The sequence below is a fragment of the Muscardinus avellanarius genome, assembly GCF_963383645.1.
Source record: "Muscardinus avellanarius genome assembly, chromosome: 7".
NCBI classification, from domain to species: Eukaryota; Metazoa; Chordata; class Mammalia; order Rodentia; family Gliridae; genus Muscardinus; species Muscardinus avellanarius.
Genome location: NC_137793.1, coordinates 28,517,035 through 28,645,074, shown reverse-complemented (window position 1 = coordinate 28,645,074; position 128,040 = coordinate 28,517,035). Strand labels below are relative to the sequence as shown.

Sequence of the window (128,040 nt, the reverse complement as noted above, 5' to 3'; positions counted from 1 at the left end):
CAAATTAAAGCTCCAGCATTACAGTGTTTGGGTATTAGAAATGACTTAAAAATAATTTTAAGCCAATCCCCACACTTTACACTTTAAAAACTTACTTTAGGTTTATGTGCTTGGAGAAAGAAGAAGCAAGTGAGAATTTTTTCAACGTCCTGAGTGTAGATAAGTGGGTAGATGAATGGATAGATGATTTTTAAAAAGAAAGAATATTAGCGATAAAATATATTCTTGCATGAATGTAATATTTTGATGTCCTCTTGCTGAATAACAAATGCAATGGAACCCAGTGCTAGTTGCCTTTAGGAGATTCTCTAGGTCTGCATTAATGGTGAAGCCGGAGTAGCCAACCCAGTCAGTCTTCACCCAGAGTTCCAAGAAATAAAATTGATGCATTTAAGGCCATGTGAGATCCACTGGAGACTGGTGACATCATGGAGGGGAACACTTATCTCCTTGTTCCCGACTTTATCTCTGAGACACAGGGTGTGGATCAGAGCTAATGTGCTGAAGAAATCATGATTACATACAGGCCCTTCTCCCATCAGGGGAGCCTGCTGGTACTCATAAATCAGTAAATGGGAAAATCCTTCCTACACCCTTGCTCACACTAACCAACCAACTGTACCAGAAAGGAGCTGGTGCATCATCAAGCCACCTCCTGACCTTAAGACTGAGCTCGCCAGTTCTGCCCTGGGGCATTGCCAAGGCCTCCTTAAGGGCAATGGAGAAAGAATTGTTTACAAAGTGTGGCCTCAGAGACCTCTGGGCCCCAATGAGGCAATTATATACAACTGACTGGCTCTCTAACATTGGCCTTCCAGTCTTCAGGTCTCTCTCTTCCCCAAACTGCCCAAACCAAGCTCATGTATACAGTGTCCTCAGAACACACCCTCCTCCACACTCAAGTGCCTGTGGGGTTCTTCCCCTTCCCCCTCTTCACCCCACTCCTACCATCCCTTCCCCACACAGACCACATTCTATGCCTCACCATAGTCCAATATATTCCTTCTCTGAATCTAATAATCATATTCTCATTTATGTCAAATAAATATTTATTTCATAGATGAGAATTTTGGTTTTATGTTTCTCTCACATACTATATTCAATATATTAATATGTTATTCTATGTACAACAAATTCAAACAAAATGCATTTATTTATCAATTATTTATTGAGGAATGAACACTGTCTTAAATACCATGAGAAGTCAGGCATGGTGGGGACATGCCTCTAATCCCAGTACTTGGGGAGCTGAGATAGGAGGATCACAGTTCAAGCCCAGCCTCAGAAACTTAGGGAGACTCTCTGATAGTGAGACCTTATTTCAAAATAAAAAATAAAATAGGACTGGAGGTATAGCTGAAATGAAGAATGCCCCTGGGTTCAATCAATCCCTAGTAACTAACACACACACACACACACACACACACACACACTGAATTACTTAGTGAAGGTTACTTAGATATAAAAATAATCAAGGAAGTAAACAACCTTCACAATAAATAATTACAGAAACTAAAGAAAGAAATTGAAAAAGACCTTATAAAATGGAAAGACCTTCATGTTCTTGGGCAGGCAGAATAAACATCATCAAAATGGTCATACTACCTAAAGCAATATGTAGATTCAACACATTCTATATTAAAATACTAATATTATTCTTCACAGAACTAAGAAAAGTCCTAAAATTCATATGGAAAAACAAGACCCAAAATAGCCAAAGCAATTTTTTGCAACAAAAACCACACTAAAGGCATCACAGTACTTGACTTCAAACTATACAGCAAGGCTATAGTAATAAAAACAACATAGTATTGGCACAAAAACAGATACATGGGTCAGTGGAATAGAAGATACAGAAACAAACCCCAACACCTATCACAGAGAAAAATAGCCTTTTCCACAATGGTCATGGGAAAACTGTTTACACATATGTAAAAGAATGAATTTAAACCCCAATCTCTTGCCCCATACAAGAGTCAATTCAAGAAGGATAAAAGACCTAGAAATTAGACCAGAGACCTTGCAACTACTAGAAGAGGGCATAGGACCAAACTTAGGGTATCAAACTAAAGGAACTCCATCTTGTGAAGACACATTTTGCAGCTTCTTTGCTGATCAGATAAGTCCCAAGTATTATTCAAATACACTCCTCCCCCTGCTTGCCTAAATGTCCCCATTGTCTTGTCTAAAACATGCCAACAAGCCCTTTGCTTATTCTGTCCCTCTGCTTATGGAAAATTTCCATTCTCTTGCTTAACCCAGCTGTAACAACCCAACTAACTCTGCTTAACAGCACCCCCTTAGCAATGACTGACTACCACCACCACCTCTGCCTCAAAGAAGCTCCCCTTTAACAACCTATATAAGCCTGTAAGCAGACACAGGTTCCAGCCTTTCCTGGACAGCCCCTCTGCCGGTTTAATCCCAATAAAGCCTGTACTGCTGTTGAGCCATCTGTTGTATCCTTCCTCCCCAAAACCTTTCAGCCAACTCTCCAACATACATATATTGAAGAGATGAAATATGAAACTATGAAAAAATATTCAACATCATTAGCAATCAGAAATGCAAATCAAAACAACACTGAGATTCCATCTAACTCCCATTAGATTCCATCTATCTCCCATTAACAATAATTAAAAATACAAATAATAATAAATGTTGGCAAGGATGTGGAGAAATATGGAACCTTTATACAATGTTGGTGGGATTGCAAATCCCACTATGGAGATCAATGTGGAGGTTTCTTAAAAGCCTGGGAAATGAAACCACCATATGATCCAGCTATTTCATTCCTGAGAATCTTCCCAAAGGAAGCTAAGTCAGATTGCTGAGCTAAGTCACAACACTAAACTATGGAACCAGCCCAGGTATCCATCAACAGATGAATGGATAAAGAATATGTGGCATATACACACAATAAAATTTTACTCAGTCATAAGGAATACAATTACATCATTTGTAGGAAAATGGATGAAACTCGAGAATATTATGCTGAGATTATCCAGTTACAGAAAATGAAAGATCATATGTTTTCACTCAAATGTGGAAGCTAGAGAAGAACTAAGAAACACAGAGGACTGCAGATAAATGAGGGAGATGCTGGGTAGTAGAATAATGGAAGGGGGCTTGGGGAGGAAGATGGGTCAGTGAAAGGGGAGATCTGATAATGGAAACAGTTCAAATAATCCTGTGTTCATTGTTCATATATAAAGTTGTTTATATCAGTGTTAGTATTATCTATGGCGTAGGGAGGAACAGGGTGTACGGGGGGAGCACGAGTGCTGTGTGCATGTATGTCTCTTAACAATCTGAGCTTCACTATGATGTATAACAACAATGCACCAATAAAAGTTTTAAAAAATTAAATAAGCAAGTGAAAAAATCTTTAGGCTCTTGTCTCCCCATATGTTTCCAACTCAGGCCATTCTGGTAGGACTCTCTAATCTAGTTAAAGCGGAACCGTCTTGATCAGGAATGTGCAGCCTTCAGCTTCTGGGACTAATGCTTGCCCCTCACAACTCTCCAAGATCTCTCAGTACAGTGCAACACTAGCAGGACCATTTCCACAGCATTCCTCAAAGGTTTTCAGTACACTCTCTTCCTGGCCAGCACCTTTACCTAGAGCCATCCGACTCTGAACGCATTGCCATTGCAGCCAGAGCAAAAGGACCAATGATCTTCCTTACCTGAGAGACAGACTCATTCCAATCACAAACTTCAGGATGCCATTGTTTGTCCCCAAAGAAGTACTCTGAGAATGGTTAGAATGACTGAAGGGAAGAATGAGCTCCTACTGAGAGCAATGATGGCATTTGGACGGGTTGGTTGGTAAGAAGGACACAGTCATGCTGCTTCCCTGCAGCCGAAGGCTAGGAACAAGTGGGAACCAGGGAGTTCCTTGGATTTTAGGCCCCAGCATTTGACCAGGCATGAACACAATGCCCATGCCCAGGGCATAAGTCCAAAGTTGTGTGTATATGGACAGAGCGTGCCTTTTATACATGTATTCTACTTGTATATTATTTATATATCTGTATGTTTCATGTTATATATATTAAATTATTTATACATAGAAACTGTAAGTAGGTATATACATATGCCTTTTTTCCACCAATATCTAGAGAAAAAGCATATGTGGGATAGCCGCACATTTATATGAATAAAATATGTATGTATGTGTGTGTGTGTATGTTTTTAAGAATACACTTGGCTGATATATTTCTCACAAGATACTTATGAATATACTCTTCAAAAATATATATGTATACATACATTTTTCAGGTAAGACTATTACTATTGGAGGTGGCATTTATTTATTTATTGGTTTACTAGGGATTGAATTCAGATGCATTCTACCTCTGAGCTATGCCCCAGCCCTGTTTTATTTTTTAATTTAAAACAGGGTCTCATTAAGTTGCAGAGGGCCTCATGAGGTTGCTGAGGCTGGCCATGATGTGTGCTCCTCCTGTCTCAGCTTCCCAAGTACTGGGATTGCAGATGTGCACCACCATGCCCACCATTTATGCCTCAGTCTACAACTCCTCAAAAAATGTCTTGAAATCTCAGAAAGTTCTTCATCCAAGGTCCACATCTAGGCCCATTTATTTCCATTGTTCTATTAGCTTCTGTTTTAAACTTGTGCATTTTATTTATTTGTTTATTTATTTATTTATTTATTTATTTATTTATTGTGGTACTGGGGGTAGAACCCAGAGGCTTTCTACCTCTGGGCTATACTCCCAGACCTATTTTATATTTTATTTGGAAACAGGGTCTCACTAAATTGTTGAGAGCCTCACTAAGTAGCTGAGGTTGGCTTCCAACCTGTGCGATCCTCCTGTCTCAGCCTCCCAAGTACTGGAATTACAAGTGTGTGCCACCACACCCAGATTGAACTTGTGCATTTTAAATCCCCTACTAAGTCTTTCAAACCAGGCTTGTCCTACAAGTTGGACACTATTTTGGCTAAATATATCATCTAATCCCCTAGGGAAATGAGCTCATTTCTCTGACTTTGACCTGCCTACCTTTTTCTGCAAACACTTTTGATTGTCAAGAGTTGTCAAAATAGTCCTGTGCTTAGCCTCAAGGGTGCACCATTTCCCATATTTAGCTAGCAGTAATATAAGCCAAAGTACTAGTCTATCCCGCTGGGGTACAAGTCTCTGACTGGTGTTGGGGCAGTTCTAGAGCCCTGCATATGAGCACCAACATGACAACAGTGATGCTACCTAAGGTTGGGGATGGGTAATAGAGACCATCCCTGGCCCCCAAGGCTAATACTAATTTGGGTTGCATCTGAGCCTCAAGGACCTGCCTACTTTCAGTAGAAGGACAGGTGTGCTCCTAGCCCACTCTAAAAAATGATGCATTGGGACTTCTGGGAAGATGGCGACTGAGAAAAGCAGCGTTTACGAGTCCCACTTAAAATAAATCTCTATTGCCACAAAATCAGTGCTTTTCATAGCCAGAAAACACCATCAGCAGAGAAATAAAAACTGTAAAAACAAGGGATAGAGAAAAAGAAGGCTAGAAGAACAACCAGAGACCAGAAAAGAAACCAGCCTGCATTGCGGCAGCAGAGCTGCGCCAGCACCATCTTGCCTCGCAGCACCAGGCTCCAGAGAAGAAAGGGACTCAGAACAAAGCTCAAAACCAGAAATACGCCAGCCTCACAGCCGAGGGCACCGCACCAGTGCCAAATTGCCAGCAGCAGCGGCGAGTTCACTGCACCCGCGACAGCTCCAGATCAGCACACTCAACAACCCACCTAGCTCCAGAGAAGAAAGGTGTAATTCAGCAGTTTTTTCAGCGCAAAGAACATCTAAAATTCCCAGTGGCCAAGCTCATCACGCCCTCCAGGGACTCAGAACGGAGCTCAAAACCAGAAAAAAAATATGCCAACCTCACACCTGCCAAGGGCATGGGAGCAGCACCATATTGCCAGAGGCGGCAGCGAGTTCACCTCACCTACAACAGCTCCAGATCAGCACACTCGATAACCGTAAGTGAACTTGCAACCCCTAGAGGATAAATCCTAGTACTGCACCCCCAGGAACTTGTGCAGCTTTGATAATCTCCCTGGGTCTGAGATTTTGCAGTCCAACCCAGTGAAGAAGTAGCAATGGCAGAGATACCACACCCTACTCACAGCTACCCATGAAAAAACACCCAGCCTGGTACCCCCATGGTCTCACGCAGCCTCGATTAACTCCCTGGGTCTGAGACATTGTGAAACAACCCAGTAAAGGAGTAGTGGTGACTGAGATTACCACAGACTCGAGATCCAGAGCACCTTACGTAAAGTTGTAGTGACTCAGGGATGAACCCAGAGAAGGCACAAACTTCTGAAATCATGGGAAAGAGAAATAAAAATGGAGCAATGAATGCCCACAACCCCACAATAGCAGAACCTGATAGCACAGAAATTCAGAGATCTCCAGAAGATCAAATCAGGAATATAAATGTAGAAATAATACAGGACCTTTGAAAAGAATTTAGAGTGAGTATAAAAGAAATAAAGGTTGCAATCATTGAAATAAAGGCCTCAATTCAAAGTATAAACAATCAATTAGGCCACATGGAGAATAGAATCTCACTCCTAGAAGATGATCACTCCAAAAATGAATGCATAGTTTATAATTTAGAAAAAAAATCCATTTCTCTTTAGCTTTCACATATTAAGGAAAGCATCTGATTTCTTTTTTTTTGTGACTGACTAATCTCACTTAGCATAATGTCCTCCAGTTCCATCCATTTCCCTGAAAATGATGTAATTGAGGGTTTTTTTTTTTGATGGCTGAGTAAAATTTCATTGTGTACATATCCCACAGTTTTTTAATCCATTCATCTGTTGATGGACATCTTGGCTGGTTCCATAGTTTGGCTATGGTGAATTGTGCAGCTATGAACATAGATACACATGCATTAGTTTGGTAGTTTGGTTTCTTTTCTTTTTGGTAGATACCCAACAGTGGTATTGCTGGATCAAATCTTTTTTCACATTCTGGACCTAGTTTGGCTACATATGTCATCGATGGGAAGTCAGGGCCCAATCCTTTGCTACTGACCTGCCCATATTCATCTGCAACTTCTGTAAGTAGTTAGAAGAGATTATCCAATTAGTCCCCTGCCTTCTGCCTCTTTCAGTGAGGGGACCCAAGAAACATGGCTCCTTCTGAGTTTCTAATCCAGGTGTTAATCAGGTTTATTAGTAAACCTGATAAGCTAAGCCAGGCATGGTGGCTCATGCTTGTAATCCCAGCGCTTGGGAGGCTGAGACAGGAGGATCATGCAGGTTTGAAGCCAGCCTCAGCTACTTAGTGAGCCTCTCAGCAACTTAGTGAGACCCTGTTTCCAAATTAAATATAAAATAGGTCTGGGAGTATAGCCCAGCGGTAGAAAGCCTCTGGGGTCCACCCCCAGTACCACAAAAAAAAAAAAAAAACAATAAGCTAGCCAGTTGTAAATCCGATAGAACTGGCCTAAACTGGCTTGCTCAGGAACGTGTGGCCTCAGGTTCTAGGGCCATTTCTTTGGCCCTCAGAATTCTCCAAGAGCTCTTCATTACATTGCTACCTCACCAACCCTTCACTCCAGAACGTAATCTAACACATTTCTATTGCCACCACAGAAACCATAGGGCCGAGGTCCAGCTGATCTTCCTGCCTGGGAAGACCTCATTCCCTCCACAAACACTGGTTTCTGCTATAGGTACCCCAAGGAGGATTAAAAGAAGGGCTGCCATTTTGTTAAAGGTTTTAAGAACCAGCTCCCACTGAGGGTAATGGCAATTTGGCCAGGTTTGTGAAACAGGCACTGCTCGTGTAATTCCCCTCAGCTGAAGACCAAGTATAATTAGAACCAGGGACTTCAGTGCTATTTACACTCAGCATTGCCAGGAGGTGATGATAGTGCCATTGCTCCAGCAAATATGTGTGTGGGTGTGTTGTGTGGTGTTTTATTTTTCAAGTTTCTACATGCACATTAATATATTTGTATGTGTATATTCATATTATTATATATCTATATTTTTGTTATCCATATTTATGCATATGTAAAAATTTTGTTTGAGTGTGTGTGTGTGTGTGTGTGAATATATTCCTTTTCTTTGCTGTCTGAAAAAATATCCCACACTGCCAAGAATAGCTGCATATTTTTATGAGTAAACATCCTAATTACAAATACCTCTAAATGTTAATTAGGTTTATATATATTGTAACAATATTATATATTTCTCTCAATATATACATGACTATATTTTTTATGTGTATAACAAATGTACTCCTATCTTAAGTACCCCTTTATACCTCAGGCCATAATTGAGTACCCATGAGATGATTTGAAATCTCAGATTTCATAGAGATTTCCAAGGTCCCTCCCAGGCCCATTGCTTCTTGTTCTTTTAGCTCCTGCTCTGGACCTGTGCACATCAAATCTACTGAATAGTCTTTCAGCCCAGGCTCACCCCACATGGCTGGTTCTAGTTTGGCTAAATACATCATCAACCCATGACATGGACATGTGCTCATTTCTCTGACTCTGACCTGCCTACATTTGCCTGCAACATCTTTGGTAGTCAGAGGAGTTGCCAAGACAATCCTGTCTTGTGTTCTCTTCCAATAAATGGATGAGTCTAGGGCTCTGGCTCCCTGGGTGTTTCCAATCCAAGCATTAATCAGCCCTGATTAATAGAGCTGTAGAGCCAATCAAAGTTGGCCTAGACCAGCATATTGAAGAATTGTAGTCCTCAGGTCTCAGGGGCATTTTCTTAGCCCTTAGTATTCCCCTCCAGCCCTTGATTTGATCCATTTCTGCTTCACCAATTTCTTTTCCCACAGATATTTTACATGTAACATATTACCATTGATACCTTGTCACCTGAAGGATGAAGCTACCTGTTCTTCTTTACCTGTGATAAAAAAAAAAGATGTCCTAAATTAATCTATAGGCCAGAGAAAGCAGGAAGGAAAGAGATAAGATAAAGCAAATGTGACTCACAGCTTCAAGCCAAATCAACAAAGGAAAAACAACTGTTTCACATTCCTTTCCTGTGTGCTGAACATTACCCATCAAGGCCATGTCTGCTTTTGGAACTGACCAACTGAGAAATAGCAAAACCCTCCGGACTTTGCCTGCTTCACATTTTCCTGCCCCTCATATCTATAGCCAATGTAAGTTCAGTGTTAGTGATTTATGTTTCTCCTCCTCGATTTTTGTTATAAAATACTCCAGATCCTTAGGTCCAGTGGACGTTCTCCACCCACTATCTGGCCATGCTGCTGGTAGCTTAGGGAAATTGCCCCAAGACTTGTCCTTCACTTTCCAGCTAGCTAGCATCAGTACAGCTCAATAAACTCTTTATTTTCAGAGGCCTCTTAGTCTCAAGAGTTTAACATTGGTGGCAGTGCCGAGATCCAGCCTTCTTCAGAAAAAATTGAGACGGAAGATGTTCCCATTGGGACCGAATATGTTGCCACAGGAGTTCCCTTGAGACTGCCGGAACCAAGGTGAGTGCCTTCCCCTAATGCTTTTTCCCCCTTTGGTGCATTGTAATTGTGCAGGATAGTTTCTGAAGGCTTGGGACCAAGGTTCCCCAAGTTTTATTACTGTCTCTGAGGTCTGTAAGTGGCACCGGGAATTTAGTGGTGTGAGTTGTCTCTGTGACATAACTGCCGATATGGAGCTGCTGAGCTGCTGGGGATGTCCCTGTGTCTCGTATTATGATTTGTTGAATTTGCCATCTTTCTTTCACTTGCTTTCATCCTTTTTCTTTTGGTTTCTGTTTAAAAGTCTTAAATACTTTGAGCTCGTCGTGACATCTTGTGGCCGTTGGTATAATTACAATTTGTGTTTGGCCTGTTCTCCAGCTCATCTACTAGCTATCTTGCTATTAAATATGGATGAATTAAAGGTCTCCTACCAAAGAAAAGGGATCCTTCTCCTTCCAGTACCCTTTGGGATGTTTCTAGGTAACTGGAAATCTTTCTTTCTTTTCTTTTTTTCTTTTTTTATTTTTGGTGGTACTGGGGTTCCTGGAAGCCCTTCTACCCCCGGGCTACACTCCCAGACCTATTTTTACATTTTTATTTGGAAACAGGGTCTCCTAAGCCAGCACGCGCGGCTGGCTTCGAACCTGCGCGATCCTCCTGTCTTTGCCTCCCAAGCGCGGGGATTACAAGCGTGCACCACCACGCCTGGCTGGAAATCTTTCTAAAGTGCCAGGACTAGTTGTCTCTAAACCTTTAGAAAGATTTCTAAATAGTGTACCCTCATTCCTGGGTTCAAAGGAATGTTACTTCTCATCTGGAAGGTACAAAGTAAGCAGCTGGTTTTCCCAGAATCAGGGGCATCCTGACACACCTGGAGTACAACATCTGAGACACATAAAAAAGTAGCCAGTGGAGCCAGGCGTGGTGGCGCACACTTGTAATCCCAGCATTTGGGAGGCTAAGACAGGAGGACCATGGTTCAAGGACAGCCTCAGCTGCTTAGTGAGGCTCTTTGCAACTCACTGAGACCCTGTTTCAAAATAAAGAATAAAAAGATAGGGCTCAAAGGTAGAATGGCCCTGGGTCCCATCCCCAGTATATATATATAAAAAAAAGTAGCCAGTGACACAGCCTGACACACTGGAAAGTAACCAGTTCTCTGAAGTAACATGTCTCTGGCCAGACACACTCACCCCCAGGCTTCGATAAACTGAAAGCAATTTTAAAATTATAGGCCGTCAGCACAGTAGCACACACCTGTAATCCCAGAGTTGGGGAGGCTAAAACAGGAGTATTGCAGAGTCAAGTGCAGCCTCAGCAACTTAGCAAAATGCTGCTTCAATTTTTGAAAAGGGGAGCTGAGGGTGTAACTCAGAGGTAGAACTTCCCTGGGTTCAATCCCCAGTACAACAAAATAAAATAAATAAATCATGGGAAGTAAAAATTCTGATACTTCCCCCAGAACTCCTCAGGAACACCAGCTGGGTGTCATGAAAAATTACATATGGAGCTGGCTCATACATGCTTTTATTCAAATGGATTAACAGTGCTAAAAATATATATACCTTGGTAATTCCCAGAAGAAGAGGCACTTTTGATCTGGAAAAAAAAATGATCTTTTTGTGAACCAAATTAGAAGGCAAGTGGACAAGCCCCTAAGTGGCTTTACCGAAACCAGTGGATGATCTACAGAGAATAAAGTTGCTTCCCTACACAATCCTCTTTTCAAAATGACTGAACCCTGTAACAAATTAAAACAGGGAAATAAAAAAGATTTTTAAAAACTCCCAAGAGATTCTGCAAGGTGCTCTACTGCCACCCACCAAACCTGTCTACCCAGCTAACAAACGTCATATGTTTCTTGGTTCCATGGCGACAAGAACATCCTAAACCATACCCAACCTAACTCATTGACCCACAGGAAGATGTTAGAATTTGCCAAACAATATTTGATGGAGTCAACAACTTTCTGCAGCTGCTATCTCAGCCTATACCAGGTACCCCACTTTTTCAAACCCAACAAAGCCCACCAAAGCCCCACGAGAGATTTTAACTACCAACAAACCCATGTGAAGTATGGCGAACAGATTCCATACAGCTGCCTCCCTGTAATGGATACCAGTACATGTTCGTAATGGTCTGCACGTTTTCTCATTGGGTGTGAGCTTTCCCTGTCTGTGATGCTGCGGCCACCTCTGTGCCAACCTGGGGGAACTCTTTCTGCATTCTCCAGTGACAGAGGCACCCATTTTATGGGACAGATTGTCCAACTCGTGTGTGTTGTTTGGCCAATGTTGTATTTCCACTATGCATACCTCTCAGTCCTCTGAATTGGTAGAAACAAATGGAGCCAGGCGTGGTGGCTCACGCTTGTAATCCCATCATTTGGGAGGCTGAGACCAGGGGATCGTGGTTCTCGGACAGCCTCAGCTACTTAGTGAGGCCCTCTGCAACTTAATGAGACCCTGTTTCAAAATAAAGAGTAAAAAATAGGGCAGAGAGTGTAGCTCAGAGGTCAAATGCACCTGGGTTCCATCCCCAAACCCGCAAAAAATGAAATTATTAAAACTCATTTTTATGGAAACATTAAAAATTCCTTGGTCAAAAGCCTGACCTAGAGTTCTCTTGGATTTAAGATCCACTCCCTTTAGGAAGCATAGACTTTCCTCTTTAGGAATCATAGAAGGAATTTCCATGCATCTTGCTCTGTGGTCCTGGGCCCTTTAGCTATTAAAGGGAAGATTTTTATGTATTGTCATATTCGTACATATTATTAAGGCTAACAATAAAAATTGCTTTTAATAAAATAATTTCTTTTTTACAGCAGCAAGGAGAGTGACCTTCCAACTCACATAACCCAGCAGCTGATTTTGTGTACTGGAAAAGACATCTTCGTAAAATTTTCTTACAACTCCTCTGGAAAGTTCCTTTTCAGGTGCCTTTTGTGAACCATTGTGAAACCGAACCCAAAGGAACTGGCTTCTGAGTCCATGCCTCCCACCTAAAGAGGACTGATCCATTTGAATGGTCCAGCACCTTTCACCGATGTCAAGTTTCTTCTGACCAGAAAAAAGTTAACTGACAGTTTGAAGTTCACTACTCCTGCCTCAGAGTCTGGACCAGGCCTGTATAAACTTTAAACTACTGGTCTCTTTCTATACATCGTTACATTCATTTATAGTGGCTATAGTAATTTTGTTCTTGGGAATATTTTTTATTTTGATTGTGTTTATCAAAGCTGATCAGTTTCCATGTGATTCAAGTTATCCAAGCCTCCATTGTCTTAGTCGTTAAAGACAATAAAAATGAAACTATTTTTATATATAGTTACTATATTTGTTACCATTATCCAAGCATGGAGAGATAATGCCTTAGTCAGAATTTCACAATCTCTAGCAACTTCTGGAAATTTAACAGACTGTTGGATATGCCACCCTAACCCTCGTACCACTCGTGAACACAACGATCCGCTGGTATATCCTGTTCTAAACTTTAGCTCCATTCCTAAATGTGTTGTCAATCAAACCCGTCATAGCTATGTCGGATACAACCCCATCATCAGCTATAGAGTTCGTTTAGCGCATTCCAGTCAACCCTTACCATGTTTTTATATTTACACGCGTATTATTCCTCAAAACTTTACCTATCATACTTTTGAAGAGGCTGAAGCCGCGCTGAAAATACTCTTGGAAAAATACTACAATGGATTCCTCAAAGGTGAAGGTGCAGAGCTACCTGGTTGTTCTACTACCGACCCGTGGATTAATTATCTCCGAGAACAAATTAGACAAAACTTTGAAAAGTTTGTTTGTGCACCCCCAGGCTTTATTTTTGTCTGTGGGGGAGGAGATCGCCACCCATGGGCCCTTAGATGCATTAAAGGGTGGATCATGAGGGGGCAGTGCCTTCTAGGATATCTATTTACACCTGTATCCATATTTGATTCAGAGGAAACCAAACACTGGCCTAGTTCCCGCAAATTTTCCTCTGGATTCAAACAATCCGCTTTAGATGGGGACTCTATTTGGCCCAAATTGCCAAAACACTTACCAGGAAACCAGGAGGGTGGTTCCGTCTCCTCCTTTGGAAGAGCCTTTTCACCATGGCGAGATGTGGATAGTCATGAACATATGATCAGGAGCCTTTCCGCTACCTTGGAGAGAATTGCTGAAGAGAATGCTGCTTCCATTATAGCTCAGCAAGAAGTGATTGGCTCTTCACCCAAAGTTGTATTAAGTAATCAAATTGCTCTGGACTACACATTAGCAGAACAGGGAGGCATATGTATGGCAATTAATACATCTTGCTGTGTGTACATAAATACCTCTCATGAGGTAGAAACCCGTTTAGAAAATATTAAAAAAGAAGCTACTTGGCTCCAATAGGTCTGTAAGGATGAGCCTGAATTTCATCTGTTTAGTGATCATTTTAGTTGCTTTCCAGTAGAAATAGATTGGTTCACAGTGGCATATATGAATGCACCACCTTGAAGATCACTATGATATATAATTATACTGCACAAAAAATCTAAAAAAATAATAAATTCATTATTTAGAAAAATATTATAGTCTGATAATTCTGTGTTCTTTTTATTGTTATAATTTCTAAATGCTGTACCTTTTTTTCTTTCCAACTAAATAAATCAGTGGTCCAAATTTCAGCCCATATTATGCTTGCTTAAAAAGACTGAGTTACCTGTACCTTTTCAGATGAAGCCACTTCCAAAAAATACCAAAGAATCCTGATAGTGGCTGCCCAGATGAATGCTCACACTCTCCCCCACCCCCACCCCACCAATCTCTTATTGCTTGTATTTAGACTAAAAGACATCTTATTCTTGTTATCTACAATTTCTCTCCTCCCTGGGACATGAGGCTCATTCCTCATGAACGTTTCTAGCCACCTGGGATGTGACCTGAACATAAGACAGCTACTTAAGATGTGATAAAATAAATACAGCATCCATCCATGAGTGAGGCTTTCTCTTAAAGATCTCTGTGAAAAGGGGGAAATGATAAGAGAAGAATTCTGTGATGTCCTAAATTAAGAATGGAGGAAGGAAGAGATAAGGGACAGTTTAACTCACAGCTTCAAGCTAGGTCAACAAAGAAAAAGGAAAAAAAACAAAACGGTTCCACATTCCTTTCCTGTGTGCTGAAGGTTACCCATTAAGGCAGCATCACATTCTGCTTCCGGAACCAACCAACCAAGAAGTAGCAAAAGCAAAACCTTTCCGTTAGGGACTACCCTGCTATCAATGGGCTTTGCCTGCTTTACTTCATCCTGCCCCTTTTATTGTAGCCAGTGTAAGTTCAATGTAAATGATAAATGTTTCTTTTCCTCAAATTTTTGTTATTAATCACTACCACTCCTTAAGTCTGGTGGACATTTCTCCAACTGGTATCTGGCCATGCTGCTCCTAGCTGAGAAATTTGTCCCAGGACCGGTCCTTCAGCTTCTGGTTAGTACCTATATAACTCAATAAACCTTTTCAGAGACCTCTTAGTCCCAAGAGTTTGATTTAACACTTACAATATCTTCACTCCAACCATAAATACCTGGTTTATGCTCTAAGAGCCCCAAGGTGGATTCAGAGAAATTCTTTAATATTATTTGAAAGTTTTTTTTAAAAAAAAGAACCAGATCCCACTGAGAGTAATAACACTTTGCCTAGGTTTATAAAAAGACAACTGCCGTACTATTTCCCTTCAGCCGAAGGCCAACAACAGCTAGCAGGCAGGGTATTCCTTGGCCTTTTGGCTCCTAGCACTGCCAGAAAATGAGGATGTTGCCCATTGCCTCAGACTAAGTGCAAGTCATGTGTGTGTGCCTTTGTATGAGTCAGGTGTGTTTCACTGTGCTAGTTTTACTTTAACATATATCTTTATATATTTTTATTTATACTTCTATGTTTTTATAGGATATCTATCTCTGCACATAAGTAGTTGTTAGTTTTACTGTTATTTCATTTGTACAATTATGTTTTTCCTTCATCACTGTCTGAGGAAATACCCCACAGTACCAGAAACATCTAAATATTTACGTGAATAAATATTCAAATTATTTATATCTATAATATTATATATACATATACATTAATATACACATATATATATTTAACTTACATATTCCTCTTAATATATGGGAGCCCATTTTTGTGTGTGTACATACATATATATTTTTAAAACAATTCACAGTTGCCAAAGTATGAAACCAGCCAAGATGTCCATCAACAGATAAATGAATTACAAAACTATGGGTTATGTACGCAATGGAATTTTAGTCAGCCAAAATTATATCATTTACAGGGAAATGGATGGAACCAGAGAACATTATGTTAAGTGAGATTAGTCAGTCACAAAAGTAAAACTGCTCCCCCTAATATGTGGAAGCTAGGGATAAAGAAGGGTCATAGGAAGACCTCTAGATGAGGAAGGAGAACCCATAGATGAACAAATAAGGCAACCTAATTGAGGAGGATGAGAGAGAAAAAAGAGGGAAATTCCTTAATGTACATGATGTACATTCACAAATATATCAATCAGTAAGCCAAGCATGAGAAGAAGGGAGGGCGGAGGCAATGGGGTAGGAATTGGGGAAGGGCTAAATGAATGATGTGTGCATGTATGTCTCTACCATCTTGTACCCCATTAAGATGTATGATTACAATGCACCAATAAATTTTTTTTAAAGTAGTGAAGTCTCAAGAGCCAAGCTGCCCAAATGTTTTCAATTCAGATTGGTATTCAGGTTCAAGAAGTAGATCTCTCTAGATCCAAGTTGAAGCCAGTCAAAACAGGTTTGCTAAGGATACTTTAGTTTCTGAGGCCCTTTCCTTAGTCCTCAGAGCCCCACAACAGCTCCAGCGCAGTCCAGTCTTATGGACATCCCTTTATCCCAGTACCATCTTACCCCAAGCATACTCCCACTGTCACCTGAACAATCTGAGGGCTCTGAACTGGCTGATCTTCATTACCTAGGAGAGAACCACTTCACTACTCACACCTGGATATATGTACCTCTTTGATGTTCAAATGTGTGTTCTCATAGCATTTGGCAGTCACAAGGCCAGCACTCCCACTGAGAGTGACGGCATTTTGGCCATGTCTAGTAAAATGGCACTGCCTTGGTGCTTGCACCAGCCATGGAACACACTGACCGGCAGCCCGGGATGTTTTCAGTCCTTTGGGCTCCCAGCACTGCCAAGAGAGTGAGAGTGCCCATTAGCTTTTGATTAGAATTAAAGTTGGTGTGAATATACAAGAGATTATATGTGTTTCACTGGGTTGGTGGCACATCTTGTCTCAAGACACTCCATATACATTCTCCTTTTCAAGAGTTATCAACAGTTCAGGTCTCAGGCCCCTTGTGCTTTCTTTCTTCTGTAGCTTCTAAAGCTCTGTCCTGTGGCTGTCACCATCCTAGAGCAGGAAATTGAATTAGACTGAATGAAGACAGCAAAAAAAATAGGGAAGTATAGGTGATATGCTGGGTGGTTGGAAATAAGACAATAAAATGAGAAATCAAATGTGGGAGCACAAAGGCAAAAGAGGAGAAATGTGTGTGTGCAGGATGGTGGAGTGATTCTTGTCTTCTATCTCCTCCTACATATGGGCTTGAGCACCTGACTAGAGGACAAGAGGTGCAAATATACGATGCCACTTCTAGGGCACCATATACTTGGTTTTACAGTGGGATTTTATGATGCTCTGGACACAAATGCAGATGTTTCCATGCATGACATGGAGTAGTTCTGAGGAGAGGGGAAACAGTTTTCCCCAGGCTCTGGATGCAAATGGGCACCAGAGAAGTGCCCTGAAGAAAGAAAAATTGAGAAGCACCCTGAATCAGCATCTTCTGAGACATATAACTCTCTTGTTTTGCTTTGACGGGCAAGGGAGAAAGAGAGGGAAGTTCTCCAAGGAACTGTGTGGGTTCTAACTATATAGAGATAATATAGGATGCACACTTAAATATAAATCAGAAACTACAATTAGTAGTGGTTAATTAGATGATTATTTTTATTTAATTATCAAAATGACCTACATTGAATGTATATGCACTACACTGTACAGAATTGGTGCTCAGGTTTGCTGGTCAGCTCCTGTGCAGATGAGTCATGTGGCCCACCTCAAATTATTTAACTGCTTTGGCACCTAGCTCCATCACCTGTAAAAGACAAGAATAGTAATGAGTATGGGGTAATAAACGCAACACACTTGACATCATGGGAGTACATACATAAGCACTCTGTATATTCTCACTCACCATGTTCATTCCCTTTTTATTTATAGGAAGACAAAAGATCAGTAACTTACCCAAGACACCTAGTGGTATGCACAAGAGTCAATAAGTGACTTGCTGAGACCAGAACACAAAATCTTACCCACAGCAATGGACTGGTACAATGTACAATTTATAGTGTCTTCAGATGACCACTTATCAACACCAAGTTGGCAAGGATTTGCACATCGGTCTAGAAATACCAAACCTGTCCATGTTAACTTTCAAAAGCAAAGGCTAAAATCACTGAAGATACAAAATAATTCAGAGACTTTACTTTCCTGTGTGCCTCATTAACATAACTATCAAAGAATTATTTCAGTGAGAATGAAGTGGGCCTTGAGAAAAGGCCAGTAATACTATAAAAATAACCACAGAAACATATAATGTAATTACTTTAACTTGTTTAAAAGCACTAATGTCTAAATAACAATAAAAATTTGGGGGAAATAGTCAAGTGTTTGGATTGATCTTGTTATGGGGATATAAACATGGGATCAGCCAGGCATGGTGGTGCACCCTTATAATCCCTGCACTTGGGAGGCGAAGACAGGAGGATCATGCAGGTTCAAAGCCAGCTGCGCTGACTTAAGAGGCCTTGTTTCCAAATAAAAAAAGTATAAAATAGGTGTCTGGGAGTGTAGCCCGGAGGTAGAAGGGCTTCCAGGAACCCCAGTACCACACACACACAAAAAAAATGGGATCAGTGTAATTTTTTAAAAATGTGTCATGAGATGTGGGGAAAATGACAACTGAGATAACCCAGCGAAGGAGAGGATAGAGTCTACAACCTGCAGCCATGGCAGCTAAGCTTACCACGCCCTTCAGAGCTCCAGAGCTGTGCTCAATAACACCATAAGTAAAGTCACATTTCCCACAGAAGAACACCCAGCATGGCACCCCCAGGGACTCGCACAGCCACAGTAAACTCCCTGAGTCTGAGACTTTGCAGTTCAACCCAGAGAAGCTTGGGATACAGTCTACTGTTGGACATAGTAGAGGCTCAGACAGACTCAGGCTCTGATCAGTGGAAAGGGTAGGAGGAGACCAAAGGGTAGGAGGCAACTTTACTTATGGTGTTAACACTAGACCCAACTAGTAGGATCTCTGGGATCACCACAAACCATGTAGTCATGGTGAATGGGAAAAGCCAGACCAGACCAGCCCTACCTGTGGAAAACAGAGACTTTTACATTGAGTTTAGTCTCAGAAGCATACACCACCTATGAAGGCAGGGAGAGACAGAGACTCCAAATCTGTGGAAAGTGTGGAGGGTGACCTGTGGCTGGCATTTGATCCAGCTCCATGATATCAACCATCAGCATAGACTGAAAAAGACTCAGAGAACAAGGCTTACAGTAGGAAAGATGATGGTGGCACTTGGTATCTGCAAGGAGAGAGACTGCAGAGGCCATGTCTACTGAATAGTCATTTATTTGTAGAGTTGTATTAATTTGTTGTTGGGGTTGTTGTGGTCTTTTTGTTCTTTTTGTGTGTGTATGAGTGCGTATGCCTGTTTTTTTACCCTCTTCCCAAACCTTCTCCCAAGTTTCTTCTTCTTACTCTCTTCTCCCTATCCCTTTTCCATCTTTTTTTCTTTTTTCTTCCTCTTCTTCTCTCTTCCTTATTTTGTATTAAATCCACTTCATATTACTACATTGTTTACTAGAATACTACTACATTTTTACTATCTCTAATCTCTAGTATATACTACCTTACCAAACTCATACTCTCATTTTATTTTATCCTATGTGAGGTTTTACCCTATTCTTCCATTTACAACTTCACTTCTCTCCTCACTCAACCTTCACTTTTGAATACAATACAACTTGTCCTTAGAATACCGGCTGACACCTAGAGACTGAGAAAAATCTATCAAAAGCAACAGATACAAACTTCTAAAATCATAAGAAGAAGGAATATCAATAAGCAATTAGCTCCCACAACCCAACAATAAAAGAATCCAACAACCCAAAATTTCACAGATCTCCAGAAGATCAATCAGGAATTTAACTGTAGAAATAATACAGAACTTCAGAAAAGAATTTAGAGAGAGTCTGAAAGAAATAAAGGATGCAATTATTAAAGTGATGGTATCAATTCAAACTATAAACAATAATTAGATCACATAGAGAATAGAATCTCACTCCTAGAAGATGATCACTCCAAAAATGAATGCATAGTATATAACTTAGAAATAATCATTCAGCAGCAGGAATTGAACATTGAAAAAATATTGGCCTATTTCAAAAGAGCTAATCTAAGAATAATTGGCATAGAGAGGGAAAAAAGTGAAACCAAAGGGATCAACAATCTTTTCAAAGAAGTAATAGCAGAAAATTTTCTAAACATAGAGCAAGAGGTCGATACACAGGTAAAGGAAACTTATAGAACCCCCTTTAGACAAGATCAGAGAAAAGGTTCACCATACCACATAATAGTCAAACTGACCAATGTAGAAGCCAAGGAGGGAATCTTAAAGGCAACATAAACAAAAGACCAAGTGACCTTCAGAGACAAACCAATTAGAATCACTCCAGACTTCCTAAACCAAGCCACGAAAGCCAGAAGGGCATGAAGTAGCATATTCCAAACTCTGAAAGAAAACAACTTGCAGCCAAAAATTTCTAGATGGGGAAATAAAAATCTTTCACGACAAACAGAAGCTGAAGGAATTTATGTCTTCAAAACCAGTGCTAGAGAAAATACTCAAAGATATTAACTTCAAAGAAGAAATAAGTAATACATGCCAGAACCAGAAAAACAAGAATTTTCACCCAGCTGACAACTAAGCAAAGAATAACAAACATTATTTCAAACAGAAGTAAAATCTCAGCATGTTTTGAATTAAAAATCATTTCTCAATAATCACACTGAAAGTAAATGGTCTCAACTCCCCAATAAAAAGACATAAAGTGGCAAAATGGATTAAAAATCAGAACCCATCTATCTGCTGCTTGCAAAAACACAACTTATAAGTAAAGATAGTAACAAACTTAGGGTAAAGGGCTAGAGCAAGGTAATCCATGCCAACAGAATTCAAAGACAAGCAGGAGTAGCAACTATTATATCAAACAAGTTAGACTTCAAGCCCAAGCTAATTAGAAGAGACAAAGAAGGTCATTTTTTACTGGTAAAAGAAACAATCCAGCACGAGGAAATAATGATAATTAACATTTATGTCCCAAACATAGGTGCAGCTACTTTCATAAAACAAACTCTTTGTGATGTTAAGTCACACATAAATCCCAATACAATAATAGTGGGAGACTTCAACACCACTCTCACACCATTAGACCATTCTTCTATACAAAAAGTCAGTAAAAATGCCTCAGACCTAAAGAACACCCTTAATCAAATGGACCTGTTAGAAACATATAGAATATTACACCCAACTACAGCAGAGTTCACATTTTTCTAAGCTGCTCATGGAACCTTCTCCAAAATAGATCACATCCTGGGCCACAAAGTGAGTACTCTCAAATTCAAAAAATGTGGCATACTTCCCTGTGTCTTTTCAGACCATAGTGGAATGAAACTAGAAATAAACTATAAGAAAACCCAGAGAAAGCACATTAATATGTGGAGACTGAACACCACACTATTGAATGAAGAATAGGTCATAGAAGAAGTAAGGGATGAATTCAAGAAAATTTTAAAAATAAAATAGAGATACAAGATATCAAAACCTCTGGGACACCTTGAAGGCAGTATTAAGAGGAAAATTCATAGCACTGAGTTATCACAGAAGAAAAATAGAATATCATCAAATAAATAACCTAATGACACACCTTAAAGCCCTTGGAAAACAGGAACAATCTAATCCCAAAGCCAGTAAAAGACAGTAAATTATTAAAATCAGAGCAGAAAACAATCAAGTAGAGAATTAAAAAAAAAAACAGAAAATCAACACAACCAAAAGCTGGTTTCCCAAAAAATTAACAAGATAGATAAACCACTAGCCAACCTAACCAAAAAAAAGAAAAAAAGAATCAACCCAAATTGCAAAGATAAGAGATGAAAAAGGAGATATCACTGCTGACAGTGTAGAAATCCAGAGGATTATCAGAAACTACTTTGAAAAGCTACACTCCAACAAAATGGAAAATCTGGAGGAAACTGACAACTTTCTAGATAAATACAACATGCCTAAACTGAGTCAAGAAGATATAGAAAATTATGCCGGGCATGGTGGCTCACGCTTATAATCCCCGCGCTTGGGAGGCAGAGACAGGAGGATTGTGCAGGTTTGAAGCCAGCCGCGCACACTGGCTTAGGAGACCCTGTTTCCAAATAAAAATGTAAAAATAGGTCTGAGAGTGTAGCCCGGAGGTATAAGGGCTTCCAGGAACCCCAGTACCACCAAAAAAAAAAGAAGAAGAAGATATAGAAAATTTAAAACAACTAATAGAAATCAAATAGATTGAAAGAGCAATAAAGAGCTTACCATCAAATAAAAGCCCAGGACGAGATGGTTTACCAAGTGAATTTTATAAAATCATTATAGAACAGGTAATCCCGATAATCCTCAATCTATTTCATGAAATAGAAAAAAAGGGACTCTCCAAATACATTCTATGAAGCCAATATCACATTAATACCAAAACCAAATAAAGACAGCTCAAGGAAAAAAAACTATAGGCCTATATCTTTGATGAACTTAGATGTAAAACTGCTAAACAAAACACTAGTCGCACACAGTCAAAACCACATCAAGAAAATCATACACCATGACCAGGTAGGGTTCATCTCAGGGATGCAAGTCTGGTTCAACATATGAAAATCAATCCATGTAATTCATAATATAAACAAAACTAAAGACAAAAATCAAATGATCATTTCAATAGACACTGAAAAAGTATTTGATAAAATCAAACATCCATTTATGCTAAAAGCACTGCAGAGAATCAGAATAGAAGAAACATACCTCAACATCATAAAGGCAATCTACAATAGGCCCACAGCCAACATCATATTAAATGGGGAAAAACTTTGAGAATTCACCCTAAAAACAGGAACAAGACAAGGATGTACATTATAACTACTTCTCTTCAATATAGTACTTGAGACTCTAGCCAGAGCAATAAGGCAAGAAAAGGAAATCAAAGGAGTACAAATAGGAAAAGAGTTCAAACTTTTCACTAGTTGCAGATGACATAATACTATACTTAGAAGACCCAACAAACCCAACCAAAAGGCTTATAAAACTGATCAACAGATTCAGCAAAGTGTCTGGATACAAAATCAATCTTTAAAAATTAGAAGCTTTTCTATACACCAATCATATATCCACTGAAAAAGAAATCCAGAAAACACTTCCACTCAGGATTTCCTACAAAAAATAAAATACTTAGGAATAAACTTAACCAATAAGGTAAAAGACCTCTACAAAGAAAATTATAAAACATTGAAAAAATGCCGGGCGTGGTGGCGCACACTTGTAATCCCCGCGCTTGGGAGGCAGAGACAGGAGGATCGTGCTGGTTCAAAGCCAGCCTTGCTGGCTTAAGAGACCCTGTTTCCAAATAAAAAAGTTAAAAAATAGGTCTGGGAGTGTAGCCTGTGGGAGTGTATCCCAGAGGTAGAAGGGCTTCCAGGAACCCCAGTACCACCAAAAAAAAAAAAAAAAAAAAAAAAATATATATATATATATATATATATATATATATATATATGAAAATAGAAATCAAAGAAGATCTTAGAAGATGGAAAGATTTTCTGTGTTCATGAATAGGCAGAATAAATATCATCAAAATGGTCATACTTTCAAAAGTGGCCTACAGATTCAATGCAATACCCATTAAATTGCCAAAGTCTTTCCTCACATAGAAAAAATCAGTCCTTAAATTCATTTGGAACAAGAACAAAAAAAATAAAAACAGAATAACCAAAGTAGTTCTCAGCAACAACAGACATGCAGGAGGAATCATAATACTTGACTTTAAATTATACTACAAAGCCATATTAATAAAAAAAAAACCCAGCATGGTACTGGCACAAAAACAGATACATAGACCAATGGAGCAGAATAGAAGACTCAGAAACAAATCCACACACAGACAATTAATTTTGACAAAGGGGCCAAAAATATAATGGAAAAAAGATAGCCTGTTCAACAAATGGTGTTGGAAAAACTGGTTAATCATATGCAGAAAAATGGAAATAAATCCCACTTTCTCACCCTGCACAAGAGTCAATTCAAGATAGATCAAAGACTTGGAAATTAGATCAGAGACCTTGCAGCTCCTTGAAGAGGGCATAGGTCCAATGCATAGGCACAGATAAACACTTTCTCAACAAGACCCCAAAGGCACAAGAAACTTAAAGGTGAATAAATACATGGGATTGCATTAAACTGAAGAACTTCTGTACAGCAAAGAAAACTGTCAAGAACCTCAACTGAGAGCCAACAGAATGGGAGAAGATTTTTGCCAACTATTGCTCTGATAGAGGACTAATATCTAGACTATACAGAGAACTCAAGAAACTCAACACTAAGAAACAAATGACCCAATCAAAAAGTGGGCAAGTGAATTAAATAGACACTTCACGGCTGGGCGTGGTGGTGCATGCTTGTAATCCCAGCGCTAGGGAGGCTGAAACAGGAGGATCGCACAGGTTTGAAGCCAGCCTCAGCTACTTAGTGAGGCTCTCAGCAACTTAGTGAAACCTTGTTTCTAATAAAATATAAAATTAGGTCTGGGAGTGTAACCCAGAGGTAGTAGCCCCTGGGTTCTATCCTCAGTACCACAAAAAAAAATAAGATACTTCATGAAGGAAGAAATTCAAATGACCAATAAATGCATGAAAAAATTGTCAACATCACTGGCAATCAGAGAGATGCAAATCAAAACTACCCTGAGATTTCACCTAACTCCAACTAGAATGCCAATCATTCAAAACACAAACAACAACAAATGCTGGCAAAGATGTGGAGAAGTGGGAACTCTTAAACATTGTTGGTGGGATTGCAAATTAGTGCAGCCACTTTGGAAAACAGTATGGAGAATCCTCAGAAGAATGGGAACAAATCTACCATTTGATCCAGCAATACCACTTCTGGGTATCTACCCAAAAGAAAGGAAACCAAACTACCAAACTAATGCATGTGTATCTATGTTCATAGCTGCACAATTCACCATAGCCACACTATAGAACCAGTCAAGATGTCCATCAACAGATGAATGGATTACTAAACTGTTGGATATGTACACAATGGAATTTTACTCAGCCATAAAAAAAAAAACTCAATTACATCATTTATGGGGAAATGGATGGAACTGGAGGACTTTATGTTAAGTGAGATTAGTCAGTCACAAAAAATAAGAAATTGAATGTTCTCCCTAATATACAGAAACTAGGGAGAAATGGGTCATAGGAGGAACTCTAGATGAAGAAGTAGATTCTCTAGATGAGCAAGTAAGGCGACCTGAGGGGATGGGAGGGGGAAGAGGTAAATTCTCTAATGCACATGATATACTTTATCAAACATATTGAAGTCAATCACTAAGCCAAGCATGAGGAAGGAGTGGGAGGGAATGGTGCGGGAATTGGGTAAGGCCTAATTGGGTGATGTGCGCATGTATTCCTCCACCATCTTGCATCCCATTAAGATGTATTACTACAGTGTACCAATAAAAAAAGAAAGAAAAAACTGTGTAATTAAACTGACTTTGTGGTATAACTTCCAGAATAATGGGGTAAGGAAATCAGCAAATCCTCTCCCCCAAAAGCAATGATAGTCCCCAGTTCCATAAGAAGAAGGTATGGACGTACTTATCCTTGCTTCTCTCCTCTAATACAACTAAATACCTTAGAAATTATTAATACAGGCAACAATTTAAGGACCCTGGAAGCTAGAGAGAGTAAATTAATTTATTTGGGACTTCCAGATTTGAGTAATGGCATGTGATGAATTCTCTGGGTTTTTTTCAAATCTCACAAATGCCACAGGGCCAGAGAGGACTGAACCAATAAACACACAAACCTGCTCTGTCTGGCCAAAAGACAAAAAAGCAAAGCTTAAGAGAGACCTAATGGGAGCTCCAACCCTCACTTTGCAACTGAGTCACCAGCAAGCAGCCCCAACTGCCTGTGGCCACAGTGAATCCCTGTGTCATGTCCCCTTGATCTCTGCCAGTGGCACACAGAGACCCAGAAGTAGTGGGTTCTGACACTCTCTTCAACAGAGGAAATCCTCTCATGAGGATACAGTTATTTATCTTCATTGTAGTGCTGTTTGCATCAAGCTATACATGTGATAAACCTGCCTTGAGCTACACACGTACACACAGTGAATGCATGTGTAATTGCTATGAACAATCTCTATGGATTAGACCATTGTATGTTCCCTGTTTTTCAGATTATACTATAACTATGCACAATAATTATAGTGAAAAGTGCACATGAATTCCATGTACATTTCCTATGGTATATAATCAAATAAATTAGAAAATAGAAGGCAATAATAAAATTGGACAAGATTTTCTTAAGTAATAATATAAAAACTAGAAAAATAATATTGGCACAATCTACAAAATTTAGGATTTCACTATTTAATGCATTCATTGTATGTGTATAGTTCTACACAATTTTACTATATGTAGATTGACACAACTACCGCCACCACCAATATACAGAACTAAACCACTACCAAAAGACTGCCTCCTGACATTGTCATGCCTAACCACTCCCCTTCCCATTTCTAACCCCTAAACCACCAACTGTTATGTTTTTGTAATTATATTATTTTTAAAAGTTTACATTAATGGAGTCATAGCCATGTAATCTCTGGTATTTCTTTAACCGCTATCATAATTCTCATAAGGTCCATTCAAGTTATATGTATTAGTGGGTTATTTATTTTTACTAGTGAACAGTATCCAATGGTATAAATATAACACAATTCTTTTTTAAATTTTTTATTGGTGCATTATATTCATACATTATATTGGGATAAAAAAAAAAACTTGTGTGGACATACGTGTACACATCACCCATTTAGCCCCTACCCAATTCCCACCCCATTCTCTCCCCATCCCTCCTTCCCTTGCTTGGCTTAGTGGCTGACATCGATATTTTTAGGTAGGTACATTGTGTGCTTTAAGAATTTCCTTCTTTTCCCCCTCCTTTATCCTCCTTTAGGTTGTCTTGTTTGCTCCTCTATAGAATTTCCTTTTTCATCTAGAGTTCCTCCTATGACCAATTTCTCCTTAGCTTTCACATATTTAGGGAAAGCATCTGATTTCTTACTTTTTGTTACTGACTAATCTCACTTAGCATAATGTCCTTCAGTTCCATCCATTTCCCCATAAATGATGTAATTGAGTTTTTTTTATGGCTGAGTAAAATTCCATTGTGTACATATTCCAACAGTTTTGTAATCCATTCATCTGTTGATGGACATCTTGGCTGATTCCATAGTTTGGCTATGGTGAATTGTGCAGCTATGAACATAGATACACATGCATTAGTTTGGTAGTTTGGTTTCCTTTCTTTTGGGTAGATACCCAGCAGTGGTATTGCTGGATCAAATGGTAGATTTGTTCCCATTCTTCTGAGGATTCTCCATACTGTTTTCCAAAGTGGTTGCACTAATTTGCAATCCCACCAACAATGTTTAAGAGTTCCCACTTCTCCACATCTTTGCCAGCATTTGTTGTTGTTTGTGTTTTGAATGATTGGCATTCTAGTTGGAGTTAGGTGAAATCTTAGGGTAGTTTTGATTTGCATCTCTCTGATTGCCAATGATGTTGAGCATTTTTGATGCATTTATTGGCCATTTGTATTTCTTCTTTGTATACCACAATTATTTAACCATTCACTCATTGAAGGACTTTAGGGAAATTTACAGCTCAGAGCTATTACAAAAAAAAAAAAGCTGCTATGAACATTTATGAACAAGTTTCTGTACCAAAATAAATTTTCAAGCTGGGTGTGGTGGTGCATGCCTATAATCCCAGTACTTGGGAGGCTGAAACAGAAAGATCACAGGTTCAAGGACAGTCTCAGCAACTTAGTGAGACTGGCAACAACCTAGTGAGATCCTGTTTCAAAAAGGCTGGGGTGTGGTTTGGAGGTAGAATGTCTCTGGATTCAATCCCCAGTACTACAATAAATAAATAAATAAATAAATAAATAAATAAATAAAGTCCAAGAGTACATTTTCTAGGTTGTATGGTAAGTCCATTTTTAGCTTTCAGAGGAACTGCCATACTGTTTTCCAGAGTCACTATATCAATTTGCATTTCAACCAGCAACATATGAGTAATCCAGATCCTTTGAATTTGTACGAGTATTCAATAGTATCAATATTTACTACAGCCATTGTAATAGATGCCTAGTGATGTCTCATTTTAATTTGATTTTAATTTGCATTTCCCTAACAGCAAATGATGTTGAACATCTTTTTATGAATTTATTTGCCATCTGTGTAACCTGAAATGAATTTTGAGAATTTAAGGTTATATTGCAATTCTTGGAGCAATAAAGGAAATTAACTTTACTCTTTTTTACTAAAAAAAAAACTGAAATAGTTTAAGAATGGAGTGAATTAAAATGACACACTAAGCCAGGCATGGTGGCGCACTCTTGTAATCCCAGCATTCAGAAGGCTGAGACTGAAGGATCGTGGTACACGGACAGCCTTAGCTACTTAGTGAGGCCCTCCATAACTTAGTGAGACCCTGTTTCAAAATAAAGAATAAAAAGTAGGGCAGGGGGTGTAGCTCAGAGGTCGAACGCTCCTGGGTTCCATCCCCACCCGTGAAAAAAAAATGACATACTAAAACAATATACGTAGCACAAACAAAAAGATTGCAGGAGAGAGAAGACATGAGACCAATAGAAAATAATTGGGTCAGAGCCAGGCGTGGTGCTGCACACTTGTAATCCTAGCACCCAAGAGGCTGAAACAGAATGATGAAGGCAGACAGCCTTAGCTCCTTAGGTGAGGCCTTATTTCAAAGTAAAGAAAAAATAGGTCTGGAGGTGTAACCGGAAGAACAATGTACCTGAGTTCCATCCCCAGTACTGCAAAAAAAAGAAAGAAAGAGAGAGAGAGAGAGAGAGAGAGAGAGAGAGAGAGAGAGAGAGAGAGAGAGAAAGAAAGAAAGAAAGAAAGAAAGAAAGAAAGAAAGAAAGAAAGAAAGAAAATAACTGGGTCACCACAAAATGAAAAAGTAAAAGCCAACCATGGCAACAATTATGTGAAATGTGAATAGAGTAAAAATCTCAATAAAAAAGGAATAATGTGTGGATCTTTTCAAAGGCAAGATCAAATTATATTCAGACTGTAAGAGAGATACTTTGGGTTTAAAAATAATGGAGATGGTACTTGGGAGGCTGAGATAGGAGAATCACAGGTTTGCAGCCAGCCTCAGCTGCTTAGTGAGGCCCTCTGCAATTTAGTGAGACCCTGTTTCCAAATAAAGAATTAAAAATGGGGCTGGGGGTGTAGCTTGGAGATATGCCCCTGAGTTCAATCCCCAGTACCACAAATAATAATAATAATAATAATAATAATAATAATAATAATGTTGTTGATAAAGCAGTGCTTACAGATATTTAAATTTTTAAACATTTGCATTTTGAAAGAAAAATAATCCCAAATTCATAGCCAAATTAAGAAACTAGTAAAAGAAAAGCAAACTAAATCCAAAGAAATCAGGTAAAATAAATAATAAATGTTAGAGTTTAAATAAGTTATAAAACAGCAAAACAGTAGAAAAATAAAACTATAAATATCAATTCTTTAAAAAAAAATAACACACACTGTCAAACTTTTCACCATACTGACCAAAAAGAAAGAAAATTCAAGAATGAGAAAGAGGCAAAGATATAGAGGGTACATTCATTATCAAAATTAGGAATTAGAGAGGACATCATTTCCTACATTACTGATACTGTTACTGAGGGAAAATCTGAAATAAACCCCCTAGCTTTACTTACTTTTAGTCTATTTAAATGCCACAACATTTGGAGATCACACAGCTGGGCAATACATGATTAGTCTTCTCCTAGTCTTGTAGATAATACCTCTGCCATCAATATATAGAACTAAGCCATCGCTTTGAAGGCTACTTTGACTGAAAAACACCAACTCTTCACTCAGACCTGCAGATGTCCGGTTGGGTGCCCAGAATGAGGTGAAAAGGCTCGACACCTCTCTTTCATATTGTGTCTGTCTCTTTTCCAGCCTTTACTTTTAGGCTAAAAACACCTACCAGCCACCCTGACTGGAAACGCCAGATTATGAAAGGAACAAAAGGAGGTGGCACCCATGTTCCGGCAAGATCTCTACCAATTTTCTAGAAAAGACACAAATATTCCTTCCCTTTAATATCCCTCTCTTTCATTATTCCTATATCTGTAACTCCTCAACTCCCTAAAGTTGAGAAGCTGTTTTCTGAACAAAGTTCCCATTTCTCCATTCTTTTTTTTTAAATTTTTTATTGGTGCACTGTATTCATACATCATAATGGGATAAAATCTTGTGTAGACACACATGCACACATCGCCCAGTTAGCCCCTACCCAATCCCCGCACCATTCCCTCCCCATCCCTCTTTCCCATGCTTGGTTTAGTCGTTGAAATCTAATATTAAAGCAATTTATCCAAAATTAACAATGATAATCTCACATAACAGATTCATTTGTCTGATATCAAACTTTTGATCACTTAGAGATAACATTTCAGTATTTCTTTTTGCTTTCTTTCTTACCAGAGAATATTTTTAAGGTAAAACTATTGTACTTTTTTTCAGAAAAAATCTATCCTAACATGAAATATGAACTCTAAATACCCAAAACAATCTCGAAAAAGAACAAAGCTAGAAGATGTACATTTTCTGATTTCAACCCTTGTAGAGCTACAATTCTCCATTCTTGAGCCACTAAATAAAGTTCTGTCCTCTCCTGTCATTCTGTCTCTTGAGTCATTGGCCTTATCAAGAGTGTCAGAACTGGACCTTTTCCCATTATATTACAATTATCAGGAAACACTCTGAACAATTTATGTCAATAAACTTAGATGAAACTGACAGATTTCCAGGAAAAAAACATCAATTACTGAAACCAGTGCAAGAAGATTTAAAGATTCCTAGTGTTCCTACAAGAGATTGAATTAATAACTTAAAATCTTCCCAGAAAGACAGACTCCATCCCAGGTCACTCCATTAGTAAATCCTTCTGTTATGGAGTGGATCCTCAACATCCTCCCAAAATCTCCTGTGTTGAAAGCATGGCCCAGTGCAGCAAGGCTCAGAAGCTGGGCTTTTAGGCAGTGGTTGGATGGTGAGGGCTATAACTTCATTAGTGGATTAATCCATCTAATGAATTAAGTCTGAATGGATTTACTTGGAGGAGGCAAAACTATAGGTAGGTGGGATGTGGCTAGAGGTTTGTCACTAGGGAGTAGCCTTGGGAGTAGTCCTCAGCCCTAGCCCCTTCCTCCATCCCATCTTTCTCTTCCTCCCCCTCCGCTCTGTGGCTGCCAGGAGTGGAGCAGCTCTCCCCCACCACACTCTCCTGCCATGCTATTTCATGAGCCAAATAAACTTTTCTTCCTCTAAGTTGCTCTTGTCAGGTATTTTTGTCAAATATGTTAGCAAAGCTAACAAATCTCCTGTGTTACCAATTGTTCTACAAATCCTTTAGGATTTCTCTCATTCTATGAGGGAAATCTTAACCTTAATACCAAAACCAAAGACATCACAAGAAAAAAAAATTTAGACCAATATCTCATTTTAATATAGACATTAAAATACTCAGAAAATTTTAAGTAAATTGTACACCACAAAGGGTGAGTATTGCTGTCTGCAAACTGCTTTTAACCTGGTTATTGGAAGAGCCATAGTGTCTATGACAAGTGAATCTAATTGCATTACAAATGAGTCACACATCACATAATATACCAAGTGATTCTGAAAAGCAGTGACAGGAAACTAAGGTTAAATACAGAAAGATAAATACACAAGCACTGTTGGTAAATTGTTCACAAGGTCAACAATTCTGAAACTACACATATACTAGGGTTGAAGAAATAAGTAAATATATGCAGATAAGTAGATTGTGTTCCTATGGTGACACTGTTAGAGAAAAGTTTTAAGTAAGTAAAGAAGAAATTTTCTAGAATAAACCCTGTGGTTTTGGATTCGAGTTTGAAATATCGTAAAGAATTCACACACACACACACACACACACACACACGGATACAGAAGTGTATGTACATGTGTATTCTTGGGTTAGTAACATACATATTATTTCCAGCTCTGTCTCCTGAGAGGACCTAGGAACAAGAGATTACCCAGTAGCTATGATCATACCTAAGTTTTGGGGTTTTTTTGTTTTGTTTTGGAATGTATTTTGTGGGGGGGGCACGGGTGTGTGTGTGTGTGTGTGTGTGTGTGTGTGTGTGTGTGTTTAGTACGAGGGATTGAACCCAGATGTGTTCTACCACTGAGCTACACTGCAAACCCTCTTTTAATTTTTTGAGTTTGAAAGAGGGTCTCACTAAGTTATTGTGGACAAACTTCAAACCTATGATCCTTCTGTCTCAGCTTTCCCAGGAAGTCTTGTTTGTTTCAATTCTGTTCTCCAATAAAAGAAACTAAAGTTCCTTGGAGAAGGAGTTGACTCTAAAACTGAGGTCAGTCAAACACAAGATGATCCTGAGGTATTTTGTGGTGCTAGAAGGTAAAGAAGCGCTTGAAATAAATACTGGAGTGGAGAAAGGAAAGGAGTGATGCAGGGACATTTAAAGGACTCAGAGCTAACCTGAAGAATTCACAAAGGCTAAATATGAAACGATGTGAACAACGAAATAGATAGCAATAATGTATAATATCCCAAAGAGTGAGAAAAATATTATAAGCCCATACAGATATAAATGATTGAATAAACTGAGAGAAATATAAAGAATTATAATATATAGAAGAAACGAAGGAATAAGAAATCTTCATTAGAAGACCATAGTAATGATTGTTGCCGGCAAGTTCCACTCTCTGATGAATGCTAAAATTAGGGGCACAGTGGCACACACCTGTAATTCCAGCTATTCAGGAGGATGAAGCAGAAGGATCACAAGTTCCAGGCCCGCCTCAGCAATTTAGTCAGACCTCGTCTCTAAACAAATAAATAGAAAGAAAGGACTGGGGATGTAACTCAGCAGTAGAAAAAATGTTTACTATAAAACAATATGCTGTTACACTGGCAGCAGCTTCATGCATTGCTTTCTGCCCAGACTTTGGATGTCATTAAGAGGTTACCTGGAGTGAATGACCTACAGAAACTAGGTTTGTGTAAGTATACTCTGTGATGACAACAAAATCACCTAGCAATGCATTTTTCAGAACATGTTTCTGCCATTGATCAACCATGGTTCTGGGGGGAGGGGGAGGAGGGTTCTCTTCTGTCTAAGAAAGATGGACATGGCCCAATTAAGCAAATGGGAGAGTCAGAAAAAGGCGAGTAAGAACTCAGTAGCAGTGAGGATCCTGCCTGATCCCACTTAGAGGAAAACTGGTCCAAAGTTTTCCCCTTCTGTTGCAAGGGTCCTCACCACTGGGGTCAGATGACCTGACACCTTCCAGCCACCCAACTCTTGGGGAAACTTCTGGCAGAAAAGTACATGAGAATAGAATGTGTCTGGGAACATCATCTTGGTGCATCCACAGGAGCGGCCCCTGGGCTAAGTGGGTCCCTGGGGCTGCCAAGAAAGCAATGCTGGGCTCATGGTCATCTCCTACAAGGTTCCTCCAGGTTACCAGCAAGGCCAAGCAGCAAACTACTGGAGAACAGATCCATGGAAGGCCAGAGAAAAATAATCTCCTTCTTTAGAGTCAGGCTAAATTTAGGGAGGGAGTTGCTACAGCAGAGGATGAGAAGGCCACCAGGCCTGGGTTCTGCATCTACCAGAAACTCTTCCACTGAGCATAAGTGGCAGGGGCTGGAGGGAGCTAGAGGAGAAAGTGCCTCAGCAGGCAGGTTGAAAGGGCATGAGGCTCGGTGGCCTTGCAGCCTGGATGTCCTGGTCTTACCTCTCAAGACCTTGTTGATCCACTGGATTGTAGCTCGCTTCTCTAGGTCAAGGTCCTCGGCTGTAATTCGATAACCTGGCTGGGGGGGCGGGGGCAGGACAAGTGGGTCATTTCTTCTACAGGGCAGTAGCAGAGGAACCTTGCGTTTCCGGGGCCTAGAAAGATCAGATGGGGGAGAATGCCTCCTCGGGTTAAGTTGCTGGCCCACCAGAGCATCTGCGACCTTTTCGTACATGCTTTTCCTTTGTGGTACCACTGAGGCATGAGAGCCTGTCGGATGGCCTTCCTCACTGGTACTTTCCGCAGGCACTTGGAGTCGGGATGAAGCTGGGCACGCGAGCCCGGCAGGGCAGGAGCCATTTCTCTCCTGCAGAAGTGGGAGGCCTTGGGTGGAGCTATAGGAACTGGTGATGGCATTGCGTCTGCTGCAGGAGATCAAGGAGGAGGTCTGGGATTTTGTAATCAGGCTGTTTCCTGAACAAAACTCTCCCTTCAGAGGCCCAGGCCTGGGCACAAAGGAAGAGAGTGCTCCATTGACCATGAGACGCCTGAAGGCTGATTGTGTGCCCTCCTTGTCACTGGAGCCCCTTCCTGGGCCTTTCTGCCCTTCAGGGTCTGCGTGTTCCTCCTCCTGCTTTGCAAGTTTGTCTCCACTGTCTCCCAGGGCGGCCAGGTCTTCTTCCTTGGCTTTCACTTCCTTACTCTCTTCCAGGGCTCTCATCCAGGTCTCCTTCACATATGGGACGGAGAGGAGACCAATCAAGGAAGACCATATAGTCAAGACCGACTGCTCCAGGGCCAAACGGAGGGTGAGTTTACCCTTGGCAGAGGCCAAGTTCAGGACCAAGGAGGGGTAGGACATTCTGGAGCTGGGAACTGTCAGCACCGGCTTCCTCTGCTGGCCATTCCAGGGTGCAGCAGAAAAGACCCCCAGCAGTAAACAGCGCGCCAGCTGGAATGGGTAGCGCTGCCTGCGCTGAATGACCAGCTGCCGCCGGTGCTGGCGACGGGGTGAAGCCACGTGATCCTCACAGGACCGTCTGCGAGTCAGGTTCGGGGACGCCGAGGGAACCCTGAAAGCCGAGGGAACCCGGCGAGCGAGGTGCGAGGGCCCCAGGCGCTCGGGTCTGTCCGGCTGGTCCCGGCTGCGCCGAGGGGGCGTTGGGGGGCCAGGACGAGCCCGGCTCAGGTGACTGCCCATCAGCGGCAGCTCTGCGCAGTCGGATCCTTCGAGTGGAGTCAAAGGCTCAGGGAGGTTTCCGTTAGCTGCCGAAGGAGCCCAAAGCAAAGCGCGCACCGAGGCCGTGTCGCCTGTGACGCCGCTTTGGATCGCGTGAGCAAAGAAAGGGCGCACGCGAAGCCGGCGCGAGAGAAGGGCGCGCGCCCGGGGGCTGGCCGGGGGCTGGCCGGGGGCTGGCCGGGGGACACGGCTCCCTGCAGGCGCGGCCGCCTGCCCGCGGTCAGGCCCGGGCACCAGGAATGCGAGCGGGGTGCTGAGCGCCAGGCTGAGTGGCCGAGGGTCTGCACCTGCTCCAGCATCTCACGGTGCTTTCCTGGGAAGAGCCGCGCAGAACCGCGCCTCGCCGCTGGGGGGCGCTGCTCGCCGGCCCCGGGGCGCCCGGGCCGGGTGGGAGGAGCTGCCCTGTCCTCCGCTGCTCTGGGGACTTCACCTAGCCAGTACCTAAAAAGTTGTACCCTCCTGAAATAGAGGAAATACACAAAAGGCATGTACAATTCAGGAGTCTGATTTCGACCAATTTAACAGTATCGACTTCCCGATCTCCCAATGTTTTTTTGAAATCACCCTGTGTTTCAGAGCTTTTTCTAAAATGAAATATGAGGGTGGGGGGGGAGAGTCATGATAGAGGTGAATATACTACCACCACTATAGGAAATAGAATTATCCCAGGAGTTTATAAAAGAAAATATAAAAAGTAATTAGAATAACATGAAATTCTATCAAAGACTAAATAATAGGGCTGGGAGTGTTGCTCGCAGGCAGAATGCCCCTGGGTTCCATCCCCAGTACTTAAAAAAAAAAAAAAAAAAAAAAACTTTATTTTTTTTTCTTTTCTCTTTTCGTTTTTTTCTTCTTTTTTATTTTATTGGTGCACTATAGTCTCACACCATTCTGTGGATCATGTCGACAATGGCATATATTCACACAATACTTGGTGCCCTCCCCCCTTCCCCTTTTCTCTCCCTCCCAATGCTGAGTGTCCATGTTAACTGTTACTAATTAAATAATAGTCAAACTTAAATCTTAAAGTAAAATGTAATCATGTTCTTGTTATGCTACAAATATTACCTCAAGTAACTCTTTATAATCTATTAATTTTTCAACAGCTGTATGAGGTTTAATTTACATCCCATACAATACAACTCACCCATTTTAAGATTACACATCAACATTTTAAAGTAACTTGACAAAATGTGTAACTTTCATCAAAATCTAACTTGATAATATTTTTGTTATCCCAAAAATGCCAGACATGGTGGCGCATGCTTGTAATCCCAGGCTGAGACAGGAGGATCACAGGTTCTGAGCCAGACTCAGCAGTTTAGTGAGACTCTCAGACCCAGTTTCCACATAAAAATATAAAATAGGTCTGGGGATGTAGCCCAGAGGTAGAAGGCCCTGGATTCCATCCTCAGTACCACAAAAAAGAAGAAAGAAAGAAAGAAAGAAAGAAAGAAAGAAAGAAAGAAAGAAAGAAAGAAAGAAAGAAAGAATCCCTCCTCATTCTCATCCAGGGGCCCTGATAACAACTACTATAGTTTCTACCTATAAATTTCCCTTTTCTGAGCATTCCCTGGAAGTGGAATCTTAAAATATAACCTGACCTCTGGTGTCTAGTTTCTCTGTGGTATTGGGGATTTAACACAGGGGTGTTCTACCTTTGAACTATACCTAAAGCCCTATTTTTGCTATTTTTATTTTTAAACAAGATCTCCCTAAGTTACTTCTTTCACTTAGCATGCCCTTGAAGTTCCTCTATCTTGTAGCATGTATTGCTTTTTTTTTTCCTATTGACTAAAACAACAGAAGCCTATTTCCTCACAATCTTGGAGGTTAGAAGTCTAAAATTAAGGTATTGCCAGGCAATGTGGCCCACGCTCGTAACCCCAGTACTTGAGAAGCTGAGACAGGCAGATCAGAGGTTCGTGGCCAGCCTCAGCTACTTAGTGAGGCCCTTGGCAACTTAGGGGGACCCTGTTTCTAAATAAAATAAATAAATAATAGAGCTGGGGATTTATCTCAGAGGCAGAATGCCCCTGGGTTCTATCCCTGGTACCTAAAACTAAAATAGATTAAAATTTTAAAAATTAAATTAAATTAAGGTATTAGCAGGTTCAGTTTCTTCTGAGGCCTGTCTCCTTGGCCTGCAGATGATCACTTCTTCATTGCGTCTTCAGACAGTATTTCATCTGTGTATGTCTGTGTCTTAACCTCCTCTTATTATTAGGATATCCCATTGTATGAACATACCACATTTGTTGATGGACATTAGACTTGTTTTCACTGTTGGACTATTGTGAACAATGCTGCTGTGAACATTTGCACACAAGTCTTTGTGAACACATTTTCATTTTTGGACATAGATATCCAGCAGTGAAATTGTAGGGTAACATAGTTTAATGTTGAAAATGCTTCCTATGTGTTTTGCTTTCAATTAGCAATTCTATTTAAAATTCCCACCACCAATGTATAAGGGGGGGGGGTCTTCATTTCTCCACATCTTCATCAGCCATTGCTATTTTATTTTCTATCTCTATCTATAGCCATCCCAGTTGGTGAGAAGTGGTATTTAATTGTGCTTTTAATTTGCATTTTCCTAAAGACTAATGATATTAAGCATCTGTTCATAAGATAATTGGTCATTCATATTCCTTCTTTGGTAAAACATCTATTCAGGTGTGTGTGTGTGTGTGTGTGTGTGTGTGTAAGAAGTGACCATCAGCCAGGCGTGGTGGCATACACTTTTAATCCCAGCATTTGGGAGGCCGAGGCAGGAGGATTGTGGTTCACAGACAGCCTCAGCTAGGGTGTAGTTTGGAGGTAGAATGGCCCTGGATTTCACCCCCAGGACCACACACAAAAGAAAGAAGCGACCATCTTTGTCTCTTCTGACAAGTGTTGGCTTAAAGTCAGCTGTGCCAGATATGAGGATAGTTGCTTCTGATTTCTTTCAGCTTCCATTTGCATAGAATAACTTTTCCATCCTCTCACCTTCAGCCTGTGATTCTTTCTTCCTATAAGATGTGTTTCTTGTAAGCAGCAGATAGTCGGATTATGAGTTTTAAACCAACTTGCTGGTCAATGTCTTTTTTTTTTTTTTTTTTTTTTTTTTTTTGGTGGTGGTGGTGGTGGTAGTACTAGGGTTCCTGGAAGCCCTTCTACCTCCGGGCTACACTCCCAGACCTATTTTATATTTTTATTTGGAAACAGGGTCTCTTAAGCCAGCACAGCTGGCTTCGAACCTGTGTGATCCTCCTGTCTCTGCCTCCCAAGTGCGGGGATTACAAGCGTGCGCCACCACGCCCGGCTGGTCAATCTCTTTTCATTGAGAAGTTGAGAGTATTAGAGTTATCTGATGTTATCATGGAGAAATGACTTTTAGTTCCTGTCATTTTGAATTATGCTTTCTATTTGAGACAATATTAGTTCTCCTTTGTTGGTTGTTCATCTGGTGGTATTCGTCCCTTCTTTGGTTCCAGTGTTTATTTCTCATTTCTTCTTTGTTGTTCATTTCTTTTGAGTGTTTACTCAAGTATTGGCTTAGTCATGAATTCTCTTAGGTTCTGCTTATCTTGGAAGGTCTTTATTTCTCCATCAATTTTGAAGGATAGCTTTGCTGAATCTAGCAATCTTGGTTTCAGTCATTATCTCTAAGGGTCTGAAGTGCGTCACTCCATGTTATCCTGGCTTTCAATGTTTGGGTTGAGAAATTTAGGGCAATTTGTGTTGTTTTACCTCTGGATGTCAGCTGGAGTCTTGTTCTCGACTGTTTTAGGATTCTCTCCTTAGCTTTTATGTTGCACATTTTTATTATAATGTGGCTGGGGATGATCTTCCTGATTTAGTCTAATTGTGGGTCTGAATGTCTCCTGTACCTGGATATATGTATCTTTATCTAAATTTGGGCTGTTGTGTGAGCTGAGCAGGAATTAATGTCTATCTGGGAAAGTGTTTCATCTTCAATTTGGCTGTTTGGTTAATACTGGGATTGCTGTCTAGAGCTCCTGCTTTATTCAGACTTCCTTTCAATTTGTGGGGAGTTGAGCCTATTTTTCCAGTGCTCTCTGTCAGCATCCTGGGGTGTACGAGTGGGATTTGGTGATTTATCCTCATGTGTGTTTAGTGTTTAGCAGAACTGGCAGCAGAGTGTATATTTCTTAGAATCCTAGCTTTGGAGGTTGGGAAGTTAATGTCTGGGAAGACACTCTTTTATTTTCTAAAATGAGGGGAAAGGAGAAGGTAGTGAAACAGTGACAGTCCAAAACAAAATTATCAGAAGAGGAGAGAAAAATTACTATGGTGACATCAACAAAGAAACAAATGAATGAGAAGAAAGAGGAGAAGAAGGAAGTGGAGAAGGAAAAGGCGGTGGTGGTGGTAGTGGTGGTGGAGGAGGAGGAGGAGAAGGAAGAGGAGGAGGAGAAGGAAGAGGAGGAGGAGGAGGAGGAGGAGGAGGAGGAGGAGGAGGAGGAGGAGATGATAAAACAAAAAAGGAAAAAAGAAAAATGTGAAGACCCAGCTGGAACCAGATTGCAGACTAACCTATACATGGACACATCCCCTTGAGGAAGAGCCAGAGTTAGAAGGCAGTGAAACCCCAAACAAAACCAAAAGCAAGTAAATGAAACAAAAACAAAAAAGACCCTACAATGCAAAACCAAACAAAGGGAATAAAAATAAAAACAAGAAGAAAAAGAACAAACAAAAATGCAACCATAAGAGATACCCCCGAAATACCAACAACAAAAAAATAAAAATAAGAAAAAAATAGAAAGGTAAAATAAAAAGTAAAAAGGAAAAAAATAGGGAAATTTTTATTTTTTAAGATATTTTCTTAATTTAAAAAAAAGTCCAAAAACTTCCGGGAAGATGGTGACCGAGAAAAGCGGGGCTTAAGAGCCCCGCTAACAACCAATCTCCATTACCACAAAATCAGCGCCATTCATAGCCAGAAAACACCATCACCAGAGAAACAAAAAAATCACCAGGCTCCAGAGAGAAAGCGGACTGAGAACAGAGCTTAAAGCCACAGAGGAGATACACCGGCTTCACGCCCGAGGACGCGGCAGCAGCGCCATACTGCCGGCAGCAGCGGCAAATTCACCGGACGGCTACAGCAAGCCGAGGTGAGCCACTGTGGAACAGCCAGGTGGGATTTCTCGCCGCAGGTAAAATCTAAAGCTACCAGTGGCTGAGCTCAACACACACCGCAGGGATTCAGAGTGGAAATCAAATCAAAACCAAGAAGAAATACGCCAGCCTCACGGCCGAGGGCGTAGCAGTGGCAACATATTGCCACCGGCGGCAGCAGCAGAGAATTCACCGAATCCAGTACAGCTACATCTGCGTACTCAAGAACAGTGAGTCAAATTGCGGGCCACAGAGGAGAAATCCCAGTACTGTACTCCCTGGGACTTGACCCAGTGGGGGAGTGGTGGTGGCAGAGATATCAAACCATAGGAGAACGTGCAAACTGGCACCCCCCACAGTCTAAAGCAGCCTCTATCGACTCTCTGGGTTGGAGACTCTGTGATACAACCCAGTAAAGGAGTAGTGGGGTCTGAGATACTACTGACTCGAGATCCAGAACACCTTAAGTGAAGTCATAGTGACCCAAGGGAAGAACCCAGAGAAGGCACAAACTTCCGAAATCATGGGAAAGAGGAATAACACTGGAGCAATGAATGCCCACAACCCCACAACATCAGAACCTGATAAAACAGAAAATCAAAGATTTCTAGAAGATCAAATTAGGAAAATAACTGTAGAAATAATAGAGGTGCTTCGAAAAGAACTCAGAGAGAGCCAAAAAGAGATAAAGGATGCAATTAATGAAGTAAAGGCCTCAATTCAAAGCACAAACAACCGATTAGACCACATGGAGAACAGAATCTCGCTCCTAGAAGATGATCATTCCAAAAATGAACGCATAGTTTCTAATCTAGGAAAAAATATCCGACAGCAGGAATCTGACATTGAAGAAATATGGGCCCATTTTAAGAGAGCTAACCTAAGAATAATTGGAATAGAGGAGGGAAAAGAAAGTGAAACCAAAGGGATCAACAATCTCTTCAAGGAAGTAATAGCAGAAAATTTTCCAAACATAGAGCAAGAGGTTGATACACAGGTCCAGGAAACTTATAGAACTCCCTTTAGACAGGATCGGAGAAGAGGATCCCCACGCCACATAATTGTCAAAATGACCAATGTGGAAGCCAAGCAGAGAATCTTAAAGGCAACAAAAACAAAGGGCCAACTGACATTCAGAGGCAAACCAATTAGAATCACTCCAGACTTCCCAAACCAAGTCATGAGAGCCAGAAGGGCTTGGAGTAACATATTCCAAACTCTGAAAGAAAACAACTTCCAGCCAAAAATTTTCTACCCAGCAAAACTTTCTATCAAATTAGATGGAAAAATAAGAAGCTTCCATGACAAACAAAAACTGAAGGAATTTATGTCTTCAAAACCAGTGCTAGAGAAAATACTCAAAGAGATTAACTACAAAGAAGAATTAACTACAAAGAAGAACCAGAGAAACAAGAGTTTCCATCCAACAGTCAACTAAGATTGGTTATCTGTGGAGATTCATTATTTATGTTAGTCTTTTACCTATCTCTAAATGGTATTGTTTGCCTTTATTGTTGTTAATTTTTAGGATTTCTAGTTGGAATATTAATATACCTTCAGATATAGCATTTGGAAATATTTTATCCAATTCTATTAGTAACTGTTAACTCTGTTTACATTGTCTTTGGATATACAATATATTTTTTTAGGGAGTTTGTATACTCTTCTGTTGCCTGTGCCATTGAAATCATATCCAAGAAATTACTGCCAATTTCAATGTTGTGAGGTTTTATGACCCAGATTTTCTCCTAAAAGTTTATAGTCTTAAGATTTATATTTAGGTCTTTTATCTATTTTGAGTTAATATTTGTATATGGGATTAGGTAAGGGTCCAACTTTATTCTTTTCCTTGTAATTATTATGTTTCAACAATATTTAGTTAAAAGATTATTATTTTCACCACCAAATGTTCGTGGAAACCTTGTCAAAAATAACTTGACAATATAGGGAAGAATTTAGCTCTAGGCTTTTATTTAACTCCAATGGTTTATATATCTGCCTTTAGAATAGTACTACACTGTTTCAATTATTGTAGCTTTATATGGTTTGAAATCAGAAAATATATATCTTCTAGCTTTGTTCTTTTTCAAGATCATTTTGGGTATCTAGAGTCCATATTCCATATTAGGATAGATTTTTTTTCTGAAAAATAAATATATAAATATATGATAGTTTCTCCAAAAAAAAAATAGAAAAAAATATTTTCTGGTAAGAAAGAAAGTAAAAAGAAATATTGAAATGTTATCTTTAAGTCATCAAAAGCTTGGTATCAGAAAAATGAAACTGTTATGTGAGATTATCATTTTTAATTTAGGATAAATTGCTATAATACTCAATGTGTGCATGTATGTCTACAAAAGTTTGTATCCCACTATGATGTATGAATACAGTGCACCAATATATGTGTGTGTGTGTGTGTGTTTGTGTGTGTGTATATATATATATATATATATATATATATATATATATATATATATTATGAAAAATTTTAAGTAAAAGATTCTTTTCAAAAATTTCTACTTTGAGTGGGGACTTGATTTTGTTGGTAGTAAAGCTTCAGGGAAGGAGCCCTCTTCTGTTTTGAATGATTGTGGGCTTCTGTTGCCCCTTCTTGATAAAGTCTATTACCTTTACCCTTTTACAAGCTTGATCCAGGGGAGTCAAGTTGAGATTATCTGGATCTTTTCTCAACTCCTTTCTGGTTCAGTTTAATATTTATGGCGTCTATCTTATGCCAGGTAGCTTTGATGTTCTATTAGGTGGGAGAAGAAGAAGATCCTTCCCCTGTCTGTAGACTCTGTGATCTGGCTGTGTGACCTAAAAGCACATTGGGTTCTGTGCTTATGGTGGGCTCCACCACCCCTGTGTTGTATCCAGGAGAGGGTGCTAGGGAGAGGACCTGGAGAAAATACCAAGACAGCATGGACCCTGCCTGGTCTGGTGGACACTGGGTATGGCTCTGTGGTTTGAGCCTTGTTGGTGTGGTGGCCTTCAGTCTCTCTACAACCTGATCCCACCTTTGTAGTTTGGGATAATCCTGCTGCTGCTGAGTCTTTAACAGAAATATACCATTTTGCTAAGAGAATCCACTAGTGGTTCCTGGTTTATGCTGCCCCAGGGTCTGGGATCTTGCCACTGATACTGTCTCGACTAGAGGTTTAGAGGGTTTTTTTGTTTTGTTTTGTTTTTGTTTTTGTTTTTGTTTCAGGTCTGGGGATGAAACCCAGGGGCATTCAACCTCCGAGCTATACCCCCTGTCCTATTTTTTATTCTTTATTTTGAAACTGGGTCTCACTGAGTTGCAGAGGGCCTCACTTAGTAGCAGAAGCTGTCTGCAAACCATGATCCTCCTGTCTCAGCCTCCTGAATGCTTGGATTACAGGTGTGCACCACCATGCCTGGCTGGTTGTTTTGTTTAGTTTTTGGAGTTTTTTTTCTTTGTTTGTTTGTTTGTTTTGATGAAGTTTTACTTGTCAGGGTTTTTTGGGTTTTTGTTTTGTTTTGATTTCTTTTGTTTTGGTGGTACTGGGGTTCCTGGAAACCTTCTAACCTCCGGGCTACACTCCCAGAACTTTTTTTTTTTTTAACAGGGTCTCTTAAGCCAGTGTGGCTGGCTTCAAACCTGCATGATCCTCCTGTCTCCGCCTCCCAAGTACAGAGATTACAAGTGTGCGACACCAGGCCTGGCTACCTGTCGGTTTTAAATTTTAATTGCAAATGCTTTGGCTAATATATTCAGGAAATCTTTGCCTGTTGTAAAGTTTTGAGGATTTATACCTTTATTTTTCTAGGATATTTGGAGTTTTAACTCATGTCTAGGTATATGATCCATTTTGAGCTAATTTTGCTTGTTATATAAAAGAAAAATCTATATTTATCCTTTAGCATGTGACTATCTAGTTGTGTCAACATCTTTTTAATAATTTTATTGGTGAATTGCTATTACGCATATAGTGAGATTCAAAGTGATACATAAATACATGCACACAGCACTTGGTGTGCTGGATCAAAACTACCCTGAGATTCCACCTAACTCCAGTTAGAATGGCAAGCATCATGAACACAGTTAGAAATGTTGGCAAGGATATGGGTAAATAAGAACTCTTCTTCACTATTGGTGGATTGTAAGTACAACCACTATGCAGATCAGTAGGAAGGTTCCTCAAAAGACTCAGTCATGGAACCACCATGTGGCTCTGCTGTATTACTCTTGAGTATCTTTCCAAAAGAATTGAAGTCAGATACTGCAGTGATGCATGCATACCCGTATTTATAGCAGCACATTTCACAATATCCATATCATGGAGTCAACCTAGGTGTCTGTCAACAGATGAATGGATATATACGTGTGTGTGTGTGTGTGTGTGTGTGTGTGTGTGTGTGTGTGTTAGTGGGGATGAAACCCAGGAGTGTTCTACTTTGAGCCACATGCTCAGCCTTATTTTATTCTGAAACAGGGTGTTGCTAAGTTACCTCTCACCTCCATCCTGTGATCCTCCTTTCTCATGCTCCAGAATACTGAGATTACTAGTTCACAATTTTTTTAAGATAATATGCATCATTCCATTTTTTATGAAACCAGTACTTCTTGGGTATTAGGCATGTACTCTGTCACTGAGCTACAGCCCTAACTCTTCATCTCAATTTTTTTTAAAAGATAAGCAAATTGTTGGAGTTCCTTTAAAGATGTTGAATCTTAGGGATATGGCCGCATGGCACAATATAGCCACACAGTGGTGCCATTTAGGCAGCCAAAATATTGTTACCATGATCTCTTAGTTGGTATTTTGTAACCAGGGAGCTATATCCCAGCATCTCAGGCCTGGCAAGCCCCAGCCTTAGCCATTTATTTATTTATTTATTTATTTATTTATTTATTCATTTATTTATTTATTGTACTGAGGATTGAACTCAGTGGCATTCTACCTCTGAATTGTATTCTCAAACCTTATTTTATTTTTATTTTGAAAGAGTCTAACTAAGTTTTTTTGGAGGGGGAGCCTAAGTTGCTGAGGCTGGCCATGAACTTGAGATCCTCCTGGCTCAGCCTCCAAAGTATTGGGATTACAAGCGTGTACCACTATGCCTGGCCTTTCTGTTTCATTTTGAAACAGGGTCTCACTAGGTTGCTAAAAATCCTGCTAAGTTGTTGAGGATAGCCTTGAACCTGTGATCCTTTGATCTCAAAGCCTCCTAAATACTGAAATTACAGTGTACACCACCACACCTGGCCACACACATTCTTCAGAAGCAACTACTTCAAATAAAATGGAGCCGCTTTGAAAATTTGAGGAATTATTCCTAATTAAGTCTCTCAGAGCTAGACAAAAGGAACCCAATCTCATTCCTCAACAGCCCGTTAGATACTTGAAAACGAGGTACTATCCCCATGTGAGACACATTAAATCACAGGCATGTCCTGCGCTGTGCAGAGGGAGGCTGTGAGGTGATGGCCTGGCAAGGTGAGGCCAGGGTTGTCTGGGCACAGGAGGGTCTTCCCCCTTACATTGGGATGGACTATCTGGGGGCCTGGACCAGCGGCCACTCTAAGAGATAGGAAATACTTCAAAAGGTAACTCTCTAGATGTGTGTGTGTGTGTGTGTGTGTGTGTGTGTGTGTGTGTGTGTGTGTTAGCACTGCAGGAACTTTCTACTTCTGAGATACATCCCCAGGCCTTTTTTTCTTTTTTTAAAACAGTCTTGTTAAGTTGCTGAGGCTGGCCTAGAACCTGCAACCCTCCTTTCTCTGCCTACCAAGTACAACAGCATCACAATTCACAATAGTTAAATTATAAAACGAACCTAGGTGTTCATGAAGAAAGGAATGGATAAAGGGAATGTATATACACACAGTGGAGTTTTACTCAGCCCAATGAAGAACAAAATTATGTCATTTGAAGAAAAAGAGATGGAACTAGAGAATCTTATGCCAAATTAGATCAGCTAGAAAGGCAAGAGTCATATGTTTTCTGCTTCTAGAATAACAGTAGTGTGCCACCAAACCCAGAACATTCCTTTCTGCCTGCCTGTCTCTCTTCCTCTTCCCTTCTTTCCTTCCAGGTACGGTTTGAATGTGTTCCCCAAAAACTTATGTCTTGGGAGTTTAACACCCAATCCATATGTTGATGGTATTTGGAAATGGGGCTTTTAGGAAATGATTAGGATTAGATGAGGTCATGGGGGTGGCCCCCTGTAATGGCATTCATGGCTTTATACAAAGAAAAAAAGACCCCAGCTAACGTGCTTACCCTGTCTCACCAAGAGATAACGTCAAAGACTATTGTTTTTTTTTATTTTTTATTAAGCCATCTACGAAGGACAATCACCAAGTATACAAACAATCATAAGTGCTGGCAAGGATGTGGGGAAATAGGAAATCTTATACACAGTTAGTGGGATTGCAAATTAGTACAAATACTATGGAAAACAGTAAGGAGGTTATTCAAAAGACTAGGAATGGAACTACCATATGACCCAGCTATACCACCCCTTGATGTCTTGCCAAAAGAATCAGAACACTATAGCAATACATGCACACACACGTTTAGAGCAGCACAATTCACAATAGCCAAATTATGAAAGCAACCTAGATGTCCATCAAGAGAGGAATGGATAAAGTTTTACTCAGCCCCAGTGAAGAACAAAATTATATCATTTGAAGACAAATAGGTGGAACTAGAGAATATTATGCCAAACTACATCAGCCAGAAAGTCAAGGGTCATATGTTTTCTGTCATATGTGGAAGCTAGAAAGAAAACAGGAAACAAAAGGGACTTTGGTTGAATGTGGAGAAAAACCAGTCAAATGAGAGTAGGCGATTGGGGGAGGGAGGTAAGGGGCAGAAAAGGAAACAGTTCAAATAAAGTTATGCCCATGCATGAGACATCACTACCAACCTCACTAACATGTATGGGGAGGGAAAAAGCAGGGAGAGGCTGCAAGGGGAAATACGCCAAGAGCTTTGTGCACTATATTTGTATCGCTTTGAATCTCACTATGATGTATAATAACAATACACCAATAAAAGTGTAAAAGGGTAAAAAAAAAGTTCAATTTAATTGTTGTAGTTATACAATAGTACCACTCCCATTTGCTGAAGAGACTCTTTCTTGCCCAGTTAATGATCTTAGGAGCCCTGTCAAAAGTAATTGATTGAAGAGAATATTCTAAAAAGATGGAGGAACAGAAAGCCCCAGAAATCTGTCTTCCCACCTAGACAATTGCTCTGGCAGAATCTGTCCAATGTAACTGTTTCAGAACTCTGATGTCTATTAAAGGCTCGCAACTTCCAGGAGAAGGCTTGGGTGATAAATTTAGGTCAACTTCAATTCTTAGCACAGAAACTGCAGCCAGTCCCCACCTTCCCAGTCACTGGCAGGGAGCTGTGCATAAGGTCCTAGGCAGGAACTCACAGGCGCCAGGGTGGGCACAGAAGACCCTGTGCTCTAAATATGATGAATCTGTGTTCTAATGGCATCTCATCAGAGAGGTGCAGACCAGTGGCACCCCGCCTGCTCCCATTGTTCCAAGCCCCCCCACCCCCTGGCCAAAATTACCTCTAGGGCATTTAAAGGCCAAAACCTTTTTTTCTCCCTTCTGATTTATTTTTTTTTTCCTTTTGGAAGCCAAACATTGATGATAGGGCATTCAAAAGCAATAGCAAATACAGGGAAAATTAGAACGTCATCATACATGCCCAGAAGAAGCAAACCAAATGAGCCTATAAAAACATATAGATGCATAGCATGTACAATTATGTGCAATACAGAATACTTGGTAATGGTAGTAAAGGATTGTGTATTCCCTAGACTGTACTTTTATGGTTATTTTGGAGTGTGCTCATTCTACTGATAAAATGTTTACTCCAGCAGCAGCCTCCTCCCCCTTCTCCTCCTGCAGTGTGGGGAGTCTGTCCTCCGGGCACATTTGGACTACTCTGAGATCATGTAGCTTCCTCCAGGTTTTCTTGGGTTGCTCACCTGCAGAGCTCACAGCGGCTGCATGTGAAGCTCAGTTATCCTGAGACTGTGAGGCTGGATGGGGAGCCAGCGGGCAGCCCCTGCGGGGCTCCCAGGTGACAGCCAGCATCAGCTGCCAGCATCCAACCCACACAGGACTTCAGCTAGCTGGCTGAGGAACTCCAAACAAGACTTACACAGCCAAGCCCTTCTCTAATTCCCGACCCTCAAAAACCTGAGCAAAAGAAAACAGTCGCTGCTTTGTGCCGAGATATTTTGTAGTACTTCGTAACAGAGCAATAATAATCAGAACTGACAAAGGACTTACGTCCATAATGTATAAAGAACACTTACAATCAATATGAAAAGACACAGACCGTACGCAGTAGTCAGAGAGGAAAAGACTTGAAATCCAAGTGACCAATTATAAAAATGTGCTCAACCACAGTGATAATTAGGAGAAAGCTAGATTTAATTAAAAACATAAGGAGATACCACTATGAACCAAAAACTGGGTATATTTTGAAAACTGAAACTGGCAATGTTGTATCAGTGAAGATGTGCAGTGCTACAAACTTACATTACCCGGGACCTGCTAAATACTACAAATAGCTTGAAAAAAAAAATAGTCTGCACTGTTGAAGTTAAAGACACATATACCTAGCAATTGAGAAAGACAGAGAATAGAGCGCATGTACACCAGGAAATACTATACAAGAGCATTCACAGCAGCAAAAGTTGGAAACTGGTAGCAACACAAACTTCCATTAATTGTAGATGGACAACTGTGCTCCCAGTACTTGGGAGGCTGAGACAGGAGGATCACAGGTTCCTGGCTGGCTTCAGCAACTTATTGAGGCCCTGTTTCAAATTTTAAAAATGAAATAGGGCTGGAGATATAGCTTGCATGCAAAACACCTCTGAAATCAAACCCAGTAACACACACACACACACACACACACACACACACACACACACACACGTAGCTAGACAAGTAAATTGTAGTGTCTCAAACACTGGAAAACTATGCAGCTATAAAAATGAGCAAGGTCTAGTTTATCATAGCAATATATAAATAAATCTTACAATTGACTATGAGTACAAGATTACATATTGTAGGACTCAGTTTAAGTAGGATTAAAACACAAGGAAAACATGTAGTCAGGTGATAAAATCAAAACCAGGGAAATTATAAACCAGTGGAAACCTCTGGGTGTTAATCAGGGGCTTGTGATGGGAAGTAAGAAAGTTTTCTGGAATGTACGTGCTGTTCTACTTTCCTGTAGGAAAACAAATTGTTTTCACATACCTAGTTTCCCCAACATTAATTTGATAAACTATCTATATTCTTCTCACTATTTGTGATTAATATTATATTAAATTCTTAATATGTATGCATATATAATATATAACTTAATATTATATTCAATTCTTGTACTTGAGAGACTCTGTAATGGTTATTATCAACAATCTGATCTTGGTTTTCCGGCAGTGATGAACAGCACACAGAAAAAGTGTGAATGATGTAAATAAAAGCAGGAGAGAGGGATTAAAATAGTCATTATCATGGGATTCTTTTTTTTTTTTTTTTCAGTACTAAGGATGGAACCCAGAGGCCTTCTACCTCCGAGATACAGCCCTAGCCCTATTTTTTTATTCTTTATTTTGAAACAGGGTCTCACTGAGTTGCAAAGGGCCTAAGTAGCTGAGGCTGTCCTCGAACCGCGATCCTCCTGTCTCAGCCTCCCAAGTACTGGGATTACAAGAATGCGCCACCACGCCCTGCTCATGGGATTCATTTTGAAGCAGGAAAATTCTAGCGACAGAACCGAAAAAAGAAAGTCTGTGGGAGGTTTTGCCAAGTCAGAAAATAAAGTGTCATCTGATTTTTTTTTTTTAAAAAAAAAGGATTTATGAATGAGCTCAGAACAAAACAATCCAAAGTTAAGACCAGAGCTTGGGGGGGGGGGAGGGTTGCCAATGATGTTGGGCGCTCAGCTCAAAGGGACGACCCTATCGACAGCAAAGTCTGCGGTCTACTATTATATTTATTGCCTTATTCTTATTATTTTATGTTTTATTTATTGCTTACTCTAAACGCAGTGTTTATCGATACAAGGAAAGTACAGAGAAAGCTCGTACATTGTGCGTGGCCTTGCGGGCCACGCTCTACTGTATTCTGAAACCCTGCAGGTGCCAAAGGCTACTATCTAAACGTGCAAACCCTCAGCCCTCGGATCCCTGTCTGGCACCCCCTGTGGGCGGGCAGAGAGGGGCAGAGAGGTGCCTATGGCGACAGGAGGCCAGGACGCCCCGCCCCGTCCCGGGCCGTAGCCACGCCCCCAGGGCCCGGAGCCACGCCCCGCCCCTCCCGCGCTCCCACTTCCAGCCCCAGCCCGCGGCCTCGCAGGTCCGACTCGCGCCGCAGCGGCCAGAGATGCAGCGGGGCGCCGCGCGGTGGCTGCGCCTGTGGCTCTGCCTCGGACTCCTGCACGGTGAGCGCAAGTGGTGAACGCGCGTGCTGGGGCGGGCAGTGCGGGAGCCGGGTGCGGACGCCGCAGGAGAGGGCGGGCGGGCAGGCGGGGGCTGCAGCAGGTGGGGGCCGGGCGGCCGGCCGCGCCTCGGCGCCGGGGTCGTCCTTCGGGGCCCCGACTTGGCTCTGCCGTCCGTGGCTCGGCCTCCCCGGTGCCTTGCCCCGTCGGGCTGCATCTGTAGCCTGGATCCTTCGTTGCCTTCCTCGATTACCCGCGGGGACCCGCGATCCGTCCGCACGCACCAGGAGCGCTCGCTCGGCGCCCGGCGCCCACCTCCGCCCGACGCCAGGCCAGTGCGCACTTCCCGACGCCCGGGTCTGCGCTGGAAGTCGGGGAGGGAGGTCCTCCAAGGGCGTCGTGGTCGGGCTTTCCCGGGCAGGGACTTCAGGGGCACCGGGACCACCCGGAACCCCGGGCGAGCGCCATCCGAGGTGAGGGCGCAGGTGCAGGTTGAAGGTGGGATGATTTTGAGTCTGTGGACAACGATCAGCTCGAAGGAGTGGTGAGAGGCGGGGCTCCCCTGATCTGAGGGACAGGAGCTTTGAAGGTCAGCTTAGTAGCCGGGACCCTAAGACAGAGGCTGCTCTGCCGGGTCTTGAGCGCCGGCCTGGCAGGCGTAGGTTCCGCTGAGGATGTGGCTTTAGCGAGGAGAGCCACAGACCTGGGGCCGAGCCTGAGGAGCAAGGGGGCAGAGGGCTTGGATAGAGCTGTCCGGAAGAAAGCATCAGGGGTAAGGAGAGAAAGATCTGGGAGTCCACTGGTGTTCCCCAGAATCAAGGGGCAGAGGTCTGAAGGTAAAGATGAAAAAATCCATGGTTTTTTTTTTTTTTTTTTGCATGCCATAGAAATTGACTAACTTTACATATTTCATTTCTTTTAGTTGTCACCGAGAGTGTCAGATCGTGTGTGTGTGTGTGTGGTGCACTGGGGATTAAACCCAGGGGCATTTTACCTCTGAGCTACACCCCCAGCTCTATTTTATTTATTTTAAAACAGGGTCTCACTAAGTTACTGAGGCTGGCCTCAAACCTGTGATCCTCCTGTCTCAGCCCCCAAAGTACTGGGATTACAGATATGTGCCATCACACTCTGCTCTCAGACCCATTTTGCACTTGGGAAAGCTGAGCTCCAGGACATATGTAACTCCCCATGGTCCTCAGGAGTCCTTTAGGAAGGGAAATCCACATCTTTGGAGTACCAGAGCCCTGCTCTCTGCTCACCAACACAGGCTGAGGGACTGAGGACAGCAGAGGTGAACAGGGGTGGCTGAACCCAGGGGAAGGGGAGGAAGGATATCCCTCTGGGCCTGAGGCAGGCAAGTCCCATCAGGGGGCTGCCCCAGGATTGTTTCTTGCTCCCCTGTATCCAGCATAGGGCCATGATCTCACAGGTGCTCAATGTGTGTTTGTCGAGTGGCTGAGTAAGTGTAGACATGGAATGAATGGGGTCTTGGTTGAAGAGCAGGGATGAGAAAGTGAAGACCTTACACACACACACACACACACACACACACACACACACACCCCTTAAGGAGATAGCCAACAGGCAGCCAGGTGTAGTGTTTCAGGCTCCAAAGAGAATCTGGGCTGGGTAGCAAAAGGCTAGGCAGGGAACCCTGGGAGAGGATCCAGGAAGACAGGAATATTCTTCAGGTGTAAGGAAAACCAGGAGCAGCCCACATGAGTGGGAGCTGGAGAAGTAGGGTGCTAGCGTCCCCTGCAGTAAGCGCCAGGGGCTCAGTCAATCAGGCTGTGAGGGAGAAGGAGGGTGTTAGCTGACAGGGTGTGTCTCAGGCTAGACCTAGGTGTGGCTGGTGGGGAGATGCCAATGGAGACAGACTGTTCCTCCTGGAGCCCTGCATCCTGCTCTGCCCGTCTGGAGCCCCAGAGCTCCCGGCCTGAGGGGATGCTGCAGCAGGAACAGAAAGCTGGTAGTTCAGGGCTGTGGTGGGCTCAGTGGCAGAGCAGTTGCCTAGCCTGCAGGAGACCCTTGCATGGATGCCCAGCAACATACACACGTGTGTGCACACAGCCCTAAGTGGAGTCGCACATCAGGAAAGCTGGAGTGGGAGACAGGTGGGAATCCTGGGCCTGAAGCTGAGCGCTCCAGGGTGATGGAACCAGATCTGTGTCTTGGCTCTGCCCCTGAGTGTTTACTGTGTGGCCTGAACCCCTCCTTTCCCCTCCCTGGGCCACAGTTTCCCCATGCACAGCAGCAGGGCGAGATGGCAAACACTTAGTATCTGTGTGTGTGTGCTTGAGCTGGACTTCAGGGCTCAGCATCCTGGTCCAGTTTGGCCCAGCAGTGTCCCTGTGGGGAGGGCAGATGGCAGTCTCAAGATGCTTCATCTCTGGGCAGTGGGCAGCCAGCTGGGGGCCGTGCAGGGGGATCAGGAGGCTGCTGGGCGGTGCTGGCCTGGCAGTGGTGTGGTCACACCATCCCCGCTCCTCGGCCCTGGCCCAGGCTCAGGCCCAGGGGTGCATGATACAAGTTGGTACAAGTAGGATATGGGGTCAGGGCCCACCTTCCTTGGTGTCTGCTCACCTTCTGACTCTAGCTTCCTACTCTGGTGACTCAAGTGCAGGTGACACCCATGGGACTAGCATACCTGAGCCTGGAGCCAGTGTGCCTGATGGGCCCTGTCTCCTCCCCAGAGCACAGAGCCCACCTGGCCAGGCCCCAGACGAGGTCAGCAAGCGAACTGTCTGGTCAGTTCCCAAGGGTGTCAGAGAAGGAGGCTGCCCAGGGTGACCCAGGAAGGGTATGGACACAGCTCCATCCTGCAGGGGTCCACTGAGTGCCCGAAGGTGGGGACACTGCCATAGGATCAGGTGTGGAGTCCAGGGATGGATGTGTTCCGTGGCCCCAGGGAGCAGCTGGTGACTGTAGGCTGCACAGGAAGGTGACGTGGCTCAGCTAGGGGCTTCCTGGAGGGTCTGCGCAGCTCCAGGAAAGGGAATTCCAAGCAACTCCTCAGAGGCTGGGGAAAGTCCAGACGGTACACAGGACAAATGAGTGGTCAGATGAGGCTGGAGCCTGGGACTAGGGGGTGGGGGGACAGGAGACCAGGCAGGAGAGCATGCTGGAAGCCAGGAGATGGTTGTCCAGGTGAGGCAGGTGCCAGAGAACTGCAAGTGGATGGGCCCAGAAGATGCCTTTGGGAACCAAAAGTGCCAGAGCCCTGGGCTAAGCAGAGTAGACCCTGAGACGATTTATCTGATGGAAGCCACAAGGAGGAACAAATGTGGGGAGGTGTGGCCTCCAGGTGGACACCAGGAGACTCCAGTTGATGCATCTAGGCCAGAAAACAAAGGAGGCGAGTTGGAAGCCCCTTAGTGCAATGGGACAGAAGGGAATGAGTGAACAGGGAAATTAAGTGGCTTAGCATTAGGGGGAGGTTCTTCTCTGTATCTAGCTTATACCCCTCCTAATATCATTTGGGTATTTTTCTCCACAGGGCAGGTCTCTCTACACCAGGGTATAACTTGCTATGGGTATAACTCCATAGCCCTGTGAGATGCCCCTGGCACATAGGGCCACTCTTGAACTCCAGCGAGAAGGGCTTGTCCACGAGCCCAAGAAGCTGGTGCTTATGCTTGGTAGGGGAGTTAGGGGCACCAAAGATTCAGATCTGTGTTTTAGAATCCCACGGAGGTAGCAGGAAGGCAAATTTCGGGAAGATGCTAGAAGCCAGAATGGTTATGAGGCCGAGCGGGGACCAGACCCACAAGGAGAGGGGCCAAAGAACCTCTCACAATCCCTAGACTGACCTCTGGTAGAGAGGCTGCCCACAAACCCGCTGAAGCCAGGCCTTTCTGAGTTTCGGTCCTTTTCAGACACTGGCTTCCTCTGGGATCTGGATTTTCCGGTCACGCCAAGGGGACAGGTCTGGGAGCAGGAAGGTGCAGGCATTCATTGCCGGAGGAGGCTCAGAGCGCCTGCCTGCCTGGCTGGCCAGAGCAAACAGGAGACAGCCCACCACCCTGCCCCGGCCACCTTCGCTCCAGCTGCCAGGCCCCGGCAGGTCGGGGTGGCAGATGGGCGAGCCCCGCCACGTGGCCGACAAGGTCAGCAGGGGTTCATGGGAAAGGACTTGTCGGCCACAGAAGAGGACATCCTGCCTGCGTTTCCCTCTTCCTGTGGCAGGAGCCAGTGGCCCTGATTTAGCAGTGCTGGGGGGCCACCTCTGAAGCAGCTGTGCTGTCTGATAACACAGCTCGTCCTGCCGGCTGCGAACAGAGCTCTGACCCCCCGGAAGCCAGGGCAACTGCCTGGCACAGCTGGCTGCCTGCGCAGGGAGCTCACATCTGCTAGGGTTGCCTCTTCCCCTACAGCACCCCGGGATCCTCGGGCAGCCCAGCCCCCAGCAGCCAGTCCCCACTCAGCCTCCCTACTCTTGCTTCTTAGCATCTCCCTGAAAATTGCCTTCCTGCTGCCCAGTAGGGACTGTTCTAAAACACAGACCTGAGCCTTCAGTGCCCCCTCATCCTAAAAATAAGCACCATTTTCTTGGGCTACTAAAGCAAACCTTTTCTGCTGAAGTCCCTGCAATCACTGCTGAGACTTCCAGGAAGAAGGCTATGCTGCTCCAAGCAGAAAAGGTTCCCAGGATAAGCGGGGGCTTTGCTCTTACTGGCTGGAATTGCCCCTGGAAGCATGAAGTCCAGGTGTTCAGTAGCCTTAGAGGAAGCCCATATCCTTGCCCAACCCAAAGCTCAGTCTTCAAAGCTTCCCTAAATTCTACCAAATGAAGATTCGTTTGTACTAATCTGTGGGCTAGCATTAATTCTTTGGTATTATACACACGCATGCACACATACACGCATGCACACATGCTCTAGCAGTGAGCGGCTTCAGTGTGAAATGGTTTGTCAGATTACTCCACATGTTGGGTGTTGTGGCACACACCTGTAATCCAAGTATTTGGGAGCCGGAGACAGGAATATTTCAGGCTCAAGGTCAGCCTCAGCAACTTAGTGAGACCCTTGGCAACTCAGAACTTGTTTCAAGATTTTTTTTTTTTGTGTGTGTGTGTGTATGTATGTGTGTGATACTGGGGATTGAACCCAGGGCATTCTACCTCTGAGCTATACCTCCAGCCCTATTTGCATTCTTTATTTTGAAAACTAAGTTTCAGAGGGCCTCACTTAGTAGCCGAGGCTGGCCGCAAACCTCGATCCTCCTGTCTCAGCCTCCCAAGTATTGGGATTGATTACAAGTGTGCACCACCACGCCTAGCTGGTTTCAAGATTAAAAAAAAAATAAAATTGAAAGAGCTAGAATGTAGCTTGGAGGCAGAATGCCCCTGAGTTCAATCCCTACTACCAAAAAAATAAATAAATAAAAATAAAAGCTTCACACTAAGGTGTGTGCAGATTTAACATTCTGACACCAGCCACATGCTTTTTAAGCACTTTGTCTTGGGGCTGCCTCCCCAGTCTCCATTGTGCCCATTCTGAAGATGAGGAAATTGGGTGAGGGGAGTATAGCTCCCTAAATGTTGGATGCTAAGCTCCCTGAATTAGCTTATTTCAGGGAGGTGTCAGGTGTCTGGTCCCAGGCAGCAAGGAGCCCAAAGGGAATTAGAAAGGACAGGCACAGCAAACAGTTGTCCCCATCTCCCAAGAAAAGCCCTATCAAAGTGAGCAGCTGGGGTCATAAATTCTGAGCACTCCTTGAACATTGCTACCTCGATGTCTCCAGCATGGCCCAAACGGTAGCAGCATCTTTCCCCTGGGTCTACCTGTTGCCTAGTGTGCCCGTCTAGTGTGGGGCATCTCCACCTTCCTGGGCTGGGCCTCCCTCGCCTCCACATCCACCACACATTATATACCATCCTTTTTGTTCCTTGGATCCCCAAAGCCAGTCACAGGTCAATTGTCTGCTGTGCCCATGCTGGGAAGACAGAGGATGGCCCGGACCTTCAACTAAGGAGCTGTCAAGTGTAAAAGCCAACCTCGGTGGGGCACTGTGGGAAAGTGTGACCCAAAAGGGATGGACTGGGGCTGGGACATGGGAGCAGAGGAAGAGGCCATCTCCAACGATGGCATATAAAGGGCAGAGTGTCTGGGGCACTGCGAGGGGGATGAGGAGGCCAATAGAGAACTCAGGTTCCATGCAGGCAGCAGATATGGTTTTCAGCAGGAGAGGAATTTATATTCTAAAATGATTGTTTGACTACTGGGTAAGGACTGGACCAGTGGGAAGACATGAGTTGGTGATCCCAGGGAGAGACATTGAGACTGGCTAGACAGTGGGATGAGATGGCTCGGCCCTGGAATATCTAGGAGGAGCAGTCTGACCAGAAAGCTGTCTGCTGCAAGGTCTCTGGACACTGTGTGAAGTGTTTTGCCATCATGGCAAGGAAAGGAGAGGGGCTATTGGGCCCCTCCCTACTCAGTCTGCAAAGCCCTTTTTGGCTGTGGTGATTGGCCTTAGGGGCTGAGCAGGGTTAAGAATGCTTGATGGAAGCTGGGCATGGTGGCGCACACTTGTAATCCCAGCATTTGGGAGGCTGAGACAGAAGGATCGTGGTTTGCGGACAGCCTCAGCTACTTAGTGAGTCCCTTTGCAACTCAGTGAGACCCTATTTCAAAATAAAAATAATAAAAAATAAAACTGGGAGTGTAGCTCAGAGGTAAAATGCCCCTGGGTTCAATCCCTAGTACCACAAAAAAAAAAAAAAAGAATGCCTGATGGTTTGACCAACACTCAGACAGACAACATGGGGGTGGCGGGGAGAGGAGCGTTTCCAAAATTGATGGAAGAAAGATGATTTGCTCTGCTGAAGGCCTTTCCATTTAACAAGCTGCGGAAATGCAAGCCATGGCGACATCTATAAGAGCAAGTCACCGTTTCCCACAATCCTGTCCCCTAAAGATCATCTGTTACTACTAATGTAACTCGAGGCAAGTCAGCCTCTGTGTGTTTTGGTTTTCTCATCTGCACAGTGGCGATGCAGGCACCTACCTCAGGGCGTGTCGGATGTACAAGTGCAGGGACTGTCCTGGCACATAGAAAGTGCTAAACACACAGTTGCGCTTGTTACACAGGATATGTAAGTATAAGCATATTTGGGGGTCAGAGTGTGTGAGCACTTCTTATCACTGCTGCGTGCATGCGTGCCTCTTTCTCCACATCCTTGCCAGCTCTGGGATAGCGTCCTTTTTTATATTTTGCTCATCTGGCAAGAAGACAGTTGTGTGCTCCGTGGCTCTAGATATCCTCCCAGCATCAGATATGAACTGGGTTTGAGGGCTGAAGTTCCCCAGGATCCCCCAGGAGTAGAATGCAGAAGAGATGGCAGGGAGAATGGGGAAGCAGAAGGGGCTGAAGCCCCAGGGTGTCCCACCATGAAGAGAAGAGGCAGGCAACCATCGTCCATATGTCCCATCTACCTGGTTGTCAAGGTCACCTACAGCCTCTGGCCTTTCCACAGGGTCCTCTAACCTGTGTGCTCGCCTCCTGGGCCAGCAAACTCCTATTCAGTCTGCAAAGCCCGTTTTAGCTCACAGGAACACCCTCTCTGCCTCACAGCCAGCAAGGCTTTCCCTGACCCTGCTTGCTGTGCTCTGACCACAATATGGGGTCACAGGGGTCTCAGGGAGAAGCAGCAGCTGGGCATAGCCAAGCACCCAGCCAGCAGGTGATATTGAAGGGTTCAATATGAACCAAAGATAATTTATTCTTAAGGTAATTTGTGCACGTGCGCACGCGCGTTTGTGTGTGTGTGTGTGTGTGTGTGTGTGTGTGTGTGTGTGTGTGTGTATTATTGGGGATTGAATATAGGGGCATTCTACCTCTGAGCTACACCCACAGTCCTATTTTACTTTTTATTTCAAAACAGGGTCTTGCTAAATTGCCCTAGGCCTCTCTAAGCTGCCTTGAACCTGCAGTCATCCTGTCTCAGCCTCCCAGGTACTGGGATCACAGGCGTGCACCAGCACAAATGATTCTTAATGTGCTATTATGTTTTTTGTCTGGGGTACCCAGGAATCCAAGAAATAATCTGCATTTCACAAGTGGAAAAACTGAGACGTAAGAGAGAGGAGGGGAGTTGCTTAAGGCCACACAATCAAAGCGTGGCACCAGGGAAGCCCACCTGGTTCAGGGAGCTGTTAGCACACAGGGGAATAGCCTCTCCTGCCTCTTCTGTCTCAGCTCTGCAAGGTAGGAGGTAGAACCTATGGCCCTTGACCCTCACCCATGAGCTCTAGAGGCACAGGTTGCCAGTTAGGTCCAGAGGACCCTAGGACAGAACACTCTGCCACCTCCCTGCCAGGTACCTACACAGCCTGGCCCCAGGAGTGAAGACAGAGGTTTGGGTGCAGGTCACCATTCTGCCAAGCCTCGGGGTCAATGCAGAGAAGCCCTGAGATGCCCCCACAGCTGTTCCTCCCCAGCCAGCTGTCCCCCAGCCTCCCTCATGGCCTGCCTCTGGTCTGCAGTCACCGGCCCGGCCCCTGGCTGCCTTTGTCCGCCTAGACACAGCTTCCCTGGGAAAGTGTGTCACACAGCAAAGCCGCTCTTTCAAGTCACCCTTGAGAGGGTGAGGAAGACCAGCTCCCTGCCAGAGGTAGAGGAGCCCTACATACTCCCCAATGGTCCCGAGGTCATCTTTGTTTCCTATGCTGATGATATCCCAGCCCGGCCCAGGAGCCACCTGGGCCACAGATCAGGGCTAGTGTGGGTGACGCCCTCATCTTCGGGTGTCAGGGCCTGGAAGAAGGGGGGATTGTTTGTTAGGCCTGGATGGCTGGTGAAGACAGAGGACATAGGCTGAGCCCAGGCAGGGAAGTGGGTGAGACCCCAGGGTGTTCAGCAGATAGATACTGCACGAGGAGAGATGAAACCGAGCAAAAAGGTGGAGGGCCTGACCAGGAGGAGCTGGAGACTGTGTCCTGAAGCCATGTTACCCCTCAGAGCTGAGCGCTGCTTGGAAGCCAGGAAGGGGGTGCTGGGGATCTAAGGGGCAGGGAGGCCGGTGCTCAAGATGGCCACGGCAGAAAGTGAGGTGGAGATGGCAGGGGGCAGGGGCAGGAAGAGCTGCAGATCACACCAGAGAACCCCCAGCTTTCGCATTAGCACCCCTTCCTCCCTGTTTTGGGCTGGGCCTGGCCAGTGCTCAGTGGAGTTGCCCCCCTACGCCCCAATATGGCCAGCCCCGGCTCTCACCTCCTCACATACGTGTGACCCCAAATCCCATCCAGGTAGCCCAGAGGGATTTGTGTGAACACATGGATTTTATACATACAAGGGTCGTGGGGCCAGCAGGCTTGGAGCCAAGTGAGGGCATGGGAGTCGCCTTGTGCGTGTGCCCAGGGCTCCTCAGGGGCAGAGCAGGCCTCGCTCCGTCTTAGCAGTTCTTCCCCTGTTTGGTTGCGTTTTCCCTCACTTTCTCAGGAAAGGTCTTTATGAAAAATGCTGTTGGTGGCTCAAAGGACTTGTAACAGAGGTTCAGGCCCCAGGAAGTGGTGTGATGGGGCCGCAGGGGGATCAGAGACCCAGGCACACATGCAGCTTTCTGTGTGGACTTTCCTACTTGTTGAAGGTGTTTCTGAGGCTTCTAGTGGAGAAGTTAAGATAGGGGTACACCCAGATTCTGATCTGAACACCTCTGTCCTCAGCCTTTGGAAAGCAGCCCAGCCCTGCTGCAGGGATGGGCACAGATTCAGTGGGACCTGAGCTGTTGTACAGCTCCTGGGCCACTTGCCATGCTGAGGTCTGAGGCTCAGTTTCCCGTTCATTGACTGGGCTCATGATCCCTTTTTCCTTCCCAGGCTGTTGTGAGGACCAACAGGGATGGTTAGGCCAGCCACTTGCTGCCCAGCTCAAGGCCAGACCTAACTCACCATATACCCACCCCCCACCCATCTCTCACCCAGGGGTGCTGGTATGTCCCAGGGGAGGCTGCAGGGCCCTGGGGTGCTGCTCCCATAGTCCCCTGCACCTGTGGCTGATGCTTGAGTCACCATGGTCCAAGGCCAAAGGGTGTCCCAGAGCTGCTGACAGCACAGAGAAGAGGAGGTGTGCACTCTGGCCTTGCTGACCTCAGCCTGGCGCCGGCCCCGACTGCTCCACTGCAGGCTTGGGGGCCAGGGCCTTGCTGGCCAGGGGAAGGAAGAAGCCAGTTCCCGGGCCAGAAACAGGAAGGCAGGGGAGCGCGGCAGAGGCCAGGATGACAGCGCTTCCTGCAGCGGGAAGGGAAGGACAGTGGAGACAACAGCAGGCAGGAAGGATGCGCCTTCTCCGGGGCTGCAGGGGGGCTGGGCAGGCAGGAGTCTCTGGACGTGGCGGCCCTCGGGCCTGAATCCATCCTCACTGCTGAGTAGTCTGAGAGTCACACAGTACTTGGAAAGCCTGTGCTTTAACACCGGAAGCATCTTTTCCAAGGAAATGGCAGGGTCTGGCACAGTTCTGACCCAAATAAAGACCTCAAAGGTCTGTTTAGTCATCCATCCCACCATCTGCCCAGCCAGCCAGCCACCCGTCTAACCATCTATCTTTCCATCCTTCTACCAACCCATTCATCCATCTGTCCATCTGTGTATCCATCCATTCATCCACCCCATTCAGCCATCTATCCTATCTAACCACCAATCTATTCATCTATTCATCCTTCAGTCCATCCACCCATCTGTCTATCTGTCTGTCCATCCATCCTGTATTCATTGAGTCTCTACTCAGTGGGCTAGGCACTGGGTGGGACAGAAAAGAGAACTACCTTAGTCCTTACCCCATTGAAACTTGCTGCCAGTGGGAGACTTAGACAAACATAACTCAAATAAGTAAATAAGGTAATTACAAACTACGACCAGAAGGGTAAAGTAAGAGCTAGATGGATCCTAAAGAGGGAAGGTAAGTTTTTAAGGGTGAAAAGGTCATGTCTACACTGAGGCCTGACGGGGAGAAGAAGCCAGTTGTACTCAGAATAGGAATGCCATTATAGAAGATGAAGGAAGTCAGGAAAGCTAGTGTTTGCAAAGGCCCTGGGATAGGGAGGAGCATGGCATGTTAGAGGATAATGTGGGGGCCTTGCTATAGAATGTGGACATGAAGTATGGTGGAGAGCTGGGCAGAGGCCAGGGCTCAGTCAGTAATTTGGATTTTTCTTGGAAGTACCAAGAGAAGTCACAGAAAAGATTTAAGCATGAGTGCAATAAGGCCCCTTTGTGTTTTTTAAATATCGCCAACACTTGAGTGGAGGAAGACCACAGGCCAGGGAGGCCACTCGGGACAAATGCATCTGAGTAGGCACTGGCAGGAGGGTGGGGAAGGGGGCTGGGGAGGGAAAGACGGCCATGCACAGCACCTGGGAGCTATTGGAGCATCTTTGGCAGGGTGGAGGGGGTCTGGGTTTGGGGTATCAGGAGCATGGAATTTGGGCCATCCATGGGGTGTCCAAGTCCACTGGGTAGCTAGATACCCAAGGCTGAGTTGAGAGAAGTGGTATAGTCTGGAGGGAGAGGATTTGGTCTCTCGGCGCTTAGGAGAGGGTGGTAGGGAAGAGAGAATAAAGAGCCGCAGGAATCAGTGTTGGGCAGAGGGGCAGGTGAAAGAGGAGGGACAGTGAGGTCACGGAGCCAGGAGAGGAGGGGACAGCTCTGTTCCGGTCCTTGAAGCCCACCGGCTCTGTGACGGGGTCACTAGGTGCCTTGGCCAGTGGCTCCTCGAAGGGGGGTGCCCGTGATGACAAGTGGGTGTGGGAAGAGGTGGATAATGACAGAGCCTTGGCTGTGAAAAGGGGCCGTGGTCAGAGTGGCGGCGAGTGTGAGACCACAGAATTGTTTTGCTTTGAAGATGGGAGATGTTCCATAGAAGAAGAATGGTGACCAGAAGAGAAAGGACTGGGCTGTAAAAGTCCTTCGAGCCGATGGACAGCGGAGGAGGGAGCAGCCTCAGTGCCTGAGCCACGGGGCCTGCGTGAAGTCTGCAAACACGACACGCAGCAGCCTGCACAGCTCGTGCTCAGTGCTGAGCTGCCTGGGCACAGGGTGGTGGCGCAGGGGTGAGATCTCCGTCTCAACCAGGGACTCCAGGGAGGAGGCAGTGGGGACACTTGGGGAGGCTAAAGGACTGAGCGGGTGGAACAGGACACCTGAGCAAAGGAGAGGGGGGAAAACGGAGGGAAACAGGAAGTCTGCATTCGGTGATGGCAGTTCCTGACTCGATGATCACGTCCAGGGCGCGGCTGAAGGGGAGAGGATCTCAAAGGCAAGGGAGCTGCTGAGTCATCTGTGTGGATGTTGAAGTCATGGAGAAGGGCAGGAGCTGGGGTTGGGAAGGAGGATGGTGGGCCAGGATAGTCAGCAGGGAATGGGGGACGTGACCAGGAGAGAAGCAGCTTTGGCAGGGAGAGGGCACCATTGGAAGCATGAGCCCGAGGGGCTGCGTTAGGGAGGGATGTGGCCACAAGGACCCTCTGTCAGGTATGCGGGGGGATATCATTAGCCCCCAGGGGCTGTGTTGTCATCAGGAAGCCAAGTTTCACAATAAGATGCAGGGAACAGGACGGATGGTCCTGTTCAGCACAGTGATGTGGATGTTTCCTGTGATGTTACGGTGCCGATGGGGAGGAAGCTCACAGGGTTCACCGTTCCCATCCCCACCCACCCACCCGCCCCTCCTATCCCTCTATCCGTCTGTCCACCTACCCACCGACATACCCCGTTCATTTACTCATCTGATGGCCCGTCATTGGTCTGTCCCTTTTTATCCATTGTCTATCCAACTATTCTCATACCCACCCTCCATATCTTTGTTGCACACCTCCCAAAGGAAACTTAGGAAGATGGAAACCATAATTCTGTCTGATTGGTGTTCTAACATCAGGAGCCCCAAGCAAGACAAGGCAGAAGCTGCCCGGATGGCGGTGGCTACTTCAGAGGAAAGGGACATGTGACCCGGACCCCAAATACATCCTCCGGAGGGAAAGACGTGGGTCTGTCCCAGGCGGAAAGATAAATAAGCAAAGAAAAGACTTCAACATGACAGAACCAAATGGCCAATAAATGTATGAGAAAATGTTCAACATCATTAGCAGTCAGGACACTGATGCCATTTGAACTAAAATGGATGGAACTAGGGATATTATGCTAAGTGAGATCAGCCAGTCTCAGTCAAGGGTGGTATGTTTTCTCTCATATGTGGAAGCTAGAGAGAAAATAGGGAACAAAGAAGACCTTAAATAATTGAGGAGCGAGCCGGGCGTGGTGGCACACGCTTGTAATCCCCGCGCTTAGGAGGCGGAGAGAGGAGGATCGCGCAGGTTTGAAGCCAGCCGCGCTGGTTTAAGAGACCCTGTTTCCAGATAAAAAAAAGTATAAAAATAGGTCTGGGAGTGTAGCCTGGAGGTAGAAGGGTTTCCAGGAACCCCAGTACCACCAAAATAACAACAACAACAACAACAACAACAACAACAATAAACAACAACAATAAACAATAATAATAATAATAATAATAATAATAATAATAATAATTGAGGAGTGAGACCAGCAGAGTTGCGGAAGAAGATAGAGGGAGGGGAAAGCAGAAAAAGGGAGGACTAATGAAGGAAAACGTTCAAATAATACTATGTCCCTATATGACGGCATCACTGCCAATGTCACTAATATGTATGGGGAGAGGTATTTGCAGGATAGTATCTGAAAGGCAACATACCAAGTCCGATGTGCGTCCATGTCTATACCACTTTGAACCTCATTATGATGTATACTTACAATGTACTAATAAAACTAATTTTTTTGTGTGTGTGTGGTACTGGGGGTGGAACCTAGAGGCTTTCTACCTCCGGGCTATACTCCCAGACCTTTTTTTTATATATTTTTTATTTGGAAACAGGGTCTCACTAAGTTGCTGAAAGCCTCACTAAGTAGCTGAGGCTGGCTTCGAACCCGTGCGATCCTCCTGTCTCAGCCTCCCAAGCACAGGGATTACAAGCGTGCGCCACCACACCCGGCTAAAACTAATTTTTAAAAAAAGAAAGGAAATGAGCCAGGCACGGTGGTGCGCACCTGTAATTCCAGTACTTGGGAGACTGAAACAGGAGGATTGCAAGATTGAGGCCAGGCTCAGAAGCTCAGCAAGGCCCTCAGCAACCTTGTTTTAAAATAAAAAATAAAATAGGACTAAAGGTATAACTCAGCAGTACATGCCACTGGGTTCCATCTCTAAAACATACACACACAAAAAAAAATTTAAACATTTTTTTAAAATAAAAAGGCCCAGCCAAGCATGGTGGCGCACGCTTGTAATCCCCATACTTGGAAGGCTTAGACGGGAGGATCGCACAGGTTCTAAGCCAGCCTCAGCTACTTAGTGAGGCTCTCAGCAACTTAGTGAGACCCTCTTTCTAAATATAGTATAAAATAGGTCGGGGGTCTAACCCAGAGGTAGAGGCCCCTGGGTCCCATAACCAGGACCACACAAAAAATAAACAAACCTGCAAGGAGGAACAATCCTTGCTTTAGCAAGTCCTGAGTGGCAGCACCCAGAGGTAGTTGTGAGATCTAAAATAGTCTTGGACACAGAGAAGCCCTCTCTGAGATTCCAGTAGGGAATTTTTTTTTTTTTTTTTTTTTGGTGGTACTGGGGTTCCTGGAAGCCCTTCTACCTCCGGGCCACACTCCCAGACCTATGCATAGCTGGCTTCGAACCTGTGCGATCCTCCTGTCTCTGCCTCCCAAGCGCGGGGACTACAAGCGTGCGCCACCACACCCGGCGGGGAAATTTTTTTTTTAACATTTTTTAAATAAAAAGACCCAGCCGGACATGGTGGCACACGCTTGTTTTCCCAGCATTTGGGAGGCTGAGACTTGGAGGATCGCAGTTCGCGGACAGCCTCAGCTACTTACTGAGTAGCCTCAGCTACTTACTCAGTTACCCATGTCTTTTTCCAGCTGGCTGCCTGGCACAGCCTTACTTACATTTCATTGCCTGGAAAAAATTCTACTTCTCCTTGGAAGCCCAGCTCAAAGGGGTCCTATGGGCTGGCCCCTCCGGGTCCTAAGTGGAGCCTCCTCTCTGGGGCCCCGCCCCTGCCTGGGATCTTGCCCCAGCAGCCCCAGGGGGTGCACAGTAATGGGTTGCTGATGTACAAGAGAGTGTAGGCGTGGCAGAGGGCTGCAGCGCTCAGGGCCATCTCCCACATGGCGGCCGGGGCAGGGTGGGCCCCAGGGCTGCTCCAGCCCCAGCAGCTGGTCAGACAAGGGGCTGCCTTTTTAGGGCAACAGCCCAGCCCAGCTGCAGGGCCTCAGTTTCCCTGCCTGTACAGTGGGATCTGATGCTTGATAAAGGCTTTCCTACTCTGACCTGCCCTGCACTGGTGCTGAGCAGAGTTAGGCCAGGGAAGCGGGTGCTGGTGATAGCTGTGTTGTCTACAGAGTGCTGAAGGGAGACTTTGATTTGTGGCATTTGCTTTCTGAGTCCCACTTGGTTGGTGGCTTGGGGTTAGGATGGAATCTGCAGGCTCCACCCCACCCCATTAGCTGCAAGGCAGAACCCCAGAGCCTCAGGAGCTGACAGGGGAGCAAAGGATCTCCTGAAACTTCTGTTTCTCTGGTCCTTGAGGGCCTGTGGACCTAGAAGGGTATGGGGCAGCAGAGTGGCCTGTGCTTTCCCCAGAATGGCAGGGAGTTGGGGAGGGACAGGACACAGCCCTGGGCCTCTAGCCACAGAGTCCTCCCTTCCTGTTGTCTCAGGATGGTCCTGACAGGATGCATCTGCCAGAGTTCCAGGCCCAGACCTCCCCCAAGGCCCGCTCCCACTCCCACTGGGCCCCCACGCCCCGCACACATGCATACATGTGCATGAACACGAGAACATGTCAGAGGAACATAAACATGCAGGCTTGCACACAAAGAGACACAAATTCACACACCCAGGCCTGTAGACACAAGCAAGCACACACATGTAAGAAAGCCACACCTGTACACACACACACACACACACACACACACACACACACACACACCAGGAGGAGGATGGTAGGTGTGTGGAGTCACAAGAGCAGCAGGGCTGAAATTCTATAGGGCAGAGGCTCTGACCCTGAGGGATGAGGATGTGTGTTCAATTAAAACATTATTTACTGTGAGGCGTGGGGTACAAGCCTGTAACCTTGTGGGGGCTGAGACAGGAGACTCACAGGTTTAAGGATCGCAGGTTTAAGGATAGCACCTGGTAATTTAGCAATGCTCTATTTTCAAAATAAAGAATAAAATAGGGCTGAGGATGTAGTTCAGAGGTAGAATGCCCCTGGTTCAGTCCCCAGTACCACAGAAACAAGAAACACCTTCATTGGTCTGAGGAAGGAGCTGTGGGGAGAGCTGAGGGTGTCAGGAGAGCCCAGAGGAAGCTGGAGAAGCTGGACAGGGCCTGTGCTGGTGAAGAAGAGCTGGTAGAACCAAAAACCAACTGTGAAGCGGACTCCCTGGGACCTGGAGAGGGCAGGCAGACAGGGAGGATGAGACCTGGGTGTTTGAGGAGAGGCTGGGATATAGCTCGGGAGGAAGGGAGCTTCAGGCAGAGCTGTGGAGTCACACTCCAAGCCTCCTCCAGTGTAGAATGAGGGCTTTCAGTGCAGGCTGCGATCAGGGCTCACTTGGGTCTGGGCTCAATCTGCAAGCAGGGCCAGGGCTCTGATGAGGACAGGTGGCCATGGGCCAGGCAGTGGCCAGCCTGTGGTGGAGTTGTCTTAGAGCCTTGGCTTAATGCTATGCAGGGTGGACATGGGGATACCAAGCCTGGACCCTGGAGAGGGTCTTAGAAAGCCCAGTAGTGCCTAATCAGCACAGTTTCCAGAGCTCACAACCCAGTGCCGCACTGACCCTATCTCCCACAGTAGGCTTGGCAAGTGGCTATTCCATGACCCCCCCGACCCTGAATATCACCGAGGAGGCATACATCATCGACGCCAGTGACAGCCTGTCCATCTCCTGCAGGTACTGGGTTCCTCCCACCTGGTGGTCCAGGGAGCTGCCAGAGGGCCACCATGGGAAGTGGAGGCTGAGACCCAGATGGCAGCTCCTCACCAGGGCAGAGATACCTCGAGGCCAAGGGGCCTCCCAGACACAAGCACTCACCCATACTCACCCCTCAGGTCAACCTGCATGGTCCCAGGTGACCTGTACCCACCCAGCCATCCTTCACCGGCCCCGGCCCACCCAGCCCAGGGCTTTCCTATGGCCCTAGCTGTGACTCAGGCACCTGCCATGGGGTGGCTCCTTGTATGTGGATCTGGTGAAACAAGCTCTTAGCCCTTGAGGGAGACTCCTCCAGGATTGTCCCCTTGGCTGCAAGAAGATATGGGGGCTCCTGACCTCTCCCTGTTCTCTGCCAGGGGGCAGCACCCCCTTGAATGGACCTGGCCAGGGGCTCAGGAGGTGCCGGCCACAGGGGAGAAGGACGGTGAGGACACGGGGGTTGTGCGAGACTGCGAGGGCACAGATGCCAGGCCCTACTGCAAGGTGCTGCTGCTGAGCGAGGCCCACGCCAACAACACGGGCAGCTACCACTGCTACTATAAGTACATCAAGGCCCGCATTGAAGGCACCACAGCTGTCAGCGCCTATGTGTTCGTAAGAGGTGAGGCTTCCAGGCTCGGGCAGGGCCCTGGAGTAGGCGGTTGTGCCCACATCCTGCCTTCAGCCTGCTGACCCCAGGCCAGCAGGAGGAGAGCAGGGGACTCCATCCTGCCCCAGATGATAGCAGGCGGCTGGAATGGTACTGCCCAGCCACATGGGACAGCTTTGCTGCCCTCCACCCTGATCCTGGCCAGAGACTCCCTGAGCCCCTGCCTCCCCCAACTCCTACTCCCTCCCCTTAGACTTCCAGCAGCCATTCATCAACAAACGTGACACGCTCCTGGTCAACAGGAAGGACTCCATGTGGGTGCCCTGCCTGGTGTCCATCCCCGGCCTCAACGTCACCTTGCGATCGGTACAATCCCCATCCTCCTACCCCATCCCTGAGAAAGGCTGCTGGTCTGGCTAGGAGGAAAAGGGAAGCCGGGCACTGATGGTCACTGTGTCCCTCCAGCAAAGCTCCGTGCTGCAGCCCGATGGGCAGGAGGTGGTGTGGGACGACCGCCGGGGCATGCGGGTGCCCACGCCGCTGCTGCGCGATGCCCTGTACCTGCAGTGCGAGACCACCTGGAACGGCCAGGACTTCCTTTCTAACCCCTTCCTTGTTCATATCACAGGTAGGGGCTGCTCTTGGGGCCTCACCCTGTGCCCCCAAGAGGAGCACTACAGAACCCCCCACCTCAGATCCTAGTAATGTCTACCGCTGTCATGGCTGGTCATGGTGAGCACCCAGTGCTCTGTTTGGTGTGCTCCGAGTTTGGTGGTTTCCCTGGATGCATTGTCCTGTGAGGGGCACGGGAGTCACTGTGCATATATCACCAGGCAATGAGCTCTATGACATCCAGCTGTTCCCCAAGAAGTCACTGGAGCTGCTGGTCGGAGAGAAGCTGGTCCTGAACTGCACGGTGTGGGCTGAGTTCAACTCGGGTGTCACCTTCGACTGGGACTATCCAGGGAAGCAGGTGAGGTCAGATGCCAGGGCATCTTCCTCCTGCATGGCTGTTCTAGCCACAGCACCAACCCTGGAGTCCCCATCCCTGCCCATGCCCGCCTGTACCTGGTGCATGCTTTGGGGTAGGTCTAGGTGCAGACCAACAGTCTAATGGGGATGTTTTCCACTCCAAGGAAGACTAGGTTAAGGCTTCTTCCAGAGCCAGCAGTGGCTGGACAGGGATGCCCACCTCTGGGGGGATTAGCTCTGCCAGAGCCCACCCGCTGACCCTGGGCTTCCCTGGGTGTGGGCAGGCAGAGCGGGGTAAGTGGGTACCTGAGCGGCGCTCCCAGCAGACTCACACAGAACTCTCCAGCATCCTGACCATCTACAACGTCAGCCAGCACGACCTGGGCCCATATGTGTGCGAAGCCAACAATGGCATCCAGAGATTCCGGGAGACCACTGAGGTCATTGTGCACGGTATGGCCTGGGTTGGGGTCATCGTGCCCAGCATGGCTTGGGGTGGGTCTGGCATCATCAAGCCGAGGGAGCAAAGCTCCTTGTGCAGTGTAGGCCCAGGACTGGAGGCACTGGAGCAGCAGGGAGTCCGGCCAGAAGGAAGAACATCACCAGCCCCAGTCTGCAGGTGGTTGGCTACTGGGCTGCAAGGACCAAGGATGGGAATCCCTGGTCCATGATGGGTTAGCCCCACATTCACACTGAGTCCTCCTGTCTGGCAGAAAAGCCCTTCATCAGCGTCGAATGGCTGAAAGGACCCGTCGTGGAGGCCACGGCAGGCGACGAGCTAGTGAAGCTACCTGTAAAGCTGGCGGCGTATCCCCCGCCGGAGTTCCAATGGTAACAGCCCTCCTCCCTTTGCTACCCTGCCAGGCCCAAGAATGGGGCAAGGGGCAAGAAGGGTGGTGCCCTTCGCCAGGAAGGTCTGCACGCTGAGAGCCAGATGGAGACCTTCCCTGAGGAGACCCCCTCGGTGTGTAGGGTGTGCACATAATGCAGTATTTCAGCTAGAAGGAAGATTCACCCAGGATGCTATAAACTGTGAATGGTTTAACACTGGCATTCTTGCATGTGTAATGTGGCAGATGCAACGTCAGCCTTTATATAACTACTTCCTATATCCCCTCAGCATCTCTGATGACCTGCCAACTGGGCCCATTGCACGCCAAGTAAACGCAGGGCCTGCCCCACAGCAATGGCTTCAGTCCCCTAGGCCTCCTTCCAGCTAGGCACCTCTTCCAGGACCCTCCTATCAAAAAATTGAGAGATGCCATAGGGGTTAGACAGAATGTTATGGAGCCTGGCCCTGAGTTGAATAGTAGTGGACAAGAGAGCTTCCAGGAGGCCTGCAGGCTTGGAGCACAGGTTCCAGTCTGTGAGATCAGAGAATGAGACTTTCCCTGTGAGATATTCCCAGGGCAATGAGGGGACCCCTCAGAGGTGGCTCTGCCCTTGAGGGGTACTCCCCACAGAGCTCAGGAGGGCACAGGGCCTCCTCAAATGCTCCCTCTGGGCCCTCCATGTGACTCAAGCATTATAGACAGTTCTAGCCTGAGCTCCCATTGTATAGAAGAGGAAATGGGCTGAAAGATGGGATAGGCATGCCTGCCTGAGCTCCAGCCTTCCTGGGAGGGGCTCATGCTCTATCCTTTCCTAACTGGAAAAGCCTTACTTTCTAACCTGGGCACTTCCCACCTTGCTGGGCAAGCAGAGGCCTCAGGCATCCTCAGCCAACATCCCTTTGAGACTGGGGAGGCCATGGGCTTTGGGGTCTACTTGGCACAATACCAGGACCTTTGGAGCAGAGCCTGAGGGCACTGATGTAGCCAAGAGCCTTTCTCACACAGGTGCAATTCCAGGGCCCTACCCCTTGCACCTCCCCCAAGGCCAGCAGAGCTAAGCCTGATCTAAGTGGGTGCTGGCTCCGCTGCATCTGGGTCCAGCCTGACCCTCATGCAACTGGTGTTCTCTCAGTACAGCTGGACCATTACCCGGCATCCAGCCCTTCTCTACCCTCTTGGCCAACATCTGCTCCCATGAAGTGCCCAGCTGGGGCATTAGTGGTCACCACAGCCTCACAGATGCCCACTATTCAAGTGGCATCATCACACGATGACCCTGAGTCAATGAACGATTGAAAGGTCTAGTGAACAGACACAAAAGCTGGCTCCTGGATCCTGAAGCACCCAGAAAGATGCTGACACTGTCTTGGCCCTCATGATCCCTGTAATGCACATTTTCCCAGTTTTCAGATGAAGCCATTGAGGCTTGGGGGTGAAGGGGTGCGCCTAGAGTCACGGACCTGGCAAGTGGCAGACTCAGGATTCTGGCAGCCCTTGGCACCAGAGTCAGGCAGATAGCAGAGCCTCGGTTCTGCCCCAGCCTTGCCCTGTCATACCCTCCCTGTCATGCTCTGTGATTCCAGGGGAGCCACATCCCTCTCTGAGTCCCAGCTACTGTCACAGGTGAGAGCAGGACCCTCATGCCCCATTACTGTAAGACTCTGCCTCTTCCAGGCATCTCTCTGACTTACTATAGCCAGTACCCAAAGGGGAGGCACCTGCTGAGGGAAAGACTCTCTAGAGTCCAGAACTCAGGCTGCCAAGGCAGCCACCTGCAGTAATTCCAGCTCAGGCATGGGCAGGAGCCACTCTGAGGGGTGAGGGCATCCGTCTTCCATGCATATCGCAGGTCTCTATAGAGCTCCTGCACATGCTGGGCCAGCTCCACACGTAGGACACGTGGCAGTGTGGAGGTAGTCCCTGTCCTTGCAGGGCTAACTGCTCGTTGAAGGTACAATCAATAGACACATGTTTAAAAATCAATGAGCTAGCCAAGTGTGGTGGCACAAGCTTGTAATCCCAGTACTTGGGAGGCTGAGACAGGAAGATCTGGGTTTGCAGCCAGCCTCAGCTACTTGGTGAGGCCCTCCGCAACTTAGTGAGACCCTGTTTAAAAATAAAGTTTAAAGCTGGGCGTGGTGGCGCATGCTTGTAATCCCCGTGCTTGGGAGGCAGAGACAGGAGGATTGCTCAGGTTTGAAGCCAGCCGTGCTGGCTTAAGAGACCCTGTTTCCAAATAAAAAATATAAAATAGGTCTGGGAGTGTAGCCCAGAGGTAGAATGGTTCCATCTCCAGTACCACCAAGAAGAGAGGGAGGGAGGAAGGGAGGGAGGGAGGAAGGAAGGAAGGAAGAAAACAATGTGCTGGTTAGAGATGCAGCTTAGTAGTAAAGTATGTACCTTGCATGTGTGAGACCCTGGGTTCAATCTCCAGCACCAGGCCAAAAATAAAAAATAAAAGACCGATGGGCCGATGAGCAGTAAGATAAGAATAGGGTATACAAGGTTGAGTGCCATTTCATAAAGACAGGAGTGGAAAGCCAGGGAAGAAGGGAAAATGCCCTGCAGGGTGCCATGTACAGGAAAGAGTGTCCAATCCAGGGCAGTAATGCACGTAAAGGGAAGAGCTGGGAGTGGGATTGGCCAGAGAGCTGGACAGGGATCACCCTCATGGTGAAGAGCCCAACTGTGCTCCGTGGGGACTGTACCCAATGCCAAAGCCCAACTGGTATGAAGGAGGCAGTCAGAGGAGACTAGGGGCAGGCAGGACCCTCCTGGGCTGAACCCAGTGAGCCTGACTGCCAAGGAACACGGTCTTCTTGGAGAAAGATCTCTGAGGCTTTGGGGGTGAAGCCAGAGGTGCTGCTGCAGGCTTCTGGCACATTCCTGAGCTGGCCACCTGATGGGATTGTGAAATATGGTTGATGGAGCCCAGAGCCCTTGGCCTCCTGCTCCATAGACCAGAGACTCCTACCCCACCCACCACACGCTCCTGCTGGCCCAGGAGGGGCCCTTTGCTCTGGCCTTGCCAGGACAGGCCACTTGGCCTTCTCTTCCCACCTCCAGCAGTATCATGAGCTCTCTGTATCTGTGCCTTCTGCATCCATGCATTCAACCAACTATGGATTGAGAACTTTCCAAACACTGAACAGACACGTGCAGGCTTTGTTCTTGTCGTCACTCCCTGGCCACTTTAGTCTAACAACGATGTATATGGCATTGTTAGGCACTATAAGTAGCTTAGAGATGGTCTCAAGCACACAGAGGAATGGATACAAGATCATAACAAATACGATGGCATTTTGTAGAAGGAGCTTGAGCACCCAAGGGCTGTGGTATTGGGGCGGGGGTCCTGGGAACCATCTTGGCCTATGGAAGTGACAGCAGGAGGCAGAGTCCGCATAGCACTCCAACTCCCTTCCCGGGCCAGGTACAAGGACAGGAAGGCAGTGACCGGACGCCATAGTCCACACGCCCTGGTGCTCAAAGACGTGACCGAAGCAAGTGCGGGCGTGTACACCCTCGCCCTGTGGAATGCCGCGGCTGGCTTGAGGCACAACATCAGCCTGGAGCTGGTGGTAAACGGTACAGGCGGGAAGTGGGGGAGAGAGGTGAGGTGGTGAGCTGGGGTGGGTGGCGAGGGGGGCTGACCGGCCATCCCTGCTCACCTCCTCAGTGCCCCCCCACATCCATGAGAAGGAGACCTCTTCCCCCAGCATCTACTCCCGCCACAGTCGCCAGGCCCTCACCTGCACAGCCTACGGGGTGCCCCCGCCTCTCAGCATCCAGTGGCACTGGCGGCCCTGGACGCCCTGCAAGACCTTTGCGCAGCACAGCCTGTGAGTACGGTCCAGCCCCCTTCTCTGTTTCACAGCCCCATCCCCAACCTGAACCATGGTGAACCCGGTTCCAGTCCATCTCGCCACCAGGCCTTACCTGTATCCCTCCCAGCATGCCTGCTCCAAACTTAAACCCTGTCTTTGCTTTTATTGCCTGTGCTTTCAAAGTCCTGGTCATGAAATCCTTGCCCAGACCAATGTCGAGACATCTCTCCTAGCCGAGTATGGTGATGCACGCTTGTAATCCCCGCGCTTGGGAGGCTGAGACAGGAGGATCGCAGTTCATGGACAGCCTCGGCTACTACTTAGTGAGGCCCTTTGCATCTCAGTGAAACCCTGTTTTAAAATAAAGAATATAAAATAGGGCTGGAGGTATAGCTTGGAGGTAGGGGAAGAATGCCACTGGGTTCCATACCCGGTATCACAAAAAAAAAAAATCCCTATATTTTCTTCTAGTAGTTTTACGTATACATATATGTGTGTGTGTTTATTTATTTTTGGTACTAGAAGTGGAACCCAGGAGCATTCTACCTCTGAGTTACACCCTCAGCCCTATTTTTTATTCTTTATTTTGAAACAGGGTCTCACTGAGTTGCAGAGGGCCTCACTAAGTAGCTGAGGCTGACCTCAAACTGCTATCCTCCTGTCTCAGCCTCCCAAATGCTGGGATGACAAGCGTGTACCACCACGCCTGACTTTATAGCTTTAATTTTTTTTGAGCTAGATTTTGTGAATGGCGAGAGATACGTTTCTAGTTTCATTCTTCTGCATGTGGAGCTATAGTTTTCTCAACACCAGATACTGAAGTGACTGTTTTTTCCTCTGGTTTCTTCTTAACGCCTTTATTGAGAATCGGTTGCGGCCGGGCGTGGTGGCGCACGCTTGTAATCCCCGCGCTTGGGAGGCGGAGACAGGAGGATCGCGCAGGTTCGAAACCAGCCGCGCTCTGGCTTAGGAGACCCTGTTTCCAAAATGAAAATGTAAAAATAGGTCTGGGAGTGTAGCCCCGAGGTAGAAGGGCTTCCAGGAACCCCAGTACCACCAAAAAAAAAAAAAAAAGAAAGAAAGAATCGGTTGAGCTGCCTGCAGTCCCTGAGACAGGAGGATTCAGGTTCACAGCCATCCTCAACAACTTAGTGAGGCCCTCTGCAACTCATGAGACTCTGTCAAAATAAAAGAATAAAATAGGGCTGGGGGTGTGGCTCAGAAGTAGAATGTCCCAGGGTTCAGTTCCTAGTACCACAAAGAAAGGGGAAAAGAAGGAAGAAGGAAGGAAGGAAGGGAGGAAGGAAGGAAAAGGAAAGGAAGGAAGGAAGGGAGGGAGGGAGGAAGGAATGGGAAAGGAAGTATAGCATAGGGAAGGAAAGGAAGGAAGAAAAGGAAAAAATGGGTAGAATTATTTCTGGGCCCTCTATTACATCCCATTATGTTCATTCTTATGCCACTTTCATGCTACTTTGGTAACTCTAACTTTGTAGTGTATTTTGGAGTCAGGTATTATGTTTTTGTTTTGTTTTGCTCTTCGGCCGTTTATTTACTTAAGACTGCATTGGCTATCTGGGGTCTTGTGTGGTTCTGTATGAATTTTAAGATTGCTTTTCTATTTTTGTAAAGAATGTCATTTGCATTTTGATAGGGATTGCACTGACTCTGTAAGCCTCTTTGGATAGTATGTACATTTAAAAAATACTAGTTCACTGACTGAGTCCCATGTCTGAGGGCCAGGCTGGATACTGTGGATGGGGCTGATCCCTACCTGCCTCCCTCAAGAGTCCCTGGATACCTAGGTGCATATCTAGGATATCTAGTGGACAGCCCTGGGACAGTGTTATAAAACGTGTACTTACATACCTGGATGGGGCTGATCCCTACCTGCCTCCCTCAAGAGTCCCTGGATACCTAGGTGCATATCTAGGATATCTAGTGGACAGCCCTGGGACAGTGTTATAAAACGTGTACTTAGCCCCAGGACATACCAAGCAGGCTCACATGCCTTAGTTCAACTGTGCAGCTCACATCCATACCTTTAAAGAGGGAACATAAGAGAGAAAGCAGCTTTCTCAAGGTCGTGGCTATAAGCAACAAAGCCTACCCAACTCCTGAGCCATGCACCCCTCTACTGAGCTGGACATCAAAGGACAGATAGGGAAGAACATTCGAGACAGAGACAACTTAGCCGTGCCAGTGTCAGGAGAGGGGGCATCGAGGTGGGCAGGGTATGAATGTCCCTGGGGAGCAAGTGAAGGCATTGAGCAGGGCGGTGGCAGGTCACGTTTGCCATGTAGCAAGAGATCCTGTGTCACAAGCTGGGGAGGGGTGGAAGCCAGGAAGCCAGGCGGGAGATGAGGGCAGCCCTACTGGCCAGCCGAGGGCCTGTGGCTCCAACGCTGTCACTGGGGGAGGTTCAGTAGGACTGACCTGTGGAGCTGCCCGAGATAGCCAAGGCACATGAGGAATTCTAGACTGCTTGTTCTGAGGCACACACTGGCACCTCCAAATTTGCCTCCCTCTGATGATCCACCCTCTGCTCTGTACCAACTGAGAGCACCCAGAGCCCTGCCCTGCTTCCTGACCAGGGGCAAACGAGAGCCCTTGTCACACACACCTCCCCATCCTAGCAGGAGGACAGGGTGCTGGGGAAGCACACCAGGACCTGGGCGGAAAGGGAGAGACAGGTAGTAAGGGCTTCCTGGAACAAAGTAGTGACTTATGTTACCCTAATAGGCAAGCTGGTGGTCAGATCCGGGATGAACTTTGCATGAAGGGGCATAGCAGAAGCAGGATAGGGTGATGCACAGATACAGGACAGACTGGGGAGCCCCCAAGCAATGTCCCAGAAACAAAACCCCCGGCCCCTTCACTCGGGCCTGAGAGCCGCCCTTGCCCACCATGTGTGTGAGAAGAGAGCTCTGAAGATGGTGAAGGCTTGGCCCCTACTCCCAGTGTGTGCCCTCCCTGCCCAGATCCCTGATCTGCCCTTGTCTCTCCTGGTTTGTGGCAGCCGGCGGCGGCAGCAGCGGGATGGCATGCCACAGTGCCAGGACTGGAGGGAGGTGACCACCCAGGATGCCGTGAACCCCATCGAGAGCCTGGACACCTGGACTGAGTTTGTGGAGGGGAAGAATAAGGTACAGACCGGCCCTGCCACAGAGTGGCCAGGGGAGGCAGAGAAGGGTGGTCGGGAGGCCCTCTTTGCCGCCTTTGTCTCTACCTGGCCTGTAGGGGACAGCTGGGAGCGGGGTGACCTTTCTGCAGTTTCTCACCCTTGGCTTCCCTGCCTGCATGTGGATTGGGAGCAGGCCTCCCAGCCAGGCCATAGGACCAGGCCCCCACAACCCCCCAGGCTGGGAACTACCCAGAGCTCCACAGAAAGCTTCTGAGCCTCTGGACCAGCTTGGGGGCAACCTCGAGACGAGGCCAGGAGGGGGAGGGGACTGAACAAAGGCGCCCACTTCCTATGGTCACTTCCTGTTTTCCTACACACCTCCAGAGCCTCTTCCTGTTTTAGGCCTGGCCAGGAAGTGCCCAGCTAGGGGTGGGGGCAGGGGTCTTTGGATGGTAGGCAGGGCCTGTGGCTCGCTCTCCTTCCCTACTGCTCTAGTTTCCTACTCCCTGAGCCCAGGGTTTTCTAGAAGCCTAGAACACACACACACACACACACACACACACACACACACACACACACACTGGCCTCCTCTTGAGGCTACTCTGGACTCTGGGAGAGGTGCTACATGCTCTGGGGCAGGCAAATACAGCCCATCACAAAGGTCTCACACAGTGAGCACCTATGGACCTGGGTCAGAAGTGGCAGCTGCCCTGATGTAACCGCAGTCTGAGTTTTAACCCTGGCTCATGCCAACGCCAAGCTGGATCCTGACTCCTCAGCACAGCCATAGACTGAGCCAAGTCATAGACAGAGGTCTCTGGCTCTGCCACGAGCCACCCTCTGACCTCAGCCATAGCTCTCCTGTGGCTTCTCTAGGGAGCCACCCCGCTCTGCTGGGTGAGGGCCTCACCTTCTCTTCTCTGCCTCATGGTCTTAGCTCTGGGTTTTGTCCATCACCAGCCCAAAGCCTGTTTCCCCATTCCTGCTGGTCACAGATACATCCTTGAATAAGGGTGGGGTCCAGGTTGGGGACACCCAGGCAGGAAATGGACCCCTGTACCTGTTCTCCACCCAGACCGTGAGCAAGCTGGTGATCCAGGATGCCATCGTGTCCGCCATGTACAAGTGCGTGGTCTTCAACAAGGTGGGCCAGGACGAGCGGCTCATCTACTTCTATGTGACCAGTGAGTGGCCAGAGACTTCCCCCCAGGGAGGGCCACTTCCCCTGGGAAGGCCTCTGTGGAGGCTCAGAAGCTGGGTTTGGGCTCACTGGGCACTCAGGAGACATACCTAGTGCCTCTAGGGCCCCTGGGACTAGGTGTGGACTGAGCGCTGGCTCACTGAGATGGCCCTCTCTATCCTCAGCCCCAGGAGCACCTCCCCCAAAGGCACCCCCTGCTCTCCTAGCAGCCCCACCCTTCTCCTACCGCCTCTCTTCTTGAGCCCTGGGTGCTATGGTTTGTGTGCGTATCTTACCAGGGAGAAAAGGTCTATAGACTCTCAGGTTTTCAGATGTGTTGGTGACCTTGGGAGAGCTAAGAAGCCCAGGCGTGAACCCAGGGTGTAGATGACGGCATCCCCAGTGAGGGGGAACCAGAGAGAATGCCGGGGGCAGTGAGGCGTTCACATCAGTGTGACAAGAAGTGGCCAGAAAGCTAGAAACTGATAGCATGGCACCAGCAAAAAGCTAAGAGAGGAACTGATGTAAGGAGAGGAAAGGGTGCCGTGGTCAGTAGCCATGGTCAGTAGCAAGACAGGATGAGGACTCAGGTGCCCACTGAGCCTAGTGACGAGGACCTTGATGACCTCGGCTCCTGGGAGAGGTGGGGGCAGCAACCTGTCTGGGGCTTGTCCAGGAGAGGCAGAGAGAGGTAGGGAGGCAGGAGGGGACCTGGTAGGTTAGGGCTGGCTTCAGAGAGCTGGCCCCACTGCTCAGTAAGGGGGAGAAAGAGCGGGAAGCAGTCCAGGCTCCTGGCCATTTGGTCGCTCAGATACACATGATGTACACCCCCAACTGAGAACAGAGAGGATTAAACAAACCCACAGGGAAGCGAGCACTGTGCCAGATATGTAGGTGAGCAGACATCAGTACAGGGTCTCAGGCGCTCCTCCCCACCCCCCAGCCATCCCAGATGGCTTCAGTATTGAGTCGGAGCCCTCCGAGGAGCCCCTGGAGGGCCAGCCTGTACGCCTCAGCTGCCGAGCTGACAACTACACCTATGAGAATCTGCGCTGGTACCGCCTCAACCTGTCCATGCTGCACGATGCACACGGGAACCCCCTACTGCTCGACTGCAAGAACGTGCACCTGTTCGCCACGCCACTGGCCGCAGACCTAGAGGAGCCTTCCCCCGGGGCACGCCATGCCACGCTCAGCCTGAGCATCCCCCGGGTGGCACCAGAACACGAGGGCGACTATGTGTGCGAGGTGCAGGACCGGCGCAGCCACGACAAGCACTGCCACAAGAAGTACCTGTCGGTGCAGGGTGAGGCACACTGGCCAGCTGGGGGAGGTGGGCCCAGCCTTCTCACCTGCCTTTGCATGCAGAGCATAGGTGATCTATTCCCACGTCTAGGCCCACAGGAGAGACCCCCTGCTCAACCCTGGCGTGGAGGTGCACAGCCTTCCCTGGCGCGCACAGTCCCTGGCCCGCTTAGATTTTTAAGACCCATCTCAACCTTGCACCTCCATCTCCCCCACTCCTGCTCCCAGACCTGCAGTGCCTGGTCCCTAGGTGCCCCTTTGCTTTCTTTGGCTCCACTCAGCTCCCTGTCTACTCCACCCCCAGCCCTGGAAGCCCCTCGGCTCATGCAGAACTTGACCGATCTCCTGGTGAATGTGAGCGACTCCCTGGAGATGCGGTGCCCCGTGGCCGGAGCGCATGTGCCCAGCATTGTGTGGTACAAAGATGAAAGGCTGCTGGAGGAAGAGTCTGGTAAGGAGGGGCCCGGGGCGGCTTTGGGGCCAATGGCCCTAGACCCACCTGAGCCGGAACCTCTTCCCACCCACTGCAGGAATTGACCTGGCAGACTCGAACCAGAAGCTGAGCATCCAGCGCGTGCGCGAGGAGGATGCCGGCCACTATCTGTGCAGCGTGTGCAACGCCAAGGGCTGTGTCAACTCCTCAGCCAGTGTGGCGGTGGAAGGTCCGGCCCCACCTTGCACCCCCTGACCCACCCTCCCCTAACGGAAGCCTTCGCGCAGCCCATTTTATGCAAGTTGTGCCTTTCTGAAGGGGCACCTCTGGCAGGGCAACCCCCTTCCCCCTCACATGAACACTGTGTTGCCCACTCAGGCTCCGAGGATAAAGGCAGCATGGAGATTGTGATCCTCGTGGGCACCGGGGTCATTGCTGTCTTCTTCTGGGTCCTTCTCCTTCTCATCTTCTGTAACATGCGGAGAGTGAGTCTACCTCCCCTTCCCCCTGCTCCTAAGGTGGTTCATGGGCACCTCCGCCCACCTGTTCCCACCCTGGCCGGCCCTTATAGCCCCATCCTGGCCCACCTGGCAGCCTCCCCATCCTTCTGTCCTGAGCTGCAACACAAGCAAAGGCTGTCTGCTGGTCTGTCCCATCCCTCATTGAGAGCCCCCCCCTCCGTAAAACCATCTGTGGTCTATCCCCAAGCCACAGTGGTTTGACCAAATCAATGAGTTGTTCCCTTCCGTACCCACAGCCGGCCCATGCAGACATCAAGACGGGCTACCTGTCCATCATCATGGACCCCGGGGAGGTGCCTCTGGAGGAGCAGTGTGAATACCTGTCCTACGATGCCAGCCAGTGGGAGTTCCCCCGGGAGCGGCTACACCTCGGTGAGGCCAGCGCCCAGTCTACCCTGCCCACCATGCTTGGCAGAGGCCGTTTGGCTGCTGCAGGGTCAGGAGGACTGGCGTGCCAAAAGCCTTCCATTCTCAGAACTCGTGCCAGGACGGCCCACCTAGTCCCTATGTGGCCTGACCTGTTCCATCTGGGCCCGCGTCCCCAGAACCCCAGCCAGGGCTCCCAGTTCCCAGGCCCCTAGGTCATTTCCCGCTGCTTTGTGCAGGGCGGACCTATCACACCTGCCTAAAGAGGATGCTCGGGCCTTCCTGTCTGCCTCTTCTCTCCCTCTCTGCCTGCGCCCACTCCCCACACTCTTCCTGTTTGGCAGAAGAAGCTCCCCGTGTCCCTCCTGCTCCCGGCCCTTCCTTCCTGGCCCTTGGGGCAGGTCACCCCGACTACCCACCCTTCACCCCCGTGCAGCTCACCTGGGACCGGCTGCCTGTCTTCACAGGGAGAGTCCTCGGCCACGGGGCCTTTGGGAAAGTGGTGGAAGCCTCAGCTTTCGGCATCAACAAAGGCAGCAGCTGTGACACTGTGGCAGTGAAAATGCTGAAAGGTGTGGGGCCAGAGGGTAGAAGGGCTGCCAGGTGGCTGAGGAGCAGCATCTGGGGGAGGACTGTGGTGTGGGCAGGGAAACGGCTCAGAGCAAGAATCTCACCCCAGATTCGACAGGAAGGAGGTGGGAATCAGAGCCAGGCATCCACCTGAATCCTCTGCTTCAGTAGAACCACCAGCAGGATATGCTAGGGACCCTGAGCCCCACCAGTCCACCACCCCCTAGGGACAAAGGGGATTGTGGGAGAGGCCAGGGCAGGTCCCACGCCATGCTAGACCCCTCCATCCCCTCCAGAGGGTGCCACAGCCAGCGAGCACCGAGCCCTGATGTCCGAGCTCAAGATCCTAATCCACATTGGTAACCACCTCAATGTGGTCAACCTCCTGGGGGCCTGCACCAAACCCAACGGTACAGACCTGGGGTGCCCTGGGGGGAGGGGTGCTGTGGATGGGAGGGGCCGGCTAGGCATGGGATGTGTGGGATTGGGTAGGGGCAGGGCCCAAGAGGGGCAGCCGGCAGTGGCGGTGTCAGGCCCGGATGCTGCTGCACAATTGGCCCGCAGCCACCAAGTACCTGGCTCTGCCCTGCCCCAGGGCCTCTCATGGTGATCGTGGAGTTCTGCAAGTACGGCAACCTCTCCAACTTCTTGCGGGCCAAGCGGGAGACCTTCAGTCCCTATGCGGTAAGTGGGCACCCCAGCCAGCCGCAGGAGCTCTACTGAGGGTTGGGGAGCGCCGAGGTGGGCTGGAGTGGGAGTGGGAGGTGCCTCCACCCAGCAGGCAGGCCCCCCTCAGATGCACTTTGTGCACCCTCAGGAGAAGTCTCCAGAGCGGCGAAGGCGCTTCCGCACCCTGGTGGAGGGAGCGGAGGCCGATCGGAGGAGGCCCAGAAGCAGCGACAGAACTCTGCTCGACAGAACCCTGCTCTCTGGGCTCCTGATGACCAAGGGAGGGGCGGGGCGGGCTCCTCCAGTCCAAGAAGGTGAGAACCTGGCTTCCTCTTACCCAGCATCTGGCTGGGACAGTGATACCTCATGATCAGGCACCCTCAGATGATACAGCCTGGGGCCCCTGGGTGAAGGGACTTCCATGGGAGAGCACTTAACAGGTTAGCTTTCAGATGTGTTTGACATTTGAGTTGGGTTGGGTGTCACAGGATAAATAGGAGTCTGCCTTGCAGATGGAGCAGGGGGTTGGGGGAGCACAGTGGGGCAGGAATATTTATTGTCCTGGCAAAGAGATTGGAGGTGATGGGAGGAGTGTGGGCAGACGTGCTAGCTAGCTGGTGTCTGGGCCTCAGAGGCCTGGCCAGGAAGGAGACAGTCAGGGTTGGGTGAACAATGTTCCCCAAGTTGGAAGATAGAAGCCGCGGAGGAGGCTCCTGAGTCTCCCTCCCTCTTTTGTGAAGCAGAAGACCTGTGGCTGAGCCCGCTGACCATGGAAGACCTCATCTGCTACAGCTTCCAGGTGGCCCGAGGGATGGAGTTCCTGGCCTCCCGCAAGGTGGGTCCCCCAAGTCCCCACCACATCCTTCAGAGAAGAGACCAGTACAAACACAGAAGCAGGTGTCAGCCCGCTCAGTCCTGACTTCACCCCACAGTGGCCCTGGAGCCAGTTAGCATCTCTCCCATTTGCCCAAGGGGAGGAATTCACGTTCTTCCCTGGCTAGTCAGATGGAGAGCTGGGTATGGAATCAGTCTGTCTGGCTCCCTGACTTTCTCTGCTGCCCCCACAATTCCATGAGCCCTCTCTAGGATGACAATCCTGGGATGCACAAAAGTGTTTCCCTAAAAGAGCAGGAAGCCAGTAGGGCAGCCCCAGGGTACCTTGGAGCTCCAGCCATGGGTGTCACCCCAGGATCTGAGCTGAGTGCCCCCCCCCGCACTGTAGTGCATCCACAGAGACCTGGCTGCTCGGAACATCTTGCTGTCAGAGAGCGACATAGTGAAGATCTGCGACTTTGGCCTTGCCCGGGACATCTACAAAGACCCTGACTACGTCCGCAAGGGCAGCGTGAGTGCAGAAAGAAGAAAAATGCGGGACTGGGGATGGGGAAGTTGGATCACTGACCTACCAGGAACGGGAGAGGCAGTGCTGGTTCAGGGCTGCAGGGGCTACTTGGTCTGCTGACCAGCTCCCTGGCTTCTGGGGAGCTCACTGCCCTCAGACCCCTATGGCCTTAGCCCACAGAGGACCCCAGTTGCCCTGCCCGCTGAGGCACTGGTGCCTGGAAGTTGAAGACAGGTGACAGGCAGGGGCTCCATCCAGGTGGTGAGCTGGCTCCCTGCGCCCACCCTAGGATGGCCTGAATGTCCAGAGCAGTGTCTGTCTAGAGACACACAGGCCCCATGCAGCGGCTGTCACAGAGGTATCTGTCCTTTCTCGGGCAGCGGCACGGGGCCTGCTGGTGGAGCTCAGAAGCAGGGCCTGAGTAAGCATTCACAGCTGTTTAGGGGTTTGCTCTTGGGAGAAGAAAGAAGGGCAGAGAGAGGATGTGAGCAGGCTGGGCTTGGGGGTGGTGTGACACCCCTGCAGGAGACTTTTGTCCTTTATTCTAATTCACAGGTGTGAGTTAGCAGGTGGTATTGTGGTCAGGTGTACATTTATGAAGCTACTCTCTCTAAGCTGTGAAGAAAGGGGATTGGTGGCACCAGGCTGGAGGCAGAGGCCAGTCCAGGAGGGCCGTGGTGCTCAGAGCTCCCAGGGAGAAGTCATGATAGGGAGAGACAGACAATGGGGAGGAAGAATCCAGGAGGCCTGGGAGGAGACATCAGGAATGGCCACTCTGCTTCTCCCAAGCACGGGGATTACAAACGTGCGCCATCACGCCTGGCTTAGTGCAGGGACAAAGTGGAGCCAATGGAGTTCGTCTGTTGGTGGAATGATAAGGGTCTAGAGCTAGAGGAGGGGTGCAATAACAACCCCAAGAAACCTCAGGGTGACAAGGGCCTGGCCGACTGAACAGCTGCAGGGAAGAAGCCTCCAATCCAAGCAGAAGGGGCCTGGAGGTGAGGGGCCCTGAACTCTAGCCTCAGCCCTCTTTTTTCTTCCCCATGCAACATGCTCCCTCCACCCCCCACAGGTCCGGCTGCCCCTGAAGTGGATGGCCCCCGAGAGCATCTTTGACAAGGTGTACACCACGCAGAGTGACGTGTGGTCCTTTGGGGTGCTGCTCTGGGAGATCTTCTCCCTGGGTGAGTGCAGGGTGAAGCGCCCAACTTAAGAATGGTAGGGTTGCACCATCAGCCCTTCCAGTGTCCGGGGTTGGCCACCTGGAGGTGTGCACCTGAGCAAGCCGCCCACGTCATTCTGGGGCAGGCGGCTTGTCATGGGCTGCTGAGTGGCCCCTGCCTCTCCCCAGCCTGGCCCGGCCTCCCAGAGGACTTTGCCTCCAGGATGGCCCACACTGGCACCACCTTGAGCCCACGCCAGGGCAAATCCTTGGTTCACGTGGCAGCCTCAGCTCAGCACAGGTCCCAGAGGAAGCCTGGTGCTTATCAGCAAACATACCTGGCCATGCAAGTCCCACACAGGAACACAGCGAAGCCCCCGCGCCAGGGTGGAGGGAGGCAAGGAACAAAGAAAACGTAGTGCCCACAGCCACAACAATAAATGCTGTTGCTGAAAATAAAAGAATGGGAGAATCTAGAAAGCTTGAGGGCCCTGTGTGAACTAGAGAGGTTGGGAGGCATCCCGGGTGCATGAAGGGGCGTGGGGCCTGGGGGTGTAGCTCAGCGGTAGAACACGTGTAGTACATGTTAGGCCTTCAGTTTGATCGCCAGCACTGCAATCAGTCAATCGATAAAAGTGGAGTAGAAGCAGTGGGCCAAGAGGAAAGCAGTCCAGTGCAAGGGGCAGCCAGGCCCATGGCCCCCAGTCCCCATGTGTTGAAGGTGCACAGGGCAGGGCAGGGCATCGGGAGATGCAGCGAGAAGCGGGAAGCTTTGTTGACACTGGTTCTATACAGCGCCATAGCCACTGAGGCTCCTACAACTGTAACTTCAGCAATGAATATTGAGGGTGTGGATTCTAAAGATGCCCCTGGAAAACAGTTATTCTAGTCCTCCTTCCTTCCTTTCTTTTCTTTTATTTCTTTTTTTGTGCTGGGGATTGAATGAGGGTTGAGGAGGAAGTTCTACCTCCAAGCCCTTTATTTTGAAGCAAGGGCTCCCTCTAAGTTGCTGAGGCTGGCCCTCAAATTTGTGATCCTCCTGTCTCAGTCTCCCAAGTACTGGGATCACAGGCACATGCCACTACACTTGGCGCCTAGTCTTTTTTTAACCAAATAAAGAACTGGGCTGGGGGGATGGACAGGCTTCCAGGTGGGAGACAGGGGTGAAACCCATCTTCACCCCACCGTGAGGAAGAAGAGAAAGGAGAGAGAACAAGTAGGACAGGGACAACTGGGAGGCTGGGGAAGTGGTGGGCAGCCAGCACCCCACCCACCCCAACCCCTCCCTGTCATCAGGGGCCTCCCCATACCCTGGGGTGCAGATCAATGAGGAGTTCTGCCAGCGGCTGAAAGATGGCACCCGGATGAGGGCCCCGGAGCTGGCCACGCCCGCCATGTGAGTCTGCTGGCCTGGCAGGTGTTGGGGGTGGGAGTGGGGCAGGGGAGAAGCTACAGCCATGGCCGGTGGGAAGGGTGGGGACATGGGACAGGGTCAGGAAGCAAGAAGAAAGGCATGTGGCCCTGGAAGAGGACTTGAAAAACAGGGGAGAGGGGTGTGTAGCTAAGGGAGTATGGGAAGGAGGGTGCAGGCGTGGGGGGGCATTCTGGTACAGGAAGGAGAACACACAGGCAGGGGAGGCCGGAGGGCAGGAGTGGCCAGTGGGAAGGTTGGAGCATCCTCTGACCACAAGCCGACACCAGCTCTACTACCCACAGACGTCGCATCATGCTAAACTGTTGGTCTGGAGACCCCAAAGCAAGGCCAGCCTTCTCAGAGCTGGTGGAGATTCTGGGGGATCTGCTTCAGGGCAGGGGACAACAGGTGAGCCCATTTCTGCCCTGTCCCACTGCAGCCTCTGACCCTAACCTGGCTTCCTCCCCTCTAAGCCCTGCTCACTGCTCAGCTACCAGGCAAGGGCCATGTGTGTCTGGGCCCTGGTCTCCTGGTCTGGCCTCTTGCTGCCTGTGCCCACGCCTCCATCTCCACACCCCCACCTCAAAGTGGAGACACAGCATGTTCTTATTGGACATGCATCCACCAGTGCCTCCTCCAGCTGCCATGCAGGTGGCAGAGCCATTCTTGCCCATGAGGAGTCCTGGGCTGGTCCTCCCTAGGTTTGCTAGGCAGCCTCCGTCTTCCCAGCATAACGGCGCTGCACCCCTTCACCTCCTGGTGCCCGCTGAGCATGCAGACCCTGGATTGTATGTCTTGCATCTCTCCATCTCTCCCTGGTGATTCTCTGGGCCAGCTCTCCCTCATGCTCTGGGACCTGGAGGAGTGACCAGGCAGCAGCCCACTGCCTGAGCCTCAGGTACTAGATGGATAATTTGGGTCTGGTTTTACTCCAAGAGAAAGATGAAATACATGCCCTGGTCCTCGAAGCTGCAGGAGCAACCAAGAGACTGAAATGAGGACGCTAGCAGAGCCCCAGCATGGCTTCTGGTAGGGCTGCTGGCAGAATTGCAGGAGGCTGGCCCAGCAAGCGGCCTGCGGCCTTGACACCCAGGCTGCCTGAGCGCTGTCAGGGCACTGGTGTGAGCTCGCCTGGTCCTCCCAAGCTCTGGCTCACACTCCCAGCCTGCCCTGACCTCTGAAGTGGGGTCAGGCCAGAGGGCAGAGGTAGGGGCTGAGCGATTTGTACATGTGAAGGTCTGTGACCCTGGCCACCTCTCCTGTTCCCGTCAGGAGGAGGAGGACTGCATGGCCCCGTGCGGCTCTCAGAGCTCAGAGGACGGCAGCTTCTTGCAGTCATCCACCACAGCCCTGCACGTCGCCGAGGCTGAGGCTGAGTCCAGCCCGCCGATCATGCACCGCCACAGCCTGGCGGCCAGGTCAGCACCTTCCCCGGACTGAGTGGGCCTGGGGGCTGCGGGCAGTCTGAAGATAGCCTGTTTTATCCTCCTGATTCATCAAGGAAAAGCACCTTGAGATCAACTTGAATGACTTGAGAGGCCGCTGGGTGCCAGAGTGACTCGAATGAAGCACTAGGGCCATTGATGTCCAGTGGGCCTGGTCAGCTGCAGGGCCCCTCCAAAGCCATGTGGGCTGTGGCTGTGTCTACCCTAAGCCTCCTCAGTCCTTTTCTCTGGCCAGTAGTATCTTAGTCTGTTTTCTGTTGCTATAACTAAAGACTGAGGCTGGGTACTTTAATACAGAAAAGAAGTTCATTTAGCCCACAGTTCCATAGATTCAGGAGCACAGTGTTGGCATCTGCTCGGCCCTGGGGAGAGTCATATGGCCGATGCCATCACGACCGCAGGAGCTTATGCAGAAAACAGTGTGTGGTGGGACAGGAAGCCAGGAGGAGTCAGGGACTAGGATGGCTCTTTTTATAACAACTTGCTTTCCTGGGAGAACCACATTAATCCCTTCCAAGGACGGAGCCCCCATAACCCAATTACTATACTGGAGCCTGAACTTCTAGCACATAAACACTTAGGGAACATACTCAGGCAGTATCCAGACCGTAGCAGCTGGCCTCCCTCACCTCCCTGTACTCCCACTCTCCCCCCACAAGAGCCCTCTCACCGCAGTTTCAAGGGAGCACCCGTCTCAGCTACGTGTTCTCTCACAGGGAAACAAAGGGAAGCAGGTTGGATTCCGGCCAGACTCCCCCTAGAGTATAATCATGAATGCCTCTGCGGGGCCATCCCAACGCCCCTGCAGGGATCCCAAGAGCAGGGCTGGCCACTCACTAACCCCTATCTGAGAGTGAGACCGTACCCTAAGTTTCCAGAATACGGGATCCAGTCTCTACCCCTTAGCAGTTTACACCCCTGGGAGTTTGTCCCATCCACATTCCCAGCGGCGTCTTGCTGCATCTGCCCCAGCCTGGGCTGGACCAGAACTGGGAATGAGAACAGCAGCCTGGGCCTCACTAGGCCCCTCCCAGCAGCCCCCAAGGCACAGATGTGCACACAGCTGGCTGGCCATCAGTGGTCCAGGACTGAGGCCCATCCCGGCCTCTCCCCAGCTCCATGCTGCACTTGGCTGGGTTGCCCTGCCCCCCTTCTGGGGGTCAGCAGTGGACTGTGGAGGTTTTATATCTTAGACAGGAGTGGAATTTCAGATGGGGAAGGGGAGAGGCATGCTCGCTGGGACATCCCAGGCAGAACCCGGGACAAGTCCAGTCCTCAGACCCCGGCCCCATCCATACCCATGCTCCTCTAGGCTGGAGGCCCTTCCTGGGGACAGGGGGCCATGGAGAGGTGGGAGAGTGGCTGGGATGGGCTTCTCCAGAGCCTTCTGTATACTCCTCACAGGTATTACAACTGTGTATCCTTTCCCGGATGCCTCACCAGAGGGACTCAAACCCAGGGTCCCTCCAGAATGATGACGTTTGAAGAATTCCCCATGACCCCAACGACCTACAAAGCCTCAACAGTAAGGGAAGGCTGGGGGAGGGCCTGTGCACCTCACATCAGGGCTGGGGGTATCTTTGGGGGGAGTAAGCACCAAGGATTCCAGGAGCAAGACCCAGATGTCAACTAAGACTTTTTATTTTATTTTTGATTAGCATGTAGAAGTTACATGTGTTAATGGGGTTCAGTGGCTATTTCTATACATGCAGAGGACATACACTCATGAATTCCAGCTTCTTCTACCCACCTTCCCACCCTCTGTTAATCACTGTTCTGCTTTCAGGTTAACTCTTCTTTGCTTCCACCTATGAGCGAGAATCTGTGGTATTTGTCTGCACCTGGCTTATTTCACATGACATAATGTCCTCCATTTCCATCATTTTGCTGCAAACGATAGCATTTCATTCTTCTTCGTAGCTGAGTAATACTCTCTTGGGTATAGACACCACATTTTCTTTATCCTGCTCACCCACTGATTGGTGCTTTACCTGTCTTCCCTACTGGATTATTGTAATACAATGAACATGGGGTGCTGGTATCTATTTAGCAAAGTCATAAGAAAATGCCCGATCCAGGGAACATTTCAGGTGCTTTGGGGTCTGGCACTTATACCAAGCCACCCCCTCTCAGCACCCCTGTGTCTCTGTCTCTCACGCAGAGTCCTCCCTCCCTGGCAACCCCAGGCCTCCTCTCCCAGCAGTGTGGAGACCCCAGTAGAAGGACAGAGCCCCTCTAAGTCGCTCTCATCTCATCAGCCCCAGTCACAGGACCCCCTTGGCTGGCAGTCAGTGCCACCAAGTCAGAGAGTAGAGGAGGCTGGGGTATGGGCCACAGGAAGACTTGGATTGTCCACTTAGGAAGTGACACCCAGTCCTCAGAGGTGGGCCAAGCTCAGGCAGCCCTGTGAGGTGGGGCAAGAGAGAGGCTGGCCAACCCAGACCTGAGCTCTTGGTGACACACAGCCAGGGGTCATGCCGGCACCTCCAGTCCCAGCTGCCAGCCACCTGGAGCCACGGGGGTCAGGACCCAGCCAGTGAGCACTGGCCTGAGGAGTCCCCTGGCCAGACCGCACAGATTCAGACTGTGTCTCCAGGGCCACACAGAGACCTCGGAGGGCCCCAAGCTCTGAGGAGACTGCAGTTCCCCTTCCGTGGGATTCGAAATGAAAACCATACCCAGCCCCACTATACCCAGGATTCCTATCTAGGACTACCACTTTTGTTTTTTGGTGGTTGGTTGGTTTGTTTGTTTGTTTGTTTGTTTGTTTGTTTGTTTGTGGTACTGGGGATGAAACCCAGAGGCCCTCAGCTACTGAGTAAGTTGTCAAGGCTGGCCTCACACTTCAGATCCCATCTCAGCCTCTCAGGTACTGGGATTATAGATGTGTGCCACCGCGCCTGACTCAGGAGTATCACTTAAAAAAAAAAAAAAACTGAGCCAGGTGTGGTGGCGCATGCTTGTAATCCTCGCGCTTGGGAGGCTGAGACAGGAGGATCGCACAGGTCAAAGCCAGCCTCAGCTACTTAGTGAGGCTCTCAGCAACTTAGTGAGATTTTGTTTCTTTCTTTTTTTTTTTTTTTGTGGTACTGGGGGTGGAACCCAGAGGGTTTCTACTTCCGGGCTATACTCCTAAACCCATTTTTTATATTTTATTTGGAAACAGGGTCTCACTAAGTTGCTGAGAGCCTCACTAAGTAGCTGAGGCTGGCTTCGAACCTGCGCAATCCTCCTATCTCAGCCTCCCAAGCACGGGAATTACAAGCGTGCGCCACCACGCCTGGCTCAAGACCTTGTTTCTAATAAAATAGGTCTGGGAATATAGCCCGGAGGTAGAAAGCCTCTGGGTTCCACCCCCAGTACCACCAATAAAAAATAAAAAATAAAATACTGAACTGCTAGATTCTTTTTTTTTTTTCTTTTGTGGTACTAGGGGTGGAACCCAGCAGCATTCTACCTCCAAGCTACACCCCCAGCCCTATTTTTTATTCTTTATTTTGAAACAGGGTCTCACCAAGTTGCAAAGGGCCTCACTAAGTAGCTAATGCTGTCTGAGAACTGTGATCCTCCTGACTCAGCCTCCCAAATGCTGGGATTACAAGCTGCACCACCATGCCCAGAACTGCTAGATTCTTTTAAATACTTTTTCTATTTCTCCTATGGCTCCTGCTCTACCTGTACCCCAAGCACATGCTTGGCCATCTTGTAGGATCTCTAGCATGGGGTGTCTCATACACCAGGCACAGATCCCAAGACCACAGTTCTTCCTTCATGGCAGGCTTGCATCCCTGGCCCACATGCTCTAGGGCTGGAACTGATGCCCCCTAGCCTGGCCCACTTCCCTCAGGGACAGGTGTTAGGTCAGCAGCAGTGGCTGCTGATGACCCTTCCTGGCTAGAGGGCAGCTGCCTGCAGGAGGCTGTGCCCAGAGCCACAACTTCAGCTGGTTCTCTCCACACAGGATAACCAGACAGACAGCGGGATGGTGCTGGCCTCAGAGGAGTTTGAGCAGATAGAGAGCAGGCATAGACAAGAAGGCGGATTCAGGTAAGGACCTTGGCAGCCTCTTCCCCTGCTCAGATGGGCACTGTGCTCCCTGGGAGGGCCGTGAGCAGAGGCCTGGTGAAGGAAGCCAGGCCTGCTTGGGTCCTTTAACTCTTACCTAAAAACTTTCATGCTCCTGTTAACTTTTTGTGGGTTTAAGGGGAGGTGCTCTGAGACCCAAATCCTCTGGGCCCAGCCATGTCACCAAAGGAGCTCCTCCCCATCACCACCAGGACCCGCAGAGCCTGGTGCTGATCCCAGAACCTCCCTTCCCCTTGACACATGCTCAGATGCTGCATTTTTGTGAATCCACATGTGATAACACCGTGTCTAGTACACACACACAACCCTCCCCCAGCCCAAGGCAGCCACCCTGGTCCCCAAACCCCCAGCACTCAGCCCAGTGGCCAGAGAAGCCAGGCAGACAACCTAACCTGACCTTCCTGGTGTCAAATCTTTTTTTCTTTTTATTAGTACTGGGGATTTAACCCAGGGGCATTCTACCTCTGAGCTACACTCCCAGCTTTTTACTTTTTTTTTTTTTTTTCGGGTCTGGGGGTGGAACCCAGGGGAATTTGACCTCCAAGCTACACTTCCTGCCCTATTTTTTATTCTTTATTTTGAAACTGGGTCTCACTAGTTGCAGAGGGCCTCACTAAGTAGCTGAGGCTGTCTGCAAACCTCGATCCTCCGGTCTCAGCCTCCCTAATGCTGGGATTACAAGCGTGCGCCACCATGCCCAGCCCAGCTTTTTACTTTGAAACAGGTTACGGGCTACACTCCCAGACACCTATTTTATACATGATGCAAAACATCATATATAACAGTACAGCTGGTTTTAGGAGACCACTAAAACCATAAACATAACAGTACAGCTGGTTTTAGGAGACCACTCAGCCCTTCCCTTACAATGTACCCAGGAGAGAGACTCCATGTGCACACATGTGGTGAGTTAGGAAGACCCTAAAACCTGGGATCTGCAGAACCATGCCCGAGCCACTGCAGAAGCAGGGTCTGTCCCATGAGACTGTCCCATGAGAGGAGCGTGTGACAAAGTGCTGGGGACAGTGACAGAGGCTGGAGAGAGAGTGGAGAGGCTGAGACTCAGGCAAGGAGAGCGAGTCTGAGGCCCAGGAGCAGTAGTCTTGGGGAGCACTGCTCTTAAAAAGGCTGTAAGAGGAACAGAGCATTGCATGGTGGTGATGAGTGAAGGAAGTTCTAGAGAATAACGGTCCTACAGAAGCCTCCAGAGCTCAGGAGAAGACAAAGACACACACAAGGAATTTGTTCCATGCAACATTTCACCTCACTGTCACATCAACAGAGGCTGCTGTTTGCACAGGTTCCTGCAGAACCTGCACCATGAATCAGACATTTTAAATTTCAGAATATAGCCGGGCATGGTGGCACATGCTTGTAATCCCAGTACTAGGGAGGCTGGAGACAGGATGATCTGCAGGTTCGTGTTCAGCCTTAGCAACTTAGTGAGGCCCTCCACAACTTAGTGAGACCCTGTTTCAAAATAAAAAAAATGAAATAGGGCTGGGGGTGTAGCTTGGAGATAGAATGCTCCTGGGCTCCATCCTAGTACCACAAAATTTTTTTTCAGAATATGAACCCGATACAGGATTATTGTTTGTAATCCCAGTACTTGAAAGTCTGAGACAGGAGGATTTCAGGTTCAAGACCAGCCTCAGCAATGTAGTAAGACTCTTAGCAACCTAGCAAGATCCTTTACAAAAATAAACAGCTAGGCACGATGGCACATGCCTATAATTCCCAGTTCTTGGGAGGTTGAGACAGGAGGATGGAGGACATCCTCAGCAACTTAACAAGACCCTGTTTCAAAAGGGGGGGCACTGGGGGTCTCACTCAGAGGTAAAATGCCCCTGGTTTCAGTCTCCAATACCAAAAATAAAATAAAATAAAAGGGCTGAGGGTATAGATCAAAGATAGAATGCTCCTATTCAGAATATAAATGGACAGTGTGAAGATACAACACCATGATGAGCCCCAAGAAGGTAGAGTAGATCGCTACTCCGTAGGTGCACTTGCTTGGCACTTAGAACATTCTTCAAACAAGTGCCTTGGAGGAGCCTGTGGAGAGAAGAGGGGAGACTTTACCTGCCTAGGCATTTCCAGCCCTGTGAGAAATCAGCCATTGCTCCCTGCCAGGTTGCATCAGTGACCCTTCAGGATTCCAAATTCCCTGCCCCATAGTGGAGTGTTTCATCCACGACTGTAGGTAAAAAAAAAAAAAAAAATCTAGAATTGGGCTTGTGATTGGCCAGCATGGCGGCCAATGAGCAAGTGACTGGTGGGCCCACACAGAGCCTGCAGGCGCACTCTAATGTAGGGGCCAGGGGTGGAGCTATAAGACAGGGCATGAGTAGAAACTCTAGATGAAGCATGCAGTGAGTGGATGTGCAGCAATACCAAAGTTGTGGCCCTGACACAGCACTTTTGAATGAAAAAACAGAGGAAGCCACCTGTCTTAGTGGTTTTATTCTACAGTAGAATGCCTGAGTCTGGGTAACTTATATTGAGCAATAATGCGTTCAACTCATGATTCTTGAGCCTGGGCAGTCCAAGCACATGGCACCAGCATCGGACAAGGTCGTTTTTGCATCATCCTGTGGCAAGAGCAAAAGAGAGGCCAACTGCATTTGTAACAAACTCAGTACAATGGATAATGACATTATCCATTAAGTGACCCAATCACTTCTTGAAGGTCTCACCTCTCAACACTGTTGTGTTGCGGATTGAGTTTCCAACTCATGAAGACACATTCACAATACCATCTAAACCTTCAGCCCATTCCACAGGATAACCTATTTCTGGTGTAGGAAATTCCAACATGAATAATCATGAACAGAAAAACTAAACGCTATCCATACAAAGTTATTCTAAGACTAAAACAGGAAATTAAAATTAAAACTTCACAGGAGGACATTCCTAAAAAGAGGAAAACTGAAACACAACACTCCAAAGTGAATGAAATAACAATGAAACAAACAGCTGCACCATGAGTCAGATGTTTAAAAATTCAGAATATAAATGGACAGTGTGAAGATATTAAATGGAAACTTACTTCACAAACGAACATGGAAGATATGGAAAGAGTAGATTCATATCTAGGAAGGAAATTAAAATAAAGAATGAAAATCAAAAGTGCCAGCAGGATAATATATATGACCAGACTTATAGCGAAGGCAGAAAGGATGACGTGAGAACACTTGTTCCAGTCAGCACTGTCACAGCCATAATCTAAAGACTGACCATAAAACTTAGGGGAAAAAGATTGATTTTCTTACGGTTTCAGGCTCAGTCCATGTGAAGCTGGGGACCATGGATCTCAGGGCATGACAGAGTACATGGGCTGTGCTCCTCACGTCATGGAGGTCTGAAGCAAGAGAGAGTAGGAAGAGGAGGAACCAAATATAATCCCCAAGGCCACACCCCCAGGGACCCACCTCCAGCCACACCCCACTCACCCACCCGGTACCACCCAGGAAAATCCATTGCAGTGGATCTGTCTCCTGCTGGATTACAGCCCTCAAGACTCAATTATATCAACTCCAAACACCAATTTTTGAGTTCTTCAAGGGACTATTCTATATCTTAACCAGAACAACAGTCAAGAAAATGAACTGAAATCGAAGTAAAAGGACCAGAAAGAAATAGATAATAGAACATGACTAGAAGGTATACAATATATGTAAAATTGGATTCCAAACAGTAAAGAGGATCACAGGTTTGAGGCGTTTCCCAAAAACTCAAAGTGAGAGCCAAGAATGGAGCCTGGTGGTGCAGTAGAGAGGTGGGCAAGGGCTGGAACCTGCTCATGGTGAGAAGCGTGGACTTCACCCAGGACAGTAGGAAGCCACTGGAGAGTGCGTTGGCAGGAGACCCCTCTGTCCTATGTAACTGTAAAGATCTCTCTGAAGTGTGGAGTAGGGGAAGACCCAAGTGGGAATGGAGAAATCTGCCAGGAGGATAGCGCAGAGCCCGCAAGCTCACGCTAACCCAGGGCGTGGGATGGAGAGATGTGCATAGATGCATCTGGGCATCAGAATGGACAGGACTTCTGGATGGATTGGGTGTGAGGGCTGAGGGAAAATAAGGGCCACAGCCAGGTGGTTGGCTTAAGCAACTGAGTGAACACCAGTAACGTTCACTGAGATGGACAAGACAGGGAGCGCCACCAGGTGGGGAGGGCACTGCTGCCACAAGGGCGGTGAGCTGGATGCTGAGGGGATGCTCCACCTCGGATGGTTGGTGGTGAAGGAAAAAGAAAGCTGCAGAAAATAGTCCAGAGTGCTGAAGACAGACACATGTGCTGAAGCTCAGCTATAAGCAGCTGCAGAGGGCGCTGTTCTCCGTATGGGTTGTCTTGTAAATACACCACCATGAGCCATGAAAAAAGGCAAAAGACCTGGCGCACACCTGTAACCCCATGCTTGGGAGGCTGAGACAGGAGGAACATAGGTTCTAGGACAGCCTTTGCAACTTAGCAAGATCCTATTTAAAAATCAGTAATCTTTAGCCAGGCGTGGTGGCGCATGCTTGTAATCCCCGCGCTTCGGAGGCGGAGACAGGAGGATCGCGCTGGTTCGGAACCAGCCTTGCTGGCTTAAGAGACCCTGTTTCCACATAAAAAAAAAAAAAGTTAAAAATAGGTCTGGGAGTGTAGCCCGTGAGAGTGTATCCCAGAGGTAGAAGGGCTTCCAGGAACCCCAGTACCACCAAAAAAAAAAAAAAAAGTAATCTTTAAAAAAGGCCGGGGTGTAGCTCAGAAGTAGAATGCCCCTGGATTCAATCCTCAGTACCACACACACACAAAAAAAAAAATGTAACAAAGGCACCTGTATAGGTTTTGGGGGGATAAAATCAGACATCGTCCGTGGTCCTGTGTCCAAGCTTGGAACAGAGGAAGCTCCCAACGGTGTCTGACAAACCAGCTGTATCACAACAGTCTCTGAGCATGCGTATGCCCTGGCAGTGTCTTTGGTGACTCCAACTGGGGTCCAGTCTCCTCTCTTCTTTCCTTACTAATGCCTCCTTCTTCCCTGTCTTGGCAGCTGTAAAGGACCTGGCCAGGATGTGGACATGACCAGGGTGCACACTGATCCCCAGGGGAGGTGGCAGCGGCCCAGCCGGGGGGCACAAGGAGGCCAGGTGGTATACGACAACGAGTACAGGGATCTTTTGCAGCCGTGCAAGGAGGGCGCCTGCTCGCCATCTTCTGGCCCACCCTTCTTCACAGACAACAGCTACTAAAGCGACACCAGGCAAGACCCCTGCCCCTGGCTGACCCTGGTCTCCAACAGCCAGTCAGGAGTGGGGGGCAACCCCAGCAGGGCAAGCAGACGATGGAAGCCCAGGCTGGAAATTCATCTCCTTTACCCAATCCTTAAGGAGTGTCCTCTCCCCTCTAAAGCCTCCCTAGCTAGGAAGAACAAGACTCCAAGCTCAAGGGCTCCCCTGAACTCTGTCACCAGCGCCCATCCCAGGCCATTCTTCAGGAACCCGTGTTCCCTTATATCTTTCACATTTCACATTCAAATGCAATTTAACTGACCGTCCATGGGTGCTGGCCTCTGGGCTGGGCACACCCATGGAGCCTGGCTCCTGATTACCTCCTTTGTCACTGTGGGTGAGTGGCACCGTTTTCTAACAAGGAGGGGATGTGTCTGAGATCCAGCTAGAGCAGGGCTTGAGCCGCAGTCCCCCAGCCCCCTTCACAACTGGGTCCCATCCAGCCCTCTGGGAAGGCTTGCTTTGCCTGCTTCCCCAAAGCTGAAGCAAAGGGCACCATGTTTCAGTCTCACAGCAGCAAAGTGGGGAGGTGGGGCTCCTCCCCTGAGCTCAGCCAAACAGCTAAGTAGCTCAGGGGCAGCCATCTGAAGGTGGGAACTGGGTTACAGAGGTTAAAGCAGAATGCCCCCCTCAGTGTGGAGAAGAACCATTCCCTATGTTATTATTTGTGTCTTGTCATTAGAACTTCAGAGACTATTTTATCTGCTGTGAAGAATTCACTTTTCAAAACTTCAGTCAGAAAGGGTCCCAGAGATGATCTTACTGGGTCTAGATATATCTTGCCTCAGACCTCAACCAAGTCAGGGGCCATCATAGCAGACACTGCGGGCACCACCTCTCTCTCTCCAGAAGGCTCCCAGCTCCCACCTGCCTGGCCCAGAATCTCAGAGCCTGGCTGGTCCGGAGCTGGCCTGTCTGGTTCTCCCTTCTGGGGCCTGGCTCTGCCACCCAGAGTCCTCCAAGACAGGAGCCTCCTCATGAGAGATGGGCACCCAGTTCCCCCAAGGAGGGCTCTGGAGCTGGCACAGAGTCTGCTCAGACCCCCTGTCCCAGCTGACACTGCCCAATCTGCCCCACCAGAAAAAAGCCCCTTTTCCTGGATACTACCATGGAGATCACCCCCCTCCCAGTTCCATCCCAACACGACGCTTGCAGGACAGGCGGCCATGCGGCAGCAAGCAGGGGCTTGTTGGCACATCCTCCCAAAGAGAGTATTTTTACTGTATGGTATGTTGAGTGCGCGTATGACTGTAGCCCTCTTCATCCCCCATGGATCTCCTTCCTCTGCACGTCACCTGACTGCAGGACTTGGGTCTCCGCCTCACCTGGTGGAGGAAGTTCAGAGACTCTTCTTACTCAGAGACCAAGCGCCTGCGGTGGGGGTGCAGAGCCCCTCCCCACGTGTACACCCTCCCCCGTTTGTGTCACCCCTCCTGTCATGTAACTGCACACAGAAAAACGTACCGGGAAAGAAAACTACTACGATCCCACAGACAATGTTCTCAGAAAAGATGTAAAATATTTAACAGAAGATAATAATAAATTTGATGCCAGTCTTTTGAGTTGCTGTGAATGGCTTTTAAGTGGAGTTCCAGCTCTGTGAGATTTTGATCTTAAACTTCCTCCAGGCCGCACCAGGCCAATGGACAGGTTGCTCAAAGGAAACAGCAGTCAGGCATGGTTTCCCTTGAGTGGGCTCGGTGCCTGGATCCCCCTCCCTCGGTCGGCGCCCACTCCCCGCAGCCGCCAGCAGAGGGCGCCGGGAGGCAGAGGAGGCCGGCTCTGGTCCTTCCGCCGCGCTTGCTAGAGAAGCTCTCCCCTGATGCCTACTTCATTTATAAAGTTACACGGCAGTATGTCGCCGCCTATTAGAGCCACATGTGGCCCCCTGAACACTAGTAACCTGCGCAGTACCTAGAACCACCCGCAGTCACACCAAGGAAACGGGCTCAGCGGGGTGCAGTGCGTGCCCTTGACAAGGCCACGGAGGTTCTGAGCGGGGACTCCAGGCTCCGCACTGCCCAGGTCGAGGAATTGCAGCCCGCAGAGTGCGGAGCGCCCGGACCACGGTGTGCGGGTGACCCTGCCTGCAGCGTTGGCGGCACTGTCACCAGTGAGCGGCTGTCGCGGGGTGGCAGCACCCTGGGGCATGACACTGCCCATCTAGCTAGTGGTGTGACCACTGGGTGGCAGCAGCCCTGCCCGCTGGACCCAAGCAGGTGGCGGCCAGGCCGGGCTTGTCGGCACAGTCTAATGCGACCCTCACTAAAGGGCAGAAGGCAGGGTCACTGCCCCTGCTGGCCACTCTTTGGGGCCGCTACCTGCCTACAGCAGTGTTACTGGACATTCCCAGCCTTGTTTCCAACTCTGGTGGGAAGATCCTTTCCCCACAAAGGCAAGTGTTGGTGGGGGTTTGTTTTGTTTTGTCGGCTTTGTTACTGTGTTTTGTTTCTGTAAAAAGTCTAAATCTAGCTGGGCGTGGTGGCGCATGCTTGTAATCCCAGCATTCAGGAGGCTGAGACCAGCGAATCATGGTTCCCAGACAGCCTCGGCCACCTAGTGAGGCCCTCTGCAACTTAGTGAGACCCTGTTTCAAAATAAAGAATTAAAAAAATAGGGCTGGGGGTGTAACTCGGTGGTAGAATGCCCCCGCAAAAAAAAAAAAAAAAAAAAAAAAAAAAAAAAAAAGTCTAAATCTGAATACAGAGGACCCCACACTGGACATTTGTGTGTGTGTTTGAACATTTTAATTTTGCACTATAATTGATTGAACTTGGCCACTACCTTAGATGTATGCCTCAAAACAGATGTCAGGCACTAAGCCCAAGGTGCATCCACGTATGGCAGGGACTGGCGCCCTCTGCTGGGAAGGCTGCCGGGCCGGGGCTACTCATGTCTCTGGGCTCCTCTGAATCGGCCTGGGGGGGACCCTCAAGGCTGGAGCCTCACCCCCAGGTCCCAGCCCTCCTGTAGCTCCCATGACCACAGACTCCAGGCTCTGTGGCTGGAAAACTTAGGCAGCCAGGGGTGAGGAGTGTTCGTCGTCAGCCCATCCGGTTACCAGAAAGCCTTCTCATCTCCTCCCAAGAGGCCCCACCCCTCACCGGAGGCAGCAAGGCCCACTCAAGGCTGAGGCGTCATCACCTTCAGACCCACGGGCTTCAGCCCTTAACGCTCATTGTATGTGGAAGGAAAAGACCAGGAAGCAACTTCTAGAACAAACATGGGCTTACTTCCTCTGGGCCCCACTCTCAGGCCACTCCCCAGGAGCCCAAGAAACTCGAAACTGGGCTTCCAGCCCAGGTAATTGGCCCCCACTCAGAGATTTATTTTTTTAACTAGGTATTGAACTCTGGGGCAATCTACTTTTGAGCTACAACCCCAGCCCTTTTTATTTTTTACTCTGAAACAGGGTCTTGCTAAGTTACTGGGGCTGTCCTCAAACCTGTGATGCTCCTGTGTAAACCTCCCAAGTACAGGGATTACAGGCCTGTGGCGGCATGCCTGGCTGTCAGACCCATTTTACACGTGGAAAAGCTTAAACCCAGCTTCCTCCGGATCTTTAGATGCAGGTTCAGAGAAGAGGCTGCAGATGGCATCGTGAGAGAGCTGGGGCCGGGTGTGATCTAGGGCAGCTCAGGGTTATGAGTGAGGATGGGCGGCCAGACATGGCACACTGAACCCAGGGGCATTCTACTTCTGAGCTAAAACCACATCCCTATCTTAATTTTGATTTTGAAACAGGGTCTTGCTAAGATGCTGAGGCTGACCTCGAGCTTGTAATCTTCCTGTCTCAGCCTCCCAAGGACTGGGATTACTGGCATGTGCCATCACACCTGGCTGTTCTGAGCTTTTTTATGAATTAATACGATCCACACACATCCCCAGTATCTTTCTACTAAAAAAAACCATGCTGGGTCCATCTTCAGTTCATGGACTTGGCAGGACCCCATCCCAGTCCAAGCAGAAGCAGCTAAACTGGCCAAAGTATGCACCAGGTTCCCTTAGCTACCACTGCTACGGTCAGCACAGCTGCACAGTGGGGACCTTTTAAAACCTCTCGGGAGGGCCCTGAAGACAGCAGCAGGGCTCAGTTCCCTGAGCTTGAATCATTATCTAAGGTTTGGTTCTGCTGGTTGCCCCTTTTCCACACCAGGAAGAACATCTATCTAAAAGACAGGAGCTAAGAGATGGCTGCGAAGAGCAGGGTCCTGGTGACCTCATTTGGGCCTGGATCAAGCTTTGCCTGAAGGCAGCCCATCCTTGGCACTTGAGTCTGCTGAAACCATGTGGGTCAGTTTTTCTGTCACTTTCAGCAGTGACCTGAGCCCACACCACAAGAACCATGTTGACTGGCTCTTCCCACCCTCCCCACTACAGAGTCCTGCAGGAGGGAGGGCCCTGGACAAGGAAGGGGCAAAAGGAAGTCCTTGAGAAACCAGGTCAATATTGACCAAGGTGAAGCCACCCCCAGTAGTGGGAGCAGGCTGCAGAGGTGGCGCCGCCCAGAGCCCCTGGCCCAGGTGGCTAAGCTAGGAGGAAGGAGGAAGGAGGCTGAGGAGGGCGTGCTGGCGGGGGCTCACGAGGTGACCCCTGAGGAGGCCAGCGCGCCTCCATGAGCCCTGCAGGAGCTAGGGAGTCTGCGAGGGCAGCGCAGACTATTGGGGTGTGGGCCTGCCAGTCGGCCAGCCTTACCAGGCCTGCTTGCTCCTCTTCCAGACACCTCTGTCCAGTAGCAGAGCAAGGCTAACCTGGGCATCATGGCACATGCCTGTAATATCAGTACTTGGGAGGCAGAGGCAGGACAATCACAGATTTGAGGTCAGCCTCAAACTTAGACTTAGGAGACCCTTAGCAACTTAGCAAAACCTTGTTTCAAAGTAACATAGGGCTGGGAAGTGTAGCTTGGAGGTCCTAAGTCGCAAGGAGAGAAAGGGAGAGAAAGCGAGAGCCCAGAGGTGCTGCTGGCATGGCCTCATCTTGGCTGCAGCAGAGCCCCAGATGTGTCCACCTACCCCCGTGGTGACTTCTCAGGGGCAGGAGAGAGGGAGGATCCATCTCTTGGCCAGCGCGGCGCTTCTGACTCAGGACTCCCGAGGAAGGGACAGGGCAGCTGTACTGGCCAGGGGGATCCACGAGCAGGGCCCAGGATCCTGGGAGGGAGCAGGGAGCTGGCCAAAGCCCTCAGGTCTGCCCATCGTCCACTTCCTGTGGGACAGGAGCTGAGAAGGGGTGAGGAAAGCCCCACGGGGCCTGCTGCTTAGCTGTGGGAGCGTCGACTTCAGCAAGAAAAAAATCAGGACAGTTTACATGCAAACAGCATCGTGAACACATCCAGGGCACAAAATCATTGCGCTGTGTGTTGGGGGGAGGGGCGACCTAACTAACTAGTCCCCAAACAAGCAGCACAGCAAAACTACAGGGCAATGAGCTATGCCAGAAGAAACCAAGGATTTGAAGGATCAGGAAACTGGGTCCTTCTGCCTGGCCAGTGTGTGTGTGTGTGTGTGTGTGTGTGTGTGTGTGTGTGTGTGTTGTGTTACTGGGGATTGAATCCAGGGGCATTCTTCCTCCCAGCTACACCCTCCCCCGGCCCATTTATTTATTTATTTATTTTTAATTTTTTTCATTATTATTATTATTATTATTATTATTATTATTTGGTGGTACTGGGGTTCCTGGAAGCCCTTCTACCTCCGGGCTACACTCCCAGACAATTTTTACATTTTTATTGGAAACTAGGTCTCCTAAGCCAGCATGCATGGCTGGCTTCGAACCTGCGCGATCCTCCTGTCTCTGCCTCCCAAGCGCGGGGATTACAAGCGTGCGCCACCATGCCCAGTTTATATATATATTTTAAACAAGGTCTTTGTCGCAGAGGGTCTCACTAAGTTGCTCAGACTAGCCTTGAACCCGAGATCCTGTCTCAGCTTCCCAAGTACTGAGATTACAGGCATGTGCCACGACTCATGACCCCTTCACACTGACAGCTGGAACTGAGGTCCACAGTTGGCCCCGGTTTGCTTAACCATTTCCCTAGCCTGGGAATCGTAGAGGGCCCCTACATTTCAAGTCTCAGAAAAGCGAACGGTGATTTAACAAAAAGAGAAAGAGAAAGAAAATAAAAAGGGAGCTCACGGGTGCCCTGGTGTGTCAGGGGTCTGCTGTACAGAGCGCCCCACCCCGCATATCTAAGTTTTACGGCAGTCACAGTTTGGGCCAGGACGGGTATTCATGGCTGGGGGCCATCCTGGGTCTAGACACACACTGAGACCTGGGATAGGGGGCTGAGCATGGGAAAGAAGGTCAGGCCTAGGGAGTGGGGTCGGTTGGTGTAAATCAAGGAGCACAGCAGCCCCACTGCGGCTGAGACTGCATCCCCAGCACTGCCAGCTCTGCTGCCTGAGTCACGACACTCAGAATGCTGCAGGGCAGGCCGCCACGGGTGTTTGTGAAGCCAGGAGCCATGATGGAGCTCAGGCAGAGGCGGCTGGCACATTCTGCACGGCTGCCCTGGCTGGAGCATCCCATCAGCTGAGCACCAGACTTTGAGGCCTCCTGGTCCTTCTGCAGGCCCGTGCCCAGGGCTGCCAAGGCCCGTGCCCAGGGCTGCCAAGGGCCTTTACCTCCAACACTTCCTGCATTCCCAGAGGCTAAGGTGAGGTGCGGATGTTTGTTTTGGCCCAAAGGACGTCCTGCAAATGTTGCCCAGGACAGGTTGACCGTGTCATGAGCAAAAGGTGCCAAGTGTTTCCTCAGAATCAACCCAGCCCTCTGCATGCACGAACAGGGTGGAAAAGGCCCAAGCTGTGTGCTGACAACCACTGCCTGCCCCCACCTCTCCCTATGCCAGGTGACGCCCATGCTAGAGACCCTCGGCTGGCCTGGCCTGCAATGAAACAATGCAGAAATTGGAAGGTGGGGAGCCGGACGTGGTGGCGCACACCTGTAATCCCAGCATTTGGGAGGCTGAGACAGGAGAATCACAGTTCGTGGCCAGCCTCAGCTATTTAGTGAGGCCCTTGGCAACTTAGTGAAATACTGTTTTAAAATAAAGAATAAAAAATAGGGCTGGGGGTATAGTTTGGAGGTAGAATGCACCTGGATTCCATCCCCAATACCACAAATGCCTAAAAATCTATCCAGGCCCCAATTCCTAGACTGTGTGAGTGTGTGTGTGTGCATGTGTGTGTGTGTGTGTGTGTGTGTGTGTGTGTGTGTGTATGTATGTCTGGTGTCTGTCTGTGTTTACTGGGGATTGAACTCAGAAGAGTCTAACTCTGAGCTACAACCCCCGCCCTTTTTATTTTTTATTTTGAAACAGGGTCTCGCTAAGTCGCTGAGGGCCTCGTTAAGTTGCTGGGGCTGAGCTTAGAACCTGCGATCCTCCTGTCTCAGCCTCTCAAGCACAGTGATTACAAGTACGTGCCACCACAGATGGCTTCCTAGAGCCTTTTGATACTACTTTATATGAAAAAAAAAGAGTCTGGGCAACATGTTTAAGTTGTTTTGAGATGAGGAGATTCTCCTGGATTACCCAGGTGAACCAAATGCAATCACTTGTAATCTTATAAAAGGGAGACAGGGATTTGATACACTGCACACAGTTATCACAGAGGATGCAGTGTTATCACAGAGGCCGAGACTATTGTGGCCACAAGCCAATACCGGCAGTCACCAGATCCTGGAAGTGGCTAGGAGCGGATTTCCCATAGACTTCCAGACGCACAGCCCCAGGGACACCTTGCTTTTAGCCAGTGATGTGAGACTCCTGGCCTCCAGAAGAGTGAGTTAGAATAAATGTATGCTGTTTTGAGTCACCAAGTATGGCATGACTGGTTATGGCGTCAGTTAGGAAGCTTATTTGGAGGCCATCCGCTGCCATGGATGGTCCGTGAGGGTCAGTCATCAAGATAATGTGGGGTGAAGGGCTGGCCTGGCCTGGCTTAAGTCTGGCCTTAATCAACACAACTTGGTCGACAGTGGCGAGTTCCCCACCTCCTCCATGGTGCTCAGGGATGTGAGGGCGTAGTTTCCTGGGCAGCTGTGGGGGTGTGTTTGGAGAATTGGAAATTTTGAATGAATGTGAAAGAAGCCTGTGGTCATACTGCAGGTCCGAAGAAACAGGAAGAGACCCACTTAAATCACTGTGAGCCAGAAATAAGGAGGGCTTTCAAGGTTTTGTTGTTTGTTTGTTGCAGTGCTAGGGATAAAACCCAGGGATTCCTTGATTATGCTAGACAAGTGCTGTACCACTAACCTATACTCCAACCTAAAGAATGTTTTCTTTTTCTTTTCTTTTATATTTGGTACTGGGGATTGAACCCAGAGACATCCTACCTTCAAGCTGCGCCCCCACCCCTATTTTATTTCTTATTTGGAAACAAGGTCTCACTAGGTTGTTAAGAGTCTCACTACTTGCTGAGGCTCTACTCGAACCTGTGATCCTCCTGTCTCAGCCTCCAAAGTACTTGGATTACAGGTGTGCACCACCACACCTGGCTAGAAAATTGTTTTAAAGATAAAGAATGGGCCAGGCATGGTGATGCATGCCTGTAATCCCTTGGATTACAATACTTGGGAGGCTGAGACAGGAGAATTGCAGGTTTGAAGCCAGCCTCAGCAACTTAGGAAGGATGAACCTATTTCAAAACGCAAAAAAATAAAGAACTGGGGGTGTAGCTCAGAGGCAGAATGCCCCTGAATTCAATCCCTACCCCCCTCCCAAAAAAAGGATAAAGAATTCCTGGAAGGAGATGCCGGGAGGTCACAGGAATGATACAAGAAACACAAGAGCTGTTACGGCTACACAGGTTGCTGGCCTTCACCTCCTGTTGGTGAAACGGCTACACACGCCATTTTGGGTTTTCCCTGCAATCAGCTTCCTCCAGTCCTCGGTCTGCACGGCGGTGGGTGGGCCCAGGGTCAGCTCCTAACATCTACCAGTCTAATCACCTGGACCAAGACCACAGAATTCTGTTGAAGAATGACAAGTGTTGACCAACATGTGGAGAACCTGGAGCTCTTGTGCACTGTTGGTGGAAATGCAAAACGGTACAGCTGTTGCAAAAAAATCATTTGGTGACTCTTCAAAAAATTACGAATAGAACTACCATATGATCCAGCAGTCCCACTTCTGGGTATGTAGTTCTCTCTTATCTGAGATTTCACCTTGCACTGTTTCAATTACTTACAGTCAGTTGGGGTCCAAAAATCTTTAAATGGAAAGTTCCAGAAATAAACAATTCATTTATAAGTTTTAAATTATGATTTTAAAATCATGCCTTTCTGAGTACCATGCCGAAACTCCCTGTTTCTGTCTCTGTCCTGCATAGGCATGAGTCCTCCCTTTGCCCAACATAGCCACACAGTATATACTACTGGTTCATTAGCCTCTTAGTAGCCATCTCTATTATAAGAGCAACTGACACAGTGTCCCAGTGTTCGTGTTCAAATGACCTTTATTTAATTTAATAACAACCCCAGAGCACGAGAGAGTGATGCCAGCAATTCAGATTTGCCAAAGAGAAATCATAAAGTGTTTCTTTTCAGTGAGAATGTAGAAGTCTCAGCCTTAAAAAGGAAAGAAAATAGTTGTATGCTGAGGTTACTAAGATCTATGGTAAGAATGAGTCTTCTACCAGTGAAACTGAAGAGGCAAAAAACAAATTCATGGGCCGGGCGTGGTGGCGCACGCATGTCATCTCCGCGCTTGGGAGGCGGGGACAGGAGGATCGCGCACGTTCGAAGCCAGCCTCACTGGCTTAAGAGACCTGTTTCCAAATAAAAATATAAAAAGTAGGTGTCTGGGAGTGTGGCCCGGAGGTAGAAGGGTTTCCAGTAAACGCAATACCACAAAATAAATAAATAATAAATAAAAAAGATAAAATATGACTGTGGGTGTGTGAGTGTAGCTCAGAGGTAGAAATCCCCTGGATTTCAATTCCCAGTCCCACAAAATGAGAGAAAGAAAGAAAGAAAGAAAGAAAGAAAGAAAGAAAGAAAGAAAGAAAGAAAGAAAGAAAGGGAAAATTATTAAGATGGGCTGGGTATGGAAGTGCATATCAGTAATCCCAGTCCTTGGGAAGCTGAGACAGGAGGATCTCAGGTTCAAAGCCAGCCTTAATAATTTAGTGAGAACCTGTTTCAAATTAAGAAACAAAAATAGGACTGGGGATGTAGCTCAGAGGTAGAATTCCTCTGAGTTTAATCCTTTAACACCACACACACAAAAAGATTAAGATGGTAAATTTTGTGTTGTGTATGTTTTAGCACACACAAAAGAAGAAGGAGGAGGAGAAGGACGAAGAAGAAAGTGGAGGAGGAGGTGGGGGAGACAGAGGAAGAGGAGAGTGAAGGAAGAGGAGGAGGAGGAGGGATCTCTATCTGAGTCAGTGCTGACTCCTCATAGTCACGGGGGTGGGGCTTGCTCACCTCGTGGGTAACCAACCATCTCTTTAATGATGTGGACTGGGGCAGGAGAGGCCACACGGAAGCAACATGCCCATGGCATCCATTCTCAGGCTCTCTCAGCAAGACCAAGAGCAAGCCTGTCCCCTTTTTAGTCAGGCCTCTCCTCTACCCAGGAAGGTGGGCTGGACCTGCTAGAAATCCCGAGGCCTTGGCTCAGTGTCGTGGCAGAGCTGGGCCTGGAGCTGAGCCTGCTTCCAGCGCTTCCCCTAAGGCACCTGTTTCATCCCTAAGATGGTGTGTGTGTGGGGGGGGGGGGAGCTGGGGCATCCCACTGTCCCCATCCAAGTTAGAACATCTTCCTGGTTGCTTTTTTTTTTTTTTTTTTTACAATGGATCTTGTTATGTAGCTGTTGTTAGCCATCTGCATCATAAAACAAGGAATACACACAACTTGTGTCCTTCCATATCAGCTTTATTGACCATAAAGCAAAAAGGGATCGTCACCACCCAATGTTCAAGTGTATCCTTGGTGGACTTCTATCAAATGAGACTCGAAGCATATTCTATTAATTACACACACACGTGTGTGTGTGTGTGTGTGTGTGTGTGTGTGTGTGTGTGTGTGTTACTGAGGATGGACCCAGGGGCATTCTACCTCCGAGCCACACCCCCAGCCCTAGTTTTTGTTCTTTATTTTGAAACAGGGTCTCACTGCGTTGCAAAGGGCCTCACTAAGTAGCCAAGGCTGCCTGAGAACCATGATCCTCCTGTCTCAGCCTCCCAAATGCTGGGGTTACAAGCGTGCGCCACCACGCCCAGGTCTTACACATACATTTTAAGTTCACATTTACACAATGCACTATCAAAGTCCAAATTCAAAGTCCAATCTGTGAAATGGGAGAGTTCAGGCTGTTGACCTAGGCGTGCTCGTGGGGCCCGCTCTGAGTGAGTGACTCAGGTCTGAGAGGTAGGCTGGAGGGACAGGAGCCGTGGTGCCAGACAATCACAGACACTTCAGGCGGGCGGGGGGGGGGGGGGGGGGCACCTTCGGATGACTGGGCTCAACAGTGATGCGGTCGTGGCCCCAGGGCAACCACTTGCCTCACTCCACTTTAACTGGCTTCAGGCCTTTCTTTATATAGGGTTTTCCTGAGCAGTCATAGCTGGATTGCTTATCTTTCTTCTGATTGGTTAGGAGATTGTGCAGGTCACTTTCTTTCAATTGGCCACTTACATTTACTCATTTACAACTAACCCATTGTAACATTGAAATTGAGCTGGGGAGTTGCGAAGGAGGTAAACACCAGCCGAGTTATCAGAAAAAGCTGCTTTAATCAAACCTGGCCCCTCGCGAATGATGTCTCCAGACCATGAGGGAAGGAACCTATGAGCCACACGCAGTCCGCAGAGCAGAAGTACCCATGTTTGTTTGTTTGTTTTTTTGTTTGTTTGGGTTTTTTTGCGGGTCTGGGGATGGAACCCAGTGGCATTTGACCTCCGAGCTACACCCCGTGCCCTATTTTTTATTCTTTATTTTGAAACTGGGTCTCATTGAGTTGCAGAAGGCCTCACTAAGTAGCTGAGGCTGTCCGCGAACCGCGATCCTCCAGGTCTCGGCCTCCCGAATGCTGGAATTACAAGCATGTGCCACCATGCCCGGCTTGTACCCATGTTTAAAGCAGGGGCTTGGGGTGGGGCTAGCAGTGTGGGAATGCAGATTCTCATCCGTAGTCTCCCGACCTCTGGAGTCTGCCTCGCGATGCCTGAACTCTCCCGGCATCTCCGCTCTGGCTTCCAGGGTTCTGCCTCCTGTCCCTGCTGCGGGGTCTCGTGGGGGAAGGGAGGGACCTGAACTATCACCCATATTTGTTTACCACTATCCTATAGTATTCTATCCCATAATATTTGTTTATAATATGCTAATTTTATCTCATAATATTTGTTTGCAACTATGCTATATTATTCCACAGCATACTGTCAATCAAAAGCACAGTATTGAGCCTGGTGCCTGCTGTAATCTCAGCATTTGGGAGGCTAAGACCAGAGGACTAGAGTTCGCTGACAGCCTCAACTACTTAGTGAGGCCCTTTGCAACTCAGTGACACCCTGTTGCAAAATAAAGAATAAAAAATAGAGCTGCGGGTGTCGTCAGAGGTAGAATGCCCCTGGGTTTCATCCCCAGTACCACAAAAAAAACACACCGTTAGTCATACTTTGTCACTGTCAAACCAACTTTGTGACTCATAGTACTCACATCCAGCAAGAACTCTTACCGTATAGAATAAAAAAGACAAACAACTTAGTTTTTTTTTTTTAATTTTAATTTTGTGGTACTGGGGTACTGGGGATGGAACCCAGGGGCATTCTACCTCCAAGCTACACACCCCAGCCCTATTTTTTTTTTTATTCTTTATTTTGGAACAGGGTCTCACTAAGTTGTGAAGGGCCTCACTCAATAGCTGAGGCTGTCCATGAACCTGCAATCCTTCCTGTCTCAGCCTCCCAAGTACCGGGATTACAAGCCTACGCCACCACGCCCGGCTAATTTAGCTTTAAAATAAACATTTTCCCAAAAAAGTTATATAAATGATATACATATGAAAAGGTGAACATCATTAGCCATTAGATAAATAGTTAGACATTACATAAATACAAATGAACGGCATGGCAATAGTAATAATAAAATAAAATAAGAGTTGATGAGAGGAGCCAGGTGTGGTGATGCAAGCTGGTAATCCCAGCGCTTGGGAGGCTGAGACAGAAGGATCACAGGTTTGCGGCCGGTCGCAGCTACTTAGTGAGGCACTCTGAAACTTAGTGAGACCTTGTTTCAAAATAAAGAGTAAACAATATGGCTGGGGTATAGCTTGGAGGTAGCATGCCCCTGGGTTGATGGGAATGTGGGAAAATTAGAACTCTCACTTATCACCAGTGTGAACATAAAATGGTGCAGCTGCTATGGAAAACAGTTTTGTAGCTCTTCAATAACTTAAATAGGACTGACTACTCTATGACCTGGAAATGCCACTGCTGGTTTTATATTCACAAGAAACAGAAACAGGTGCTCACACAGGTGCTCACCCCCACACACGTTCTCATGGGCTCAAAGCAGCCCTGTTTACAATGGCCAGAAGATGGAGAGAGTCCAAATGTCCATCAATAGATGAATGGAGGTGCAAATTGGGGTGTACACTTAGAATAGAATATTATTCAGCTGTAAAAAGAAGTGTTGACACTTGCTACAACGTGGATTGACCTTGAAAATATTATGCTAAGAAGCTGGACACAAAAAAGTTCTACGGTATATTCAGAGTAGGTAAATCCATAGAGACAGAATACAGATTGATGATTGCCAAGGGCTGCAGGAAACGGAGGGATTGGGAGGCACAGCTTTGTAGGTATGAAGTTTCCTTTTGGGGTGATGGGAATGTTTTGGAAATAGAGGTGGTGATTGTACAACACTGAGTATAGTGTGTGTGTGTGTGTGTGTGTGTGTGTGTGTGTGTGTGTTACTGGGGATTGAACCCAGGGGAATTTTCTATCTATGAGATACGCTCCCAGCCCTTTTTTTTATTATTCTTTATTTGAAACAGGGTATCACTAAATTGCAAAGGGCCTCAGGAAGTAGGTGAGGCAGGCCACAAATTTGCAATCCCCTAATCTCAGCCTCCCAAGCACTGGGATTACAAGTGTGTGTCCCCATGCCTGGCTATACTTTGTTTTTTTTTTTTTTTTAATGATACTGGGGACTGAACCCAGGAGTATTTTACCTCTGAGCTACACCCCCAGACCTTTAATTTATTTAGTTGTTGTTTGTTTTGAAACAGGGTCTTGCTAGGTTCCTGAGAGTCCCACTAATTTGCTGAGGTTGTCCTCAAACCTGCAATACTCCTGTCTCGGCCTCCCAAGTACTGGGATTACTGGTGGCCCACACCTGGCTCTGTACATGTACTTTTAAAGGCCACTGAATTGTTTGTATCAAAATAGTTAATTAGCCAGGCTGGAGGTGCATGCTTATAATCCCTGTATTTGGAAGACTGAGATGGAGGATCATAGGTTCTTCTTAGCCAGCCTCAGTAACTTAGTGAGATATTGTTTCAAAATGAAAAAAAATAAAAGGGCTGGGGGTGTAGCTCAGAGGTAGAATGCCCCTAGATTCAATCTCTAGTACCAAGTAGAAATTTTTAAAAATCCCACAATCCATTGAGGACTATAGTAAAACATTCTGTTGCAGAATTTGGGAAGATTCAGCAAAGAACAGCAGACAGAATTTAGCAGACAAAAGTACAAGCCCTGGGTGTAGTGGTGCACACCTATAATCCCAATACTTGAGAGACTGTGATAGGAGAACAAAGAAACAAACAAAAATAACAAGGGCTGGGGTTATAGCTTGAAGGAGAAGGTCCTGGGTTCCATCCCCAGTATCAACAACAACAAAAAAAAGGTACAAGGAACTTGTGTTCAAGATCAGAAAAAATATGCTTACAAACAAGAAGATATTTTTAGAAGATAATTTTTAAAGAAATTATCTCATTAAATATTCCTAGCCGGGAGTGGTGATGCATGCTTGTAATCCCAGCATTCGGGAGGCTGAGACCAGAGGATCGTGGTTTGCGGACAGCCTCAGCGACTTAGGCCCTCTGCAACTCAATGAGACCCTGTTTCAAAATAAAGAATAAAGGCCGGGCGTGGTGGCGCACGCTTGTAATCCCCGCGCTTGGGAGGCAGAGACAGGAGGATCGCGTAGGTTCGAAGCTAGCCGCACGCTGGCTTAGGAGACCCTGTTTCCAAATAAAAATGTAAAAATAGGTCTGGGAGTGTAGCCCGGAGATAGAAGGGCTTCCAGGAACCCCAGTACCACCAAAAAAAAAAAAAAAAAAAAAAGAATAAAAAATAGGGCAGGGGGTGTAGCTCAGAGGTTAAATGCCCCTGGGTTCCATCCCCAGACACGCAAAATAATAATAATAATAATAAATTAGCCAGGTATGGCACACACCTGTAATCCCAATGCTTGGGAGGCTGAGGCAGGAGGATTACAAGTTTAAGGCCAATCTCAACAATTTAACGAGACCCTATTTTCAAATAAAAATAAAGAAAGAAAAAGGGCTGGGAGTATAGTTCGAAGATAGAATGTCCCTGGGTTCAATTCCCATTACCAAAATAATATAAATAAATAATAAATTAAATCCCTACCAAGAATCACAGTCTAACTCCTCAACCCTCAACTTCTTCATAGTTGTTTGAAAGAGGGAGAGAGAGGGGGAGGAAAGAGAGAAAGAGAGAGAGAGAGAGAGAGAGAGAGAGAGAGAGAGAGAGAGAGAGAGCGCGTTCCATGGTTGCCACCCACAAGCACTGGGTAGAGTTCGTGGTCTTTCCGCTGTTGCTAGACCCGAGGGGCTGGCCCTCGTAACAGCGGACTTCTCCCCACCTCTACGCTTTGATGGTCAAGCCCATGCGTTAGCTTTCCATCACTGTGGCAGAATATCAGAGAAGCAACTTATGATTCATGGTTTCACATGGCTTCACATGTGGTCGCTGCGCTGTTGCTTGTCTTGGGGTGGCACCGTGCATCATGGAGGGGCACGAGGTGGAGACCTGTTCACCTCCTGGGAGCCAAGGAAGACAGAACCCCTCTCAGGTTCCTACATCCCCTTCCAGGGCGCTTACATAACGACCTGGCTTCCTCCCTCTGTGCCCATCTCCTAATGTTCATGTCACCCCCCATAACACCTTTGTCTCGGGACAAAGACTTTAACACATGAAACACTGGAGAGACACTCAAGTTCCAAGCTACAGCAACCCATGTCTCCAAACATCAGAGTAACCGGAAGTCATCTAAGATCATTGCAGAACGCGTGCGCGCGCGTGCGCACACACACTCACACACACACACACGCACACACGCGTGAGGGGGGGTCCTAGACAATTTTTAGTTGCACAGCAGCTTCTCACCGAAGCATCTGCCATCATCCCAGACAGAGGTGACACTCCTGGAAGGGAACATGGTGCAGGTACCACCCACCCTGCGGGGTTTGCCTGAAAAACTTCAGACTCATGCAGACACAGGAAAGCAGGACACACCCGGAAAGAGAAGAAAGAGAAGACAAAAGTCCACTTTTCGTTGACAAATAATAATCGCCTATACTTATGGTGTACAATGTGATATTTTGATATGTGTATACATTGTAGAATGATCAAATCAGGTTCATTGCTAGGCATGGTAGTACATGGCCTGTAATCTCGGTATCTGGGAAGCTGAGATAGGAGGATTGCAGATTTGAGGCCAGTCTCAACAATTTAGTGAGGGCTCAGAAATTTAGTGAGACCATGTTTCCAAATTTAAAAAAATAGGTCTGGGGGCATAGCTAAGAGGTAGAATGCCCTGGGTTCAATCCCTAGCACCCAAAACATCAAAAAAAAAAAATACTAATGAACACACATCTAAAATATTTTTTTATTTGTGGTTAGAACATTTAAATATACTCTTTCAGCAATTTTGACATACAAAAATGTATATAATATGTAATTTTAACTATAGTTATCATGGCATGCAATAGGTCTCAAAAACTCAATCTTGGGAAGGTAGGATTGGAAAGATGGCAGTCAAAGGATACAGAATTTCACTTAGACAAGAAAAAATAAGTCCAGAAGATCTACTGTTTGATGTGGTGACTATAGTTAATAAAATGTATTATATACTTAAGAGTAGTGAAGAGTAGATTTTTAGTGTTCTCTTGCCACAAGCACATACAAAAAAAAATGAGGCATTGCATGTTAATTGCCTCAATTTGGCCATTTCACAATGTATACATATTTCAAAACATCATGTTGCACACCACAAATATATTTAATTTTGTCAATTAAAATGTTAAAAGTAAAACCACATTTCTCCAGTCTAACCAAAAACATTGCACCCTCTGATCAACATCTCCCACCCACCCTTCCCCTAGTAACCACAATTTTACTTTCTACTTCTATGGGGACATCACTTAAACTTTTACTTTGTGGTTATTATTATCATTGGGGGGGGTGCTGGGGATTGCCCAGGGGTATTCTACTTTTGGGCCACACCCCTAGTCCTATTATTATTATTATTATTATTATTATTTTTTTTTTTTTGTGTGTGTGTGTGTGTGTGTGTGTGTGTGTGGTCCTGGGATGGAACCCAGGGGATTTCTACCTCCGGGTTACACTCCCAGATCTATCTATTTTATACTTTATTTGGAAACAGGGTCTCACTAAGTTGCTGAGAGCCTCACTAAGTAGCTGAGGCTGGCTTTGAACCTGTGCGATCTTCCTGTCTCAGCCTCCCAAGTGTTGGGATTACAAGCGTGAGCCACCACGCTCAGCTCCCAGTCCTATTTCAAATGTGAAACAGTATTTTGCTAAAGGATCTCACTAAATTACCCAGACTGGCCTTAAACCTGAAATCCTCCTGCTTCAGCCACCCAAGTACTGAAATTTCAGGTGAGTGCCGCCATGGCCAGCAAGGTCTTCTCTTTGAGGTTCTACGTATAAGTGAGATCATATAGTATAGTCATCCTTCAGTATCGTTGGATGATTGCTTTCAGGACTTTCTGCAGACACCAAACTGTGTGGGTGTTCAAGTCATTTTTATAAAATGCTGTCATATTTGAACATAGCCTACAGTCATCTTCCCATATACTTCAAACCATCTCTAGATGACTTGTGGCATCTAATACAATGTACATGTTATGTAAGCTAACGTTACACCATATTTTTAGAGACTACTGGCAAGAAATGAGTCTGTACATGCTTGGTGCATATGCAATTTTTTTCTTCACTGGACTTGCAGTTGGTTGAGTCCATGGATACTGCACCATAGATGTGGAAGACCTTGGTTTGTTTTTCTGTGGCAAAGATTTTTGCCTCCTTGGTTTCAAACTGGGGAAAATTTCTCAACGATGTTTATGCGTTCCTCTTTCATCTTTTGTTGCTCTCTGGCTCACTTGGGCATTAGCCTCCACTCCAGAAAACCCACGGTTCTCCACATGGTCATGAAACAGCCCCTGGCCTTGTTTCCTTTCTGGAGTCCTCCACTTGTGGCAGAACAGTCACCCTGGACAGTGTAAGGTAGTACAGCAGTCCTCCCAAGACACAGTGGATCCCTAAAAGCTCGATAAGTAAACTCTCTTTATACTATGTTTTCCCGACATGCCTTGTATCATTGTCACATAGCACCAGTTACCTTCTGTGTTTATGCACTAATGCCACCTTTGTACTATTACTCTGGTGGTTTGGGATCATTATTAAGTAAATTAGGGGTTACTTCAAAATAAACACAGCAGTACTACAAGTCAATCTGATAACAGATGGCCCCTAAGTGACTGAAAGTTGGGTAGCTTAGAAGTGGATGTCCTGGACAAATGAATGATTCACATCTTGGGCAGGACAGAGAGGGAAGGAAAGAGATTCCATCATACTACTCAGAATAGCATGCCATCTAAAATTTATAATTTTTTATTTCTGTAATTTTTTATTTAATATTTTTTGTGGGTCTGAGGATGGAACCCTGGGGCATGCGACATCTGAGCTACACCCCCAGCCTTATTTTTTATTCTTTATTTTGAAACAGGGTCTCACTAAGTTGTGGAGGGCCTCACTAAGTAGCCGAGGCTGTCTGCGAACCGGGATCCTCCAGTCTCAGCCTCCCGAATGCTGGGATTACAAGTGTGTGCCACCACACCTAGCTCCATTTAATATTTTTAGACAAATTAGCCATAGAGAGTAAAAGCATGGATATGTTGGAACTACTACTATATGTTGGGCCAGTTGGCTCTCGCTTTTCTGAAGGGTGGCTGGTGAGTGCAGTGTCCACTTGGCAAATGTCCCCTCGAGGGTAAAAACTCAGGGCACTCAGTGTGGGCACAGAGCCCACTACAGTCCTAGTAACACAGACAGTTGTGACCCTACCTCATGAAACCCCCTTGGGAGGTGGTGAAATGTCAGAACTTGATTCATTTCCCATTGAAATGTTTGGCCAAGAAAACATAACATCAAACTCCAGGTTTATCATGCAAAATCTCCAGATAAAACAGGGGAAAGTGTAAGAAGTGAGCGGAGGTGCTGTGAGTGTGTGCATGCTGGTCAACTATTAACAAGCCGCAAGCTGTCTGCAAATGGGATTTGGCTAGTGTGGGATAACTCAATAACTTGAGTTATTGCCAACGGCAGCTGGGGGTGGCTAGAGACCCACGTCCAGTTACAGAAGTCAAGGGATGCTTAGATGCCACGGTAGAGGCATTATTCCAGGGCACTCCCTGAAAAGTCAGACCCCTCCCACTGATGAGCCTGTTTCAGTGGCGTCAACATGTTATACCCTTTATCTCTTGTACTACTGGAGGCGACAGAGAAGCTCTGAAATATACCAGGACCATCTACTGGCTTTGAAGATGACTTCAAAGACAGAAAAATATCCCAGAACCATCTCTTTATATCAGTAGCTGCCTGTGGCCCAACCAAAGAGGTGCGTGGCCAGGAACAAGGGTCTGATCACCTAGGGAGATTGCCTGGAGTTTCCTCTCTGCCTCCACAACCAACCCCTAGGATCAGGGGGGGCCATGGGAAGCCCTGTGGCATGGCATTCCCATGCTCTGGGATCAAGACGCCCACCTCAGTTGAGGGATAATCTGGGCCCACAGACCTGCTGATCCAGTGATATCTGCAGGCTCCTAGCCATGGGATCTGTGCAAGTCCCCCAGCCCCCTTCCCACCTATGTGAGAACCTGTGCTCCACCTGGGTCCATGCCCCAGGGCCTGCACTGGGATGAGGACAAGGTGGGTCAGACCACAAAGTAAAGGTGCCAGCCTGGGTGGGCCTTGTGGAGACAAAGCATCGTCTGAGTTCTTGTTCTCAAGAGAAGGAGACCCTGCCAAGAGGAAATCCCCGAGACCTGAGAGGACACAAAGGCACAAGCTTCTCAGGGCCCACCGACCAGAGCAGGAAGTTGGCTGCAGCTCTATCAGCTGAGCAAACAATGTATCTCTCAGGAAGCTGGGGTGAGGCCTCAGCCCTGGGTATATGAAGCCCTTAGGGCCAGGCTTTGGGAAGCTATCTTAGGTCCCGGGGCATCTACTGAGTCCCACTCTGCCATGAAGCTCACCACAACCTTCCTGGTGCTGTGTGTGGCCCTGCTCAGTGACTACGGTGAGTGTCCTTGGGCCTTGGCATAAGAGGGACCCACAATCGGCACCTGCTCTTCCCTGGCCCCAACTCCAGCTGGCCCTGGCCCTGCATGCGTGGGCACCAGGCAGTCACCTGCTTATGCTCTTTTTCTTCTCGCTGAAGCCTCCCTCCAGCACTATGCCTGCCTTGGGCATCTCTTTGCCCACACCTTGGCTAGCACAGCATCTGCCCTGTTCTCTGCCTGGTACGTGTCTTTTCTTATCCTTCAAGGCCGAGTGTGAATGTCCCCTCCTGTGGAATGCCTGCCTTCCAGCCCACAGATCACCTCCTCACTTTCTATGGCTCTCTCTGAGCTGTCGTCTCATAGGGCCATGCTGTCTGTCCATGTGGCCACTTCTCTCCACATCTCCTATCCCCCAACTAGGCCCAAGGCAGCCATCAGTGAGGGGGTCTGGGATGCTGGGCTTCTGGAGGTGGGTCGTCAGGCTCCTGGGGCCCCCTGCGTGCAGGTGCAAGTCTTCCTTGTGTGTCAGCAGGAGATGCTTTCTTCATGGACTCAGTGGCCAAGCCTGTGGCTGGATCTGCAGCTGCTCTAGCCCCTGCCATAGACACTGTGGCGGGGGCTGTGCCCAGACCCCCTTTCATCCACTTCAACCCTCTGAGGATCATGCTGGCCAGCCTGGGCATCCCCGTGGATCACCTCATAGAGGGCTCCAGGAAGTGTGTCACTGAGCTGGGTCCTGAGGCTGTAGGAGCTGTGAAGACGCTGCTGGTAACACAGGCATCCTGGGCACCCTTCCCAGCCATCCTCACAACTGTACAAGAGGCCCCCCCCCCAGGCCTGTGTCGGGGAGATCTTGCTTCCCATCCTGCCCCCGGGAGTAGCTCAGTGTCCTTGGGTGTGAACAAGGTCACCCATATCCTAACCGCAGGGGGTCTGCAAAGATGGGCGGGGGGCATCTCTTGTGGGAAGGCTGCCAGTGGGCTGTGGCATCTTTGGTGTCCACTCCTCATCCGTCACATGAGGAGCCTCCCCAAGCATCAGCAGCTGTGACACCTTCCTTCCTGCGGGACCTCAGGTACCCACGGTCTCAAGTCAGTTCTCGTTGGTAGCACAACTTGGCTTCTTTTCCAGGGAGCCCTGACATTCTTTGGTTGAATGGAGACTGGAATAACCCTTCGAGAGATGCTGGCCACTCACAAGGACTGGAAACCCTGCTGCCCTGACTCTACCTTTCTTAATAAAGGTGGCTAAGAGCAGCTTTGCAGTTGTTTTTTGGCCTGAAAGCCAATCCTCGTATTATGCAGTGTGTAAGGAGATGGGGGGTGGGTGGGGGAGTATAACATAAGAGCCAGTAATTAAAGGTGACAGGGATCAGATTAAACTGAATATATAAAAGCCAGGCATGGTAGTTGATGCTTGTAAGCCCAGTACTTGGGAGGCTGAGACAGGAGGTTTGCAGGTTCAAGACTAGCCTCAGCAACCTAGCAAAACTCAGCAAAATAGTGAGACCTTGTTTCAAAAAAAATAAAGGGTTTGGGGATGTAGCTTGGAGGCAGAATGCATCTGGGTTCTACTTTCGACACTACAAATAATAATGAATTAAAAAATAAATTGGATGTAGAAAATAGCCCCCACCCCACCCCCCTTTATGCTATTTGGAGTGCAGCAGCGTCAAGGGCTGTACTACTTATGATGTGCTTTCTTTCCCTGTGGTTCCATTCAAGTAACCTGGTAGCTTTGATTTCTCTTCTACCAGAGGCTGAATCCCTATGTTGGTGGGAAGGTGCCCACGGAATGGGGACACTGATGAACATTTCAGAGGAACCTTCCCAGCAAACATTGCTAAAGGCAGTTAACCCTGCACGGTGTTTCCTGGGAAGTTTGTCTTTGACCAGTCATGATTAACATATTGAATCCATTTTCACCTATTTTAAACAAAAACATAGTTGTGATTTTGGTTCCTTTTTTGACATCTGGGGATTTAAAACTTTTTTTATTTTGGGGGTCACTTCAATGAGTTCAGCTTACAACTTTTTCTCGTTTGGGGGTGTCATTTCAATGAATTCATCTTAGTACAAGAAGGAAACCACCTGGATCTAAATTAAACTTGAAACCACCTAGATCTAAATTAAACTGGATTCTCATCAACATATTGTTCTAAGGACTGCTATGGGTTGGGTCTTTGTAGCACAACCATGAATCTCTAGTGGGAATGGTGGTGGGGACAGATTTCAGCATGACCCCGGGCTCTTTGTAGGTTGTCTAGTAACAACTTCTTAATTAATGAAGTGGGTTAAATGTCCATGTAACTCACCACAGGTACACTGAACGCTATAGGAGCTTACTGGAACCAATGGTAGGTGGGCTTGGAGTATTAGACATAACACCTCAACATGAGATTGCCCTGCCACCCTCCACCTACAAATTCCCCAGGAACACAATGAAGGGGAAATTAAGTGTTTAGAAGAAAGAGACCATGAGTATCAGTTGACATCTTAGGACAAGATGCAATGGCCAAATTCTGTATATCCCTGGGGAAATTGACATAATCCTCAATGATCTGGCCCCCAAACTTATATAAACAGTATAAATGAACAGTGTGAAGGGGTGAAGTGCAGTGGTGCTTGCCACAGACTTCCCCTTCAGAAAGAGGTACTCACTTGATCACTCTTTGCAGTATCAGTAGCTGACAGCAATCGGCTTAGTTGCTTTCTGGGAATTGCCCTCAAAGTTATCCAACTTCACTGAAGCTCACACCCCTGCCCCATGTTATAAAGGCCTAGACTAGACTCTTTGCCCCAAGGTGGGGTAAATCTGAAGGGTCTTCACCACACCAGCCCCCTCCCAATGGGATCATCTTGGCCTTTATGACCGTGTTACCATTTAACTTATCCCTTTGCCCAATATTAATTCCTTATTCCTCTACACCACCATATAATGGTGATTAACTTAGTGTACACTGAATCCTGGAGGAGTTTCCCAGGGTATCATCTCCAAGCTGACTGCAGTTGCATCTTTAAAAAGGGCTGGGGATGTATCTAAGAATGGGGTTCAATCCCAAGTACCAAAGATAAAACAACATAAAAAATTTCTGCACACGAACTTGTCTGAGTGCTTCCAGGGAATCCCACAAGAAGATAGCACATTACTATTTACCTAAGATGTAAAACACAACGATAAATGAGAAAATGTGTATAAATGGTTATTTCTTAGAGGGAATAGTGTAGAAAGCTAAATTGAAATATATCTTATTTTGCCAATTTGGAACTATATCCATAAAAATAGTTTACATCATTATAAAAGATGTTTTAAAAGGCAATCTCTAAAAACTGAAATTAAAAAAAAATTATCCCATAGTGGCATAACTACTAGAGAACCATTCCAAATCATATTAGTGTTTAACTCTTAGTGGTGGGGGTGGTTAGACTCCAAGGACAAGAACTGCCAGAACAGCCTTAAACTTCTCTTAGTGGCGGTATTGCTATCTTCAGACTAGTCCTTGCATATTTCTGATACGTTAAATGTATGTTAGTGCCACTGACACCTAAGGTTTCTGATTCTGATCTAAATTCATTAAGGTTAAATAAAGCCATAGTACTCAAGATCTGACATAACTATAAATGCTTGGTGTATTTTATCTTGGGGGGCAGGAGAGGCAGCATCTTTGTCCCCTAAAATGATATAGAAACTGACCCCATCCAGTAGTAGTTAAAAAAACAATCCTTGCGTCTAGATCTTGTTTCTAGATCTAGATTTCATACTTTAGGAACCAGTAATCTTTGAATTAATGGCTGATTCCAGAAAGACAAGTGGGAAACAAGAAAGGGAATTTTTCATACCAGAATAAAAGGAGGCTATCAGACAAAAGACACAGGAGCCAATCTATTTTTTGGGGGGTGATGGAACCCAGAGGCTTTCTACCTCCGGGCTATACTTCCAGACCTTTTAAAAAAAATTTATATATATATTTGGAAACAGGGTCTAAGTTGCTGAAAGCCTCACTAAGTAGCTGAGGCTGGCTTCGAACCTGTGCGATCCTCCTGTCAGCCTCCCAAGAGCGGGGATTACAAGCGTGTGCCACCACGCCCGGCAATAGGGGCCAATCTAAATGAGGTGATTTTGAATAATGAATACACTGTAACTTAATACAATGAACAAACTATCAGTTATGTATAAATCCATACTTTTTTATATAGGGGGAAAATAGCCTGTTTGATTACCTTTAAAGGACACAGGGAAACCAACTCATTATTCTTAACACTAATAATTGAGAATGTACCCTGCCTTTCCAATAAAATCTACATCTTTGGGTAACCAATATTTTGAGAAAACCATCTTTTTATAAAAAGTAAGCAAATGATAAAAGTAGATTATCACTTTACAACCTGTAATGAGTTAGGTATGTTTATCAATGGCTACTGATACTATAAAGAGACAAGAAGGCAACACACAGCTAATAGAATCATTTAACACCTTTGAAGCAATTTATCTTAGATGTTTGTATGGTTTTGGTATCAGGGTAATAGTGGACTCAGGATGAGTTACTAAGTTTTCCTTCTATCTTTTGAAAAATTTGAATAGTTGATTATAAAGAGAAAATTTTAAATCCTATGGGGAAAAAACCTCAGGTTATGACTTGGCTAATAAATTCTACTAAATATTACAAACGAATACTATACAACTCATCTAAAATGAACAAGTATTTTCAAATTCTGAACCAAATGATCTTTAGTACTAGAAATTCTTGTGTAAGTGGGGTCTTTCATTTTTATAGACACTCCTATTATCTTCCTTTTTCTCACAAAATTTCCGTATCAAATTTCAATCATTAAATTGTTCCTATACAATAAATACAAACTTTTTCTAAAGGCTGGCCAAATCTGCAAGCTCAAATCCTGTAAAAAGTTGTTCTGTTTGGATATTGTGATTTCATGATTGATTTTACCTATTTACTAATGAAACATTACACTTATTAAAGAAAGTACCTCAATATTGCATGCTCTTTCATTTTACTTTTATACAACAGGCATTTTCTTTTGGTATAGTGACTTGCACCTCACTCATTCTGAATTTGTGATGTGCCTTCTAGTTTCAGTTGTGCTAGCTTTGCATTTCTGTTCTGTATCAGAACTGATTTTAAATTTAATTTGACCACATTTACTTTTTTTTAAGGTACTGGGGATGGAACCCAGGCACATTCTACCTCCAAGCCCTATTTTTTATTCTTTTTTTTTTTGTGGTACTGGGGTTCCTGGAAGCCCCTTCTACCTCCGGGCTACACTCCCAGACCTATTTTTTATACTTTTTTATTTGGAAACAGGGTCTCCTAAGCCAGCACACGGCTGGCTTCGAACCTGCGGGATCCTCCTGTCTCCACCTCCCAAGCCGGGGACTACAAGTGTGCGCCACCACGCCTGGCCTTTTTATTCTTTATTTTGAAACAGGGTCTCACTGAGTTGAAAAGGGCTTAAATAGCTGAGGCTGTCTGGGAACCACAATCCTCCTGTCTCAGCCTTCCAAATGCAGGAATTACAAGCATGCACCACCACACCCAGTTTACATTTACTTCTTGAACTAGAAAAATTTAATAAATCTCAATCTTATTACTGATTCACATAGGTATTGTACTTCTGTTGTCCATATTATTCAGATAAATGTTAGACTAGCAGTAAATAAAACACAGCTAGAATGGAATCAATTCGTTGACATCTTTTAGTGATGTGCTCATGTGTAATACATATGAGCAATTCAATGGTTCTCTATTTCATCCAGTGCAACAGGTAAATATGGTTCTCAGCTACTTAGTGAGGCCCTTTGCAACTTAGTGGGACCCTGTTTCAAAATAAAGAAAAAATATGGCAGGGAGGGGTTGTAGCTCGGAGGTCAAATGCCCCTAGGTTCCATCCCCAGACCTGTTTAAAAAAAAAAAAAATCAAGTTTTAGGCTGGGCCTGGTGGCACACGCTTATAATCCCAGAATTGGGAGGTGGAAACCCAAGGATCAGGGTTCATGGATAGCCTCAGCTACTTAGTGAGGCCCCTTGAAACTCAGTAAAACCCTGTTTCAAAAATAAAGAATAAAAAATTAGGGCTGGGGGTGCCGCTCAGAGGTAGAATGCCCCTGAGTTTCATTCCCAGTACTGGGTGGGTAGGGTGGGGGGGAGATCAAGTTTCATTTAAGAAAGTTTTTATGCCAGTCATATTTCAAGTGCTCAAAAGCCATACATGGTTTGAGGTTGTCATCCTGAACAATAGAGCTAATCCTTTGTGTGACAGAAAACTAAATTTAGAATTCTTGGGAACTTTCAATCTGTTAAGCATCCTTCTATTTGTACATCTTCTAAGTCTGATCTTACCAGTAATCCCTGGAAGGCAGTCTTTTACACTGAAAATCATTTTCAGTAATATAAAAAGCAAAGAGAAACAAGCTTTTAAAAATTCAATTGAGTCACAAATGCTATCTCTCATTATTTTCTGGATTATGCAGCTGTTTAGTAAGGGCACACTGGATCTCCTTTGCAGACAAATATTTGAATTAAAGATACCAAGAAATGATGTAAAATGCTACTTGAGAATCACAATTCTTTGACTAAATACTTTTGTTATTTCAATAAAGAAAAATTGAAGTCTTAGACATGAGTTACTGAGTCAGGGTTTACCCTGACTCAAAGAAAACAAACACTTAAAGAAACACAAACACTTAAAACTCACTTATCTGTTTCTTCAACCACATATGGAGGCAGAAGTTGAGGCTCTTGTTAATCCTGTGTGTGTGTGTGTGTGTGTGTGTGTGTGTGTGTGTGTGTGGTACTGGGGGTGGGACCCAGGGGCTTTCTACCTCTGGGTTATACTCCTAGACCTATTTTCTATTTTATTTGGAAACAGGGAGAGCCTAAGTCGCTGAGGGTGGCTTCAAACCTGTGTAAACTCCTGTCTCAGCCTCCCAAATGCGGGAATTACAAATGTGCGCTACCACGCCTGGCTTAATCCTATTTTCTAAACATTTCAAATATCCCCCCCCCTTCTTTTTTTCTCTTCTGCAAGCCTTTCTCAGCTTATCACCTGTCCACTGAGCCACACCAGAAAACAGTCTGATACCAACTACTCTTTTCATCCATCCTCTACTGTGCTGCTTCTACAACAAAAATCTGGCAATGTTGCTGCCATTTACAACCTTGTACCATACTTTACACCACCTGTAATGAGGATGAAGTTCAAACACTGGCAAGTGGTGCAGGTTCTAAAGGCTGCCTACGTCCATCATGATGTTCCAGCCAGGCATTCCACTGGTGCACGCCACACCAATGGACCCACATCATGTTCTAAATCCATCCAAAGCTACAGGCACATAAAGGCTTTTTCTTTTGGTGGTGGTGGCGGCACTGGGGACAGACCTAAGGAGCATCTGCCTACAAGCTACACTCCCAGCCCTATTTTCTCATTTGAAAAAGAACCTAAACTGCTGAGGCTGGCCTTGAACCCACAATCCTCCTTTTAGCATCCTAATTACTGGGATTAGAGGCATGTGCCATCATAACCAGCTCCAAAAGGCTTTTGAGCTATATCCCCAGCCCTTAGTTTTTGTTTTGAAAATGGGCCTTATTAGGTGCCACCACATCTGGCTCAGTTTAAAAAATGTTTTTGTGGTACTGGGGATTGAACCCAGAGGCATTCTAACTTCGAGCTACATCCCAGCCCTATTTTATTTTTTATTTTGAAACAGGGTCTAAGTTGTGAAGGTCCTCACAAGTTGCTGAGGCTGGCCGTGAACCTGCAATCCTCCTGTCTCAGCCTCCCAAGTATTGGGATTACAAGCATGTGCCAACACCATGCCTGGCTTTCAATACAGCTTCTGTTATTCATCCTGAAAACAAGTTTCTAGCCTTTTAATATACAGCTCAGAGATCATCCCTGAAAGATATTAAAAACCCCTAGAAACAAGGTTTTTCCCTACATTTCAAATTACAACCAGTTACATTAAAATTGCCTTTGAAATACTTGTGAAAGCTCATTTAAAAATAGATTTAAGTCTGAACGCCCATATAATAGCCCCCAAAAGGAATTTATACTAGAGATGTTACCTAAAATCTGAAAATGCTATTTTAAATGTACTTCAGTTAACGCTTATTTAGGTACTTGTTCCTCTAAAAAGAACTAATTAGAATTTATAAAGTAAGCTAGCCATGGTGGCCTGTAATCCCAGTACTTGGAAGGCTGAAGCAAGAGGACTGTAGGTTCATGGACAGCCTCAGGAACATGGCGAGACTCTGAGCAGCCTATTGAGAAACGGTCTCAAAATCAAGAAATAAAAAGGGCTGGGTTATAGCTTGGAGGGTAAATGCCCCTTTGTTCAATCTCCAGAAAAGAAAGAATGGAAGACAGAACAAAAGAGCAACAACAAAAAGAGGGAAGGAATGAATCTATTTTTACACTTACTTTTTTGATAATTATGTGGAGAACCAGACTCTTGTTGTATATAGGTAAAATCATGTATTGAGAATTAAGATGGAGCTGGGCGTGGTGGTGCACACTTGTAATCCCAGCATTCGGGAGGCTGAGACCGGAGGATAGTGGTTCGCAGACAGCCTCAGCTACTTAGTGAGGCTTTCTGCAACTCAGTGAGACTGGGTTTCAAAATAAAGAATAATACAATAGGGCAGGGGCTGTAGCTCAGAGGTATAATGCTCCTGGATTCCATCTCCAGACCCGCAAAAAAGAATTAAGTAATAAATGCTTTAAGACATTTCAAAATATTTTCATGTTCTGTAAGTGTCTTGATTTTAAATGATTTTCCAGCATAATATTTAATTTTATGTTATAGAGGAAGTAAAGCAAAACAATTCTTTCCCCTCAACTAAGCCCAGATCTGAAGACTTGGTAAGTCACACATTTTTAAAGGTTATATTTACAATAAAATATACACGTAACACATAAAACATTTATTAATTAGTATAATCCCAACACAATGTTTGCTACTGTCTTTAAAAGCATTTATTTAAAATATGCCAACCTCCTCCAAAAGATGAAAAGCACATGAGCCCATTAGCGAGTTATGAGGTATATGGTTAACAACAAAACTCCCAATTGCAAAAGGATCATCAGGTACCTAAATATAAAATCAAACTTTGGCAAAGATACTGAGTGTTATACAGAATAACACAGCCAGGAAGGAAATATATATGTTTACATTTTCCTCTATCATGGCCTTGTCCCTACATTCTCTTTTCCTTTCCAAGGGTGAGTTATAACCCTGTCCCAGATGACTCCGAATTTTAAGTACATGGTCTGCTGATTAACATTTATTTTTTTCAAACCTCAGTACTATAGCTATATAAATTACACTTTAAACATATTTGAAACAGATATTGAATTTATTGGTTGGCTATGAGTAGGAAAATACATTGGCGAAGAAAAGAGACCCTGTATATAAATATAATACCAGCTAGTTACAATTTGACCAAAAAGGTTCTGCTGAAAAGAACAATAAAAGCCCTTGTTACCACCAGTCCACATGGTATAAATTCAGTTTCCCACTACCCTTATATTAGAGGGTTGCCTAGGCATACGTGACATTCTTTGAGCTTAGTGCAGATAATGTGCTGAGTTGTGTTGCATGAATGGTAAACAAGAGTTAATCCAGTGCATTACACAATATAATGTACTGTGAATAAAAACTAAATACTTTATTTTAGAAGCTACATCGACATACAGTTTTAAAGATTTATGCAACCAAAAAGAAGAGCAAAGTGAATTATCTTAAAATATTGTTTTTGAATAGAGGGAGAAATACTTCCTTAAGATATCCTATGAATTATCTATAACATCCATTCTGATTATTCTGATTAATTCACTAAGATCAAATTGCTGCAATTGTTTTGCCTAGGTTGACTTTTGTCCTTCTATATAACATTATCCCCAAACCCTAAATGTCACAATGAAAACTAATTCCATAAGTTTAAATAGTAAAAATGAAACTCTAAAACTTGAGTGTAATTCTTGAAAAACCTGAATCTTAGAAGAGCTTTGTAATTATAATTTCAACATTCAGAAGTGCATCCTGCCCAATTTAATAATGTCCTTAGGTCTCAAAAGTGCTATTCCCTCCCCCCACAGTTTTTCTCATGACCAAATCAAAATAAAAATACAAACAAAAACACATTTCTTGGAGATGTTCTTTGCTATGTTTTGGGACTATTAAAGTTGCAAACAACAATTTATTTCTATAACTTTAGTTTAAATTATGCCATAAATTAATTTTGATGAACATTATTTAAATTCTCAAAGCATAAATAATTACCAGTAATAAGGTACTTCAAGAGATTTACAAAAAGAAATTTCCTCCAAATTTCTCATCTTTAAAACAGAAAACATAACCCAAATTTTCTATAAAACATTCCAAAGTTGGATTTATCCAGCAAAAACACTGAAATTACATTATGGCAAAACATTAAATTATATTTGTTACAGAGTTTCTGAAAAATAATCTACAATGTGAAAACAGACTAGTTTTTATTGCATTTTAGGGAGTATAGATTATTAGAAATTATTCAGGACACAAATATTTAAAACATAAGACTCTGCTTAACAATAGTATCAGTCTATTTTGGTGTGACTGTTAATTCTCTATAGACTCAAAATATTTTTTTCTTTTGAAGGTTACTGTTGTAAATCTACACTCTTAGTTTATCACTATCTACATAAGGTGGAGAAGCT

The 128,040-nt window shown here is 46.8% G+C and overlaps 3 protein-coding genes across 3 annotated transcripts in view; 2 read left to right on the top strand and 1 right to left on the bottom strand.

Annotated features, from left to right (window-relative positions):
• The window catches only part of LOC308265043 (olfactory receptor 2Y1B-like), a gene marked incomplete at both ends in the record, with an annotated part of 10,161 nt that extends 6,212 nt beyond the window's left edge, over positions 1-3,949 (bottom strand). The window contains one exon of the mRNA XM_080698669.1: positions 3,798-3,949. Coding sequence (XP_080554795.1) covers positions 3,798-3,949 — 152 coding nt within the window. The remainder of the gene's footprint in view (positions 1-3,797) is intronic.
• A 46,630-nt stretch (positions 3,950-50,579) lies between these two features.
• Positions 50,580-96,725, top strand: FLT4 (fms related receptor tyrosine kinase 4; the record flags this gene model as incomplete). Its single annotated transcript, XM_080698807.1, has 30 exons — positions 50,580-50,637; positions 67,517-67,613; positions 68,012-68,256; positions 68,498-68,610; positions 68,710-68,872; positions 69,078-69,217; positions 69,501-69,669; positions 69,930-70,047; positions 73,480-73,634; positions 73,726-73,888; positions 76,890-77,016; positions 78,070-78,178; positions 79,118-79,480; positions 79,784-79,930; positions 80,010-80,141; positions 80,291-80,397; positions 80,670-80,805; positions 81,267-81,371; positions 81,666-81,779; positions 81,965-82,053; positions 82,187-82,352; positions 82,779-82,873; positions 83,261-83,383; positions 84,453-84,564; positions 85,839-85,938; positions 86,259-86,364; positions 87,229-87,374; positions 88,806-88,926; positions 91,363-91,448; positions 96,527-96,725. 30 exons carry the CDS (start codon positions 50,580-50,582, stop codon positions 96,723-96,725), a joined length of 4,104 nt encoding a protein of 1,367 aa, XP_080554933.1.
• Positions 96,726-117,290: 20,565 nt separating this feature from the next.
• On the top strand, positions 117,291-118,483 carry SCGB3A1 (secretoglobin family 3A member 1; the record flags this gene model as incomplete). The annotated part of the gene is made up of 3 exons (XM_080698867.1): positions 117,291-117,345; positions 117,861-118,096; positions 118,460-118,483. 3 exons carry the CDS (start codon positions 117,291-117,293, stop codon positions 118,481-118,483), a joined length of 315 nt encoding a protein of 104 aa, XP_080554993.1.
• Between the last annotated feature and the right edge of the window lie 9,557 nt (positions 118,484-128,040).